The sequence below is a fragment of the Microcaecilia unicolor genome, unplaced genomic scaffold, assembly GCF_901765095.1.
Source record: "Microcaecilia unicolor unplaced genomic scaffold, aMicUni1.1, whole genome shotgun sequence".
NCBI lineage: Eukaryota > Metazoa > Chordata > Amphibia > Gymnophiona > Siphonopidae > Microcaecilia > Microcaecilia unicolor.
In genome coordinates, this window is record NW_021963111.1 from 12,940 (window position 1) to 149,459 (window position 136,520).

Genomic DNA, 136,520 nt, shown 5'->3' on the forward strand with positions numbered 1-136,520 from the left:
GACTTATAGAAGGGTACTATCACCTGTTTTCCAGCTGGTCATCCCTCTCCTTATGCATCCAAGTATCCTTCTGGCTTTGACCATCGCTTTTTCTACCTGTTTGGAGAGCTTAAGGTCATCAGACACAATCTCCCTCAAGTCCCACCCATACTGCCTCCAAACTCTGTCTAATTAGATGCCTGCCTGTAAAATGCTGCTATGCAAGATACGTGCATATTTACAGAATAGCCACTTGGGTGGATTTCTGACATCTAAGCAGGTATATGGACTCATACACATTAAAATGCCATCATTTACACACGTAATCAGCACATAAATGTTACTGGCCATGTTATAGAATTAGCTGGCTCTTTGCTGCACAGTGTGCTTGCTTTCACCCAATACTGTGGCGTCATCTCCAGAATACATAAGTACATAAGTATTGCCATACTGGGACAGACCGAAGGTCCATCAACCCAGATCCTGTTTCCAACGGTGGCCAATCCAGGTCACAAGTACCTGGCAAGATCCCATAAAAGTACAGTACATTTTATGCTGCTTATCCCAGAAATAAGCAATGGATTTTCCCCAAGTCCATTTCAATAATAGTCTATGGGCTTTTCTTTTAGGAAGCCATCCAATACCTTTTTAAAACCCCACTAAGCTAACTGCTTTTACTACATTCTTTGGCAATGAATTCCAGAGTTTAATTACACACTGAGTGAAGAAACTTTTTCTCCAATTTGTTTTAAATTTACTAGTTGTAGCTTCATTGCATACCCCCTAGTCCTAGTATTTTTGGACAGATTAGGAGTTCATAGTTTTGGATTTTCAAACTTCACATGATGTTGTTTGAAAATTTATCCACAGAGAAAAAGCAGGCACAAATCTCTGGGAACTTTTTGCCCCACCAATAATCAAAGCAAAACTACACAATCCAGAGGAAAGAAAACACACTGCTGGTGAGGACTGCAGCAATCCGTTGTAATTATTGACCACCTGAGGGCACGTTTCACAGGGTTTACATTAATAGATGCACCTTTACCAGTATACTAAAGCCTTTTGATAATTGCTGTCCCTGACCTCCTGGTACAGGGAGAAGTGAAATAGTGTGGAGGGAAAGCAGAGGTAGGATGGAGTCAGGTGAGGGAAATGTGTATGGTGATTCATTGTTTAAATCACCATTGGGCTCATTTTCGAAAGAGAAGGGCTCCCATCTTTCAACACAAATTGGGAGATGAGTGTCCTTCTCCCATGGTCGCCCAAATTGGCATAAATCAAAAGCCGATTTTGGGTGCCTTCAACTGCTTTCCGTCACGGGGACAACCAAAGTTCCCATGGGCGAGTCGGAAGCATAGCGAAAGCGGGACTGGGGCGTGCTTAACACATGGGCATCCTCGACCGATAATGGAAAAAAGAAGGGCGTCCCTGATGAGCACTTGGGCAACTTTACTTGGTCCTTTTTTTTATGAGCCACAAAAATGTGCCCTAAATGACCAGATGACCACCGGAGGGAATCGGGGATGACCTCCCCCTTACTCCCCCAGTGGTCACCACCCCCTCCCACCCTAAAAACAAATGTTAAAATATTTTATTCCAGCCTCTATGCCAGCCTCAGATATCATATCAGCTCCATGACAGCAGTATGCAGGTCCCTGGAGCAGTTTTAGTGGGTACTGCAGTGCACTTCAGGCAGAGCGAACCCAGGCCCATCCCCCCCTACCTGTTAAACTTGTGGTGGTAAATGTGAGCCCCCCAAAACCCACAGAAACCCACTGTACCCACATCTAGGTGCCCCCCTTCATCCCTAAGGGCTATGGTAGTAGTGTACAGTTGTGGGGAGTGGGTTTTGGGGGGCTCAGCACCCAAGGTAAGGGAGCTATGCACCTGGGAGCTTTTTCTGAAGTCCACTGCAGTGCCCCCTAGGGTTCCCAGTTGGTGTTCTGGCATGTCAGGGGGACCAGTGCCCTACGAATGCTGGCTCCTCCCATGACCAAGAGGACTTGGATTTGGTTGTTTCTGAGATGGGCATCCTCAAGTTCCATTATCGCTGAAATCGGGGACGACCATCTCTAGGGACGACCATCTCTAAGGTCGACCTAAATGTGGAGATTTGGGCGTCCCCGACCATATTATCGAAACGATCTTGTTTCGGTAATACGGATTTCCCCGCCCCTTTGCGGGGACGTCCTGCGAGGACGCCCTCAGGAAACTTGAGCACCCCGTTCGATTATGCCTCTCCATGCATGCTTTCTGGCACAAAGAACAGGTGCAAAGTCTGCAAATACTTCTCCACTTGTGATGTTGTGCACTGGTGCATTTTCAAGGGAAAGATCCATGGGGAATTCCCCTTTGTAAATAAGCTTGCAGGTCAGCTTCAACCTGGAAGCTGCCCAAGAACATTGAAAATTTCTCCCAGAATTCTTTATTTTACACACCTAAGTCCTGACTAAGCCTTGGAAAATGTACACCAGTGAAACCGAGATGGTAATTCAAAGAGAAATCAGGAAAGAACTGCACAATTCCTGCTTTAGAAGATATTAGGAAACCTGAAATTTTAAAACTACGTTTCTAATTAGGTCAAGACAAGTTCTTAAAAGAATAAATGACATAGTTTTTAAAACATATGTCTGGTTCTTAGTCATTAGAATAGTCTCAACATTAATTTACAAACAACTGTGACCAGAACCTAGAGAGTCAGAAGTTAACCAATGGTTAGGGCTCGCCCTGCCACTTGGAGGACTAGGATTTCAGAATATTGGGGGCAGCATGGCTCTGGCATACATGAGAGTTTTCATCCTGCTCCTGGTATTCTGCACTTCCCACATTGGCCCCAAGTTTTAAAAGAGCATTGTGTAGGTTCTGTAAGCACAGGCCTGCATTCAAGCAATGCGTTGTCCTGCAGCCCTCTGAGACAGACTACTTATATAGGGGGGGCAGGATACAGCAGTGTTTCAGCATGGACCTGTGCCTAAGGAGTCTGTGCAGTGCTCCATCTTCTTTAAACTGAGGGCTGGTGTGAGAGGAGGTAGGGCGGCATCAGCAGCCCAGAAGCAGGCAGGGAAGAGGAGATGCTAAATGTGGGGTGGGAGTAGGGAAGGGGAGATGAGATGAAATGCTGTCCACTTGGGGAGGAGAGGTAGAGAGGGACTAGGACAAGGGGAGGAGCAGAGGGGAGAAGGAGAGATGCAGGCCATGGGAGTGGGGAGTGGAGGGAAGTAGAGGGGAGGGGTTGACCCAATGGGGGGGAGTAGAAAGGGGAAGGAGAGGGTGGTGGCACCGGGGATAAAAGAAGTAAAGGAGAGATGCTGGCAACCTGGGGGCATAGGAAGAGGAAGGGAAGATGTTAAACTACTGGGGGAGGGGTCACAGGCTGAAGGTTAGGTTAGGACAGTGATGGGCAACCTTTTGAGCTTGGTGTGTCAAATTCGCCAAAAAACGAGCATAACTCGGGTGGTGTGTCACTTCGAGAAAAAAAAACCATAAGTTCACGATATTTATAGTTTAAATAACAAAAATTGTATAATTGTAATATATAACTGTATTTAATAAACCAAAACCTAATTATTTAACTTACCTGCTTAGTGACTTCTTTGTTCATCTGTCAGTCGGTTTCTTTTGTTGGTCTTGATATTATTTAACTTGTGTGGGGTGCCGTGAACTAAGATAAGTGAGGGGGAGGGGAATTCTTTAACTAATCTGCCTATTAGTGATTTTTTTTGTTGCTGAATTTCATTGGCTAAATCTTCAATTGAAGGTTGGTATTTTGTACACTTCAAGCCCAAGCAAGCGCTACTAACTTCATCTTTCAATCTGTTTCTTTTGTTGGTTTTGATATTATTTAACGCTGAGAATAAGGTTTCACAAAAGTACGTAGAGGGAAAAATTGTGAGTAAAGCATTGCTATATTTTTCAGGGTGCTAAAAGTGTCTGGTAATCGGATCCAGGCACTCCAAATTTCCTGGTAACTCAGATATTCTCTTAATAATTGCATCTTTATTCTGCATATCGTGAAATAGAACTGGTGCACATCTTAGGAGAATTTCTTTAATAAATCCTCCCTCACTGAGTGCTTTTCCATGCTGAGCTATGGAGTGAGCAATGCTCAAACTTGCAGATGTTAAATTTGTAGAACCTTTTACAAATTTAAGGATGGAATTAGTTTGGCTCTTATAAAAGTGTAGCTGCCTGGAAATGTATTCCTTCCTTTCATCCTCACTTTTTTTCAAGAGCTGGGAATGATTAGTTTCAAAATGTCTATTTATATTCCACGTTCTGCTTACTACCGTTTCAGTACATAGAACGCAAAATGATCTGCCATTTTTTTTCTATAATGCCATACATCTCGTCCATGTCTCTTGAAAGGGTCGGCTACTGCTACTACCACTTCCTTACTTAACCTTGTTTTTTTATTTTTTGGGTTCTCCATCAGGGGGGCAGTGACAGAAGATAGAATTATAGATAGCCTGTTAGCCCTGTAGGCAATTAGGGGTTAACTAGCCTAACTGACCACCTTATGTAAATAAGATGGCTGCCGCTATTTCTAATGGCGGGGAAACGGCACCCATAGCACATGCCCTCGCCTCTCCCAGCCTCCCCCTCACCTATCTCAGTAATGATGGTCAATTACAAATCCACGACACCCCAGAACAGTAGATTGGATGATGGTTGCTGGTAATGGTGATCACAGGGCCCTCAGAGATGCGTCCCCCACGGCATTCCGCTGCTCTCTGCTCCGCCGGCCGGAAGTGAGGTCAAAGATCCCCTAACGGCCGTGCAGGAGCCGGGGCAGAGGGAGCAGCAGGGAGGGAACAAGCGAGGACTCGGAGGGAGCAATAGGAGCGCACACGGCACCCCCCCCCCCAGCGGGTAAACATGCACCGGGGGGGGGTGATTTCGTCGGGGGGGGGAGGTCGCGCTGCACCTGGGGGGGGCGCATCGGCAATCCGCCCCGGGTGTCAGCAAGGAACTCCGCTGCTTTCTCTGTATGCGGCCACATGCGGCGCGTGTCACCGAAAATGGCTACGCGTGTCAGTACTGACACGCGTGTCATAGGTTCGCCATCAGGGGTTAGGATCTAGGCTGTCCCTGCCCATGGTGGTGAAGTATTGGTTATCTTTTTCTAACCTAGAGGAAAGCCTAGAAAGTAATTTTCCCATATGGCCATAATCTTGGAGGTCTGGTCAGTTTGCACAACCCTGGTGACATTGTAAGGTCAAGTTTAGAATTTGACAGCCTATATCTGCCTTGAACATATAACCATGCCTATAATTCTGAGAAATTTTTGAGAAAGACACTGTCCCTGCCAGGTGGGAAGGGTTAGAACAGCTGTTGTAGTGGGTGATTCGATTATTAGGCATGTAGATAGCTGGATGGCTGGTGGCTATGAGGATCGCCTGGTGACTTGCCTGCCTGGTGCGAAGGTGGCGGACCTTACGCATCACCTAGATAGGATTTTATATAGTGCTGGGGAGGAGCCGGCTGTCTTGGTATATGTGGGTCCAATGATATAGGAAAATGTGGGAGAGAGGTAGAAAGCTCAACTTCAGAACCTCTAGGGTAGCATTTTCTGAAATGCTACCCGTTCCACGCGTAGGGCCCAAGAGACAGGCAGAGCTCCAGAGTCTCAATGCGTGGATGAGATAATGGTGCAGGGAGGAGGGTTTTTAGATTTGTTAGGAACTGGGCAACATTCTGGGGAAGGGGGAGCCTATTCTGAAAGGATGGGCTTCACCTTAACCAGGGTGGGACCAGGCTGCTAGCATCAGCATTTAAAAAGGAGATAGAGCAACTTTTAGAGACTGGGGGAAGGCCGACAGTCGCTCAAAAGCGCATGGTTCGGAATAAGATATCGTTAAAGATATCACCAAAACTGGGAAGATAGTGTATCCCGATAGTGAGGTTGCAAAAGAGACCATAGTAGATCAAGTGTACTTAAATAAAAATAAAAATCAGACAAAAGATTGCAAATTATTACTGTCAAGTACTGAGCATGATGTAAATAGGAACAACAAACATAGTTTGAAATGTCTATATGCGAATGCCAGAGGCCTAAGAAATAAGATGGGAGAGTTAGAATATATTGCACTATATGAAAAACTAGATATAATAGGCATCTCTGAGACCTGGTGGAAGGAGGATAACCAGTGGGACACTGTCATGCTGGGGTACAAATTATATTGTAGTGATAGGGTGGATTGAATTGGTGGAGGGGTAGCATTTTATGTTAAGGAGGGTCTTGAATCAATAGATTGACAGTTCTGCAGGAAACAAAACACATCTTGGAATCCCTGTGGATTGAAATTCCATGTGTAAAGGGGAAAAGGATAGTGATAGGAGTGTACTACCGTCCACCTGAACAGGATGAACAGACAGATGTAGAATGTTATCGGAAATTAGGGAGGCTAACAAACTGGGCAACACAATAATAAGGGTGATTTCAATTACCCCAAAATTGACTGGGTAAATGTACCATCAGGGCACGCTAGGGAGGTAAATTCCTTGACGAAATCAAGGATTGCTTTATGGAGCAGCTGGTACAGGAGACAACAAGAGAAAGAAAAATTCTAGACCTAGTCCTTAGTGGAGTGCATGATCTGGTGCGGGAGGTAATGGTGATGGGGCCCGCTTGATAACAGTGATCATAATATGTTCAGATTTGATATTAGCTTTGGAGTAAGTATAATCAGGAAATCCAATACATTAGCGTTTCTTTCAAAAAGGAGACTATGATAAAATGAGAAGAACGGTGAAAAAAAAAACTTAGAGGAATGGCTGCGAGGGTCAAAATTTTACATCAGGCATGGATGCTGTTCAAAAAATACTATCCTAGAAGCCCAGGCCAAATATATTCCGTGTATTAAAAAAGGAGGGAGGAAGACCAAACGACAGCTGGCATGGTTAAAAAGTGAGGTAAAGGAAGATATTAGAGCTAAAAGAAAATCCTTCAGAAAATGGAAGAAGGAACCGACTGAAATTAATAAGAAACATCATAAGGAATGTCAAGTCAAATGCAAAGCGCTGATAAGGAAGGCAAAGAGGGACTTTGAAAAAAGATTGCGTTGGAGGCAAAAACACATAGTAAAGTTTTTTTTAGGTATATAAAAAGCAAGAAGCCAGCAAAAGATCGTTGGACCGCTAGATGACCGAGGGGTAAAGGGTCGATCAGGGAACACAAAGCTATAGCGGAGAGATTAAATGAATTCTTTGCTTCGGTCTTCGCTGAGGAAGATTTGGGAGAGATACCGGTGCCAGAAATGGTATTCGAAGCTGACAAGTTGGAGAAACTGAATGAAATCTCTAAAAACCTAGAGAATGTAATGGGCAATTTGACAAATTGAAGAGTAGCAATCTCCTGGACCGGATGGTATTCATCCCAGAGGTACTGATAGAATTGAAAAATGAACTGGCGGAACTATTACTAGTAATATGTAATTTATCTTTAAAATTGAGTATGGTACCAGAAGATTGGAGGGTAGCCCATGTACGCCGATATTTTAAAAAGGTTCTAGAGGGATATAGACCAGTAAGCCTGACATCGGTGCTGGGCAAAATGGTAGAGACTATTATAAAGAACAAAATTACAGAGCATATTCAAAAGCATGGATTAATGAGACAAAGCCAACATTGATTTCGTGGTGGGAAATCTTGTCTTACCAATCTATTACATTTCTTGAAGGGGTGAACAAACACGTGGATAAAGGCGAGCCGGTTGATATTGTGTATCTGGATTTTCAAAAGGCATTTGACAAAGTACCTCATAAAAGACTCCAGAAGAAATTGGAGAGTCATGGGATAGGACGTAGTGTCCTGTTGTGGATTAAAAACTGGTTAGAGGATAGAAAACAGAGAGTCGGTTTAAATGGTCAGTATTCTCAATGGAGAAGGGTAGATAGTGGGGTTCCCCAGGGGTCTGTGCTAGGACTGCGCTTTTTAACATATTTGTAAATGATTTAGAGATGGGAGTAATTAGTGAGGTAATTAAATTTGCTGATGACACAAAGTTATTCAAAGTTGTTAAATCGCGAGAGGATTGTGAAAAATTACAAGAAGACCTTACAAGACCGGGAATCTGGGTGTCTAAATGGCAGATGACGTTTAATGTGAGCAAGTGCAACGTGATGCATGTGGGAAAGAGGAACCCGGACTATAGCTACATAATGCAAGGTTCCACATTAGGAGTCACCGACCAAGAAGGGATCTCGACGTTGTTGATAATTATACGTTTGAAATCCTCTGCTCAGTGTGCTGCGGCGACTAAGAAAGCAAATAGAATGTTAGGTATTATTAGGACAGGAATGGAAAACAAAAGTGAGGATTTTATAATGCCTTTGTATCGGTCCATGGTACAACTACACCTCGAATATTGTGTTCAATTCTGGTTGCCGCATCTCAAAAAAGATATAGTAGAATTAGAAAAGGTACAGAGAAGGGCGAAGAAAATGATAAAGGGGATGGGACGACTTCCCTATGAGCAAAGTCTGAAGCATCTAGAGCGCTTCAGCTTGGAGAAGAGACGGCTGAGGGGAGATATGATAGAGATCTATAAAATAACGAGTGGAGTGGAACGGGTAGACGCAATGGCGTACCAAGGGGGGGGCGGTGGGGGCGGTCCGCCCCGGGTGCACGCCGCTGGGAGGGTGCCGCACGCCTGTTGGCTCCGAGTCTGCTCGTTCCCTCCCTGCTGCTCCCTCTGCGCGGAACAGGTTACTTCCTGTTCCGGGGCAGAGGAAGCAGCAGCCAGGGAGCGAGCGGACTCGGAGCCAACAGGCGTGCAGCACCCCCCAGCAGGTAAAAATGCACCCGGGGGGTCGCGCTGCACCCGGGGGGGTGTAATTTCACCGGGGGGGGGGAGATCGTGCTGCACCCGGGGGGGGCGCATCGGCAATCCGCCCTGGGTGTCATCCAGCCTAGGAACGCCACTGGGTAGACGTGAATCGTTTGTTTACTCTTTCCAAAAATACTAGGACTAGAGGGCATGTGATGAAGCTACGAAGTAGTAAATTTAATACGAATCGGAGATAATGTTTCTTCACTCAACATGTAATTAAACTCTGGAATTGTTGCCAGAGAATGTGGTAAAGGTGGTTAGCATAACAGAGTTTTAAAAGGTGGGTGGTTTCCTAAAGGAAAAGTCCATAGACCATTATTAAATTGACTTGGGGGAAATCCACTGCTTATTTCTGGGATAAGCAGCATAAATGTATTGAGCTTTTTTGGGATCTTGCCAGGTATTTGTGACCTGGATTGACCACTGTTGGAAACAGGATGCTGGGCTTGATGGACCTTTGGTCTGTCCCAGTGTGGCAATGCTTATGTACTTATGTGTGCATGGAACACTGATAGACATCTGGATGCTTTTGTTCACACAGGATGGAAACAGGAGGCTGTCACGGAACATGAGTGAGACCAACTTGTGCTCTGTTGAAGAGGAAAGCAAGAGCTGCTGTCCAAGGAGTCAAAGATGTCCTCACCCACCATAACAGGTATGGATTTATTTATTATTATTTTATTTATTTATTATGACATTTCTACCCTGCATTTTCCCAAGAAATCTCAGGTTCAACGCAGCTTACATAACAAATTAAGAAGAAGCATTACAAGACAATGAATATTAATACAAAAATGCAACTATTTAAAAAAATTCCTTTCATTTTAGCTGAACACAAATCTAAAGAAATCTATAATTGACTGAGTGTCTAATATACTTGGGTAATGCGCATAGGCGCCCTGTATAAGAGGCTTGGGGAGGCTAAGCCTCCCCAGCCCAATTGTGACCTTCTTTCCCTGCTGTCCCCACAAGCGCAGGGCTCCTTCCCTCCTGACCGGCTGCCCGACTCCTCTCCATTCCTCCCGTCCCCGCGCGCGTTGCGTTAGTGCATTTTACTTTCCGTGGCTTTGACGTCAGTGAGGAAGAAGGCACTGTGGGCTCGCCCTCCGGCTCCAGCTTCTCCCTTACCGCTTCACACAGTGTCCCGCCTTCTCCGATGATGTGTTTCCTGTTTCCGCGAGGGCGGGACACTGTGTGAAGGGAGAAGCTGGAGGCGAGCCTGCAGTGCCTTCTTTTTTACTAACGTCACTGCCACGGACAGCAAAAGGGTTAAACGCTTGGGGGGGGTAGGAAGGAACGAAGAGGAGGGCTTTCAGGGAGCTGAGGGCTGTCAGGGAGAATCTCTGGTCATGGAGGGGAGGGCACAGGGGAGAGAACAGATCGCTGGACGAGGAGGGGAGGGCAGGGGAAGAAAGAGATCGCTGGAGAGGAGGGGAGGGCAGGGGAGAGAAGAGATTGTTGGAGAGGAGGGGAGAGGAGGGGAGGGCAGGGGGAGAGAACAGATCGCTAGACATGGAGAGAAGGGGAGGGCTGGGGGAGAGAAGAGATCACTGGAGAAGAGGGGACGGCAGGGAGAGAGAACAGATCGCTGGACATGGAGAGAAGGGGAGGGCAGGGGGAGACAAAAAAGATCGATGGAGAGGAGGGAAGGGCAGGGGAGAGAGGAGAATTGCTGGCCATGGATGGATGAAGGGGAGGGCAGGGGGAGAGAAGAGATCGCTGGACATGGGTGGGAAACAATCAGTGGCTTCAGATGGAGGGGAGGGCAGGGGAGAGAGGAGAATTGCTGGCCATGGATGGATGAAGGGGAGGGCAGGGAGAGAGGAGAATTGCTGGCCATGGGTGGATGGATGGAGGGGAGGGAAGTCAGGAAGGAGATGCACATGGATGGATGGAGTGGAGGGCACAGAAGAGAGGAGAAATGTTCAACAAGGATGGAGGGAAGGAAAGAAAAAGGAAGAAGATGCACATGGATGGAGTGGAAGGGAGAGAGGAGAAATGCTGGTCATGGATGAGGGGAGGGAAGACAGAGGAAGCAGATAGTAACATAACATAGTAACATAGTAGATGACGGCAGAAAACGACCTGCATGGTCCATCCAGTCTGCCCAACAAGATAAACTCATATGTGCTACTGTTTGTGTATACCTTACCTTGATTTGTACCTGTCCTTTTCAGGGCACAGACCGTGTAAGTCTGCCCAGCACTATCCCCACCTCCCAACCACCAGCCCCACTTCCCACCACCGGTTCTGGCACAGACCATATAAGTCTGCCCAGCACTATCCCCCGCCTCCCAACCACCAGTCCCGCCTCCCACCACCGGCTCTGGCACAGACCGTATGTCTGCCCAGCACTTTCCCCGCCTCCCGCCACCGGCTCTGCCACCCAATCTCGGCTAAGCTCCTTAGGATCCATTCCTTCTGAACAGGATTCCTTTATGTTTATCCCACGCGTGCTTGAATTCTTTTACCGTTTTCATTTCCACCACCTCCAGCGAGAGGGCATTCCAAGCATCCACTCTCTCTCCATGAAAAAATACTTCCTGACATTTTCTTGAGCCTGCCCCCCCTTCAATCTCATTTCATGTCCTCCCGTTCTACCTCCTTCGCATCTCCGGAAAAGGTTTGTTTGCGGATTAATACTTTTCAAATATTTGAACGTCTGCCTCACCCTAGGTGGTGAGGCTGATGTGCATCGGAGGAGGAGGTGGGTGATAAACCAAGAAGGGAGGAGTGATGCGCCAGGGTGGAGTAGCGGCAACCCACCCCAGTTGGTAGCCAACCTAGGTACGCCACTGGTCTGCACATCCCAATACCCACAACAGAGGGCCTGGATGCCACATCAAAAGCATCATGGGTTGACAGCCATGTGCTTTTACACTCCAGCTGCCTGGTTACTAGCTGGCAAAGTTCTGCAGCCTTTTCTGGAAATAACACTGCTCACTAAGTTCCGCGCGTGCAAGCTAATGAAGAGATGGTAATATGTATAAGGGGAATAAGCATAGCATTCTGGGGGGGGGGGGGGGGGGAACCTTATTCCTAATGGACTCCATGGGGGCACCGAGGAGTGATTCATGGAACTCTTGGCTCTTTTGAAAGGAAATTTAACCCCCAAAGCATTGGTAAGGAAACAGGAGCTTTTGAAATCTGAGAACCTTCTATGTACGTATAGTCAGCCTTCCTGTAAATAGGTTATACAGAGAAGAAGGATGTCTCCTACTGCTTTATCTGTACTCTTTTTTTTTTTTTTAAAGATCATGTGCATGACCACTATCACAGCATCCTTTGGGAGTGAGTCAAGCTCAAGGAAGTCCAACAGCTCAGCCTTGGGTCTATCCTCAGTTTTCTAACTCAAATGGGATGGGACAGACATGTTGCCTCCTTAACAAAATCAGTAAAGGAAAGCTCCTTGGGGGTAAAATTTTCTCTTTTCATGTCAAGGGGAGAGAATCAAAGAAAGACAAAGTGACCCCCCCCCCCCCCCTCCAAGAGGACATCTGGTGCTTCCTCAGACACCTTATGGACCTTCTGCAACCTTTCTTCCAAAGTATACATAAATCTCTAAGTGTCAAAGCATACAGAGACAAAGGTCACTGACCATTTTATCAGCTGCCCTCTAGATCAGCTTCTGTCTTATTTATGTGTTTTGAAGTAGATGCACATGGGTAGAGGAAGGGGAGTGAGGAGAAATGCTGGATATGGATGGAGGGGAAAATTGCTGAATTTAAGGGCTGGATTGGAACACTTTGAGGGCAGATGTTGAAACTGGAGAAAGGATAGGGACACGGCTACAGATGGTAGACAGGACACATAAGGACACAGAAGGATGGTGGACATGGTGAGAGAAAAAATATCAAATGGAAAGAAGACACTGCATAAAACAGAAGACACTGGGACCAAAGCTAATATAAAAACTAAATACTCAGACAGCAAAGGTAGAAAACATTTTTTTATTCAGAATTTATTAATTGGAATATGTTAGCTTGGAAATGTGCATCTGTGATATTTTGCATGCAAGTTTCAATTTTTCTAGTATTGCTGCATGCTGAGTCTGACTTCTTGAGATAACTTTCCATTTCAGTATTTTGCCTTCATTTCTGTTGTGTCGTGTTTTTCATGCGTGATCAAGATGTAGTATTTGCAGCCCTTTTTGGTTTTTTGTTTTTTGTTTCACTAGGTTGTGTACTGGTGTTTTAGAGCCAGGTGTAATTATAGTGCTGCCTTTCCACGCATAAGGTTGTAGCTCGTCCTGTCCTTGGAATTAGTGCTGTTATGGTTTGGTAAGGTTATGAGTGTGTTTTTGCACAAGTTTGTGTATAGTGTTTTGCAGTGGAGAGATGTGTGTTGACCTTACTGAGGTGGCACCAAAACATCAGAAAGGGTGTAGAGCCTAAATCATGACACACTACCTCTTGAAGGATCTACATATGGTCATTAATAAAAGGAGCTCATTGTGAACACTATTCACCCTAAAAGGGTGTTTTGTGGCTCTACATGAGAATTGTAATATTATGATCCCTTGTTTCATATTGTTGACAGTCTGCATTTTCCGTATGGGTGGTATATTGGTGTATTATGGTCTGCCCAGTGTAATATTTATGGTACAGTTAGGTTCTGAGTGTGTTTTTGTACAAGGTTATGCATAGTGTTTTGCAGTTGAGCGATTGTGGTTAGTATATGCTTTGAGCAACCCCTTTATTCTTTGACATATGATACATATCTAATATCTAAATTTAATAAAAGGTATTAATTGTGACTTTTATTTTTACTTATTTTTTTTCTGTGTGTTGTCAGACAATTATGGATGTAAGCGCCGCCCCTGGCCCCGCCCCTAACCCCACCCCCTTTAGCCTCCCCAAACAGTTGGGCCACCGACCGCCTATGGTAATGAGTTCCAGAGTTTGGTACTTTGGTAAGAAAAATTAGCATTATGGAAAGTTGGGAAATGTATTAGGAGTTAGGATGTGCCCTATACTACAAGAGATGCATAGTGACATTTACAACCCAGCTCTAAAAAAAGATATAATTAGGATTGAATTTATCATCTTTTATATAGACTATTATTTATGCATACCATATACAGAATACTATACATAAATTGTCATATAATGTAAATTTCAATTTGCCATCAGGAACGTTGTGACTTTTGAAATGTAATAAAAAGTAAGGCAAGCTCTGCAACTAATATATCCATGGATATTGGTAATATTACCCAAAGAACAGGCTGATAGTGTTACCTGCTCTGTGGTGTGCATCCAGTTTTCAATGCAATGCTGTGGTAGATGCACTACATCTATTTACATGCCTTGGTGTGGGATAAGGATCCTTCCCTTTACTGCTGAAATAATTCCTCTTTTTCCTCCTGGTGTAAAGGTTCGACTCACAATGCTTTTCAAGGTCGAATAAAAAGTGCAAACAGACCTCCACCTCTGCCCCGTAAGTTCAGTGCCTCTGTGTATGAGAGTTTCACGGAGCAGACAGAAGTGACGGAACAAGGGAAAGGCACCTCCACTGGGAAGGTATGATTTCTCCCACCACTTATTCACAAGGCCTTGGCAAAGCCATGGGGGAATAGTCACATCTTCCACCTTGAGAATGTGCATGTGCCCTAGGCAATATACATAGAGCCGAGCTCTGCACCCAAATTGTATAATATGCACAAAAGAAGTGAGCAAAAGGAAGGTTTCTTCGATGTTGTGCACTCATATGTGAGAATGCAGAAAGTAGAGTGTTGAGATCCCTCTTTTTGGTTCAGTGATGGTCAGGAAAGCCTGATGGCATTAAGGCTAGTGTTCCACTCCGCTGTTCAGGAATGGCCAGCCACTGTGGCTAATGTTCCGCTCCTCTGTCCCGGAATGGCCAACCACTGTAGCTAGTGTTCTGCTCCACTGTTCTGGAATCACCAACCCCTAAGGCTTGTGTTTCACTCCTCTGTTCTGGAATCACCAGTTCTCTTCTTGGCTCTAGCTCCTTGGGCTGCTCATGGCTGGAACTGCTGCTGAAGTGCTCATGGTCTGCTGGAGTGAGGGCTGAGCACATGAAGAACAATTTGATAACTGTAACACCCATATTTACATACCATTTATGTATATAAATGTACATAACATTAGTGCTTTCATAGGTATGTGTATATTTGTGCCTATAAGTGATGGCAATGTGACTAAGCTCTATTCGCTAAGGGCACACGTACGTCACATAGTACATAAATGCAAGGGGGACATTTGCATGGGTGGAGCATGGGCGGAGCTGTAGAATACAGCATAAAACTAAGTTTTGCGCACCCTTCCGCAATTATGTGACCACAGTTACTCCTGCTCTGTAGCAGGTGTAATTGCGGGTATTGAAAAAGTAGGTGCACCTATGGCGGATTACGCTAGCATTTTGTAATGGTATCAGTGCGATGACATTAAAGGAAAAGCTTTCACTGTGTTGTATCAGGATACCTAAATGGAGCCAGGGGGGTGGGGGTGTGGTAACCCGGGGGCAGAGCCAGGGCAGGCATGGGTGGGATTCCCATTTATGCACATACCTTACAGATGTTACGCATGTATGTTTGGCATTTAGGCATGGACATTTACACCAGCTGTTAGATGTAAGTGGTCATGTCTAAAGGGCCAGGCATGCACGCATATCTATTTGATTAGGCTAGTATTCTGTAACGGAAAGTAAGCACCTGCATTCTCTTATAGAACATGCTCCTACCAGGCACCTTCTGGGTGTCTATTTATAGGCAGCCTATGATAGAATTGCCCAATACTTCTCTTTCTTTGCCACCTAATAGCAGGCTAGATAACAGCACTGCAAGAGAAAGGGAAAGGTGAATGGAACTTGATATACTGCCTTTTTGTGGTTTTTGCAACTACATTCAAAGCGGTGTACACAGTATATACAAGTACTTATTTGTAGCTGGGGCAACGGAGGGTTAAGTGAATTGCCCAGAGTCACAAGGAGCTGCAGTGGGAATCGAACCCAGTTCCCCAGGATCAAAGTCCATTGCACTAACCACTAGGCTACTCATGTAGGACGTCAGACTCACAGAAACAGAAGCCTGCGCAGCCGCATTGCTGATCTGCAAGGACAGGCTTCTACATGGAATGTTGCTAGTGGAATAGCAACATTCCATGTAGAATCTCAAATAGGGAAAGGGAAATGGGACTTGATATACCACCTTTCTGAGGTGTTTGCAACTACATTCAAAGTGGTTTACATATATTCAGGTACTTATTTTTGTACCAGGGGCAATGGAGGGTTAAGTGACTTGCCCAGAGGCAGAAGGAACTGCAGTGGGAATTGAACCCAGCTCCCCAGGATCAAACTCATTCAGTCACTGCAATCTGCATTTAGGCACTGGAAAAGACTGTAGGGTTCTTTTACAAAGGTGCAGAAAAAAAAGTAGCCTTAACGCACCCTTACGCAGGTCTTTCCCGTGCACTAAGACCATTTATTTCCACAGCTGATTTCCAATTTCCGGCATTAATGGTCACAAATTAATGTTGTCATTAGCATGTGACCATTAAAATGATTAGCTCATGAGCCCTTACCGCCACCATGCTCTAATCAGTTAGCAAAGACACGCCCACTCTGTGAGAAAAATGTTTAGTGCACAGTGTGATATGCAACTTATCCTTAAAATCGAGTGTGGTACCGGAAGATTGGAGGGTGGCCAATGTAACGCCCATTTTTTAAAAAGGCTCCAGGGGAGATCCGGGAAATTATAGACCGGTGAGTCTGACGTCGGTGCCGGGGAAAATGGTAGAGGCTATTATTAAAACAAAATTACAGAGCACATCCGAGGACATGGATTACTGAGACCGAGTCAGCACGGCTTTTTGTGTGGGGAAATCTTGCCTGACCAATTTACTTCAATTCTTTGAAGGAGTAAACAAACATGTGGACAAAGGGGAGCCGGTTGATATTGTGTATCTGGATTTTCAAAAGGCGTTTGACAAGGTACCTCATGAAAGGCTACAGAGGAAATTGGAGGGTCATGGGATAGGAGGAAATGTCCTATTGTGGATTAAAAACTGGTTGAAGGATAGGAAACAGAGAGTGGGGTTAAATGGGCAGTATTCACAATGGAGAAGGGTAGTTAGTGGGGTTCCTCAGGGGTCTGTGCTAGGACCGCTGCTTTTTAATATATTTATAAATGATTTAGAGATGGGAGTAACTAGCGAGGTAATTAAATTTGCTGATGACACAAAGTTATTCAAAGTCGTTAACTTGTGACAGGATTGTGAAAAATTACAAGAGGACCTTACGAGACTGGGAGACTGGGCGGCTAAATGGCAGATGACGTTTAATGTGAGCAAGTGCAAGGTGATGCATGTGGGAAAAAAGAACCCGAATTATAGCTACGTCATGCAAGGTTCCACGTTAGGAGTTACGGACCAAGAAAGGGATCTGGGTGTCGTCGTCGATAACACACTGAAACCTTCTGCTCAGTGTGCTGCTGCGGCTAGGAAAGCGAATAGAATGTTGGGTATTATTAGGAAAGGTATGGAAAACAGGTGTGAGGATGTTATAATGCCGTTGTATCGCTCCATGGTGCGACCGCACCTTGAGTATTGTGTTCAATTCTGGTCGCCGCATCTCAAGAAAGATATAGTAGAATTGGAAAAGGTGCAACGAAGGGCGACTAAAATGATAGCGGGGATGGGACGACTTCCCTATGAAGAAAGACTAAGGAGGCTAGGGCTATTCAGCTTGGAGAAGAGACGGCTGAGGGGAGACATGATAGAGGTATATAAAATAATGAGTGGAGTGGAACAGGTGGATGTGAAGCGTCTGTTCATTCTTTCCAAAAATACTAGGACTAGGGGGCATGCGATGAAACTACAGTGTAGTAAATTTAAAACAAATCGGAGAAAATTTTTCTTCACCCAACGTGTAATTAAACTCTGGAATTCATTGCCGGAAAATGTGGTGAAGGCGGTTAACTTAGCAGAGTTTAAAAAGGGGTTGGACGGTTTCCTAAAGGACAAGTCCATAAACCGCTACTATACGGACTTGGAAAAATCCAAAATTCCAGGAATAACATGTATAGAATGTTTGTACGTTTGGGAAGCTTGCCAGGTGCCCTTGGCCTGGATTGGCCGCTGTCGTGGACAAGATGCTGGGCTCGATGGACCCTTGGTCTTTTCCCAGTATGGCATTACTTATGTACTTATGTACTTATTGCTAAATTACTGCAGGGCACCTCAGCATGTCCCACGGTGAGCTCTTTCTTTCTTTTTTTTTTTTTTTTTTGAAAATATCTTTATTGAGTCAGAGGTACAATATCACAACATCATCAGAACAACCTTTAAACTGCCTGTTACAACATTGTCATTACCTCAGTATGGGGCAACCATGCTGCCGCCCATATCCAACAGGTATACAGAACGAACATCAATAGTGTAACAATTGTTAGAACCATCCCTGACCCACCTCGTTTTTCTTTTCCTCCCCCCCCCCCCCAGTAACAAAAAAATATAAATAAAAGAAAAAGTAATACCTCCCATTTGAGTTCTCTGCCTCCCCCCCCCCCCCCTATCCACTGATTTGAAAACTTAAATACCTGCTCGTTTAGTGTGCTGACCGATACTCATCCATTCCCCCAGCTGGGCCCCACTGATATCTAGGAGATGTGCTACACGCCTCAGGTCTCTCTCTATATGTGGAGAGTGAGTGGGATAAAGGAAAATCATGGCGACCATGAATGATGGTTCCCTGATAAAAGCAAACTAGGGATGAGTACAGAGGAAGATCTAGATACCATCACTAAAGCACTTCAACCCCTGACCAAGGTGAGCGCAGCTCATTCAAACCTAAAACAGGATAGCAGCACAGATAGCCCAGATAGCCCACCACTTAGGAAATGGACACAGCCTAGGTACTGCAAAGCTATCTTGTGACTCTCAACCTTGCTTATGATCATAAAAACATTGGTTTCTATTTTTTGTTTTTTTAGTTATCTCCAACCAGTCCAGATAGAACGTTGAAGTCTCCACCCCCACCTCCTCCAAAATCGAAGCGCCTGACCTACCATGACAACCTACCATAGCAGATGTTCAGACCCAATGGACATCATGGAACATGACATGATGGCAGTTGGTATTCCAGCGTGAATAAGAATGCTTTGGCTGCTTTTTGGTACCTGCAATTGTGGTAATAATTTTATATGATGTCTGCTGTCTGGCTGCAATATGGTGTATTTAATTCCACTCTGTTTCCTAGTTGTACTTTTTCTGGTTCATTCAACTTTGGTATGACACGTCAAGAAAACAGACCCATCTGTTTTCCTTTGGTGCCGCGAAGGTGAAAGGGAGTTAATTTTTCTTGGACAAATTTTGCTGTTCTGTTTCTTTTGCTATACTTGCACAATAAATTTGGTAACACTTGAGAGCTGTGTTTTGATTTCCATGCAGAGAAGTATCCACATCATTTTTGGCATGTTGGTGAAAGAGAGAAAGAGAAACATGAGTTCTGCTTTGTGACTGCGACAAGTGTGAAAGTGCAACAGACAGGTCTGGATATTCACAATAGCAATGTAGGCAACTGGCTACAGCTCCAAATTCTGAAGGCCTCAGCTGGTTCTGCCACTGGGGCCAGTTCAGATCTAAAAGACGCAGGCTGACAGGTATTTTCAAGTGGCAGTATGGCAACAGAAAGAAAATAAATCAGCCTGAGGCCTGTGAGTCAAGACAGTCACACCAGCTTCCTGTCAGTCCTGCTCCTTGTACATTTGTCCTAGTGAAAGGAAGCACCTAGGGAAGGAAGGACTGCAGGGTCTGTGACCATATACGGGCTTACAGGCCCCATGCTCTGTTCTCTTCTTTACTGTCTGAAGATTTCTGCAACCAAAGACCAGCACCAGGCAAGGAGGAGGAAAGAACCCAAAAAGAGGCTAGGGGATGTGGGGTTGTGTAAAACAGAGTCAACACAGGCAGGTGTTACTGGGAAGGATCTTCATTCAATTCCACCACCCCCCCCCCCCCCCCCCCCCACCACCACCAAAGGCATTTATACATTTACATGGCAATATTCAGAAACATTTTTCCAGATATTCTGAATATCCGAACAGACCATCTCAGCATTATCCACCAGATTCTATATGTTGTCCAAATTTGGGCGTGGATCCCAGATCCGTGCATGAACTAGTGAGCTGTTAACAATCAATAATTGGTGTTAATTGCAGTCATATGGGTTTACACATGGATCTGCCTTTCGGCTTATTCTATAAAATACACACGCCTAAATTTTATAGCGTGCAACTCAAAAGGGGAGGGGGGCGTGATCATGGGAGGGGCACAGGTGGCAGAAGGCAAAAGTAGAGACTAATAGACGATTCACCACTGGAGACGTGAATCCAACAGTCTTTATTATATCAGAGATAACGACCCGACACAGGCCGTGTTTCGACGCTAAAAAGCGTCTGCATCAGGGGTCAATAAATACACCAAGTAATGAATGCAAAACGAAGAGTCCTACTTGTATATGTGTTGTCAACTCACTGATCACGTAGCACCAAACAGAATATGCTGGATACAAACTATCAGGGGCACAGGTGGGTCAGGGGCATTCCCAGAAATTAGGTGTGATGTTATAGAATAAAGTCATTTTCACTCCCAAATGCCATTAATCACGCACCAGAATTTACTCCATGTTTCTGCAGGTGAAATTACTCATGCCCAAAATTAGGAGCAAGATCTGTGCTAAACTAATATTCTGCAAAAGGCGGTTGCAGAATACTAGTTTATAATTCCCCCCTATGTGGATAGGCCTAGGGCAGAGTGTAGGCGGAGCCCACAACATATCCCGATAGTGGCAAGATTCAGTTTCCTATCCAATTTACTTTACTTTACTTTAATTCCGCTCACATCTAACTTATCCAGATAACTTAGGACAGGTCGAAGGCTGTCCTAAGTAACCAGATAACAGACTGGATATTGCCAGTATCCAGCATCTCAACTGTGTGAATATATAACTTTATTAACCTCTTGGGATAATATTCAGCCCACAGCATTCAGATTTTATTTTAAACGCCTGCCACCAACAGATATTCAACAATGGGCTGTACCTGGATACTAGTATTGTATAATCTGGGTATAAAGCAGCCATCTGCCCTTATCTCAATACTTTTAGATTAAGACTTATCCAGATGGAAGCCATTCCTATCTGGATAAGTCCCACTGAATATCAGCCTTTACATTTCTTCTGCCCTGTCGCCACCATTTTAGAAGCAAAATATATGGTAAAATCACTGCAGGACTTTTTCCCAATCCTTCCATTAGTGCCTGGGGGAGAAAGGAGGATTCACTGTTTTCTGGGGACAGTGTCTTCTCCGGAGAAAACTGCAGGGAATTAAATCCTTGGGGGAAAAGAGGAGCAGGTTCAACACTGAGTAAACACACCAACTTGGAGGCTTTTTGTACTTCTTTTGGTGATGTGTTTGCCCAGAACTTCAATCTGGCTTGAAAAAAATTGAAAAGGGAAATGGGACTTGATATACCGCCTTTCTGAGGTTTTGCAACTACATTCAAAGTGGTTTATGTATATTCAGGTACTTATTTTGTACCAGGGGCAATGGAGGGTTAAGTGACTTGCCCAGTCACAAGGACCTGCAGTGGGACTTGAACTCGGTTCCCCAGAATCACAGTCCACTGCACTAACCACTAGGCTACTCCTCCATGTTGCTTGTTTGGGGCTATCCACTGATACTCAGTGGCATTTAACTGGTTAATACCACTAAGTATCACCACAGACCACTAAACTGAAAGCCGGCTATTTTGTGGATGGTTTGGGGGCAGAGTCAGCACTTATGCAGTTAAGCACCAATATTCAGCACTTAACCACCTATTTTAACTGGACACATAGGAGCCGACTCTGTGGGTGCTGCGGGTGCTTGAGCACCCCCAATATTGAGAAAATTCCTTGTATGTTTCCAAGGAAGGGTTATTTCCACAGGGCTTAGCACCCCCAATAATTTTGGAAAGTTGGCTCCTAGGACTGGACATATCGAACTGTATAAAAGTCAGTCCTAAGTTTATGTGGTATTGCTTAGGTGGTTAAGTGCAAAATATCACACTTAACCACATAAGAGACAAATGACTGCATAAACCTGGATATTCAATGCTGGTGCCTAGACAGGGCTGGTACTGACTATCTGGAGATAACGTTGGCTGTGGCTAGAAAAACACTCACCACCACCAGCAGAATATCTACCACATGATTACTGAATTCTTTGAAATCTGGGTTTCTCTTCAACAAATCTCCCTAGCCTTCTTCCACCTTGAAGCACAGCTTCATATTAAAGAATTAATAACTAATAATAATAATAATTAATATTAATTAGATTGTACGCTCCGTCGAGCAGGGACTGTCTTTTCATGTTCAAATGTACAGTGCTGCATATGTCTAGTAGTGCTATAGAAATGATAAGTAGTAGTAGTAAATCACCCCATTTTCCATATCATTTACGTCCATAGACTCCAATGGCTATTCCCTTAAAATGCCTTAAAATGCTCTATTTTCCTAAAAAGGCAAAAAGTCTGTTTCACACAGATCAATGATTCACAGAAGAGTCACACTTTCCATATAAATCTGTTCTTTCCAGGATCTTTGCTTTATACCTTGTAAACTATTCCTTGTATCACAGCCTAAATAACACAGTGGTCAAACAATCAACCAGCAACATGAAACCAAACTTAAACACCATCCAACAAAACCACAACACCAAAATAGACATATCACCCAGACAAATACAAACTGTGAAAACCACCAACAACAAACACAACAGGTATGTCAAAATAGGATACATAAACGCAAGATAGGCAGTAAACAAAACAACATTACTAAGAGACTGGATAGACACAGAACAACTAGGATTACTGCTCATAACAGAAACATGGTATGGTTACATCTTGAAGACGACCCTGCAATACTAGAACTCAGCCCACCATGTTACAAAATAATACATATCAACTGAACCAAAAAGAGGGGAGGAGGCGTAGTAATAATATACAAATCCACCTTCACAATAGAACCAGTTGCTAAACACGCAACCACAGCAATTGAAATCATGGCATGCAAAGCCACTGACAAAACACTAACTGACCAATTACGCATCACACTATTCTACCATCCGCAAGGAAGCTGGACAACCACTCAAGACGACTTCATGGACTATGTATCAAACATCTGCACCAACCACCCAAATGTCCTACTAATATGAGACCTGAACCTGAACCTAGAAAAACAAAGAGACACAAACACCAGAGCCCTAATGAATTTCTTAAACCAATGGAATTTAATAACAGCACAAGGTGAGTCATCGCACACAAAAGGATATCTACTGGACGTACTAGCTCACAGATTCTCAACACTAAACAATCAAATACTAATAAATCACAAATGGGATGAGGTACCATGGTCAAACCATAGCAAATTCACTTTCACACTACAATGGAAAGAAAATGACAAAAAAAGAGAACCCAGAACTCCACAAACAGTCACAACCAGAGGGACACCAATACCTTCTGGACAATAACGACAACTGAACAAAACAACTTATCACCTGACATACACTTAATAAGAAACTGGGATGAAGCAAGCAAAAACACACTAAACAAAATAGCACCACTCAAAACGAAAACAAGAACCAAAAAACAACCACATCCATGGTTTAATGACAACCTACTAAACATGAAAAGACTATGCAGGAAACTTGAAAGAGCACAGGCCAAAAACAAAACAGACACAAACAAAGCTATATGGAGAAAAGCAATAAGAACATATATTAACAGCATAAAGAAAGCGAAAGCAAAACACTACAGCACATACATGAACCACGAACAGACCAACACGAAAAAAATATTCAAACTCATGAACAAACTACTGAAAACCCAGAATATACTGGTGACGGATGAGGATCTCACGATAATTCCTGACCGTTGGACCCTGAAGCAGGCAACGAAACATTGGCCACCGTAGGTCACGGTCCTTCTTTGTTGAGAAGAAGAGTTAAGGACGACCCGTTTTTAACTAAGTACCTTTCTGCATACAATTTGGAGTAGAGCTTTGCAGTTGGCATACATACTGTTTAAATACAAGGAGGTTTTTTGTGCCAATGATGAAGCAGCCCTGCTCTAGCTGCTTATTGCACTTATGAGCTTCTTGAGGCTTTTTCCTCCTGTAAAAATCACTGAATTTAGAAGTCAGACTATAAGAGAACTCTCACTGTATATTTGTGTATATTTGAATTGACTTTTAGGGTTCTTGCCCTTATTTTTTGATTTAGTAACCAGATATCTACCCTATGGATCTCTCAATGCGAGGTGCCACAGGGATCGCCAATATCACCAATACTGTTCAACATAATTATGGCACCACTTGGCAAAAAGCTGGAACTAATGGGGTTAAATCCATTCATATATGCAGAAGACATCACTATCTACATACCTTTTCACAACAATATCACAAACATACTGGACAAAATCAAAAAAGGTCTAGATCTCATGGAAAAATGGGCAACAACTTTCAAACAACCTAAATACTTTCAAACTCAAACTGAACAGAGACAAAACCAAATTCCTGGTCATATCAAGCCCACACAACCCTACATCTTACCAAAACTTCAAAATCAACCAGCAGACATGCCAAATCAAAACAAAACTAAAAATACTAGGAATCATCCTCGACAAACATCTAACACTGGACAATCAGGTATCAGCAGTCACATCAAATTGCTTCAGAACATTATGGAAACTGAGAAGGATAAGAGACTACTTCCCTAAACAATCATTCAGGATATTAGTCCAATCAGCGATATTATCACAACTAGACTACTGCAATGCAGCATATGTAGGGTGCAAGGAAAACACACTTAAATCTCTACAAACAATCCAAAACACGTCAGCGAGACTGATCTTCAAGAAGTCAAAATACGAGACAGCAATCCCATTAATTGAAAAACTACAATGACTACCAATTAAGGCATGACTACTGTTCAATGCAAGCACCCTAATCTTCAAAATACTATTTGATATGGCATCCAAATATATGCTGGACTTGATCGAGTTATCTCCCAGAATTGCAAACCCAGAAACAAGAAACTACCCACTTCTACATCTACCCAACTGCAGAAGCACTACCTACAAAATCATCTACACAGCAGGATTTAGCTACATGGGTTCCAAAGGGTGGAACTCAATACCAAAGGCCATAAGAAGCATCTCAAACATCCTCCATTTCAGGAAAGAAATGAAGATCTATCTCTTTAAAAAAATTCTACAGCTAACCACAGAGACCACCTCACTTTTCCTCCTCAAATCAACCCTGCAAAACAAATGAATAAATAACTCCAAAACATAACAAAAAAATGACAAAAGCTACAGATGCCATCTTCTTGTCTAATCTATCTCCTCATAAACTCTTGAATAATCACACAAACTAAAAATGATGTCCCCACACTTAAAAGCTTGATTAGAACTCCACCAAAATGTAAATTGTAAGACATTTTGTAAATTGTAAGCCACTTTGAACTGAAACTTGTTTTTGGTTAACAGTAGGATACAAGAATGCATAAATAAATAAATAAAATAAATCTGAACACAAGAGAGTTGTTAGATTTTGTCTTTGCCCCCCCCCCCCCCCCCCCCCCAATTATTTATTATATTGACTGGAGAAGCTAGATTAAGACACTGGCTCTTTTGGTCTCTAGATGGACAGGGAATTAAAATGATCTGCCCAAGATCACACAGAGTACATGACAGAGGCATATCTTGAGCTCATGTCCCATGACCTCTCCTCAACATAATCTCTAAAGTATTCCTGCTCCTCTTGCTAAACCAAGCATTCCATGAAATCAGAAGGTAAAGCAGTGCATCTGCACAAGTGACAGCCCAACACCCCTCCTATCACAACTAAAGCCATATTGCATAGATCTGAGGCAGGGAGTGTCCCTCTCAATAAGGACCAGGGGAGAGTTGTCAGCTAGCTCCCAGCCAGTGTAGCAAAAAGTTTTTATGTGAACCACTTGCCAGCTAGCAGGTCACGTGGTCAGAGCTCCAATACTGTTAACTTTATGGCACAGTCCGCAGGTGCTTTTAACCTGTGGACCTTTTATTTCAAAGTGCACCTACTTGGGCACTTTTGCTTTGAAACTTGCTACAAGTATGAAGTACCCATGGATATTTGCACCTGCTTTTTCTGCAGTATTGTTTTCATGGAAAATAATAGACATACATTTGAACATGTAATCCTTATAAGTTATTTTTTTCTCCTTCACCCCTGAACTAAACACACCCCCATGACCTTGAGTGTGGCTATAAGCATACAGTTTCTGGAACAATCCACACACTTCTAACTCCAAAAAACACTTACTGTGAACTGCACTAAGTGAGGACAATTTCCAGACAGTGAATTTATCCAGTGGATTGCCATATACACACCTCAAATGGCTTTGAAAAATGCCCTAATAAAGATCTCAGGGTATTGGAAAGTGTTGTTGTCCTTCCTTTCAAAGTAAACTCCTGTGCCATAAAAACTGGCCATATCAGTATTGCTATGGGTTCCCCTCCCCCACCTAAAAGTTACAAAGCGGAGGGGGTGGGGACACTGATTCTAGAAATATCCTTGTCTATCTCTGAAGAGTGCAAGAGCAGGTACAACTACTACTACTACAAACCATTTCTATAGCGCTACCAGTCGTACGCAGCGCTTCACAGTTGAACAGCAATTCAAGAGGTGTGAGGAAGACAGCAGCTGTAACTGAAGAGGGCCCAGGGCAGTCTGGTATTTATTAGAAAAGTGATGTGCTTGCTCCTGCAAACCTTGCATGAATATTAGCACGTAAAAGTCTTTTTATGTCCTCTCGATGTGGATCAGCAAATTGGTTGCAGAGGTTTATTGCCGCTGTCATAGGATTATAGATCCCAGGTCTCAGTTCCAACAATTGAAAGATGATGCAGTGACTGGTCCCATTGTTTCCAAGATTGCAATCCTGCTGAAAATTCTAGACTTTGGTTTTAGCTAAAGACAACCCTCCAATGAAACATTATTAAACATCCATCAGTTCTGAAAGGAAACAACCATTAATCCCAAACTGATAAATTTTCAGGTTATAGCTTATACATAGAAGCATTGAAATTCAGATGTTTTTTTATGTAATAATTTATATTTACATGTTTGATAGCCCTACCTCTATGTATATGTGTTGAAGAATATAGGGAATAATTTGAAGCAGCTAGATTACACATTTCCAATTATTATATAAGATCACAGCATGGCCGAATATAAGCATCCCCAACACCTGGCTGTACACATATTTTAAAGTACCAAGACAAAATAACACTCAGTAAAAATACAATAGCCTTTCATTGTCAGGAGAGAATATTTCCACATATAAATTATAAAAGCCACCACAAACTCAATTCTAAATATTTCTCGATCCTTTGGTGGTTATTTTAGAATCTCTATTCTTGTTTTAGATGCCCATGTTACATGGACGTCTAAATCCCAATTTTACAAAGGCGGGATATAGACATCTAGCACTGCAGGACATCCATATCGCAAGGGGGTGTAGTCTGGGCATGTTTTGAGTGGGACTAGGGAGAGCCCAAAATATGGACCTCCAACTCCGATCACAGAAGTGGAAGGGAAATCCATGTCTAAAAAGATGGACATCTGTATTTAGACCTGATACTTGGCACGTCCAGGTTACAGAAAGGTGCTCTGAACCATGCATTTATATGTTTATAATTTGTATTTCTTAACCACTTTTCCATTTTTGTTATTTAGCTAAAAATGGTTTACAACATTTTTTCAGGTCATTACAGTACAAGAAAGGAGATTTAGAGGGGCATTTTCAATATGATGTCTAAGTCCGACTTTGGATGTTTTGTTCAAAACGTCCAGAATCTGAATAGCAACTATAGCCATTTTCGAAACAGCAAAACACTTATTTTTTTTCCTTGAAAGTGGCCACTTGCTAGATGTTTTTGTGCTCTGTGCATTTATCTTTTTGGGCCATTAAAAAAAAAAAAGTTCAAGTGAAAAACGCACAAAATCATGTCATTGGGATGTAGGAGGAGCCAGCATTTTTAGTAGACTGGCCACACAGACAACCCAGCAGAGTAGAGGAGCGCCCTAGGGGGCACTGCAATGGACTTCACATACAAGGACCCAGGTACATGTCAGCAATCGTTGTCTAGGGATGGTCCCTGGTCCAGTTCACAGAGGCAGTGGGTTCATAGAGGCAATCGGGTCCAGTTCACAGTATTGTGGGTTACCAAAGAATACACAATCCACATGGGTTTGGATATATATAGAAAGTATATTGCATGTACATATATAGGCTCACAGCACTTAGAACAGGGAAATAGTACAATTTTGTACCTGTGTATGTGTTTAGATGGGAATCAATGAGAGAAAGGTAAGAATGGGGGGGGGGGGGTGCAGAGAAAGATAAAGAGAGAGACGTGCCTATGAAAGCAGAGCCATGTGCTCTAGGAGAGAAAGCTTTGGGGTAGAGCTGGGGAAGAAAGGGGCGCCAGAACCGGGGCTTTAGTGGCTGGAGATGGGTGTGTGCAGGGAGAAAGACAAAGAGAGAAGTGACCTGAGCAGAGCCGTGTGCTTCTGCTTTATACTTCAAGAACAGAAAGAGATCAAAAAACTTATTTTCTTCCCAGCCTTTGATTTCAGCTCTTTCCTTTACAAACTGCAGTTTACTTTCTGAAGTCAGGAAGGTGACCATTTTCACAGGTTCTCCTTTGAAGTCCCTAGTTATGGAGCCTCTCTGTCTGGCTTCCTTTGTTCTCAAAGACAGCACTGCTCCCAGATGCCCAGAGAGGACATAGTTATGCTAATCAGGAGTAATTGAGAAACAACAGGGCTATCAGCCAGCTGGGTAACATTTGGTCCATTTGTTATCCTTAGTGATTCCTGAGGGAGGGGGGAGTTCTCAGAAATCAGAAGCTGGTTTAATATTAATCTAAGTGTGCCCAGCAATCCTGACAGAACACATCTCACCTTACCTCTTTATATTGTATAGTGAGCCCTCCAAAACCCACCAAAAACCTACTGTACCCAACTGTACACCACTACAATAGCCCTTGTGCATGCAGGTGTCACCTCTATGTGGATAAAGTAGGTTTTTGGGTTTTGGAGGGCTCACACATTCTACCACAAGTGTACTAGTTAAGAGTGGTTTATGGGCATGGGTCCTCTTCTCCATAGTGCACTGCACTGACCACCAGGCTGCTCTAATAGGATTGGCCTTAACATCTGAAGCTGTTATGGAGGCTGGTATATACTGTTTCTTTTACATCTTTGGGGAGGTGGAAGGGGGTCAGTGGCCACTGGGGGAGTAAGGGGGGTCATTCCTTTATTCCTCCAATGGTCATCTGTCATTTAGGGCACTTTGAGACTTAGTCATTATTAAAACTGGTCTAGCTCAAAACATCTTAGTTTCAGTCCTGGACGTTTTCATTTTGCTCCATTATGGCTGAAAAATATCCAGGTCTTAGGAACGCCCAAATCCTGCCCTTAACACACCCCTGACAAGCCCCCTGAGATCTGGATGCACTGCAGATGAACTGCATAGAAAAACATCTGGAAAACGGGTTCCAAAAATACCAATTTGGACGATTTGGTGAGAAAGCATCCAAATGATGCTTTATGCCACTTATTGGATATTTTTTTCTCTTTTGAAAATGAGCCCCAAAGTGACCTGTCCAAGGACATAAGAAATGTCAGTGGGAGAAGTCAGATTTGGACCTTGGTTTATTCTCCTTTGCTGTCTACTACTCTGACTGCTAATAGTGAACAGAGATCTGTCTCCTGTAATTCACACAGAAAAGCCTCTCTTATTGGAGATGGAGGCTTCAGGCTCTGGTCCCTACTGACCACTATCTTCTCACAGAAGCATTTGCAGATATGAATCCTTGCATCTGGTCTTAGATGCTCCCTTGTTAACTGCAAGCACCTCTTTTTCTTTTTTTAACATGTATGCACTGAATTGACTCGTGTTGTGGTCTCTGGGCCGAGTACTGGATAAAGATGACAGGAGGTGGAAGGAATCGCTTGAACTGGGACATGAGTGTGCCAGTGCCACTCCTGAGAGATATTCTCCGCAGGAGCAAGTAACAGTGCACCTACTGCTGGAGCTGGAAGTCACTGCTTCCCATTCAAGCAATCACTGTTGGGAATCCATTGAGGGGATGGGTAATTGCACCTCTCCATAGTTCTAATGCTGATGATTGCCATGTCATTGCAACAGGCCTCCAGGCTCCTGCTCTCTCAGGTTCACAAGCACCAGCCCCAAAGAAAGAAAAAGTTGTTGAATCATTTGCTTCCTTTTCCTTTCTTTGCTTTCAGGCATCCTTCATCCTTACAAAACAAAGTTTCTGTTCCAGTTCACATGAGATCAGTATGGTCAATTCCTTATCCAGACAGTGTCCCATCTACAGTTCCACAGAATTTGGAAGTGAGAGGAGGCAATAGACAGGGAGCAGGGGAGATGTCCTGAGCTTGCAGTTTTCTGTATTCTGGACTCACAGGCTGCTTGCAGAGGATGCTGCCAGTCTTTTGCCAATATAGATTCTGAGAAGAAAGGAAACCAAAAGAAAAGTAGATTAAGTGCTGCATGGGGGAGGGGGGGAGTAGGTAGCACTGCAGGGTCCTGTTTTCTAGCAAACAATTATCAAACTCAAGCCAGTAGGTTTCCTGGCGTTCAAGACTTTGCTTGCTGCAGTGCAAAAGAAATACCAGTAGAGGGCAGAGTCTGATTTCCATGAATCTTACTTAATTTTTCACTGAAATTCTTTGCCTCCTGGCTAACTCATGAACAAGCAAACATAAAAACCATGCAGCAGTATCATACAACATAAAAATAAACCAAAACCCTTAGCATGTCCAAGTTATACAACAAAAACCTATAAAATACTCCAGCCATATATAAAGTTTCAAAAAAAAAAAATCATGTGCTATTAAAAAAATAAAACACTACATAGTCATAATAATCTTTATACAAATTATTTCATCTTTTTTACTGTGCTGGGACCATCATATAAGGGGCAGTAAATCATGCCCAATAAATGCAACACTTTTATTTACTGCTTTTATCTTGTTATAATCATAAGTCCCAATTTATATACAAATGAATGTTAAAATAGTCTGTCATCATTTACCCTCCAACATTACTTTGTGCAGAGAATCTTTTAAAAAATAATAACAAAGGACTTATCTGGCAGTCACTGTTCCTTGAACATAGGAAAGCCGATGTGATCACGTTTCGAGCTTTTACAAAAAAACACTTGCGTACTCTCGGATTACTCCAGGGCAGCATAACATTTTCTTTTTTAAAAGAGATTCTTGTGAAGCATTGAAATTTTGAAGCCATGTCCTGACGCAGAGCTTTAGCTCGAAACGTAATCATGTCAGCTTTCCTGTGGCACTGTATGTGCTGTATCCTATTTTCAAGGAACAGTGATTGCCAGATAAGTCCTTTATTATTTTTAAAGCTTCTTTGCATAAAATAACATTGGAGGATAAATGATGAAAGACTATTTTAAACATTCATTTATATATAAATTGGGACTTACGATTATAAGAAGATAAAAGCAGAAACTAAAGTGCTGCGTTTGTTGGGCATGATTTATTGCCCCTTATTTGATGGTGCCACCACAATAAAAAGACAAATAATTTGTATAAGGATTCTTATGACTATGAGTTTTTTTTGAATAGCACATGGTTCTTTGGAACTATAATATGGCTGGAGTGTTTTAGAGGTTTTTGTGATATTTAAGCCTTCACTTCTTTGCAGACGAGAGATGTACAAGCTACACAGCAGGCAGGAGACAACTGAAAAGATCCCCACAGATGGACCAAAGATGGGGGAGAGAAAAATGCGCGCAAGCCCAGTGTCACGAAACGCCTAGCAACCGTCTGTCCCAGCACTGCTCATGCCCGCCTGCACATGTGCATGGTGCTCTACACTGGCATGCCCTCCACCCCACTGCAATGGGTTTCTCTTGCCTCTGGGCGAGTCTCCCACCTGCAAGTTAATTCCCCGGTGGTTTCTAAGAACACTGGGGCCACAATCCCAGGGGTCCCATAGTTCTTAGAAAATACCCACAGTCCAAAAACACAAACCACCAGGATTCTTAGTCAGTCCAAGACAACAGAGCTAATAAACTAATAAGTTTATTATCAGAAAAGTGTAACAGTGAACTGTAAAAAAAAAAAAAAAGATAAAAACAGCAAACACTAACAGGTAAAATAACTGGTATCAACAGTAAAACTAACTAGACATTTTCTTACTACCTGACTAGTACGTGAGGAGTTCTGGAAAATAACTGCTCACAGGTTTTGAACAGGGTCTCAGTGCAGAGATCTTTACCCTCCACACTCCCTCTCTGAGACTGGGGATTTCCAGCACATACTGCCTGGATTTTGAACCTCAGGGCCAATCAGAGGCCAGAGCATTAACACTGAAGGGTATTTGGCGAATAGCAGTGCAGATTACTTTCCCTCAGTCACCTCTGCAACAGCTTTAAAGCAGAGGACAGACACCACCTGCTGACCATACAAGGGAAATACATGCCATAAGAATAACAATACAAATCGCAAGCATGAAACTCCTCTATTTCGCCACACCTAGGCATTTAAAGCAGCGGCAAATGATGAAATGCTAATAAATGCGCCACTTCCTCTGGCTGGCAGTGCACCAAGTTCCTTGTCCTCAAAGAGCGGACCAGCCAGCCAGCCTGCCTTTCATCACGATGCAGCCAAGCCCCAACTCTCAGTTTAGGACAATTATTTAAAGCATTCATTGCACCACTGACACACAGCGTTCATGGAATTGTCATGGTGCAGCAGTTCCCTAACAGAGACACCCCCCCCCCCCCCCCCCCCCAATATTCAGCCAACGGCGGTGAACATTTTTGAAATGCTTAACATCGACGGCTAGACTAGCCATGTCCAAGCCCCAGCACTGTATATTGGGGGCTAATTTCTGTGGGATTTGCTGCTGGAGTTTATGCAGATCCCGGCAGATATTCAGCCAGGGCCTGCATAAGACACCAACCACAAGAGGTTACAGCAGCCATTTGCAAAAAGGCAGCGGCAAGAGGCAGGAGTGAATGGGCTTTGCTGCTGCCCATATCGTCCCCCACTGGACCACCAGGGATACAGGTAGGCCCATGGAGGCCTACCCAGACTCCAGGAGAGAGGAGGTTTGGGGCTTCAAATAGCAGTGATCAGGGGAGGGAGAAGAAAGGCAGCTTCAGGGGACTTCAAATGGCGGTGGATTGGGGGAGGGCGAAGAAAGGCAGCTTCAGGGGACTTCAAATGGCGGTGGATTGGGGGAGGAAAGGCAGCAGGGGACTGGGGAGGGTTTAAACAAAAGATATGCAGGTTCCGGCCAATATTCAGTGCCAGGGCCCGCATAGCTAAGCGGGTTAATTTAGGGCAGCCGAGCTGTCCTAATTTAACCCGCTTAGCTACGTGGGTCCTGGCACTGAATATTGTCAGCATCTGTATAACTCCCAGCTTCTCTCTAATGCCGACCCTGACCTGTCCACTTTTTCTGGGGCCAGTCAGAGGCAATATTCAGCGACACTGCCTGCTTCAGTGCTGCCAAATATTGAGGGTTAGGCGGTGGAAAGCAATTTAAGCAGACAGGAGCCTCACTTTGAATACCGGCCAGAGAGGGTATGGTAATCACATGCTTCTACTATCTGCAAAGGGGGGTGGGGGCACATCTCTGCCCTCTCACCTACAGTCTACAGGAACTAACATTCTTATACAATAAGTGACACCTTCATGACAAAATTAGGGTGTCTCTCTTTGCCTCCTTGACCTTCAGAAGACGACTTATTCTGTGTACCAGTAATTGGATTGGGCACCCTGATGCAAGCAGAACGTTGAAATATGTTGGGCTGAAAACCATTTGTATCAGAAAGGTTACTTGTTGCTGGTCTGAAATATTTGCATTGTCTTTTAAACTTGATTTTAATATTGACTCTTTGATGTGAATAAAGTTTTATGCTGCTGTTATTTCTAAATCTTTTAGTTAACAAATAAAATGCATGCTTTGTGTCTGAGTTATTTATTCAGCAGGGTTGCCTTTCTCTCTTCAGAGTTTATATTAGGATCTAATCATGTTTTATGTATAACACTGTGTTAAATTACAAAGCATCCTTGGGGGGTCACAAGCTTTTTTATTTTCAAACTGCATGTGACTCATGAGGTACAGGAGTGTTTCACATTGAACCATGTAGATATTGGAGGCTGGATGACCAAACTGTGCTTCAAATAGAGGGACATTTGCTTGGGTGTTGCTCTTTTAACTCCTGCCTCATAGTGTTATATATTATAGCCATGAATTATAACCCTGTATTTACTATTGCAGAGTCCAATGTATATCTTGGAGTTAAAAAGCAGGGCTGCCCAGACCTGCATGGATGTGTGTTAGCCAGGGGCGTATCTGCGTGGGGCCACAGGGGCCAGGGCCCCGCAGATTTCGCCCTGGACCCCTCTACCGCCGTTAACACTCCTCCGCCTACCGCCAACCCTTTCCCCGCCTACCGCGGTCACCTACCCCCGAGGTCCGCTCCTGCCGGTTTTTTAAAATATTACTTCAGCTGGCGGGGGACCCAAACCCCCGCCAGCCCAGCCAAGGTCTTTAACTTCTTCATCCTCGTGCTGTTAAACCTGCAATGCATCCTTCCAGTTAGACGGAGTTTGACGTTGCAGCACGTTGACGTCCTGCACGTACAACGTGCTGCGACGTCAAACTCCGTCTAACTGGAAGGATGCATTGCAGGTTTAACAGCACGAGGATGAAGAAGTTAAAGACCTCGGCTGGGCTGGCGGGGGTTGAGGTCCCCCGCCAGCTGAAGTAATATTTTAAAAAACCGGCAGGAGCGGACCTCGGGGGGTAGGTGACCGCGGTAGGCGGGGAAAGGGTTGGTGGTAGGTGGGGGAGGGTTAAGGGCGGTGGGTGGGGGACGGCGGCCGGGGGGGGTTATAATGTGCCCCCTCACTCTAGCCCCTGCCCCCCCTACCGCCGAACCTCAGATACGCCCCTGTTAGCAGAGCTATGTGAAGGACAGGCACAGCAGGACAGTTCCACAATTCTGTTATTTCATTTTATGAAGTAATCAAATCTAGGAAGGGAAGCCTTCTTCTCCCTGTCATTGCATCCCCTCTCCTGCATGCTCTTTGATGTAAAAGGGAAGAGGGGGTCGGGCCCAATTGCAGGGCAATCCCGAGGACTTTGTGAGCAGTGCAGCCCCACAGGGAACAAAGGAGACATGATGTAAAAATTACTGCCTGGCCACTGTCTCCCCTGAAGTGGTCATGGTGCAGTGGGTGGAATGGAGACCTAGGGAGCATGTCACACAGGGCACAATGCTGGCTCAGGGTGATTCTGAGAGAGTGTGCTGGGGTCAGCCTTGGGGAGTAGATCACCAACAAACCCATCCCTCACCCTCACCCTCACAATCATCACCCTTGCCCCTTAACCTTCCCTGCCCTGCGGGCCTTTTTTTAAACAGTTTTGGAATAGTCCTGAGGCTTTCAGGTTTTAAAAAAGCAGTTTAACCTTAAAGAGTGCAGGAGACCAAATCAGCATATGTGACACGCCCAAGTCCACCTCCATCATGAAGCCTAGAGCAGAACATGCAGGGCCTCATTCTCTGCCCATGCCCCTTAATGCTGAACAGCTGCCACTGTCATCAGGCCTTGGGACAGTCCCAGTTGAATAAAACAGTCCAAGAAGGAGGGAGACTCTGGCAGTTTGGAGCCTAGTGTTCCACAGAAAACCAGTGCTTCCATTGCAATTTTTTTTTTTTTTAGTTCTGCCAGCCTCTCTTCAAGAAAACTGGACATGCCAGCCAAACATCAGCTGTCTGGCAACCCTAAAGAGAGGAATGAATGTGAGAGATTGCATGTACTCCCCTCCTCCCCCTAACACACACATTCTCTTACCCCATCACCAGTAGTCTACTTATGTCTTGGGGTGACCAGAACTCAAACACTCCCAAGTATGCTCCTCACCCCAATCCAATGGTCAGCAGGTGACTGAAGAGTAAAGAGGGGATGAAAAGCATCAGAAATTGTGTGGAAAAGATCCCAGCACTGCCCTTCTTCAGGCCTTTTGATTTCTGGAGGCTGAGGATGGCTTGTTTCTGTCTCTGTGTCTGAGGGAGCTGCTGTGTCTTCGGGTGTTTAAACACAAATTCCCTGCAGAAAGAAGTGAACAATGTTAAAGGAAGGCAAAAGCTGAATAAAGTTGTAAAAAAGGGCTTTGACTGCCTCGGTCCAGGAATGAGACTTAGAAGCGTGTTGTGGAGAAGGGACTGAACGAGTGATGCTATGATGTGAATAAGATTTCAACTGCCACACCTCATTTTTAAAATGCTACCAGACAGCACTGTAGACTTAAGAGACAGTCCCTCCACCACAAAACTTACATAAGACAAAGAGAAGGCTTCAGAAAATGTAGTTTACATTAACAAGGCTCTGATCAGAGAAAATTAGAATTTAGGATTTAATAGCAATTTCAGAAAGATGAGTCTTTAGTTGGGACTTGATAGGGCCAGAGTGGTAGCATGACATACCACTTTATGCAGTGCAACGAGGTGGAATACACAAAGTGAGGAGCTGGTGGTGGAGGAGCAGGGCTCAGATAAGAACAACAAACCCGGTATTCATAAAAATACTGAGCTCTTAACGTCATCCTCCTAAGTTATGCCCCCAAATTTATGCCCTATTTTCAGCCAAACGTAGGACCGTAAGTTTTCAGCTGAAAATTCATCTTAATTTAGAAGCTTAAAATTTATGCTTATACTGTAAAGTTAGGCCTACTATTCATTTGTTTATATTTATTCTAAAATTGGATATACTATTTTAACAAAAGATCAAAGTGCTTTATATAAAATTATTAACAAAAAAAAGAAGGAAAAGGCATGCCATTAAAAATAGGAAAGAACACACCACATGAACAAAACATATACAATCTATAAAAAGAACATAAAATCAAACACATCTGAAATGGGCTGTTTCTGTAAGTGACTGCGCAGAGTACCCAATTTATGAGCATAGTGATGAAAATCAGTGCTAATCTCCTAAACTGATTTGCCCTGCCTTAAATTCGCCCCTGTTGCCACCCACTTTTTATGCTCCTAAGTTTAGGAGTTTACTAAAATTTTGACTATAAAGTTATGCACTCAGCCCTAGTAAAGTTGCAAAGGGGACAATTAATGAGCATAAACCTCAACCTTTGGGGTTGATATTCAAAGCAATTTAAATGGACAGGAGAGCCTCCTGCCCATGTATTGCTTGTACCTGCCTAACCACCAGTATTCAGTGTCACTTAACTAGATAGTGTGCTGAATATTGGCACTCACCAGCAATGTCCCCAGTGGGCAAGTCAGAGGCATTACAAGTTGCAGAACCAGGAACTGGGAGTTAAGCAGGTGCTACCAGTATTCAGTGCTGGCACCCCTATAGCTAACTGGGTACATATATACTTTGTCCAGCTAGCAATGCAGGTCCCAGCACTGAATACCTACCAGCATTTGCATAATACCAGATACCAGCCTTCAATGTACTGTCCTGCCCTCCGTCCCTCCCACTCTGGCAAGCTCTGATCCTTCTCCTAACCTCCTCTCCACTACAAGCTGCAATCCCACTCCCAACCCCCCCCCCCCCCTCCAACTCAAAGACCAACTCCCCTCCTCCCCCCGTTAGAGGTGGTCTACTGGGGTGATGGGGGCAGGAGCAAAATGGCCACTGTGATCTCGAACAGTAGTCCCATGGTACTAGCACTAGTACCATGAGACTACCGTTAGAGGTCACGGTGGTAGCCATTTTTACTATGGAGTTGCGAGTAGGGTTTGCTCCTGCTCCATCTGGGAGTAAGGTAGGCATGGGGGGGCTCTTAAACAGGGAGGGGTGAAGAACAGGATTGATCATTGTGTCTAGGGGCAGTTGGGAGGAGGATCGCAGCTTGTGTTGAGGAACAGGAGGGAGTAGGCCCCTGTGTTGGGGGGGGGGGTTGGGGGATTTTAGCTTGTGTCTGGGGGGTCAGTCTTTGTGTCACGGGGGGGGGGGGTTGGGAGGGGATCACAGCTGTTGTCAGAGGGGTGGGAGCAAGGTAGACATACACACCCAACTTATGTGGGTCCTGGCCGATATTCAGCCAGGGCCCACATAAGTGTCTTATGCAGGTGCCACCTGAATATTGGCTGAGACCCAATTAAGAGCCTGCAGCTTGACCGCATCTAGTCAGATGCTGATATTCAATGCCAGTGTCCAGACATGGTGCAGCATTCTGCACCATGGCCTAATTCTGCTGGTTGAATATTGACACGTTTGAATATTGGGCCAACATGCCCAATGAACAGAGTTTCTGGGGAGCAGTGTAATGAGAGAGAAGACAGGAGAGATAGTATGGATTTATAGAATGAATGCACTTGTAGGTGAGCTAAGAAAAGCTTGAAATGTACACAGAAGCAGGGGTCATTTTAAGTACACATTTTAAGAACAGGAATTAAATATGTAGAACGCTGGCAAAAAGTAACTCTTGAAGATCAATTTTGAATGGGTTGTAGTGGATATAGGGAGTTCAGTGGGAGATCTGTGAGCAGAAGGCTGCAGTAGTCCACTGGACACAGGAGATGATGAGAGTGGATAAAGGTTTTAGTAGTGTCTTTAGAAAAAGATGAATTTTGGTGATATTATACAGAAAAAAGTGACATGTTTTAGCAAGGCTTTGCATGAGTACAGAGAAGGAGAGAGAGGAGTCGACTGAAGGGTCTATCTGTGGAAACAGACAGAAGGAGAGAAGTGGGTTTCAGAGGAAAGATAAGAAGTTCTATCTTGACAGTGGTCCATCTAAACAGGAATGTTACAGGAACAAGCTCAGATTTAGGGAAACAAGCATTATATTATACTAGCTGGCTACAGGAAGAAAAATAAAAGTTGCATTTACTTTAGCTGCAAGTGTTCAGGTCGACTGGCCCAGTGCCAGACCCAGTCAGGACTCCCTGTCAGCATAAGTCCCACCTCCCGCTGCTGGCTCTGTTGGTTGTTCTCTGGCTGAAAAGGAAAAAGAGCAGCATTCAGGCATAAGAACTTTCCAAGCATGGTCTCACTTCTAAATGCATCTGTGAGTACAAAAGACAAACCTTTAAAAAAAGCCAGCAATGAATGTCACTGGGTACCTTATCTTGAAACTCAGAGCCTGACAGCAGGAGCTTCCAGTCTGTCCATTCTCCCTACCTATTGCACTGCAGGCCCCCTCTGATCTCTAACTCCACTGGCTTCCCCTCCAGTGAGAATCCTCTCTGGATTCATCCATGCCCTCTTGAATTTTGATGTCAATTTTGCACCCCCCCCCCCCCCCCCCCCCCCCCGCCCACCACCACCGCCACCACCACCACCACCACCACCACCTAGGTATTACTAGAAAGAGCATAGAACGAGAACAAGGAAAACGGAAATATTGAATGATAACAATAAGAATAAAGAGGATAAAGAGGACAATTCACATGAGGAAAAATTACGAACACCAGTCAGCTGTTACAAAAGACGTGAAGGCAGAATCAGCATCAAGATGAGACAACACTGCACCCATAAGATAAGTGATTATTAAGTCAAATAGAGGAAGTCCTCTGTCATATAAAAAGTAAGTTAATTGTGAGAATCACAGGAGGGAGGCAGGGCAGCAGTGCCATGATGTCTGGTGAACACCATTACTAGGAAAATTTATTTCCATTGTAACAGGTGATAACTGAGCACTGCACATTTATAATAAGATATCACATATTTTAAGCATTATAATCACAATAAAAGTATCTCACATGAACAGCAAACAAAAAAGACTAAAAAAAGGTTTCGTTGTATACTAAGATATAGAAAAAAAACGGAACGGTTAGTCAACCCAGAACAATTTAGTATTGCCTACATCATCTAAAATGGCTCCATAAATAAATTTAGGGGCTAGCAATGTTTGGTTTATAGCACAAGTGAGAATAGTGACCTTCTCTCCGTAACTAATCCCTCCCTATGCATCCATATTTGCCATATGTTAATCATCTCACTTACCTGTGCACTGGTTTGGTTCCCACTCCATGCAGCTTCTACTTCCGGTGGCTCAGGGGAGCACTGCAGGCTCATGGTTAATGGAGGACTGAAATAAAGGACACTGAAGTCATGTCTGCTATTCTGCAATGCACATTTCAGGTTGGATAGCAGAAGAACTCAGGTCTCAGCAGGAAGATCCTCCCCTCCCCCCATCACATCTCACAGTTCCAAATCCCACAATGAGCCCCAAAATTCATCCCATCGTTTGCTCTTAAATGTGAATATTAAACCAAAATAAAACCTTTTTGTGATCTATAGCTGATGATGAAAGGGTACCTTGCACACAATATTCTTTGATTCAGTTTCCAGTTTGAATTTATCTTTTTTAAACTCCTGCTTTATTGTTTTGTATGGGCTCCTCTGCTGAGTCCACCACCACCACCACCAAGGAGAGATGGTCTAACTGCTGGTGCAGCCCTTCCATCTTAATACACTTCTTGTAGGTTTTGGCTCTGGTGTTGCTGCTTTAGCATCTCTCAGACCAGAGGCCAAATCAGTAATGCAAGTCCTGCCTCTGTTTTGTGTATTTTACAGCTGGGCTTGTCTCAGACGACAGCTGCTCTGAGATATACTGTCATGACAATTTCACCTAGTGCATAGCACCAATCTTTCTATATAAATTATAGCCATGTCTTTTTGTGTTTTTTATTGTTTCACTGTCTGCATTTCGGAGACAGGACAGGCCTGCTCTCAGGCATAATTGAGCAGCACTGTCGAATATAAAAATGAAAATGGAAAAGAGAAAGCAGGCAGTGATGGGAATTAGAAGCTGTTCACATAACACAGCGTTTGGGGCTCTGCTGTGGCACCAGCTCACTTGGGACTAGACTTCAGTCACTAATCTTACACATGCTCAATCACCATGCTAGTATCCATCGGCAATTATACACTGCTGAACCACCATGCAGTACACACATACACTCACTGGTACCTGCCACAGCTAGATCCTCCTCGTGAGCTGTTCTTCTCAGACTCCAGCTGAGCATCCAGCAAGATCTGCTCCATGTTCTCATTATGAATGGAAGAAGATGAGGGAACGTGCTCGAGGCCCCCACTGATTCCATGGGGGTTGCTGCTGCTGTTCAGGGTGTAGTGCAGCTCCATCCATGAACCTGCCCAAGAAAATCCAAACAGAGAATGACCCAAAAGGGAAACAGGGATGGAGGGAAGAAAAGTTATGTGGGAATGGCCAAGAAGGGTTAATTAAACGGAAATGCTGAGGCCTCGTGGGTTTCCAGGATATCCACAATAAATATGCATGAGATAGATTTGCATGTACTGCCTCCTCGGTATGCAAATCTCTCTCATCCATATTCACTGTGGATATACTAAAAACCGACTGGCAGGGTGTGCCCTGAAGACTGGGTTGAGAAGCTCTGTGCCTGTTACTTGCTATTGTTGTGAATGTATGCCTTACTAGATGTCAGTGATTTATTTTTCAGTTCTCTAGGGTTTGTTACTGACTCAAAGACAATCACATGATGCTGCAACGTCATCTAGAACCACCAAAGTGATTATATCCTGGAGTACTCAGCAGCATCCATTGCCACAGCTGCACGTTTCCAAGGAGCAGGCCATGCTCCTTGGAGTGACCTCCTGGAAGCAGTTCTTCAAAGGTTGCTGTTTGTCTGCTGGGACTAGGGTTGGTTCTGATGGGCTCTCTCTTTCTTCTCTCTTTTCTGACCATTTTTGTAGTTTAAATGACTCAGTCTAACTTCATTCCTATAATTTGGTGACACTGTCCGAATCATCCTCATTCCTGCACTAGGTCTCGTATGATGAGTAATCTCATTTTATGTTCTACATCTCCTAAGGCTGATGACTATCATGTGTAGGTCTGTGAAAAAGAAAACAGATTTGATCAGGGATCTCTGTTGTTCCCACAGCCTAGATGTGCCATATTTGATAGAAACATAGCTATGTCCAAAGAAGGAGTCATAATTTTTTCATTGCTTACCCCCTGATTTCACAGCCTTTTATTCAACCAGCCAGTCTAAATGGAGTGGAGACCTTGCTATGCTTACTTCATCTATGGTGAAGGCCAAGTCTGCCATATTCTGAATTACTTCTGATAGAACTTGATACTTTTATTCTACTGTCCTCCCTCAAGTGCAGTTCAATGGCACATGCTGCCCTCGTTTCCCTCTCTTGTAATATTAGGAGACTTTAACCTTCATGTTGATGTTATGCTTCAACTGAGGTCTCTTTCTTTCACAAATTTCTTAACAGACCTCGGCTTATCCCAGTTTATTTCTTTCCCCACACATCAGGCAGGGTACGCTCTTGATCTAGTAATTGATCACAGGTTTTCTGCTTTGAATCTTAGAGACTTTCAGTCTTGGCCTGTCCGTTGGTCAGATCAGTTCTTAATCATTAAATGAAAAGATAGATATAACAGGCATACTAGGGGGCTCATTTTCAAAGTTCCATAGGTTACTATACTTTGTAAGTCTAAGTGCTTTGAAAATACGCCTCCACTTATCTCAGTTAACCACTGCAAAGAAGAAATATTATTCAAAACTAATCCACACATCACCTAATTCTTCAAAGCAACTGTTTACTCTTTATAACAGGCTTACGAACGGGAAATGTTCTCCTGTACCTGGGATCCCTTCTGTGGAATCTCTAGGTTCATTTTTCTCAGATTAGAGTCAACTTTTCCAACACCACAGAATGCCCCTGTTTCTCTAACATTATCTGAACACTATGGATCAGTTTGGTCACAATTTAATCCCACTACACTTATGTCACTGAAGAGACTAGTTTCATCAATGAATCTTGCTCCTTCTTGCTTAGACCCAATCCCACCGAGTTAGCTAAAGATCACTTCAATGGGGCTTCTACCACTAGCATTGCAAATTATCTCCTAGAGTCTATCTTTAGGGTCGCTCCCACTGGCCTGGAAGAGGGCAGCTGTTTGCCCCATATTGAAAAAATTCGCTTTGGATACTTTGCTGTCGGCTATCTCCCAGTTTCCACTGCTACTTTTCTTTCAAAACTTACAGAAAAACTAGTTTTTCAACAGCTCCTTGCTCATGTCAAGGGCACCCATGCCTTACATCCAAGGCAATCAGGGTTCTGCTCGGGTCATAGTACAGAAACTATTCTTATCTCTCTGATAAGTGAGATACATGTTAACTTGGACAAAGGTTCAGTGATGCTGTTGGTTTCCTTAGATTTAACGGCAGCGTTTGACCTGATTAATCATTCTCTGCTGCTCCAATGTCTCTTTTCCTTAGGATTATCAGGTACAGTTCTAGCTTGGTTTGTCTCTTTTCTTCAAAACCGTTCTTTTGCGGTAACACTCGCTGGTGCTACTTCCTCATCTTTTCCTCTAGGGTGTGGGGTACCTCAGGGTTGATAAAGGGCATGGAACTCCTCCCATATGAGGAAACGCTAAAAAGGTTGGGGCTTTTCAGCTTGGAAAAGAGACAGCTGAGGAGGGATATGATTGAGGTCTATAAAATCCTGAGTGGTATAGAACGGGTAAAAGTGAATTAATTATTTACTCTTTCAAAAAGTACAAAGATCAGGGGACACTCAATGAAATTACATAGAAATACTTTTAAAACATATAGGAGGAAATATTTTTTCACTCAAAGAATAGTTAAGCTCTGGAACTTGCTGCCAGAGGATATAACAGAAGTTAGCATATCTAGGTTTAAAAGGTTTGGACAAGTTCCTGGAGGAAAAGTCCATAGCATGTTATTGGGCTAGACATGAGGAAAACCACTGCTTGCCCTGGTATTGGTAGTATGGTACTACTCCTAACTTTAAGGGCGCTTTGAGGCTATCTAACTAACCGACTATTATGTTCACTCAACAAGGTGCTGTTGCTGGGAGATTTCAACTTGCCTGATCTGGATTAGAATGTCCCGTTGGCAGAATCAGAAAGAAGCAGAGAGATCACGGATGCCTGTCAAAGTGCTTTGATCAGACAAATGGTGACCGAACCCATGAGGGAAGGATCAATGCTGGATCTAGTTCTCACTAATGGAGGAAGTGTTTCCAACGGCCTGGTGAGTGCCCACCTAGGCAATAATGGCCATCACAAGATATGGTTTGATGTAAGAGCGAAAGTCAAGTGCAGAAGCACAAAACTCAAAGTACTGGATTTCAGACGTGCAGATTTTGGTAAAATGGGGGAATACTTGAAGAAGGAGCTGACGGCAGGGGTAGGTATTAGAGAAGTGGAAGCACAGTGGTCCAAGCTGAATGCTGCTTATATATATGGCAACAGATCTTTATACAAAGAAAATAAAAACAAGAAAAACAGGAAGCCGAAATGGTTCTCTAAACAAGTGGCTGAAAAAATAATGGCAAAAGAGATACAAGAAATACAGAAAAACGCAACAAAAGGATCACAGAAAAGATTACTGGAATAAACTGAAAGAAGTGAAGAGGGAAATAAGGCTAGCAAAAGTGCAGGCAGAAGAAAAAAAAAATGGCTAAACGTAAAGAGAGGTGATATGACCTTTTTCAGATATATTGGAGAAAGAAGAAAAGCTAGGAATAGAATTGGAAGACTGAAAGTGCTGAGAAAAGCTATGTGGAAAGTGATGAGGATAAAGTGATTGTGCTAAACAAATACTTCTCTTCAGTGTTCACGGAACAAAATCCTGGTGAAGTACCGCTGTCGGCTGTCAAGGATATATCTGGGAATGGAGTGGATATTGCACTGTTCACAGAAGAAAGCATTTATAAACAACTTGAAAATCTGAAAGTGGACAAAGGTATGAGGCCAGATGGGATACATCCAGGATACTGAGGGAGCTCAGAGAAATCTTGGCAGGACCTCTTAAGGATTTATTTATTTATTTATTTATGTATTAGGATTTATTTACCGCCTTTTTGAAGGAGTTCACTCAAGGTGGTGTACAGTAAGAATAGATCAAACATGAGCAATAGGCAATTACAGCAGTAAAAATATTCAAAAACAATACAAAGTATGGCATGGTATACTAGCAATGTCAACACAATACGTAATAGAATATTATAATTGGTAGTGAAGGGTAAGGCAAAGTAGTAACATATAGATGGGTAAGCAAGTAGGAAGAATTAGAAAGTAAGGTGACTGATTTGAAGAAAGTTGCACATGGAGGAGTGGATAAACATGTCCCGCTGCAGTATGTGCAGTCCGAGTCACTCCTTGTGTGTGTGTGTGAGATTAACAAGTTAGTTACTTCTTCCATTAAAGGCTTGGTTGAAGAGCCAAGCTTTCACCTGCTTCCTGAAGTAGAGATAGACTTGTGTTAAGCGGAGCCTTTCAGGCAATGCATTTCAGAGTGTGGGGGCTACTCCTGAGAAGGCTCGCTTGTGGGTATCACATCGTGTAATGTCTTTTGGAGAGGGTGTAGTTAGTGAAAGTCCTTGGGAGGACCTTAGTGTTCTTGGCGGTGTATGGAGGATCATCCTATTCTTTAGATACTCAGGGCCATTTCCTTTCAGGGCCTTGAAGATCAGACATAGAGTTTTAAATTTAGCCCTGTATTGTACTGGTAGCCAATGAAGTTTTTGCAAAAATGGTGTGATGTGGTCACATTGCTTGAAACCTTCTATGAGTCTTGCTGCTGCATTCTGAATCAACTGGAGCTGGTGCAGGCCCTTTGTAGTCAGCCCATTGTATAGTGCATTGCAGTAATCCAGTCTTGATGTTACCATGGCATGCACAACTGGGATAAGATTTACCTTCTCGATGTAAGGAGAGAGGCAGCGTAGCTGTCGCAAACAGTAGAAGCAGCTCTTGAAGGTTGCTTTGATTTGGGGAATCAGTGTTGAATCTTGCTGTATTCCAAGGTTCCTGACTTGTGATTTGAGGGGGAGTTCATACTTCCCAAAAGGGATTTTGATGTCAGGTATGTATCCACTTGTGTTAGGGACCCAGAGAAGCTCGGTTTTACTTGGGTTCAGGCAAAGTTTGTTGTGTTTAGCCCATTCTTGAATTGATGTTAGACAGGTAATCAGTTTATTCATGGCTGTAGGTAAGTCAGGTTCAATGGGTATGAGTAGCTGCATGTCATCCGCATAGATGTAGAACTGAGAGTCCATTGACTGAATCAGCTCAGCTAGTGGCTTGAGGTAGATATTGAACAGAATAGGTGACAGTATCAATCCTTGTGGTACCCCGCAGGTCAGTGTCCATGGTGGTGATGAGTTGTTGCCAAACATTATGGATTGTTGCCTGTCTGATAGATAGGATCTGAACCAGGCAAGTACTGTTCCATTGATACCTGTTTCTGTCAGTCGTGCTAGCAAGATATCATGATCCACAGTGTCAAATCTAGCAATACTAACATTGAGGCAAATCCCTTGTCTCAGTTTCTATGAAGATCATCTAGCAGGGATACGAGGACCGTTTCTGTTCCCTAACCGGGTCTAAATCCAGATTGACATGGATCTAGCCAGTTACTCTTTTCTAGCCATTCATTAAGTTGAACACAGACTGTTTGTTCTATGAGTTTCCCTAGAAACGGGAAGTTGGATACTGGCCTGTAACTTTCAAGCTTGTCCTGGTCAAGGTTGTTTTTCTTCAGCAGAGGGCAAACCACTGCTCTTTTTAATGCTGTTGGTAGTTGCCCTTTAGAAACAGAGGTGTTCACAATTTTTGTGGCACCTTCTATAAGGCCCATACTTGCCTGCTGCACTATCTTTGATGGGCAGGGATCAAGGAAGCAGGTAACTGGTCGAAGGTCTCTTAGGATTTTGTCAAGGCTCTCCTTTTGTCAAGGTTAAAAGTGTTCCATCTGTCTCTGTTTGGAGGGGGCGAGTTTGTGCACCCCCTAGTTGACTGGTTGGGCACTGGGTGGGATTGCCTGTAAATCCTGATGGAGACTTTTAATTTTGTTGGCAAAGTGTGTAGCAAAATCATTGCAGTTCAGTTTAGACTAGACAGGCTGGTTCTGTTTACTATTGTTAATATGTGTTCTAGCTTGAGACCTATCCACTGGAATAGTGGTGGGCCAAGCTACATGGCTTAAAACAGCTGAAAAGCACTAACTAGGCCTGATAACCAGCTGATGGCCTTATAGCAGAGAGCCTGCAAGAGCAGGACTGCTTGGTGAGTCTTATTGAAACCTGGTACAACTTTCAAATTGAGTGTAACACTTAAGATGTAGAAATTAATGACAAAAATGGTAAAAAGCTTGGTTCTTAAAATGGAGTTTGTCTTTATAAAATGGCTTCCAGTATCACAAGATATAAAGACACAGATCTCTCTCAGTATTAGGAAAGAGGTTTTAAAAGTGTTGAAATTGGCACTATGAAGAAATCTTTGAGAGGAGGGGCAGGTGGGCACCTGATCTGCGGTTAAGTGTGATTCAGAGATGAAGCAAGATTAGAAACAAAATCCCTCTCCAATTGACTTGTATGTACTGAAAATGCTATATAAGAAGTGGGCATCAGAGCTATCGTTGGAACATTTTTCCCCAACAAATCTCCAAAGGGCGAAGCTCTGGCCGGTTGAACCCAGAATCTGTCTGATGTCTGTACCAAATTGAAGTCCTGATTTGGGTGAGAATAAAAGACTATTTCTTTCACTAAACTGTTTCAGTCTTGTTTCAATCTATTCTCTCTCCTCCACCTGTTTCACAGAATACTACACACACAAGTAAGAATCTTTCTTTCTCACTCACATAGATTTCATGTGGGAACATAAATGGCCAAAGATTCACTTAGATCCAGATAGACAGAAAGCTGTGGTCATGGGAATTAGATTTGAACTGCGCCTTCTGTCACCCCCCCTGCGCCTCCATGACCGGAGGCGCTCCTTAGAACCCCGTGACATAACCCCATGGAATGGGGTGTCACTGGAATTCAGGGAGGGGGTGATTAACAAGATCTTAGAAGAGCAAACCCTCTGTACACCTCCGTGGGGAAGGGTCCTGCGGGGGTCTAGAGAGGGATAGATAAAAACACTATACTGAACAGCTGCTTGGTTGAATTGGCAGCCTGTGCCATGCATTGTGAGAAATACTGTTTTTTGGTTGCTAAGGCTTGGCGGTACTTTGCAATGTGCTTCCTGCAGTTTAGCTTGTCTTCAACCAGGTGAGATTTGCGCCATCTCCTTTCCAGTTTTCGTCCTTCACGTTTAAGGATCCGAAGTTCTGGAGAAAACCAAGGTGAGCGTTTGTGAGTGGGGCATAAGACCTTTTTTAGTGGTGCTGTTTTCTCTAAGGTCTTGGCTAAGTTTGTATTCCAGATGTCAACTTGTTCTGACAGTGTTGTCTTTTCATCTACATGTGAATAGTCCAAGGCCTCTAGGAAATTCTCAACGGTCAGCTTTTTTTTTGTCTCTGATCTCCTTCCAAACTCCGGGAGGTGCCATTTGTTTCAGGTGGTCACTTAGGGAGAATTTAATTAGAAAATGGTCTGGCCACGATAGGGGTGTTATTTCAATACTGTTATCCCAGAATTCTGGGATATCCACCCCTTTGTAGAATACCAGATCTAGTATGTGACCCTTTTCGAGGGTTGGAGAATTGATCACCTGTGTAAATCCTAGTGCTGTCATCGTGTTCAGAAAGGCAGCTGTGGTGGTATCTGGGGTTTTGATGTGTAGATTGAAGTCTCCCATGATCACCAGCCTAGGATAATTCAGGGTCACTTGAGTGATTAGGTCTAGTAGTTCTTGCACAGATAATGTGTTGTTACGAGGTGCTCTGTAAACCATGAGCAGCCAGATTGGTTTCTCCTCTTTAAGTTGGATTAAAAGAGATTCTGATCCATGTAGCTGGGGATGGATATTCTGCGCAGTTTGATTGTGTCCAGAATCAAGACTGCTACCCCTCCACCCTATCTTCCAGGTCTTGGTTGATGTTGGATGTTGAAACCTGTTGGGCATAGTTCAGCCAGTGGTAAACCCCCACTTTCATCTAGCCAGGTTTCACTTGTTCTTAGGATGTCAAGATGCTGTTCATTTATGGCATCATGGATCACCGAGGATTTCTTTGCAGCTGATCTGACATTCACCAGTCCTATAGTTCCCAAGGGTGGTCTGGGGGTGCTATGGGTAGTTTTGGTGTGACAATTAGGTGATCTTTTAAGTACTGTTATGTAGGTGTTTGACCTCTTGCACTTTTGCCTTCTCTTTTTGGTTGGTTGGGGTTATGGTTTCCTCTCCCACACACCACTGGGATGCTTGCATGACACATTTTTGTGTCAGAAACTAGTTAGGTAAAATTTCTCTGGGTGGTGCTGCAATCCACTCTTTGGAGTACACCCTGTAGATCAGCAGTCTTCCTAGTTGGCAATGAGACAGAACAGGTTCTTCGGGATTGGCGACGAGCAGATGTGTTCCCTCTTCACAAAAGCGGGGAAAGGGAAGAAGTGGGAAACTACAGGCTGGTAAGCCTTATGTCAGTGGTAGGGAAAAAAAAATGGAGTCCCTGCTGAAGGACAAGATAGTTAACTTTCTAGAATCCCAACGGGTTGCTGGATCTGAGACAACATGGCTTTACCAAAGGAAAATCCTGCCAAATGAATCTGATTGATTTCTTTGACTGGGTGACCAAAGAACTAGATGAAGGACTTTCGCTAGATGAAATCTATTTGGATTTCAGCTAAGTCTTTAATATGGTTCCTCACAGAAGACACCTGAATAAACTGAAAGGCTGAACTTAAGACCCAAAGTGGTGAATTGGATTGGAAACTGGTTGACTGACAGGAGGCAGAGGGTGGTGGTAAATGGAATCCGCTCAGAGGAAAGGAAGGTGAGTAGTGAAGTGCCTCAGGGGTTGGTGCTGGGGTCAATTTATATATTTGTGAGAGACCTTGTTGAAGGGTTAGAAGGAAAGGTTTGCCTTTTTGCAGATGACATGACAAAGGTAGCCAATAGAGTGGTTACCCCGGACGGAGTAGAAACCATGAGAACAGATCTCCAAAAATTAGAAGAATGTTCAAAGGTCTGGCAGTTAAAATTTAATATACTATTAAAGCTCTGTATTTTTGTTCCTAATTCAAAAACAAATTAAGTTAAATAAAAATGTACTCTAACATTTTTGTTAGAACTGTAACAAGAATTCTAACAAATTCTTACCATTACATCTCGGGTAAGGGTCATACATGTAAAGGGGCATTTTCAATATGACATCTAAATCCAACTTTAAATGTCCAAAAATCAAGTGGTGAACATGGCCATTTTTGAACCTGAAAAACATCTTTTTGCTTCAAAAATGGCCATTTCCCAGACATTTTTAGCTGTTTTGTAATCAGTGTGTTTTCTTTTGTGACCATTTTTGGAAAAAAAAAAGTCCAAGGGAAAAATGCACGAAAACAAACGATTGGTATGTACCGAGGGTCAGCATTCTTAGTAGACTAGCCACAAAGACATCCCAGAAGAGCAGTGAGGCACCCTAGGGGAAGGTTCCCAGGTACACACCTCACTGTTACCCCCTTATATTGTTTGGGGAGCCCTCCAAAACCTACCAAAAACCTACTGTACACCACTACAAGAGCCCTTATTCCTGCAGGTATCACCTATATTTATGTACAGTAGGTTTTTGGTAGGTTTTGGAGGGCTCACGCTTTCCACCACAAGTGTAACAGTAAGACTGCAATATCGGCCTGGGTCCCCTTCTCTACAGTCCACTGTAGTGACTACTAGGCTACTCCAGGGACCTGCTTGCTGCTCTAATAGGACCGGCCATTACATCTGACACTGTCATAGAGGCTGGTATGTACTATTTCTTTCACATCTTTGGGGGATGGGAGGGGGGTCAGTGACCACTGGGAGAGTAAGAGGGGTCATGCCTTAATCCCTCCAGTGGTCATTTGTTCATTTAGGGCATCTTTTTATGACTAAGGGCCTCGTTTACCAAGCTGCACTAGAGGTGCGTTAGTGCTTTTGGCGCACGCTAACCATTAATGTGTGCTAACTGTGTAGGCATCCACAATATTCCTATGGGTGCCTACACAGTTAGCGTGCGCTAATTTTGTGCATGTGCTAAAAATGTTAGCGCACCATAGTAAACAGAGCCCTTAGTCATGATTGAAACAGGTCCAACTTTTAGTCCTGGATATTTTTGCTTTGTTCCATTATGGCAGAAAAATGTCCAAGTTGTGGAAACACCCAAATCCCACCCCAACACGTCCCCTTGTGATTTTGATGCACTGCAGATTAATTGCATAGAAAAAAATCTTTAAAATGTGTTTTAAAAATAGCTATTTGGACATTTTTGCAATAAAAATGTCCATCTGCCACTTTTTGGACATTTTTCTGTTTTGAAATACTGCATTTCTGTGGTACAACCAAGAAGTTTACATATTATATATAGGCACTTTTCTCTGCCGACAAAGCCCACTGAAAATGAATGGGCCGTAAATCGCTAACACAGTTTGGTAAAAGAGGCCTTTTTTTGTACTTGGGGCAATGAAGGGTTAAGTGTAAAATTAAGTTCCCTTTATAGTAGGGAACAATGATTAAAAACTTTAATTGTAGTTAATAGTGTGATTAAAAATTGTAATTACATGACTAATTGCACTTAATCATGGCATACATTTTGGGCACATGCTTTTCAATTTTTTAATGTTGACCCAAATTTCCTTCTGAATAAATGCTCAGCATGGCTGATTATCCTGCACATGCTTTTCTGGCTTTTCCGGCTTCAGGGACCCACTTGCACTATTCACCTGATTATCTGTAAGACATGGTAGGGTGACCCCCAGCAAGTACCGTTGCATATCAGAGGTTACTGCTTGCATTTCGGAAGAGTATAAGGCTTGGTAGAAGCGTACAAAACAATCCCTCAAATCCTCAGGTTTAAAATGCTCCCTGCCATCACTATGGCGAACAGACACGACCTGCGACTGCACCCGCTGCTGCTTCAGTTGAGAGGCCAACAATTTACTAGCCTTGTTGCCCTCTTCATAGAACACTTGCCTCACCATATTCATATGGTGCACCACCTCATCTGCCCAAAGAGCTTGCAATGAGTGGCACACCGCCTCAATCTGGTGCATCAAAACAGGAGTGGGGGACTAGGCACACTGATGGAAAGACACCATCATAGGTTCTTATCTTGCCTATTGTGATCCTTTTTCAGCTTACTGGCCCACATAATCAGTCGGCCTCTAACAAACGCCTTAAAACTGTCCCATAAAGTACCCAGAGAAATTTCTGGTGTGGAATTCTCAGCAAGGAACAAAAGGTATTTCTTGATTAAGATTCTGGATTAGCCGGTCCTCATCTAGTAGAAACTCAATCAGTCTCCAAAACTGAAGTTTCGGATCCGGGCTCTGTGCTTTATATGCTAATCAGAGCGCAGCATGCTCAGACCATACTATATTTTCAATTTCTACCTTTTCCATATTAGAAAGAAAGCCCTTATCAAGGAAAAAATAATCTATATGTGAAAAAGAGGCATGGGAAGCAGAATAATAAGTAGATTGCTTATGTGTTCCATGAAAATGCCTCCACACATCTACCAGCCTCAAGTGCGCTAACAGGTCATGCAAAGCCTATCGGCTTGCTTATATATGAGTTGTGTGGAAGAGTCTAATTTAGGGTGAAGCGTTACATTAAAATCACCCCCCCAAACACAAAGTCCATCAGGCCATTGAAGCAGATACCTCTCAAGGTGTCACATCCCTCACCTGTTCAACGCTCCTCCCGGCTAGGTCATCCCGCAGTTCCGTCTGAAACGGACGAGGATCAGGCTTAGGAGGGTCTGTTTCTGTTTTCCACCCGTGTCTTTCCTGGGCGACAACCCCGTGTGGTTCCCAAGACCTGTAGACCGCCGGCACCTGGAGGCTCAACTTCCAGGGAACGGCGGCCTTCCCAGGCGAAGATTCGGGGTTGTCCGGCCGCCTTCCGACACCGACGTTGGACTCAGCTAAGGTGTGGGATCAAGGCACAAGGGCTCACAGTCTGACACTAGGTCCAAATAAAAAGCCCGTTGGGCTTCATTAGGAGCATAGATGGTGACCAGATTATAAATATCACCCTGGAGCTCAATTTGGACAGCTAAATAACGGCCATTTGGATCTGAAAACACATGCTTTACTATAGGTTAGAGAGATCCAGAAATCAAAATACCCACCCCTTGCTTTTTAGCAGAGGGATGGGAAGCAAAAAATTGCAGCGGATATTACCTGTGGTGCAGAAGTCCATGGTGGCGTTTTAATAAATGGGTCTCCTGCAAAAAGCATATAGATGCAGAAATCCTAGATAACTCTTTAAAAAGACATTGTCTCTTATAAGGCAAATTAAGCCCTTTGACATTCAAGGATACTATCTTGAAATAACTAAAAAAAAAAAAAAACAGAAAAGAAACTGCTAAATATCCAAACCCAACATCACTCCCCAGCTAGCATACATAAGATTCCAATAACACGGTAAACCCAGTCCATACTCCCTTCCACCTCCCCCCACCTCACAAATGACAGCTCCCCAAACCCCAACTCCTCCTTCCCAAACCCCCTATACTCCTCCCTCCGGGTATAGTACTGTTCATCATGGAAGAAATGAAACCCCGCCCCCCCCCAAAGCCCTCTCACAAGAGCACACAATATAAGGCACATTTTAATAAAGCAGCCATGCACACTGACGCACGCCTGTATAAACCTCACTAACAGCATGAAATAAACTACTGTGCAGTAATGCTCAACTACAGTGGAAACATGCAGAAAAACTAAAAATATTGCAAACGCTCTATTCAATCCCACAATACTTGAGCAGTACTTAATCAGTCATTGCATCTTGCCAGAAAAGTTAGAAAAAAATAACAGTGCATAACACAGGGAAAAAATGCTGGGCATCCAGATATCATTTTCTGCTCACGATCCCTTTAAGTCCACAGAGCCCCTCTGGATCTTGCATGGAAAAAAACTAATCCTGGAAGCAGTAGTCAACAGGCAGCGAGGCGGAACCTCTGCCAGGCTTGTCAGAGAAGCTCGATGCTGCAAACGGTGGCTTTTAGCATTGGATACCCTTTGCCACTTAGGACAATCCTAAATCTTGTGGACCACCGGCTGTATCTCCTCCTCCACATGATCTGAATCAGGACATGGGCAAAGCTGAGAGGCTTCTTCTGGAGACTGTATGTGATGCAGCTGCCTTCGCAAGAAAAAAACAGAGCAAAGGGGCACTTCCACCGATATCGCACTCCTTCCTTCCGTAGCTGTTCCGTGAGAAAACAGAGTTCACCGCAATGTTTCAGATTAGATGCAACTAAATCCTGTATAATGTCAGATGATATGTATCCCACACAAAATCTTCTTTTCCTCGGGCAGCCTTGAGGACTGCCTCTTGCACTTTTTAACTCTGAAAGCATGCCACTATATCTCTGGCTATATTGTTCCTGGCCTTCCCCAAGGACCAGTGCGTTCTATCTCAATCTGCTCCGCCGGAATTATTGCTCCCCCCCCCCCCCCCCCCCACTCAGAGAGAAGGCAGCTGGCCACACGCTGTGCCACCGACTCACAATCCATATATTCTGGTGCCAAAGATGGGACCTGTTCTCTAGGTCTTCAGTTTTAAGTGCAAAATCTGTATTAGCTGTTTTCAGGTCCCCCAATTGTTTGTCCATGAGGGTGTTGGCCTCTGAATGGTCTTTGAGACGCTGATCTGACTCCTCAATGCGTCTGCCCAACTCAACCAGATCTCTCCACAGATCAGATCCTAAAGTGGTCAGCTCAGCACGCACAGCTTTAAGATCAGTCTTAATTTCATGCAGCCACTCACGAATATCACCCGCTGTCCCGTGCATATCCATCTGCAATCCAACTACACCAATCTGAGTTGCCTCATAGTGTCCGCCCGTGCCATCATCTGCCATCTTGCCCAATTCCATAAGTGGAGCCTGCACCACCACTGAGTACAAAAACTGGGAAAAGTTTATCCCCCAAGACTTAAGAGCCACAGAGAAGAATACAGCTGCAATTTGGCAATCCTCCGAGGTGCTGTAAACAATCCCACAACTCCGGATGGCTGCTAACAATCAGCGATAAACAGGGCTTTTTTTGAACGGGTACTTGGGGAACTGAGTAATGGCACCTTTTCCATTGTGTGCTAAAATTGACCCATGGTCCTCAAGTTTTAATGAAAGAGCTCAGGCTGTAAACACCAATTCTGCCTTGTTATAGATTCTGTGACTGATTGCTGGGGCCTGGCTATTGTGGGGTGGGTCCCTCAGTGATCACCTCACCCCTGAAGGGTGGCCTGGAATTTGTGTGCCGGCACCTTTTTCGCTAGAAAAAAATGTAATGGCGATAAAGCTCAGGAAGCGAGGAGCATCTGGCTTGTTTTGAATGTTTTTTAGTTCCTGTTGATCACCTAGCTTTTATGAATGGATAGCTTTGTTAAAATAGGAATATTTTGTTAAAGGGAACGGGACTTGATATACTGCCTTTCTGTGGTTACAATCAAAGCAGTTTATATATTATATACAGGTACTTATTTTGGACTTGGGGTAATGGAGGGTTAAGTGACTTGCCCAGAGTCACAAGGAGCTGCAGTAGGAATTCAACCCAGTTCTCTAGTAGCAAATGTCACTGCACTAACCACTAGGCTACTCCTTTGCATTGCTTCTGAATCAGCAGAAAACATTTTTACTGTAATTTATTCTTGGCTCATTATTAACTGTAGTACCAGAGTGGCATTCTGGTTCTTATTTAACTAATTCTGATTTTGTGCCTAGATATTTGTGAGCAGGATAGTTGCTTGTTTTTAACTTTAGTTTTATTTGCTGAAATAGGGACTTGGAAGGTCAGAATCATTGTTGGAAATACTTTTTTTTAAACACATCTTGATAATCATAATTATATTTATATTTTTTGTGGTGGGTTGTTGCTTTCCTGTCAGCTGAAACCTATAGAAAGACATATAATTCTATATCTAAACTGATGATGTACAACTACTCATACCTACTGAACCAGATCGACCCACAGTTTTGAATAAACTGCCTGTCTAACCACAACTCAGGAATGAGCAAAAAAACAACAAACTCTGCCTGAACCCAAGCAAAACAGAGATTATTTTTGTACCTAACACAAGTGGACAAATACCATGACTTCAAAATACCTGTAGGGAAGTACGAACTCCCCCTAAAATCACAAGTCAGGAATTTTGGAATATTAAAATATATTAATATTAAAAGAATGTTAGGTATTATTAGGAAAGGAATGGAAAACAAAAATGAGGATGTTATAATGCCTTTGTATCGCTCCATGGTGCGACCGCACCTTGAATATTGTGTTCAATTCTGGTCGTCGTATCTCAAAAAAGATGTAGTGGAATTAGAAAAGGTGCAGAGAAGGGCGACGAAAATGATAAAGGGGATGGGACGACTTCCCTATGAGGAAAGGCTAAAGCGGCTAGGGCTCTTCAGCTTGGAGAAAAGGCGGCTGAGGGGAGATATGAGGGGTCTATAAAATAATGAGTGGAGTGGAACGGGTAGATATGAAGCATCTATTTATGCTTTCCAAAAATACTAGGACTAGGGGGCATGTGATGAAGCTACAATGTAGTAAATTTAAAATGAATCTTAGAAAATGTTTCTTCACTCAACGTGTAATTAAACTCTGGAATTCGTTGCCAGAGATTGTGGTAAAGGCAGTTAGCTTAGTGGAGTTTAAAAAAAGGTTTGGACAGCTTCCTAAAGAAAAAGTCCATAGACCATTATTAAATGGACTTGGGGAAAATCCACTATTTCTGGGATAAGCAGTATAGAATGTTTTGTACTTTTGGGGGATTTTGCCAGGTACTTGTGACCTGGATTGGAAACGGAATGCTGGGCTTGATGGACCTTTTTTTCTTTCCCAGTATGGCAATACTTATGTACTTATGTAAAAGCATCAGTTGGACCGGTAGATGACTGAGGGGTAAAAGGGGCAGTCATGGAAGACAAAACCAGAGGCTTGAAGTAGATATTAAATAAAATGGGAGACAGTAGGTGACTTTCAGACGCAAATTTACCTGATCAGAGAATTGCTCTATATATTTATTTGGACTTGATATTTTTCAAAATGGTGTGAAATAATATTCAGCATTATTGTGGTACTTCCTTTTATGACAGTGCATACTTTCTAAGGAGGGAAATTATCAACATGGGCTACAGTTAAGATGGGCTATCACTATTAGCCCTAGTTCCTAATAACTAAGTCTCAATGCATAAAATGAGGCTTGTGTTAAATATCATGAGGTAGAGGTAAAATAACATGTCTTAATGACAGCTCATGTTGATAACTGTGCCTCAGAGGCTGTGTATTCAGCAATGACAGTAAAGGAGGGAAATTATCAATGTAGCCTATCATCAAGATGTGCTATTTTACAGTTAACCCCAGTTCTTAGGAACTAGGACTCATTGCATAAACCTGTACTAAAACAGAATGAGTTAGTGGTAAAATAACACATCTTAACGGTAGCCAACCTTGATAACTACAGTCCTAAATGTTACTGTTTTGCAATATTTTTCCTACGTAATAATTTATTGCCTAAAAACAAAATCAGTGGTAAGGCATATCATAAAGCAATATAAATAATGAACCAAGCCAAAAGACCATCAACTGATACAAAATATTAGTGGTCGGTAACAAGTAGGTGGATAAATTGTAAAATATTTGTACATAAACATCAAGAAAGGCAATTGCCTAGTGCACCAAATACCTGAGGTAACCAGAAGCCTGATTCCACTTGCTTTAGAACTGTGCTCTATGATCTCTATTAGAGAAAGCACTTCTGTCCACCACTCTATGGTCCTGCCTATAACATATTAAATCCTTCTCTGAAAAAAATGTAGGAGGCAATATTCAGCCCCTTGCACTGTTTTAAACACTGGCTGCTGTGGGCTTTTTATACCTGGATATTCAACACTGAGCCATTCCTAGATACCAGCAGCAAATATTTATTCAGTAATTCAGTGGCTGTCAGCTCTTATCCAAGTACCAGAGATATTGAGACTGGTATCTAGATAACAACAGGATAAAGTTAGGATTAGAAGCCGACCAAATTTCTGTTTCCATTTCAGATTCAGCACCGAAACCAACCCAAAATCTGGGTTCGGGTTTTTGACAAAAATGCCTGAGCAATTTCAGCTGAAACCAAACTTCTTTCCTCCCCCCCCCCCCCCCCATGATCACTCTTCCGTACTGCCCCTTCCTATCCAACTACCCACAGGCCCTTCCCGAGCCTACCTTAGTGAAGCCCTGGTGGTCTAGTGGCCTCTTTGGGGGCAGGAACAAACCCAGTCAATTGGAACCAACACGGGCAGGACTGAGTCCTCTGTCTATGCTGGTTCCAATCAGAAAATGGCTGCCAGGACCTCTCAAAGGAAGTCTCAATAGCCATTTGGATTGTAACAGCGCATGGGGTAGGAACAAGTGGAGACCATTCCTGCCCCTGAAGAGGCCATTAGACCACAAGGGCTACTTCAAGAGAGCAGAAGCACAGGGCAGCAACTTGTGGGGTTTGTTTCTGCCCCCGAAGACGCCACTAGATCACCAGGGTTTCACTAAGGTAGGCCCAGGGAGGTCCTATGGGTGGTCGGGTGAAAAGGGTAGGTGCGGGAGAGTCATAATGGGGGGGGTCACCGCTGGGAGAGGGGGGGGTTTATGGTTGGGAGGATGGAGTAGGGGGCAGTTTCTACAGTTTCGGTTTCTGCCAAAACCGAGTGGTCAACTTTGGCTGCAGATTCGGTTTCGGCAGAAACTGAAGGTCCTGGGTTCAGTCAGGCTCTAGTCAGGATGGCCTTTTTGCTGTCCTAAATGTATCCAGATATTACCCGCTTACCATACTCAATACTGAAGCTAACTGTGTAATCTGTGGCACTGCCCAGATAATGTTCAGGTGGTCTGTGACTGCCTGAGTTTTCAACGGCATTTTCCATGTCAGTGACACTGAAAATCCATTTATGACTCTGTCAGTAGAACCTATCTAGGTAGGAGCAGTTCTTACCTGGATGTCCTACTGAATATAGGTCCCATATGTTTTCCACCTGTTCTGTTATTTAAAGACTCTAGGTAAATTCCAATGGTTCAGAAGAAAACCTGGGATGATCTGTGAGTCACTGGAGGTAGAAGTGGCAGAGTGAATGATTGCAGTTTAACTGATCCCATCCCAGAATCCTGTATACCAGGAATGGTAGACCTGATCAGGACAGCACTACCTCCTATCAGGTATATACCCCAGGTCTCCCCACTAAGAATGCCTATTCAATGACAGACCACAACAAACCACGGGGCTACATACAGTATATGTATCTAGTCAGAGAGCACTCAGCATCACTTTTGTCAGCCTAGGATGAACCAGGTGATTATCCAATGGGTAAAGTCAGATCTTTAGGGGTCATTTTGGAAAAGGAAAGTACAGGACAAGAGTAAATTTTGAATGTGACCAAATATGCTTTCCTAAAATTAAAAAGTATCCATCAGTTGAAACCTTATTTAGATGAGAAAGCATCAGTCACTGTGGTTCAGTTCTTATTGACAAGTACATTGGATTATTGTAAATTACTTCTTTCTCTGCCATCGCTTCTCTGGCACCCCATCAAAAGACTGCACACACTCTGAAGTTTATGAAAATAAATAAAACATGGAGTTCCCTGTAAGGTGGCCATACAGCATCCCTTTAAAATACTATACGATACAAGCTATGCCACCAAGCATTACCAGGCCTAATGGAGTCCAGAACAGAAAAGAGGCCTCAGTCTTTGTTCCTTCCAATTTAGCCCAATGAGTGACAGGAGCCTATTTCTCCACTGGCAGATTGCCCTAAAGTTTCTCTGCCAGCACTACAAGCATTTTCAAACATCACAGCTCAGCACTTCTGGATGTTGATCTCATACTCTGAGCTCAGCAGCTAGGAAATAGCAGCCCAAGAGTTTAAGAAATGCTTGTGGTGTTGGCACAGACAGTACAGTACATTCTCAGCAGGCGAAGAAAAGACTCCACCACCTAGGTCAGATGAAGGAGAGCTGCACACGAAGCGGGGAAGATGCAGGCAGAATGGATGCAGAAAAATGGAGGCGGAGAAAGGCATGTATGCAAAGTGAGGGAAGATGCAAAGGAAATGGATGCTGGGGAAGAAGAAAGGTGGGGCAGATGCTGAGGAAAAGGAGGAAAGGCAGCAGGTACATGAGAAAGGGAAGGAGAGGGAAATGGAAGGTTGCTAGAGACCAGAGGCATAGCCAGGTTTTGATCTCAGGGGGGAGCAGACTTTTATAAAATAGGCGCCAGTTGGTGTCAGCTGGACAGCAGTGTTTGTGTTGTTGCTCAAGGGCTGTGGCGGACAATGATTAATACAGGCTGTCTCTGTTGCGTTCTGCCTACAAGGAAACAGTAAGTTACATCAGGAGGCAGGACGCAGAAGAGGTCCCTGGACTGGCCAGAGTAGGCAACCTGTCTTAACATCAAATAAAAATATTCAAATCGAGACCATCACCTCAGGAATAGCACACCCAGTCCTTCCACTGCTAGACACCTTGTTTAAATCAAGATGGGCTTTTGTTTGTGTGGTGACTCTACAGGATATGAAGAACACTAGTCTTGAGCATTTTTATTTTGGGTGACAAGGTGGCCCTTAGAGACACAGCTTATAAAATATGGAACGATGGGAAAGAAGCCATTATAAGAATGAACAATATGCTAGAAAGCATGTGCTCTCTCTGCAAAGACTTCCACACTGAGCAGAAGACTCACATTTGGAGGGCCATCTCCCACCCAAAATCAGGAAACTCCCATGAAACACAGAAGACTCAGGAGCAATCAGTCAGTGTTTTCTTTGCCTATACACAACCATTACCAGCTTCAAATCACATAACTGACATTTCCTAGTGTAAGATTAATAAGCAGGAAGTGTGGGCTGCCAGATCTAAAGCTTTTAAGAGGAGACGTATTAGAGAGAGGGGTGGAGTGGGGGGGGGGGGGGGGGATCATGGGCAAAATGGGGAGGGACATGAACGGGTAGGGGGGGAGTGAGGTCAAAATCTTCCATTTCAAAATTGCTCCCCTTTGAAACAGAATACTGGCTCTTAGCCACATGTTTCTATAAAGTCTAGCAACATTGCCATATTCTGTATTTTAAACAGGATCTTTGCCCAGCAGTCCCGTACTGGAAGGAAGACGCTCCCTATCTGATAATCATTACATGTGTTTGTGGGAGTCACTACTATGAAGATATATAAAGTTCAGCGTTGCCATATTGGGACAGACCGAAGGTCCATCAAGTCCAGCATCCTATTTCCAAAAGTGGCCAATCCAGGTCACAAGTACTTGGCAAGATCCCAAAACAGTACAATACATTTTATGCTGCTTATCCTAGAAATAAGCACTGGATTTTCCCCATCTTAATAATAGCTTATAGACTTTTGTTTTAGGAAGCTATCCAAACCTTTTTTAAACCCCAATAAGCTAACTGCTTTTACCACATTCTCTAGCAACGAATTCCAGAGTTCTATTACATATTGAGAAAAGAAATATTTTCTCCCATTTGTTTAAAATTTACTACTTTGTAGCTTCATTGCATGACCCCTAGTTCTTGTATTTGTGGAAAGAGTAAACAAGTGATTCATGTCTACCTGTTCAACTCCACTCAGTATTTTATGGACCTCTATCATATCTCCCCTCAGCTGTCTCTGCTCCAAGGTGAACAGCCCTAGCCTTGTTAATCTTTCCTCATTGGGAAGTCATCCTATCCCCTTTATCATTTCCATTGCCCTTCTCCATACCTTTTCTAATTCCGCTATATCTTTTTTGAGATGCAGTGACCAGAATTGCACATAATATTCGAGGTACGGTTTTACCATGGAGCGATACAAAGCCATTATAACACTCTCATTTTTTTCCATTCCTTTCCTAATAATACCTAACATTCTATTTGCTGTCTTAGCCGCCGCTAAATTGGTGACTTCTAATGTAGAACCTTGCATTATGTAGCTATAGTATGGGTTCCTCTTTCCCACATGTATCACTTTGCATTTGCTCACATTAAACATCATCTGCCATTTGGATGTCCCGTCTCGTAAGGTCCTCTTGTAATTATTCACAATCCTCTTGTGATTTAACTTTGAATAACTTTGTGTCATCAGCAAATTTAATTACCTCACTAGTTACTCCAATCTCTAGATCATTTATAAATATGTTAAACAGCAGCGGTCTCAGCACAGACCCCTGGGGAACCCCACTAATTACCCTTCTCCATTGAGAATACTGACCATTTAACCTTACTCTCTGTTTTCTATCCTTTAACCAGTTTTTAATCCACAATAGGACACTCACTCCTATCCCATGACTCTCCAATTTCCTCTGGAGTCTTTCATGAGGTACTTTGTCAAATGCCTTTTGAAAATCCAGATACACAATATCAACCGGCTCACCATTATCCACGTTTGTTCGCCCTTTCAAAGAAATGTAGTAGATTGGTAAGGCAAGCTTTCCCTTCACTAAATTCATGTTGGCTTTGTCTTATTAATTCATGCTTTTGAATATGGTCTGTAATTTTGTTATTTATAATAGTCTCAACCATTTTGCCTGGCACCGACATCAGGCACTGAATTTCCAATTATAAAGAGCTGGCCAAATTACAGCCAGTTAAGGGGCCCTTTTACTAAGTACATAAGTATTGCCACACTAGGACAGACCAAAGGGGAAAGGTAAATGGGACTTGATATACCGCCTTTCTGAGGTTTTTGCAACTACATTCAAAGCGGTTTACATATATTCAGGTACTTATTTTGTACTAGGGGCAATGGAGGGTTAAGTGACTTGCCCAGAGTCACAAGGAGCTGCAGTGGGAATTGAACTCAGTTCCCCAGGATCAAAGTCCACTGCACTAACCACTAACCTCCACAAAGGTCCATCAAGCCCAGCATCCTGTTTCCAACAGTGGCCAATCCAGGTCACAAATACCTGGCAAAATCCCAAAAAAGTACAAAACATTTTATACTGCTTATCCCAGAAATAAGTAGTGGATTTTCCCCAAGCCCACCATGGGCTTACCGCAAGCCAATCTGGAACTACTGCCAGGCTACCGAAGGAGATAGCAGTAGTTCCTGCCCCTAGCGCATGCCATTTTCAGCACTTCAAAAATATGTCCTATTTTTGAAGCACTGGAACATAACCAGTGGTAACTGGGAAGCACCGCGCAAGCCCTTACTGCCATCTCAATGGGTTGCGGTAAGGGCTCCCCTCCTGAAATGGCCATACGGTAAGTGTTTCACTTACCGCACAGCCATTTCTTTTCTTCAGAAAAAGACAGCCTTTTACCCGCTGCGATAAAAAGGGACCTCAGAATGCATCAAAAACACACGCTAATGCTAGCACAGGCCCCCTTTTTCCGCAGGTTAGTAAAAGAACCCCTGAATTCAGTATTTGGCACTTAACCGGCTATAAAGAACCACATAAAGATAGGACTGCCTTTTAAGCAGTCCTATTTATGCTGCTCATTTTAACTGGTTAAGCACCGAATATTGTATTTAACTGGTTAAGGGCCAACTCTAACCCCAGAACAGCCCCAAAGTAGCTGGTTTCTGCTTGAGTGCTAACCAGGCATTTTCAGCAGCATTATCCAGTTAAGTCTCTCTTGGCCTTTTAAATCATTTTGACTGTCAGGCCCTAAACATTTTCAAGTAAATAAAATGAATAAATGTATATTTTTTCAATCCTGATTGAAATACCCCTAGGAATGGCTCTGTTAAAGCTGTTCAAAGTGTGTCCAGTGTAGAATACCACACCTGCTTTCAGTCATATGGAGGAAAAATGGTTTTCAGAAAGCCAGTTGACCTGCAGATGTTGCTAATTACCAGCATAATGGCTTTGAAAATTTCACTTGCTGTTGTGCTTTTTAGATGACATCCTCATTCGTTAAACATTGCTGTGATAATTCACACAATTTTTATTTGTTGCATTTGTATCTCACATTTTCCCACCTATTTGCAGGCTCAATGTGGCTTACAATTTTCCATCATGACTTATGTCATTTCAGAATACATATACAATTGGTAATATATATAGAACATGAATTCTAAATGAACAGTCAAGTAAAAAAGGGAAAATATACAACTGGTATCACATATTGAACATGTATTGCATATTAAAATTAAACAATACGATATAGGGAGAACATAATCCGATTGTTAAGTAAATGATGGTGAATTACAGTTCCAATTTTGTCATAAGATACCAATTCTCCCCACCTACATTTCCTTTAACCTGAATTTTTTTAAAATAAGTTTATTTAGAGCCAAGGAGGAATGAGAGTGAACATCCAGGGAGTTTGAGCATAGAGGAACTGTTTGCTACTGAGGCCCCGATGCTCAACGCTTACTGTACTTGCAACGTTTGATTTAGACTGGCTGTAGCCAGACTAGCATGCATGTTATTTAGCGTCTAATGCACAAAGGGATTTTGCGTCGCTTTTACCGTTTGCAGTAACAACTACCAATAATCCTATACAAATGTATTACAACAGGTTCATTAGTATTAAAATGAACATTCCGTGTGATGCACCAACATTTCTGTGCAATGCACACAAAGGAGCGCCTACCTTTAACGTTCAAAATTTTCCGGCAGGTCTGGAGCTGTCGTTGCATGAGGGTAATTTCTCAGTGGAGCAGTCTGCTTGCCTTTTTTAACAGTATCTGCACGTATGTGAAATGTGCCCTGTATGTGTATTACATGCACTTGTGTCCCAGTAGTGTTAAAAATTTGTTATGGAAACTCCATGTGAAATCACTAGATGTACATCTATGACGTAGTTGTCACCTTTTTTTTTTCCTGGGCATGCACAGAACATCGATGCTTACTGCAAAACTGTTCTGCACATATGAAAGGCACTTTCTCTACCTAGCTGCTTGCAGAGTTTCCGCACATCTCATTTGCATGCGATTTCCTTCGAGCATCGATCACTGTTTCAAAATCGGTTATTTCAACCACAGATATATAGGCACACTCGGTATTTAACGGCGCTTTTTGAGCATCAGGGCCTGTGAGAGAGTGCGATGACATACTGGGATTAACCCTTGCCCTGAGGATTAAACTAACTGATCAAGGAGATAGAGACCCCTGACTAACAAACAATAAAGGTGCCATAAAGTGTGAGGATTTTTATAGCTATGCAGCCTGTGAAAAAAGTGAAAATGATGCTTGAACAGAGATAGGGAATACCCCTTCAGAGGAGACAAGACCTATTACTTTAATGAAACTGTTTAGTACTTTGTGCAACTACTTCCCTTTGTTTTTATGGACTATTTCTCTTATAGGTTTTTTTAATTCATTCTTGCACACTAATGCAGAGCCCATTAAAAAGCTTTTATTATAAACTGAAAGCAGTCTCCAGTCAGTCACCTTTTCGCCTTTTGTTTACTGTGCCTAATTACTATTAACTACAAACCGTTTAAGCTCATTGTCAGGGGATCCTTTAACTGGTCTGTGTGCTGTGAAGATTGTAAGACTTAGCGTGTATTTTTGGCTATAGACATTACTGTAATTGTTACATACCTGCCTCTGGGGTACCTCTCAGCCCCATTATATGAGAGGTCCGCTACACTAGTGATAGCTATAATACTTTAAAGGTTGTTGTTATTCCTATTGATCCAAGTACACTTTCACTGGAAATGACTTTTAATTAGTACTGGCTTGGAGGAATGGAACTGGACCCTTGTGGTGCAATCGGTAGCTTGCTTGCCTACTACACCATGACAGAGTTTCAATCCTGTGCTAGCACGGGATTTATGCCAGGTAGCCAGCCTCTGACCAACTCAGTCATCCATCCAGTTTCAGTCAGTAAATAAGTACCCAGCCTTAATCAAGGAGTAAAGAGGACTGAGGTAAAAAAATGGCAAACCTTACCACTCCACTAATACTCTGCTAAGAAACTGTCACACAAGTTGCAACCCCAATAAGTCACTTGCACCATGGTACATGCATACAGGTAAATTAGAGAAGGTATAGAGAAGGGTGATAGAAATGAAAAAGGGGATGGGATGACTTCCCTTTGAGGAAAGATTAACAAAAGGAGATGCAAGCCGCAATCCAGTGAGAGAGTGTCCCTTTAGTGAGTGACTGGTTGCGGCTGATTATCTGAACAAGTTGATAAAAATAATTGCGATAGTCTAGTTGGTGATGCTGTCCTTCTGAGGTACACAGATAATGAATGCAGACAATCTAAAGTATGAAGTCTTCTTTGACTGTCATCCACATGTGGAGGAGGATAAAAAACTGGAAGAGTAATCACTTGGTTAAGATGAGCTGGAGAAACCACCTTTGGTAAAAACTTCGGGTGGGTCCGAACTAATGCCTTATCATGGAGCAGCTTCATGAAAGGTGGATAGTGAACCAGAGCTTGTATTTCACCTATAAGAGGAGCAGAAGTTAATGTGATAAGAAACAATGTTTTCCACGTAAGATATTTGATCTCTGCTGTATCAAGTGGTTCAAAAGGTGCATAAGCGACAGTATTGAATACCAAACTGAGGTCCAAAGCAGACGTTGGAGGACGAACTGGGGGATGGAGATGCAGCAACCCTTTGAGGAATCTTTGGAAATGGGGTGTTGCATAAGCGTCAAATTATCAATAGGATCATGGAAAACTGACAAAGCTGCTAAATGAAGTCTCACTGATAAATATGAGAGTCCTGACTGAAACAAATAGAGAAGATATTGTAAAATATTGGCCACAGGAACAGTCTATGGAATGTAACGGTGACGGACGCACCGGTGAGAAAAACATTTCCATTTTGCAGAGTATGATCTTCGAGTGGATTCCTTTCTGGAAGCTAGAAGAACTTGGAGAACTCCTGGTGTGAAAATCATGTCTGTTGTGGAGTTATGAACCAAGCTGTGAGTCATAGAGACACTAGCTCTGGATGAAGTAATGTTCCCTGCTGTTGAGTGATCAGGTCTGGTTTCAGTGGAAATGGAATTGGAGATTGGGAGGAGAGGTTCAGGAGAATGGGAAACCAAGACTGACGTACCCAGAATAGTGCTATTAGCAGAAGAGTGGCTCCCTCTAATTTCGCTTTTTGGACTGTCTTCGATATGAATGGAAACAAAGGAAAAGCATATAGGAGTCCACTGTTCCAAGTTTTTTGAGACACGTCTTCCACTTCCATTTGCGGACTGGGATACTTTGAGCAAAATCTGCTGCATTTGGTGTTCTGTGGGGATGCAAACAGGTCGATGATTGGATGTCCCCATTTATGGAGTGCATAACAGTGGTCTTGAGTGGCTATTCTTGGGGTAGTAATTGTCTGCTGAGTGAATCCACCAGAACCTTCTGCTTTCCTGACAGGTGTAATGCTGAGATCGTGGCCTGCAGGTGTACATTGAACTGCCAAATGTCTAGAGCTTCTCTGCATAGACTGCGAGATCCTGTCCCTCCCTGCTTGTTGATATAATACATTGTCACCTGATTGTCTGTATGTATGTGTATGATTTGATTGGTTAGATGACCTTGAAACGCCTGAAGGGCTAGTTTGATTGCTTGCAGTTCTAGAAGATTGATACTATAAGTAGTCTCTTGGACTGACCAGAGATATCTTGTGTCTTGTATTGATGAATATGAGCACACAATCCTTCTTTCAATGCATCTGTTGTTAAATAGATAGATGGATGAGGAGGATGAAATGGCATGCCCTGAAGGAGATGGAGTATGTGAGTCCACCATTCAAAGGATTGTTTCGGTGCCTAAGTGAGACCTATTTTTATGATAGTGGATGTAGACCTGCAACCATCTGTCCTGAGATGCCACTGTAATGCTCTCATGTGAAGTCTGGCCAATGGTACTGCCAGTATTGAAACCGCCATGTGGCCAAGAAGGACTAACAGTGTTCTCACAGTTGTGAAGGAGACTGATTGTAACTGAGAAATTATTATTTGAATTTGGTGAGCCCTGTTTAACAGAAGGTATGCTAATTGCAAAGGAGTATGGATGACATTGAAATCTATCTTCTGAACTGGTAAAAGTTGGGATTTCTCCTCGCTCATGAGGAATCCCAAGTTTGTCAGCAATGAGGTTGTCTTTTGCAAGGCTTGAAGGTTTCACAAAACTGCTTCCTCGGGAGACAACCGGTAATGTACTTTTTACCCCGAGGGAGGAGCAGGACAAATGAAGTGGAGAGCAGACGCAGGAAAAAAGTACAACAGCCAGTTGTCTCCCAAGGAAGCAGTTTTGTGAAACAGATACGCTCTGCTGACAGAATTTCTCAAAATCAAGATAAGTGTTGGTGTACTCTCTTCTATGTAGTACAGCATCCTGGCAATTGAAAGTAACTCGGTAGAATAACGTTAAACCATTTACATAAGCATTACCCATATAGAAGCCAGCATAGTAAAGAAAATCTGAAGGTTTTTAAGACTGGTGAAGAACTTCTTCGGCAATCCAGGGCAAAATATCTTGTGGAAAAAAGTCGAACACCTGAGGTTTTTCCTCCTATAAAAAAAGACTCATTAATAACCACTCTTGTCATTAGAACACATGCATATCTAAGATAGTGCCTGTAACAAGAGTGCTGCCACATATTCTAGTTAATTGATAGATAGAAGGCAAGTAATCTCTTCCTGTAACTGATTTATATGTGCTGCAGGTATCTTCGGAGCAACCACATGAGTGAACGGTGGAAGATAGGAGAAGTGAATTTGGTAGCCCCTCTGAACAATAGGTAGTACCCAGATGTCCGTTGTGATGAAAGACCAAGCTTGTGCACAAAATTGAACTCAACCCCCACTGGTATTTAAGTTGTGAGTATAGGGTCAAAAAGTAGGAGCTGGTTTTGATGTCAAAGAGATCATTGTCTTAGTAGATCCCTTTTCTCTATAGGATCTTTTTTGTTGTTGAGGACTTTGTTTGTTGTTTTTGTAATTGGAGTTATATCTGTTATAAGGGTATTGCCTCTGAGGATTATACCGTTTATTAGGAGTATAATAAGAAGATTTGTTGTATGATGTTCTACTGTGATCCAGGTTGTCTTCTAGCATGTCAAGTGTCGTGCAGTCCTGTTTGATGTTGTCGATAATTTCTTTGACTCGATCTCCGAATAGATTGTTTCATGTGCAAGGAGCGTCTGCAACCCTATTGTGTACATCATCACGGAGAGCTGATGTTTTCAACCAGGATAAACGTCTAGTAGAAATACCTACAGCAGCTCCCCTAATCGAGGTGTCATATGAATCATGAGCTGCAGATATCAAGTAAGTTGCCATTTCTTGAAGAGCTAAACGTATGGGAGATTGTGAAGTTGGCGGTAGATTATCAATCAACTTTAGTAATGTATCCAGAATAGTAAACTGATAATCTGTATAGTGAAATATGTGTAGGCCAATACGGGCATTTAGCATGGTATTTTGGTACATTCGTTTTCCAAGTAAATCCATCAACTTCATAGCTGTAGTAAGAGGAAAATTGGAATGATCTCTTGAACTCTTATTCTTCCTCATAGCCAAGTGAACCACTATGAAATGATGAGACAGCTGGGGTTTATCAAAGCCTAGGGTGCTTTGGACCTTGTACTTAAGAGGGTCTCGTAGTAAAAGATATGTTCCATTTGAAGAAGGTCCTGAGGATGTTCTGTATTCAACAATTGTGTAGAGGAAAGTTCTAATTGGTGAGTTGACATATGAGAAGGGGCAGAAGGATCAAATTGAGATGTCTGCTGCATACTGACAGAATCAGTTTGATTGCTGTGATGCACTTGAACAGATAGAGTGACATAGAGTGGTGCAAGGAATAAGATGACGATGTGTGCTCTCGGTACCGAGCTGACGATGAATTCTTTCAGTGCCGATGAGGAGAGGTAGATCCACTGTGGTGCCAGGAGCTGTGACAGTGCCAATGTGCAGGGGAGGAGCTATGACGGTGCCAGTGAAAAGAGGAATGGTCTTGATGTGCATGAGTCTGTCGGTTCTGATGTTGTTGTCTAGAACCATGTCAGTGCCGAGAATTGTTTGATGAATTGTCTAGACGACATGTCTGCTTTGCAGGAGACTGCCTCGGCTCCGAGACTGGAGCTTGCATTGTGACGCCAGCACTCTGTGTCTCGGTGCCGACTACTGAATTCGCAGGATTCAGGGAATGCTCCGAAATCACAGAAGTCTGAGGATCCTGAAAAACACCTTGTATATTTGTGGTTACAGCAGTAGTAGTAGTAGTTCCGACATTTCTGCTGTGTTTTCGCTTTGCCACAGCTTTTTTACCCACTGGTTTTTAGTTGGTAGAGGACTGGTTATTTCAGTAGTTACTGATCTCATTTTAAGATCTTGTATCTTTCTTGTTCTCGACAGCATCTTGGCACACATAGCACAACTGGAATCTAAATGTGCTTTGCCAAGGCAGTGAATGCACTGGTTTTGAGGATCAGAGTTTGACATTTTGTTTTTGCAAGCCTGCTTTTTTGAAGACATAGTCAGAAATAAAGCCGAAGCTAAATCAAACTCTGCTAATGAAAAAATCTGAGAAAAGATGAATAAAATAAGAAAAACAACTAACAAACTAAGAATAATGAACGGGATAAGAAAATTGTCTGACAGGAGTGCTGAGTTGCAAAAGGTCTGACTGTTACTGTGGAAAGAATAAAACTGGAAGGGGGTGGTGACTGATTAATGTTATATTACTGTACTAAGGCAGGAATATATGCAAATGCGTACTACAAGTTTTTATATGTAAAAGCTTTTAAGATTGGATACTGGTCCAGGTCTGTGATGTCACAGGGAATCACTTCACTTGTGTGGCTGCAAGATAATTCTGTCCAGGGAGAACCTTTGTGCACATGTACACGTTCCTCGGCCCACCTCCCCAAGTTTTCCATTTAACCACGCACAAAATTTAAATATGGTATGCTTCAAGCATCATGGTGCTATTTTTTTTAGCATTGCTGCTGTGGACTAAACTGCACAGGCTTTTGCATGCAGCTTTGAGAATCGGCTCCATAAGGTAGACAGCATAAATGCTGCCTTGCATTAAGATAACGCTCCTAGTTTCTGTCTTGGGCCCCCAAGATCTAAGTGTTACGCCCAAAAATATCTTCATGTGCTGCTCCTGCTCCTTTCTGTCTGCTCCAGCCATCATTCTCCCTTTGGATGTGTTCAATATCAGTAGCAACCGAAATAAACCATAAAAGCAAGCTATTTGATCATTTGTACCTATTCCACAATTCACAACAGTTCTGCTATTAGAGTTGTCAGAAAACATGAATTATAGGGCTTCAACACAGCGAGCTTTATAACGGTACCCAACTACAGAATATATTTTAGAAAATAAATATACGTCTTTAGACATTAAGATAACATAATCTAGACTGAACAGCGGGTATTCAAAGAGCTCGTTCCTCCTCTCCACTGAAATGCACTACTCCCAAATGCACGTTTAGTATTTTGCCAGTGGCATCTTTACACCGAGGAAGAGTCAGCCACAGTTTTACCACGATCCAAGGAGTACGTGCAACAATTCATGCACCAGCTACAAGGTTATGGGGGTGGGGGAGACGGAGTGCCTCATACTCACTGTGGAAGCTGTCCTCATCTGATCCCTGGGGAGCAAACATCCTGGATCCCTCTGTTGCTCAGCCTCACTCTTAGGCTGCTGCTGCTGCTGCTATGTCCTTATCCTGGGACTCTGGGCTTCTCTCACTTCGGTTTCGATAATGTATTGGCACCAAGCACCATTCCAACTTTCCCCTCCTTTTTTTTTTTTTCTAAACCTGCTACTGTTGCGAAGCTGGATGTGGATCTCAGACCCTGGCCACTGACAGTGCTGCTGGAGTGTCATGTGACCCCGCCAGGCTCAGCCTGTAAACAAAAGCTCTTCTGCTCCTCTTAAAACGGCAATGCAATGCTATACTAATACTACACAGTACCAGTGTTGTTGCCTTCAGGGCAGGAAAGAGGGTGGGCGTGGAAAAACAGGCAAGAAAGAAAACAGAGTATACAATGGGACCTCTTCAGACCTGCAGTAAACAAACCCTGCAAATAAATAAATAATCTAGTCACCTACAGTATATATAAAACTTGTTATAATGAAGCTGCACTCCAGGACTTAAATAGCAACAAATCTACCTATAAAAACAATTTACTTCCTGCTGGAAAAAAACAGATGTAGCCTCCAATACAGAATAAGCAACCACTAACTAAAAATAGGAACTCTGAGAAGTCTGAACACAGTGCAGCACTGGAGATACAGAAATGCTTTTCCTTCTGTACAGAAAGAGGCAGACCCAGTAAGGGGAGGCCACCCACAAACGGGCCGAAGGTCAGCGAAGACGAGGGGGAAGGGGAGGGGCACCAAGAGACAATCACCAGTGGCCAAGGCCACAAGATGGGTCAAAAAGCCTACAGCAGACAAACGGGGGGCAGCCAAACAAGGTAAAGCCGCACGGGAACCCAGAGCCACTACAAGAGCGGCACTGAGAACCGGAAATTCACAAGGAAACCATCCCAGGACATTGATGCTCTTATGACGGAGCTAAGGAAACAGACTGAGCAGCACGGCGTGCCGTCAGTAACCCAACAGCTTCAATCCATGGGAGGCATAGTGGTGATGCCTGCCCCACAACTACCCAATGCAACCCTGGGACCAGTTCCAGAGGCATCTGTTGCTACCCACGTGCCGGAGGGGGGTAAGTCGCCCAATACAGCCATGGCTAATTCACAGATAGCATATCCTACTACACAGAGCCAGGACACCTCTTTAGCCGTGGTAATTAGGAACGCACTACATGACTATGAGTTGAGGCCAGCTGCAAGCTCTATTACGGGGCAAGCAGATAAGGTGCCACTCAGTATGCCGATGCAAACATGTAATGTAGATGGCACAGCTAGCAAGCAGCTGGGGGAACCCCGAAGGAGTACGCTACCCCAGAAGTGATGTACTATGTGGGGTATCCACGCTCTCTAGTTGCGTGTCAAAAGCCATGAAAGAAAAAATGTGGAAAAAAGAATTTATAGACATATTTTCACTCCTCTTACGGGAGCAGGATGATGACAGCAACTTTAGGGACAAATGTTTGTCACCATTTGATCGGGGCAGAAAGCCCAGAATATTTAAATCCATTACAAATTGGATATCTGCATTCTACATATTTATGACAGTCATAGTTGAGATAGAACCAGAAATGAGCCCTTATCTAGTCAAGTACATGGACTCCATTATTGCGCATAAGCGCTATGGGGGTTGGGCATGGCTTAATTACGATATCAGATTCAGAAAGAGTATGGCGGATGACCCATCCATATCATGGAAACATGGGGTCATAGATTTATGGCTGGATGAGATGTCGGTTTACCAGCCTTTCAAGCAGGAAAGGGGTTATAATCATATAGACACAACAGGGCACAGACAGGAGCAATCCTTTCCGACAACAGTGCCAGGTCACAGGCACTATGGGTCACAGACAGAGAGAAAACCATCCGGCAATACAACCAAGGCCAATGCACATGGCACCCTTGCAAGTTTCGCCACTACTGCTCAGTGTGCGGTGGACACTTTGCAGCGCACTGTAGACTCCCCAGGGATAAGAGACAGGAAAACTTTCAGGCAGGACAGAGTTCTGAAGGAGTTAGCTCCCTCCCTCATCAAGCATGAAGCCATGTCACGGTGGTTAGCAAGGTACCCGGATAGATTAGCTGCAGCATCCATTGCTGCGGGCTTCAAAACCAGTTACTCTATTCCGTACAAAGGGCCACAACATGATGCAATGAACTACCCAAGGAATGCAACTTCTATTTGCATACACCACCAGGAAGCAGGGGAAACGATTAACAAAGAACTGCCTTTGGGGAGAATAGCGGGCCCGTTTACAGAGCCACCATTTACTGCGATGATAATTTCCACAATTGGTATAGTACCAAACAAGGAACCGGGAAAATTCCGTCTCAGTCACAATCTTTCCTACCCAGTTGGAAAGTCTGTGAATGACTACATAGACCCGCACAGCTGTTCAGTGCAATATGCGTCATTTGATCAGGCTATAAAAATCATAAGAAATCACGGCGCATACGCAAATATGGCGAAAGCCATTGTCGAGTCTGCATTCCGCCCAGTCCATCCGGATTCATTTCCCCTATTAGGTTTTAGGTTCCAGGAACACTTTTATTTTGACAAATGCATCCCCATGGGCTGCGCAATCTCTTGTGCATACTTCAAGCAGTTCAGTTCCTTTGTTCACTGGGTAGTCGAACAGTTGGCACCGTGCGGAGCGCTAGTCCACTACCTCGACGATTTTCTGTTTATAGGGCGGAATGCTCACGAATGCGCAGCCATGCTGAAAACCTTCACTCAGGTGGCAAGTGACTTTGGCATTCCACTAGCAACAGAAAAAACAGTTGGCCCATGCAACATTATTACATTTCTGGGTACAGAGCTGGATGTGAATAAGCAAAACTCCAGGCTCTCAGAAGACAAAATACGCAGGCTCACCTGGTTGTAAAGAGCAAATAATCAAGAAACTTCAGACAGCCCAAAACACTGCAGCCAGACTCATATTCGGAAAAACAAAATATGAAAGTGCTAAACCCCTACGAGAAAAACTACACTGGCTCCCACTTAAAGAACACATCACGTTCAAAATATGCTCCCTAGTTCACAAAATCATTCACGGTGATGCGCCAGCCTACATGTCAGATTTGATAGATCTACCACTCAAGAATGCCAAAAGATCATCCCGCACATTCCTTAATCTGCACTTCCCTAATTGCAAAGGTCTAAAATACAAATTAATGCACGCGTCAAACTTTACCTACTTGAGTACACAGTTATAGAACACACTGCCGCGCAACTTAAAAACGATCCACGAACTAATGAGCTTCCACAAACTACTGAAGATCCATCTCTTTAACGGGGCATATCACAAAGATCAATCAATGTGAATACACAAAACTCCTCCACATATATTCAGGACTATCTAACAATATTATGTTTTTATCATTATCATGTTGACTAAGATCCTTCTGAAACACTAAATGTTTATTTTCTAATATTTCCACCATTCATGTATTATAAGCCACATTGAGCCTGCAAAGAGGTGGGAAAATGTGGGATACAAATGCAATAAATAAATAAATAAATGTTACAGAGCAAGAAGGCGACCTTAAAACAATTTCAGGAACTCCTGGGTCTCCTCAGCTTCGCCACCAAAGTCATTCCCATGGGGCATATCTTTGCAAGGAAGTTAGCGTTAGCAACCACGGGGGGTAAGAAGACCACACTATCACATCACAGTTACTAAAGACATTAAAGAAGACCTAGTAGTATTGGCACAGTTCCTCAGGGCATTTAATGGAATATCGTTCTGGCAGGATGCCCCAATAGAAGCTAATGCTCTACAATTATATACAGATGCAGCTGGGGGAGAGGGGTTCGGTATATATTTCCAGAGGGCCTGGTGTGCGGCTCGGTGGCCTCAGACTTGGATTGACGCAGGGACCACGAGAGATATCACATTCTTGGAGTTGTTCCCTATAATGGCGGTTTTCCATGCCTGGGGCCAATGCTTAGCGGACAAGGCAATCATCTTCCACTCCGACAACATGGCTGTGGTAGAAGCCCTTAATAAATTGTCAGCCAACAAACTCCCAACAATTAACCTGCTCAGAGAGATAGTGTTACAGTGTCTAGTTCTCAACGTTACTATTAGAGCTAAGCACATCCCGGGAAAAGAGAATTCTATAGCAGATGCTCTCTCTCGTTTTAAGTTCTCAGAGTTCAAGGCCCGTGCCCCAATGGCAGACGAGATGCAGACTCCAGTTCCAGACAGCGTTTAGCAGTTTGGCCCATAGAGGTTTGGAACTTGGTGCTACAATCCTTGTCAGACTCAACACGAAGAAGATACACGGCAGCATTCCTATCATTCATCACATGGAAGAGCAGGGTTATGCGGACATATTCAGTGTAAATGCCCTAGTCCACTTTATTCTTACATCCCGTAGAGCAGGAGTCAGTAGGGCACGTATAACAACCACGATAGCCAGCATCAGCTTCTCCACGAAAGCAGTAGGTATAGATAACCCGACGAGGAAATTTACCATCACTAGAATGATGATGGGATGGAACTGGGCGACGGTGACACAGCCAGATAACAGACACCCCATTACACTAAATGAATTGACTCACCTATTTGGTACAATCAAAGAGGTATGTACCAGTGCTTACAAGACCCGCCTATTCAAATGTGCTTTCTCCTTGGCTTTCCATGGTGTCCTTCGAATTAGCAAATTGGTTGCAAAATCAAAAGCAGCCTGTCTAGACATGGGTTTGCAACTCCGAGATGTGACCTTAAAAAGGCACATCCATTGATTTATTCATTCGGAATCTATACTTGACTGCTTAATTTACTCTATAATTTACTCTATCATTTATGAACTTTAATGCAATACCACTTTATATTTCTCATTCCGGAAATGGCGATCGCCATTAAGGCATAATGTAAGCCACATTGAGCCTGCAAATAGGTGGGAAAATGTGGGATACAAATGCAACAAATAAATAAAACAGATCAATTGGCCAAAGGAACCCACATCCTTCTAAACTAGAATGTGGAGGACCTCACATGCCCCTTCAGCAACCTCAAAGTATATTTGAGGGAGAGGCCAAAGGCACCCGGTTGGCTACTGATTCATGCCAATAATACCCCGTTAACCCGATTTCAATTTTCCAGGGTATTACACCTTTGTGTCCAGCGAGCGGGCATGCAGCCAAGTACGTACAGCACGCACTCATTTAGAATTGGGACGGCTACTACTGTGGCAGCCCAAGGATTGCCCACGGAACGAATCAAGGAGCTAAGACGATGGAAATCTAATGTATATAAACGTTACATTAGACCCAATAATCGGGCAACTCGACAACAAAACGGTTGCTAATTAATCAATGGGGTTGACCCGATGTTCCTTGTTGCACTATTCCTTTATAGCTTGATAACATCCCACTTCACATATGACTTACAGGTCGCCAGGACAAACAGAGGCGAATTTGGATATGCGGACACTCGTATGTTCACTGGGCACATAGAAAGGCAGCTCTCAGACCGGCCGGGGAGAACTTCGGTATGCATGCAAAAAAGGTATCAGTCACTTGGATAGGTATTAGAGGGATGACATGGCCGCAGCTAATGCTGACCTTATTATGGAAGCTGCAGACCCAACCGCCTCCGGATACAGTAATAGTACATTTGAGAGGCAATGATCTGGCACGGGTCAACAGCGTATCACTCTTAAAACACATACAGAATGATTTCCTTAAATTGGCTTACCTGCTACCAAGGTTCCGCTTAGTGTGGTACAATATCATCCCCCGGCAGGTGTGGAGGGGTGAAAGATCGCACCAGTCTGTAGATAAGACCAGAAAAAAGATCAATAGATAGATGGAAAAATTTATGCACAACATAAAAGACCATGTTATCAATATGAGCTAATAATAGAATCTTGTGAGGGCCTGTACCGAGCAAACGGGGTGCATTTATCAGATATAGGCTTAGACATTTTCAAGTCGGACTTTCAGGATTACATTGAGGCAATAACTTTCTGGAATGGCCGCAGTCAGGATCAGGGGGTGCCCGCGGCAAGCGAGGAGTCGCTACCACGGGCAGTGGCATCAGGCTACAGCAGTTATACAGTAACAGCGACGGGCACACAGCAGATTAACAGATAAAAGTTATAAGTTACGTGGAAAATCGTTATTTGGAAACGCTTGATTGTAAAGTTGAAATGTAAGCAAAGAAACATATGCCTGCATCGTAGCTGATTCACAGCTTGTCTCCTGGCTTTGACGGCCTGGAGGCCCAGATCATCAGATTGGGAAAGATCGTAGGTGCATCCTTCAACGGGATACACCGGAGAGACAACGGGTGCTACGAGAGGCAGCACAGAGAGGAAACAGGGTGCTTGGACGGCACAACCTGTGGGACAATAAAAGAAGCTGTGTACCCAGGCATGAGAAATGTTAACAGTTATAATGTCAAGTAATGGAATATGCATGTATTAAGTTTAGAAATACAATGTTAGGTGTTTCCTGGCTGCGGCCAAATAAATTCCAAATTTTGTCAAAAGCAGACTCCGGTGTATTAATGTCTGACACAAGAGGTTATGTCTGAGCATGTGCCGATTGCCCGAGTTGTGTGTAAATATAAATTTATCAGGGTTGAACATTTCAAAAGCTGACATATTCCAGTCACTTAACTGAAAATAAAATAGGCTTTCATTTGTTGTCTGAGCATTTTATTTTACTAATCCATTTGGTTCCAGCCTCTCCTTTCTGCTTTTCATGTCATCTTCATTTATGTTCTTTTCCAGAATCTTATTTCTATTTCTTCTCCTGTCTTCCTTTTCTCTCTGTCTCCAGCGTTGATCAATCCCCTTCGTCGTTTTTCTCTCTGTCTCTCTTCTGTGCATCTGCACTCAGCAGCTAGATTTTACCCCTCATTCTCCTTTCTCTCACCCTCTAGTTTCCTTTTATTAACGTCACCTACTTATGAGCTTTCTATCTTCCACTCTCATCCCTCTCCAGCCCTTATTTATCTTCATCCAAGTCGCATTCCCTCACCAACCCCAGCTAGTTACCTGTCATTCAAACTCCTCCTGTTTCTCTTACCTCATTCCCTTCTAAGGTCTGTCCCTTTCTTCTGTTCTTTTCCAGTGCTTCTCAACCCTTTTCCACCCCCTACAGGTCCTTCACCTATTTGCCTTTCTCACCCTCTCCCTCCCTCCAGTCTTCCCCCTTCTCACCCCCTCCTTCGTGATGCAAATGAATTAGCATCTTATTTTTCAGAGAAGATTATTTTGATAAGACAGTTTTTAATACAACAGCCTGTATTATCTAATGAATTATTAGAAGTTAATTCTATCTGCAATGAAATTCCAGTTGACAGGCTCTGGTCTACCTTTGACTTAATTTCTCAAGCAGAACTATACCTTTAGCTAGATTCAGGGGGTCTTATACTAAGGCGTACTGGTGTTTTTAGCACGCATTAAAAATAGGCGTGCACTAAATGCTAAAGACCCCCATGTATTCCTATGGGCGTCTTTAGCGTTTAGCACACGCCTATTTTTAACACGCACTAAAATCGCCAGTGCACCAATGAAAAAGACCCCCTCACTAAATTGTGCCGAAAAATCGGTGTGGAAAAAATTATGCGTTGAGCGGTATTCTATAAAGGGCATCCACACTTTATAGAATAGCGCCGAAGGACCTCTTTTACAAAGCCACGCTACCGATTCTGGGTGTGGCAAATGAGAGGAAGTTCATTCAATTCCTATGGGCTTCCTCTCATTTGCTGCGCGGAAATCACAAGTGGCTTTGTAAAGGAAGCCCTAAGTGCCTAATCCATGCCTAACTTAAGTCACCTGGGGTCTTTTCTGCATCTTGAAACTTCCAACAGTTGCGCTTTTCGGTCCCGCCTTCTTCTGACATCATTTCCGTGAGGGCGGGACATTGTCGAGCGAAGGGAAGGCTGCTAGCGGCCAGCGCTTTCACTGACGCTGAAAAAGGCGGGACGCTGCGACGGAGATAAATTTAAATAGATGCTCAGCCTCAGTCTGCAACATCGGAGGGGTAAGCGGCGGCGGTGCCCTTCAGAAGTCGGCGCCCCCCGCCCCTGCCAGTGCCTGAGTGGCTGAAAATATTGGGGGTGCTTGAGCACCCACAGCACCCACGGAGTCGGCGCCTATGCGGGACACTGTTGAGCAAAGTGAAGGGAAGGCTGCTAGCGAGCGGCCAGTGCTTTCATGGAGGTAAATTTAAATAGAAGAGGGCGGGCAGGTGAACATGGGAGCGGGAGGGTAGGGTAGGTGAGAGAAAACTAGCATTGATCGATGGAGGGGAAGGCAGGGCCCAGGGAGAGAGGAGGGAAATGGCTTGATATGGATGGATGGCGCATGGAGGTGGGGAGAGAGGAGCATCGATGGATCATGGGAGGGCAGGGCCCAGGGAGAGAGGAGGGAAATGGCTTGATATGGATGGATGGCGCATGGAGGTGGGGAGAGAGGAGCATCGATGGATCATGGGAGGGCAGGGCCCAGGGAGAGAGGAGGGAAATGGCTTGATATGGATGGATGGCGCATGGAGGTGGGGAGAGAGGAGCATCGATGGATCATGGGAGGGCAGGGCCCTGGAGAGAGGAGGGAAATGGCTTGATATGGATGGATGGAGCATGGAGGTGGGGAGAGAGGAGCATCGATGGATCATGGGAGGGCAGGGCCCAGGGAGAGAGGAGGGAAATGGCTTGATATGGATGGATGGAGCATGGAGGTGGGGAGAGAGGAGCATCGATGGATCATGGGAGGGCAGGGCCCTGGAGAGAGGAGGGAAATGGCTTGATATGGATGGATGGAGCATGGAGGTGGGGAGAGAGGAGCATCAATGGATCATGGGAGGGCAGGGCCCAGGGAGAGAGGAGGGAAATGGCTTGATATGGATGGATGGATGGATGGAGGTGGGGAGAGAGGAGCATCGATGGACATGGATCATGGGAGGGCAGGGCCCAGGGAGAGAGGAGGAAATTGCTGGACATGGAGGGGCAGGGAGGAAGGAGAATTGCTTGATATGGATGGATGGAGGTGAGGAGAGAGGAGCATCGATGGACATGGATCATGGGAGGGCAGGGCCCAGGGAGAGAGGAGGAAATTGCTGGACATGGAGGGGCAGGGAGGAAGGAGAATTGCTTGATATGGATGGATCGAGATGAGGAGAGAGGAGCATGGACATGGATCATGGGAGGGCAGGGCCCAGGGAGAGTGGAGAAATTGCTGGACATGGAGAGGAGGGCAGGGGAGAGAGGAGAATTGCTGGATATGGATTGATGGAGGGGGCAGGGGAGAGAGGAGCATTGATGGACATGGATGGGAGGACAGGGGAGGAAGAAGAATTGCTTGATATGGATGGATGGAGGGGGGCAGCAGGGAAGAGAGGAGAATTACTGGATGGAGGGCAGCGGAGTTGCTGGACATGGGTGGATGGAGGGCATGGGAGAGGAGAGTTGCTGAACATAGGTGGATGGAAAGGAGCAGAGAGTTGCTGGACATGGATGGAGGGGAGGGCAGTGGAGAGAGGAGGGTTGCTGGATATGGGCGGGTGGAAGGGAGGGCAGGGAGAGAATTGTTGGACATGGATGGAGGGGAGGGAAGGGAAGACAGGAACGAGATGCACATGGATAGAGGGAAGAGAGAAGAAATGCTGGACATGGATGGAGGGGAGGAAAGAGAGAGGAAGGAGATGAGATGAGGGAAAAGGAAGAGAGGAGAAAAACTGCACATGGATGGAGAAAATAGGTAGAAGCTGGATCCACTGGACAGTCAAGTCTGCGGAGGACCCAGCTTTTACTTATGGATATAGAGCAAGAAATGAAGAAGACAGGAGGAAAGTAAAGAAATAAATGGAAAGGAAGCCCAGGAAATGGAGTTAAGAGGACAGATAGCAGCAGAATCAGATACTGGGCCAGCATGATCAGAAAAACAAAGTCACTAGACAACAAAGGTAGAAAAAAATCATTTTATTTTCATTTTAGTGTTTGGAATATGTCCACTTTGAGAATTTACATCTGCTACATCTGTTGTCTTATTTTGCAATGTATAGCAATGTGTTTCTTTCTGTTTGTCTGGTATTGTGCTGCATGCAGGGTCTAACTTCTTAGGATTTCAGGTTAATTTTTGAAGAATTTGAAGAGGGGCTATCTCTGTTCTGCATGTGTGACTGCAAGGCTAAGTGTCTGAATAGGGATATGTTTGTTAGATTCTGAGATTTTGCTAACACATTGTTTTTCAGAGTTGGCAAGACTGTCTGTTCTCATAATTCATGGTTAGTGTCATTTAGAGTATAATGGAGCTGTAACAGCTTACAGAAATTATTTATAATGAAAACAAAAAAAAAGTTATTTTTCTTCTATACTGGTGTAATATTTTCAATGATGCCATGGCTGGTAAAAGGAGTGTGACTACTGTAGGGGCGGAGCCATAATGATCCCACCCCTGGATGTGTAGGGGCGCTGACTAATAGGCTGCAGGAGGACGCCAGAAACCCTAGGACCGGCTCTGCACACGCCGGAAGTCGGAAGTTTCCTTCGCAGCCAGCCTACCTGCCCAGTGCCCGCCCTATTCTCCATCAGTTCTCCGCCGGTCCGTCCTCACCTTCCTGTGTGCCGCCCAGAATTTTAAAATTCATCTTACCTCGGGTCCCGGCGGCAGCATTGAAAGGCGAGCAGGCTCGGCTCTTCAGCCTTCCCTTCTCTCTCAGCTCTGGTCCTGCTCTCATTTTCTGTTTCCACAAGGGTGTGACTGAAACAGGCTAGTAAATCAGAAGACAAAAGGCCAAATTTGGTTCCAAACAAGGCAACTTTATTGCTAGCAAGTGAACAGTACCGAGTAGTCTCAGGACACTGTGTGTCGCAAATCACCTGACACTTACATTTATACTTCCCTACTGGGCCTGCGCACTAGGCCCCTTACACGTCACATTTGGCATGCGCAGTAAACAGTTGTAGTTCATACAGTGCATAATTGTAGTTCTCAGTACGTACACACGTCATAATACTGAAAAGATACTGGCAAGAGAAACGAAACTTAGCAGCTTATTCTACATACACACAATGCTCCTTTCTAGCACAGGAGATAAGACTCGTCGGCTCAGAGATGCAGGGCGGGGGTGTTAGCACCCTCCAAGGCCACCTATTCATGGGGCATCTACGTGCAAGCTGATCTCGTATACGCCTTGCTACTACAGTTACAGTTACAAGCTATATGTCTAATAGCCCTGCATTCTGTCTTACATTAGTAAACAATAAAACTGAGTAAGGCACAATGGTCCAGTGCAGTGATAAAGTATGGCTAAAAGCCAAAAGCAGAGGTAGAATACATAAGTATAAGTCCATCAATAGGCACAAAACATGAGGCTGTTCTGGTAGGCAGTAGTATTCGGGTAGTATCCGGTGTTCCACTCCTACAATTCCCCCCTTTTGATACTAGACAGTCATTCTGATGGAGAGTATCATTTCCAGAACCCTAAAACAGAAAGGAGAGACAAGAAGTATTAGCAAGGAGGTCACAAGGAGCCCTAAGCCTTTGTGCAGCCGCTGGTTACTTCGCCGGGGTTGAGACGGAGGGCCCCTAGTGGAATCCCCCCCCCCTTTGTAGCCGGTCTTATGCTGGCACAAGGGTATTGGCTCATAAACTGATTCGGGAGGACAGAAGTCCGCGTCAGCCACAAGGTTCTTCTTCGTCAGCCTGGGGAATGGGGGAATACACCTGGAGAGCCATAAGTTGGGCAGCAGCCCGGCGGTCAGCGATACTTTCCATGGTGGAGCGGAGACACCTGAAAACTAAGGGAAGAGACAAAGGAATTAGTAAACAGGACAGCAGAAATAGGCCACCCATGACCAGGAGGCCTTGCAGGCTCCCGGAAGTTGGCAACCAGCTGGTAAGGGAGGAAGTCCAATCCCAAGCGCTGTTCCAGGTTTGGACGGGGACGTGGGCTAATTTGACCATACGGTCAGTTATCTCGCTGATGACTTGGCTTTGGTCATCAATCTGTAAGCAGCAATTACTGAGGTTAAACTTGCCACACACCCCGCCTTCCTGGGCTAAGAGGTAGTCGAGAGCCAAGCGATTTTGGTAAACTGCGGTAATGAGCTTAGTGTTCTGTCGGGCTAAAATGTTGAGGGCAAGTGCCGAATCGTTGGTAAGGATCTCGAGCACTGCCTGCAAGCGGATAATGCGATTCAGCATGTAGATAGGAGTACGGTACCCGTATGTGCCATCTTCAGCCCAGGTGGCCGGTCCATAGTAATGAATGATACGTTCTGGCGGCCACTCGTTGTCTTTCCAGTCTCCAATTTGGACTTTAGGTTTGGTGCTTAGAAGAGACCGTTTGCGTCTGGCAATGCTATCAGGTCCCTTTTCCACGTACAGTGGGATGCCTAACGTCTCGCCGACTCGCAGGGGCAGAAGGAAGAAACTAGGTCGGACGGTGCCTAAGAGACAGGTACCGTACCAGCGGGCCGGGAGCTGTTCATAGGCCCTGCGCCCGCAAATATAGTAGTAGCCCTCCGGGGCTACCCATTTAAGGGAGGCATTCCCTCCGTGCGTCCACGTCGCGTTCAAGGTGGGTTCAGTCCAGATGGGCTCCGGGGCGGGCAGGCGGTCCGTCTGCCACCAGGTATGTCGACTGCCGTTAAACTGAAGGACCCCCGTGCAAGCGGAATCTCCCACGGGTACAGAATAACGCTTCGATGGCGCTCGACTAGCGCAGAGGGTACCGATGATATTGGTTCTCAGGGCCCATTCGTACGGCTTCGGGCGCTGGGGAAAGGTAATGTTAGTAGTGTTGAGCGCATCCCATGTTTGCTGTCGGACCTCCTTCGCTTCCCAAGGCCATTGCTCACCCATGTCCGTGCCTCCACAGACGAAACAGTTGGTAATTCCCAGGGAGAAGGCGATGTTTTCGGCCAGGTTGAGGAACATATTCCGCGCTTCTGTGGAGATGGGGAACTTAGTCGCTGCCTCTTCAGCGCGAGCGATTTCATCGAATACCTCTTGGTACCCAACGACAGTAGTCTGGTAGTGCGTGGGAGGCTTTGTTTCAAGGCTTTGATATATGGTAATATACGTCAGCGGATCCATCCCTCCGCCGTCAATGCCAAGGCCCCACGTTCCTCTCCAGGGCATGTCGTGGCCTCGGATGGGCCAGTCCAGGGACACATAGTTACCAGAACCTCGACGAAATTCGCCCAGGCCGGTGCATCCGGCATATCCTCCTCCCGTATAAGCGCTTACTCGTTCCCAGCCCGAGGCTCGAGTGTCGCCGGCACAGGGGAGCCAAACCCAAGGGGAGCAGCATCTCATATCTGGACTGAAGGGGCAGACATACTTGTGGTCATTCACATATGCCTGACGCCAGCTTTGGCTTCCACACTTACGGGACCAAGGGTGTTTGTCCATGGCGGCGCAAACGTCGAAGGTGAGTGTAGCCACAGTTGGGATACCGCCAGCAAGGATGCGAGTGGAATTTACGTAATACAGAATGCCATCACCTTCAACTCCCGGGGGCCCGGCCACATACGCAGGGAGTCCTACACTGAGGGTGACATTGTAGTATCTTGGCTTGGTGGGACTATGGCAGACAGTGAGGTTGCCTTGGAGACATCTGTGGAACTGTTGGAGGCCATCCGGGGTGATGATGGCGCACGCCGGAAGGAGCTTGCAATTACCTTCCGGGGGCTGCGTCTGGTGGATGAGGGTGGTAACTAGGTGATATCCTCCCTCTATACGATGGCGCACCAGGCGCAAGCATTCAGTGCAATTCTGGCTCAGGGTGGTAGGATAGCTCGGGACTGAGCAAAGGAGGAGGAGTAGGCTCAGCATTATATATATGGTGGGAGGTATCCGAGCCTTTGCAGCAAGAAGACAATGAGGCCCACGATGAAGGCTGCAATGAACACAGAGCCAAAGACGCAGTGGGTCCAAAAGCTGAGCTCCTGTTGCGAGGCAGGCATGAATCTGTCGGTTCACGTCTTTCTTAGGGTCAGCCGTAGTGGAGCGTCAGGATGTTGATGCGCAGTCCAACGCTTCGGGGCGCTGCTAGTAGGAGCAGCAGGCTTCAATCGGGTCCAATGTATCCACACTGGGTTTCCTGCAATTTTAACAGCGGTTGGGGTCGTTAGGAGAACAAGGGAGGGCCCTTTCCATTTGGGTTTCAGACAGTCAGAGTCATCCCACTCTTTCACCCACACCTCCTCTCCTACCCTGAACCGGTGTATAGGACTGGTAAAAACCAGGGGAGCTACTCTCTCAGTGTATTGCTGGATGTTCTGCACTACCTCGTGTAAGGCTTTCATCTGTCTCACTAAGGAATTCTCGCCCTGTATCTGCAGGGAGTCGGGGAAAGAGGGTAGTGGCGGTGGCCTAGCGTACATCATCTCGTAAGGGGTAAGGCCACTAGCCTTGGGGGTACACCTGAGATGTAGCAAGGCCAGTGGAAGCAGGTCGGGCCATTTGGCTTTGGCTTCTTGACATAGCTTGGCTAGCTGGTTCTTCAAGGATCGGTTAGCTCTCTCCGCTATTCCACTGCTCTGGGGTCTCCAGGCACAATGCAACTTCCAATCGAGGCCCAGTCTTGTACTGAGCTGTTGAGTTACTTCACTGGCAAAGGCTGGCCCGTTGTCGGAGTTTATCTGCTTGGGGAGACCGTATCTGGGTAGGATATGATGAATCAGTAGGGAGGTGACTTCTTTAGCCATTTCCGTTCTAGTGGGCTGGGCTTCAATCCATCCGGTGTACGTACACACTGCGACTAGGATGGCTTTGTAGCCCCGGGCCGGGGGCATATGCGTGAAGTCAATCTGGCAAACGTGAAAAGGGCTAGTGCCCCGGAGCACGTGTCCTGGCGCAGGACTGGGTCCTGTTCGGGGGTTATTCCGGGCACAAGTTACACATTGACTGGAAGCGTTTTTGGTCCACAGAGACAGCTTGTTGATGTAGTAGGTCTTCTCAAGTAGGCGCCCCAGAGCGTCCCTGCCCAGGTGGGTGCGATCATGAGCCTCTTTGGTCACTGCCCAGGCCAGGGCTTCGGGTATCCATATGCGCCCGTCCTGTAGTATCCACCATCCATTGCGTGACTCCAGGCCCTCTTGTCGGGCCCACTCCGTTTCTTGGGGGGTGTAGATAGGGGTCTCTGCGGGGAGCTGGACGACGAGTACGGGGTCAGAAGGATGAGATGAGTAAGGGAGCTGACTTGCCCTTTTTGCGGCATCATCCGCCCGTTGGTTACCACGGGCGATAGGGTCCGTCCGGCCGGTGTGGGCCCTACAATGCATCACAGCTACTTTCTTTGGCTTCCAGACTGACTCGAGTAGTTGGCAAATCTCGGTGGCATTTGCGAGTCCTTTTCCCTCAGCTGTCAGAAATCCCCTCTCCTTGTACAGGGCTCCATGCACCTGGAGGGTGAGGAAGGCGTATTTGGAGTCGGTGTAGATATTAACAACTTTTCCTTCAGCCCACAGGAGGGCTTTGGTGAGGGCGATCAGCTCCGCCTTCTGGGCTGACGTTCCGGGCGGCAGGGCCATAGCCTCGATCACGTGATCTTCAGATACAACAGCATAGCCAGCTCTTCGACTTCCCTCTATTACTTGGCTGCTTCCATCGGTGAACAGGGTAATGCCCCCTTGCCAGGGTTGGTCCTTGAGGTCAGGTCTGCTAGAATGCACAGTGGCCATTACCTCCTCACAGTCGTGGAATGGTGGTTCAGGGGCCGGAAGGAGAGTGGCGGGATTGAGGTTAGTTGTGTCCAGGATCCGCACCTCCGGATTTTCGCACAGGAGGGCTTGGTATTTAACCAATCGGGAGTTGGTCATCCATCTGGGTCCGTGACTCTCGAGTAGGCCGCGGATGGCGTGGGGTGTGGTCACAAAGAGTGTCTGGCCAAACGTGAGTTTATTGGCCTCGTGTATCAACAGACAGGCCGCCGCAATGCTTCGGAGGCAGCCCGGCCATCCTCGTGCTACGTTGTCCATTCCCTTGGAGAGATATGCTACAGGGCGTTGCCAGGTGCCGACCAGTTGGGTGAGGACTCCAAGTGCCAATCCCTTCTTTTCGTCGATGAACAAGTGGAACGGCTTAGTCACATCTGGCAGTCCGAGCGCTGGTGGGGCCACAAGGGCCTCCTTGAGGTCCTGAAGGGCTTTCAGTTCGTGTTTCTCCCACTGGAGATTTTGGCCCTCGAGTTCAGGTCCTTTCAGTTTGGCGTACAAGTCTTGGGTCAGGACAGCGAAGTTGATGACCCAGAGCCGGCAGTATCCAGCGGCTCCGAGGAGTGCCCGTAGTTCCTTCTTATTTGCAGGAGTGGGTTGGTTGCGGATAGCTTGGGTTCGGGGGGTACCGAGCCTTCGGGTTCCTTCTCGGAGGCGAAACCCCAGATACTCGACTTCGATCTCGCATATCTGGGCCTTTTTGCGACTGGCCCGGTACCCCTGGGCTTCCAGGGTTTTCAAGAGGTAAAGGGTAGCTTCTGCACAGTCCGTGTACGTTTCACGGGCCACTAATAAGTCATCCACGTATTGGACGACCGGCCCGTATTCGTCCTGGTACGTTTTCAGGTCCTGGGCAAGTTGGTCACCAAAGAGGGTGGGTGAATTCTTGAACCCCTGGGGGAGCCGGGTCCATGTGAGTTGCTGTTTATTTCCAGTCTGTAAGTCTTCCCACGTGAAGGCAAACAACTTCTGGCTGTCGGCAGCAAGGGGGATGGAGAAGAAGGCGTCCTTCAGATCAATGACACTATACCACTTGCTGTGGGCTGGCACTTGGGCTAGAATGGAGTAAGGGTTCGGTACGAGGGCAACTATGTCGGCTACCTGGTTGTTGACTTTCCTCAGGTCCTGGACGGGTCTGTATTCTGATGTGCCTGGCTTCTTAACGGGCAGTAATGGGGTGTTCCACGCGGATCTGATCGGTTTAAGGACCCCCTGTTGAAGAAGTTTGTGTAAGTGAATTTGCATACTATGCCGGGCCGCATAAGGGATATGGTATTGTCCTTGGTTAACGACTTGGGCATTTGGTTTGAGTTCAATCCATATGGGGATAGCATTTACGGCCAGTCCGCCTGAGTTCACTTCTGCCCATACATTAGGCACTTCATCCATTAGGGCCCGCCTCTGCTGGGCAAAAGGGGTGTTCTGGTCATACCGACAGTCGCCGGCCCCTACAGTTGGGAGGGCGTGTAGCCTCCATTCTTCTCTCACTGGGCAGACAAGTGTTACTGGCCGATCTTCAAAGCTAGCTTCCACCTCCCCCGTGGTCTTGAACTTCAAGGTGGCCTGGAGCTTACAGAGTAGGTCTCGACCAATCAAGGGGACTGGGCATCCGGGGATGTGTATGAACTGATGAGACACCATCGTCCCTCCGATCTGAACTTGGCGTTCCTTGAGGAGGGGCGCTGCAAGGGACTTCCCGGAGGCCCCCACAATTGGTATGGTTTCTTTTGTGGCCGGGGCTATGGCAGTGGTGATTACAGATCGTTGGGCCCCCGTGTCTAGTAAAGCTCTCATTAACTGCGTCCCCACCCGAATTTCCACCAGAGGGTCAGTGGGGACTCTGCCCTCCCGGTCTCTTCATGCGGTACTGTCCCAGGTAGCGTCAACAGCCATCTGCCATTCCCTTTGGTCATCCCATCCTCGACCTCCTCGGCCTCGGCCCCGGCCTCGTCTGGGGCCCCCTGTGCGGTCGTTAGTCCCCTCCTCTCTCGGGCGGTCCCATGGTTCCTCCTCTCTCGGGCGGTCCCGTATCTCCTCTGGGCAGTCAGCCCACCAGTGCTCTTCTTGCCGACAATTTGCACACTGGTTACGTCCTATGGGGGACCGTGTTCCTCTTGTCCTTTTTCCCCTCCCCTTTGGTCTAGACCTCAGGCGCTCTTCCAGTACCGTGGCCAACACATCCGCCTTCTCCCGCATCCGTCTGGTCGATTCCTTCCGGGCCTCCGTCTTCTCTTCTTGGTCGCGATATCCGAATACGCGATCAGCTATAGCTTTTAGTTGGCTGATGCTCATCCCTTCAAACCCCTCCGTTCTCTGCAGCTTTCTTCGGATATCTGGTGCTGACTGACTAACAAAACTCATAACCACGGTTGGGAGGTTCTTGGGATCTTCAGGGTTTATTGGACTGTGCCTTCTGAATGCCTCCATAAGTCGTTCAAGGAAGTCCCCCGGGCTCTCGTCCTTCAGTTGGACTACACTATGGATTTTCCCCATATTTGTAACCTTCTGCTTCCCCTTCTTCAAGGCTGCCAGGTACGCCTGCTGATACCGGCGGATAAAGGCCTGGCCTTCAACGGTCCGGTAATCCCACGCAGGGGCAGCGAGGGGCGCCTCCGTTTCTATTAGATTCTGTAAGTTAGCATGAGTCGGGTTTGCATCCCGAACAGCTTGCTCCATATTCTGTTGTAAGAGACGGCGTTCTTCCGTGGTCAGAATATGGGCGCTCAATTGTCTAAGGTCTCCCCACGTAGGATTATAGCTGTATATAATGCCTTCCACTAATTCTACCAACTGCTCGGGCTTCTGGTCGTAAGATGGCCCATGCAATTTCCAATTGTACAAGTCGGCACTGGAGAAGGGAACGTGGCTATAAACTGTTGATTCAATGGGCTGACCCCCTTCTTCTGTCGGGTTTGGGGTAAAAGTGGTAGATAGTCGGACTGGGTATATATTGATGGGCCCCCCTTTACGGCCGGGAGGGATGGCCTTCTGTGGACTTAATTGGGGAAACCGGGTAATGTTCTTCACCCCCCGTGTACTCTTCCGGGTAGTCGCGTGGCCCGTTGGTTCAGGTGAGGCTGGTCGGGGAATCTCTTCGGCCTCCGACTCTGACCCGGAGGCTCCGGCGTTATCCGAGCCCTCTGCTAGGCCCGCGAAGCCGGGGTACATAGGGGCATATGGCGGTGGCGCAATATCGTCTTCGTATGCTTCCGTCGTAGCAAGTATCGGGGCCTTTAGGGGCTTCTTTTCGGGCAAACCCTGAACTTTCCCTCGGGTTTCCTTCGGGGTTTTCATTCTAGAAAGTGTGTTGGTAGTACTGGGCGTGGTTTCTGCCTTAACAATGGTAGCAGGGGGCGTGGTCTCAGTGGCCTCTACGCTAGGGGCGGTCGGCCGTATAGGGGCGGTCCCTGCGGCCTTCTGAACGGCAACGGTTGCCGGGCTTTGGAGAGCGAAGGCATAGGTCGGCAGGGCTTTAAGTTTAGTTTTCCGGCCCTTCCTCTGCTTCACCACCATAAGGGCGGCTTTCTCTACCTTCCATTGGGCCCAAGCCAGCGGATCCCGGACCACATCCAACCAGGCTTGGATGTATGGAATGTCCTCGGGGCAGCCTGGGTTCCCTTCAACTATGACAATATTCATGACCGCCGCCACCTTTTCATACTCAAATGACCCTCCCGGGGGCCATTCAGCAATCCCTAGCCCTGGCCACATAAATTGACATCGCTGTATCATCCCGGCCCTGCTACATTTATCTTGATTGAACACTTCGCTAAAGTGTTTCGTCATTAAATCTAACGGTGTGGACCCACCCCCGCCCATCCTAACCTGAGTGCCAAAGGACAGGTGACGGACAAAGGGGGAAAGGGGTGGTGGAGGAGTAAGGGGTCTCGTTCCACCAGACACAAAAGGTTCAACACTCGGCCTGACCAGATCGCGGTCGCCCGGCCTGGAACTGCAAGCCCATTCACACACTTTCATACGCCACAAGAAACCCTTCCGTTCGCCGCTCGGTTTCGTCGTCGGAGCCTAGTGAGTTTCGGGACCTAGTCTTATACCAATAGTCCGTATTAGTCACTGGCTAAAAGAGGGTGATCACGCCTCTTCTTCGGTCCTTAAAGGGCCGGTCACTACGTAGAGTATACTCGCCTGTCCGCCGGGGTCGCAGGCCGCGCCGTCGTACGCTTCTCTCTGAAATAGAAAAAGGTGCCTTGCCGGAACCACACAGCCCCCTCTACAGTCGGGCGGAGTTGATCGGCCCTCCTCCGGGAGATGGACGCTGAAATCAGCGGTGGCCACTCACCACCTTCTCGGAAGGGGATCGATGACCCGATCCGACCGCAGTGGGGGAGGGGAAGAATATAATCCGATTTCCCTTTTGATAACACTCCTGGCTGGCTCGCCAATGAAACAGGCTAGTAAATCAGAAGACAAAAGGCCAAATTTGGTTCCAAACAAGGCAACTTTATTGCTAGCAAGTGAACAGTACCGAGTAGTCTCAGGACACTGTGTGTCGCAAATCACCTGACACTTACATTTATACTTCCCTACTGGGCCTGCGCACTAGGCCCCTTACACGTCACATTTGGCATGCGCAGTAAACAGTTGTAGTTCATACAGTGCATAATTGTAGTTCTCAGTACGTACACACGTCATAATACTGAAAAGATACTGGCAAGAGAAACGAAACTTAGCAGCTTATTCTACATACACACAATGCTCCTTTCTAGCACAGGAGATAAGACTCGTCGGCTCAGAGATGCAGGGCGGGGGTGTTAGCACCCTCCAAGGCCACCTATTCATGGGGCATCTACGTGCAAGCTGATCTCGTATACGCCTTGCTACTACAGTTACAGTTACAAGCTATATGTCTAATAGCCCTGCATTCTGTCTTACATTAGTAAACAATAAAACTGAGTAAGGCACAATGGTCCAGTGCAGTGATAAAGTATGGCTAAAAGCCAAAAGCAGAGGTAGAATACATAAGTATAAGTCCATCAATAGGCACAAAACATGAGGCTGTTCTGGTAGGCAGTAGTATTCGGGTAGTATCCGGTGTTCCACTCCTACATGACCAGAGCTGAGAGAGAAGGGAAGGCTGAAGCATCGAGCCTGCTCGCCTTTCACTGCTGCCGCCGGGACCTCAAGGTAAGATGAGTTTTAAAATTCTGGGCGGCATGCAGGAAGGCGAGGACGGACCGACCGAGGACTGTTGTGGGAGAAGAGGTCAGGCTGGGGTTGGGACTGGCACTCGGAGGAGAGGGGGGCCTGGAACTTGGAGGGGAGGGAGGGGGGAGGGAGGGGGCGGGGGAATGCACCACCTGTTAAAAAAAAAATTCAGCACCCCCAATCATTTTGAAAACTTGGCTCCTATGGATGAAGGCACATGTCAGAGTGAACAGGAAGCAACATCCAGACCCAGGATGTCTGTGCCCATGTTCAGAGGTACAGACCGTGCAGCCCATCCAAGCTCAGTATACTTTGCCATTATCTGAAAAAAAAAAAAAAAGGCAAATCCCCTCTAGCACAGTGTCATAAAGAAAAAGACTCAGCTCCTTACTTACACAGGAACCAGGAGCTTAACACTAAAAACCTACCTGGTTAAAAAGGCATACCCTACTGATCCAACTTAAATGACTAATCTCTGCAACACAACCAAACTAAAGCACGTAATGGACATAACACAACTCTTCCGTTCTCCGATTCCCTAGAACTTGATCTTACCACAACATCACCCTGTATTTTTTCACACCGGAGCCTGCAAAGGCCTCTCCAGTACTATGTAAACATTGAGCCTACAAATAGGTGGGAAAATGTGGGATACAAATGTAATAAATAAATAAATAACACCTGTAATGGTAACAACCACTACTACACCTGCCTTGTGCCCATTTAAAAGGTTGACAAAAGAAGAAAAAAGAGGGGGGCAAAATTAGCTACAGAAAACTCCACATGAAGCAAACCAGGGTGGATGCTAGAAATGCAAATACAGCAGTCTGAAGTAAGAGTAATCTAAATAAAGGAGCTAAGTGGATGAGAAACCAGTTTTTATGCTGTAAAACACATTTCACCTTCATTGTGGTGAAACCCTAGCAATAAAAAAGACACAATTTCCATCCAGTTTGCTGTTGTCTCCTTTATTTCACCTACTTGAAAGTTCAGTTATGTCCAAAGACAAGACTTGGGGGGGGGGGGGAGGGAATCGCTGCCAGATTGGTGCTAAGGTCCCTTTTAGATTCCCCACTAAATAAATGTGCCTTGGAGAGACTGGTGGAAGAGGAAACAGGTGCAGCCCCTGGGGGAGAAAGAGGGCTGGGCACAATTGAAACCCCAGTCTGAACCAGGTGGGACCAAAGCTGTGTAGCTGTGCTGTAAGAAAGACTGTGTAAACTGTTTCATACTGGAAAGGTCTGGGCCTGCAACCTACCAAGCTATTGTGTTTTCTTTCTGATAATGTACTGTTCCCTAAAAGAAGTAATTTTGGCTAAAGTGAAGTTATATGGACTGTTTAAACCCTGAATGAGACTTTGGCAGCAAACCTTAAACACCTGGGAGTAAGGTGTTTTCCTTTTGTGTCTATGCTGAATGGAAGCAAGAAAATAAAGTTTTTTTTTCTATAAATGTTTTGCCTTGATTGAGCCTCTGTGGAAACAATAGAGAGAGGAGGAAGTCCTGCAAGCTCTCAGGGGGTCTGGCGCTGAGTTCCCAAAACAGGCCAAGGTGGTGTGGAGTGAGGCAATGAGACAGCATGGGCATAATTATACATATATAAGAAGCCATATTAATTGGGGTTTAAAAGTTTGGTTCAGTTCTGCAAGTACAGTGAAGGAATGCCAGATGGTTTAGATTATTTAGAAATCCAGCGTTGCCAGACTAAAGGTTAGAAAGATCAGAGACAGGAATTTCTTTCACCCCTTGTGATTGATGGATTGCTAATGCAAACACATATGTATCCTATTATGAACAAGGTATATTGCAGGCAATTTAAAAGGATTAGGCTGAAATGCTGTTTAGTTAGATTCTAAATAATTCTAGATATAAATGAGTTAGATTTTAGAAGTTCTTAATATGTAGATATGGCTTATAAGGAATACTGATTCTGCTTATTTTAGAATATGTTTTTCTGTGTAATTAATATGTAGAATATCCTTTCAATCCAGTGTTACATATTTGCCTGACTCTTTAAAGTGAGCCTTTGTCTGCTGTTTAAGAGGTCAAGCATCTGGTTTGACTTAGCCACAGTCCTAGCTAGTTCTGTGAAGGAAGTTAATAGGTGAAAAGAGGTCAAGAAAAGTCTTGATTAATTATAGGTAAATGTAGGACTGGGCTTTCTGAAAGAAATAACAAATTACGTATGTGTGCCATTAAGTAAGACTGGCCCTTGACCCCTTAATGAATGCCAGAACCCAGTTAGTATGAAGTTGACTAGGAATATGAGAATAATAAATGTCAGATTGGCCCCTTAGCCTCTAAGTGAACCCAGTTTAAGCTATAGCTGAGAAATTAATCATAATGACATGCAGGAGTTCTGGAGCCAAAATGTCTGGTGTGAGGGGCCCCAGGTCATGGGTCAGTTTAGGAAATATCGAACCTATGTAACTGATATTTTTAAAGTAATGATTGGCTGAGGCAAGGTAACCAATCTATTCTTTACCATCTGGAGAGTAAGGGGGGCTAGAGGTTAGGACTGTATTTAAGTGGGAGTAGAAGCAGCTTACGTCAGAAGGAACAGACAGAAGAAAGAGAGCAGAAGGAACAGACAGAGGAGAAGAGAGCTGAAGGAAGACAGACAGCAGAAGAGAAGCAGCTGAGACAGAAGCCATAACATCCAGAGAGCTGAGAGAGAGAGAAGAGAGCTAGAACTGATGTCCTGCTTTGTTTGCTGGCAAATAAAGAAGGTTTCTCCCTCACTCTGGTGTGTGCTGCTTGACTCCTGAAGTACCACAGATTCTGCTAACAATAGGGGTAATTCATGCATCAATTCCTGCAACAGCAACAGTTGGGTAAAGCAGGAAGCTAAGCAGGGTTGAGCCTGGCTGGGTCCTGGGAGGGGGACCCAGCTACAAAGTGGTGGCAGTGGTGGGATTAATCGAAGACCCGCCAAGGAAGGCTTATATTTACCCTGATTCTGGTAAGCAGTCTCAGAATTGGGGCAAGGATTGTGAAACAGGTGGGAGTAATCATTTGCTCTCAATTGGGCATATTGTGTGAAGAGCGGCACTTGGGTCTTGTATTCTGTGTTTTCCAGGAACCAGCGGGCGTTGGAGATCATGGTTCCGAAGGAGCTGATGGCGTTCATGGCACACCAGTTCCAGAAGCAGCAAGAACTGGCACAGAAATTCATGGAGGACTCTCTGGCAGCATCGAGAGCCCAGCAACAATCCTTGTTGGACCTAGTACAAGAGATGGTGCGGTCTGGGAGTGTGTCAAAGAGAGCGGGCCCGAGTGGAGAGGAGTCCGGAGCAACGGGGGTGCGAACCTATGGGGAACCTGGTCATGTGAACTGGCTACCCTGGGGCAAGTTGGCTCCAGGGGACGATATCGAGGACTACCTGGGAACCTTTGAACGAGTGGCCGTGGCTGCTGCGTGGCCCCAGGATCAGTGGACCATTCGTTTGGCCCCAGCTTTGTCCGGGGAGGCCTTGGCAGCGTTTCGGAGGCTGGCTCCATCAGAGGTAGCAGACTATGGTTGCCTTAAGAAGGCTATCCTGGACAGATATGGTGTGAGTAAACAGACCTATCGCCGGCGGTTCCGGAGTTGGAGGTGGTCGGAGGGGGAGACTCCGAGAGCCCTGGCCCAGAAATTAATGGACCTTGCCACGAGGTGGTTAGAGCCAGACAAAAGGTCAGTGATGCAAATTTTACAAGAGCTGGTGTTAGAACAATTCATAGAGTCTGTACCGGAAATAGCGAGGACAGACTTGGTAAGAAAGGGGTGTGAAACATTAGAAACTGCTGTCAAAGGGATGGAATGTTACCTTGAGTCTCAATGTTTCAGGGGATCAAGGGGGTTTTCTTCCCAGCCCAAAAGCATGTTAGGGAAGGGTTCCCCGGGGTATAAGGAAAAGGGAATGGGGGAAGATAGGCAGTGTTATCGTTGTGGGAAACCTGGGCATGTGAGACGGGATTGTGGGGTCCGACTGGGGTTAACCTCTCATGCGCCTTTCTCAGCCGGGGGCCAATTCACTCAGTGGGTGGAGTTCGGAGGGATTGAGGTAGAGGGGCTCCTGGATTCGGGGGCCGACCAAACAATGTGTTTCCAGAGGTTGTGGGACCAGGTGAAAGGAGGGAAAAAGGGAGAGTGCAAAAGGAGTAGGTTAATAAACATCCAGTGCATTCATGGGGCTACCTCACGATACCCAGTCCATCGGGTGCAGATTAAGAGCTCGGCAGGGACCTATGAGGTGGAGGTACTACCCCGGCTGCCCCAGAATTTGATTTTAGGGTGAGATTGGGCTCCCTTTTTCCAGTACCTGGGGAGTCGGACAGGACTGGTGACTACACGGGCCCAAAGTAAGCAGGGAGAGGGGGATAGGCCCACAGTTTCTCAGGTATTCCCGTTCCAAATGGACATTTTTGAGGCCCCGGGTAGGGAGAAGCCTAGCTCTAGCCAGAAGAAGCGAGCCCAGAAGTGTAGGAGAGCTGATTTGAATGAGCAGGGGGAATTTCCCCAAGACCCGGTAGGGGTGCGGGAGAGGTTCCCTTACTTCCACAAGGAGCAGGAAACGGATGCTAGCTTACGGTACGCCTGGGAGCGGGCGGGACAGGAGGGAGAGCAGGTTTTCCCGCGATTCAGTGTTGACCAGGGGCTACTATTCTGTGTAGCCCGGACTCCAGGTGAGGAGGGTGCCAAGAAGCAGTTAGTGGTTCCCCAGGGTTTCAGGGAGTTGGTTATGCAGCTAGCTCATGATCACCCTTTGGGAGGGCATAAGGGTGTCCAAGGGACACTTACACAGGTGTTGCTCTGTTTCTATTGGCCTGGGGTGTACAAGAGTATTGAGCAGTTCTGCGCTGCTTGCGCCCAGTGCCAAAAGGTGTCGGAGAAGGTGCCTGCCCGAGCCCCCCTATGTCCTCTGCCCCGGATAGCTATCCCGATGACCCGGGTGGCTATGGATATGATCGGTCCCATTACCAAGAGCAAGCGGGGTTTCTCCTATATACTGGTTGTGGTGGATATGGCTACTAGGTATCCTTGGGCTATTCCTCTCCGCAACACCTCAGACAAAGTCATAGCCTCCCATCTCATACGGATTTTCTGTGAGGTGGGGTTCCCCAGGGAGGTATTAACAGACCGAGGTACCAATTTTCTGTCCCGTACGCTGAAACAGGTATGGGAGGCATTTGGGATCCAGCACCTCCGTACCGCGGCCTACCACCCCCAGACCAATGGGTTGGTGGAGCGCTTCAATAAGACCTTGAAGATGCTGTTAAGAAAGGGACTCGGTATCCATCATGAACAGTGGGATTTGTTACTTCCCTTTGTGTTGTATGTGTGTCGTGAAAGTGTGCAAGCCTCCCTAAAGGTCTCTCCGTTTGAGATGATGTATGGGAGAGTACCCAGGGGAGTGCTGGATATTTTAAAAGAGCAGTGGGTGCCACCCGAGGAGCAGGATAAGGAAGTTAGTAGGTATTTGGTTGATCTAAGGGAGCGCTTGAGGAGGGTGCAGGAGGGAGCGCAGCAGGAGCTAGCCAGAAGCCAGGTCACCCAAAAGACCTATTATGATAGGAGGAGTGCCAATCGGACATTTCAGGTGGGGGAAAAAGTGCTGGTATTGATATCTGACTCCCCGCATAAATTCAAGAGCCGGTGGAAAGGGCCAGTTACAATAGAGAAACAGTTGGGTCCCACCACCTATGCAGTGAGTCATGAGCAAGGCCGGATACAAACGTATCATGTGAATGTTCTGAAGCCCTGGCGAGAGAGAAAGGGGTTATGGACTCAGGGGATACAGGAAGAGGAGGAAGACCTGGGGCCCCAGATTACAGAGTTCTCACAGAAGTGTGAACCCCAGATAGATCCAGGCCTTAGTGAACCCCAGCAGAAGGATCTGCAGGAACTTTTAGAGGAGTTTCGGGATGTGTTGACCGCTCGTTCCGGGGAGACTACTCTCATAACCCATGATATTATATCTGAACCAGGGAAGGTAGTGAGGCAGCGGCCCTATCGTCTCTCCCCCCCAAGCGGCAGGAGGTGGTCCGGCAGGTTAAGGAGATGGTATCCTTTGGAGTAATCGAGGAGTCCTTCAGTCCCTGGTCAAGCCCAGTGGTGCTTGTACCAAAAGCTGATGGTACCTGGCGGTTCTGCATTGACTTCCGCCAAGTCAATGCCCTGTCCACCCCGGATGCCTACCCCATGCCCCGCATTGAGGAATTACTAGATCGGCTGGGAACCGCCAGGTACCTGTCTACCCTGGACTTGACCAAGGGCTATTGGCAGATACCCCTGACGGAGGAAGCACGGCCGAAAACTGCTTTTGCTACCCCGGTGGGACTTTATCAGTTTAAAAGAATGCCGTTTGGGTTGCACTCCGCGGCGGCATCCTGCCAAAGGTTGTTGGATAGGATATTACATCCGCATCAGGAGTATGCGGCAGCCTACTTGGACGATGTGGTCATCCATAGTGAGGACTGGGCCACCCATGTAGTACGACTCAGGGGGGTACTGGAGACGTTCCGACGGGCAGGTTTAACCTTAAACTCCCAGAAATGCCATTTCGGTCAGTGGCGCGTGAAATATTTGGGGTATATGGTGGGGGACGGACAGATCACTCCCTTATGCGACAAAGTGGAGAGCATTAGGGAGTTTCCTCGTCCGGGGAATAAGAAAGGGTTAAGGCGGTTTTTGGGCATAGTGGGTTACTATCGGAGGTATATTCCCCATTTCGCCTCAATAGCAGCCCCTCTAACAGATAAGTTGAAAAGCAAGAGCCCGAACACGCTTCAGTGAGATGGGGAAAGTCAAGGGGCCTTTGATAAGTTAAGGTCGATATTGTGTCAGGAACCAGTACTAAGGGCAGTGGACTTTGATAAAACCTTCGTACTCCAGGTAGATGCCTCTGGGGTGGGGTTAGGGGCAGTGTTATCCCAGCTCCATGAGGGACAAGAACATCCCCTCCTGTACCTGAGTCGCAAGTTGTTACCGCATGAGACGAGGTATTCCACCATTGAGAGGGAATGTTTGGCTATCAAGTGGGCCGTACAGGCCAGTCACTTCTATTTGGATGGCCGAGCATTTACGTTGGTGACTGACCACGCTCCTCTCAAATGGTTGGGGCATATGAAGAACAGTAATGCCCGGCTTACCCGGTGGTACCTGGCCCTGCAGCCCTACCGCTTCCGAGTGGAGCACCGGCAGGTAGGCCTTTAACCAATGCCGATGTCCTGTCACGGATTGCTAGTGAAGAAATAGAAGTCCCTAGCAATCAGTTGAGGATGGGGGTATGTGAGAAGGTAGGTAAAAGGGGATCCGGGAAGGCATGCAGAAGGGGGGTGCAGGCAGCCGGGGAACCCCAACGGGGCAGACTTCATGTGCTCAACACTCACATTCAGAAAGCTGCGCTACCGGAGGCAGAGAGGTTGGCCGGGTTAAGGAAGAAGAGGAGGAACTACCAATCCCAGAATCCCTCTCTTCCCCACCCGGCTGTGCAAGAATTAGGGGAGGAGATAGAAGATTGGGAAATGGTCTCTGAGGGAGGTGATGAGGGCCAGCTTGAGAGGTTGGGGGCGGGGGAAGTTGAAGAGGAGGATAAAATGGAGGTTACTGAAGGACTAGAGGAGGAACAGATGGAGATTGGAGCTCTGGCTCAAACCCGAAAAGCTGCTGTAAGAGGGTGGCTAGCTGTGCCTAGGAGAGACTGGTGGAAGACCAGAGGAGAGAGACTGAGGCGCTGGGGGAGATCTCTACTAAAGAGGAAACAGGTGCAGCCCCTGGGGGAGAAAGAGGGCTGGGCACAATTGAAACCCCAGTCTGAACCAGGTGGGACCAAAGCTGTGTAGCTGTGCTGTAAGAAAGACTGTGTAAACTGTTTCATACTGGAAAGGTCTGGGCCTGCAACCTACCAAGCTATTGTGTTTTCTTTCTGATAACGTACTGTTCCCTAAAAGAAGTTATATGGACTGTTTAAACCCTGAATGAGACTTTGGCAGCAAACCTTAAACACCTGGGAGTAAGGTGTTTTCCTTTTGTGTCTATGCTGAATGGAAGCAAGAAAATAAAGGTTTTTTTTTTTCTATAAATGTTTTGCCTTGATTGAGCCTATGTGGAAACAATAGAGAGAGGAGGAAGTCCTGCAAGCTCTCAGGGGGTCTGGCGCTGAGTTCCCAGAACAGGCCAAAGTGGTGTGGAGCGAGGCAACAGTCGGGTGAAGAAGGAAGCTAAGCAGGGTTGAGCCCGGCTGGGTCCTGGAAGGAGGACCCAGCTACAAATGTTAAATAACTTCTGTTTTTTAAAAAAGAAAGAATGTAATCAGATGTATTATTTCTAATATTGGACAATAAGTATGTTTTTCAATGAAATGATTTGACTATACACTGTGTTGGCCTTGAAGAAGCCAACCAGATGATCAATGTGGAATAATGAATTAGACGAGTAATATCTGGGGATAATCAGGTTAATACCACGGGGTTTTTTTCTGTTTACTGTTTAATTGATCTCCTTATCTTGTTTCACTCTCCCTATTTATTGCTCTAAGGAAGAGAATAGAATTACCTGACTGAAATAATTCCTGCATATTACTTTCTCTGTATTTCCAGCAAGTTGTTTTATCGCTTGTAAAAATTAAATGGTTATAAATAAAAAAAATTTAAAAAAGAAATGGTATTCAATGCTGATGAGTCAGAACTCAAACAAATCTCTGTAAACCTGGGAGATGTAATGGAGCAATTTGATAAACTAAACAGTAGCTGGCTATAGCGGGGGAGGGGGGCAATGCATTACTCTCTCCAGGAAAAAAAATTAAATGATCCCAGGTTCCAATCTAATTCATGTTTAATGTGGGATAAAATGCCATAAATAAGTAAATAAATATAAACTTTTAATGTTGAGCACCTGATTCTCAAAGTGAACATATTCCAAACACTATAATGAAAATAAAATGATTTTTTTTCTACCTTTGTTGTCTGGTGACTGTTTTTCTGATCATGCTGGCCCAGTATCCGATTCTGCTGCTATCTGTCCTCTTAACTCCGTTTCCAGGGCTTCCTTTCCATTTATTTCTTTCCTCCTTTCTTCTTCATTTCTGGTCCTCAGCTTCTGCCTATTTTCTTCATCCATGTGCAGTTTTTCTCCTCTCTTCCTTTTCCCTCATCTCATCTCCTTCCTCACTCTTCTCTCCCCTCCATCCATGTCCAGCAGGGGGGGCGCAGTGGTGGACGGGGGGGAGGCACTGAGGTGGACCGGGGAGAGAGCCTGTTGTTAAAAATTTACCAGCACACCACTGATTATGCCCCTCTTAGTCTCTGGACCCTCATTGTGGGTAGTGTGGGATGCTCTTAGCCAGTCACATGAGGGTTCTTTATAAAAATTGCATTGCAACATAAGAGGGCCTCAGAATCTCATAAATTAAAATGGAGAACTTAAATTAAGGAGGTTTTGGATAAGTGTATAGGCTCTCAGTGGGTCTACAAGCAACTACTGCATGCTAGATTGAACTTGGAGGGTCTAGTAAATGAAGAGATGGGATATATTTGTGGTCACTTGAAACTAATCAATATGAATATAGTTATAAGGCTTCTAGATTTCTGACCTGCCAATGTTGTGAAACTAAGGGGAAGTGATGGGCAGCTTCTGTCAGGTTCCCTACTCAGTTGTGACTCACAGATTAGAAAAATGGATATGGACCCTATCTGGGCTCAGTCACTATGCCTTCTCTCACACCCAAGTTCTTCATTCAGTTGTGACCCACAGATTAGAGAAATGGATCCCTCTCTAGACTCAGTCAATTTACCTTCTCTCACACCCAAGCAGAAAACACTCTTGGAAGTGACCCAGACTATTAAGTCCTTACCAACTGGTAAAGCACCAGGTCTGGATGTCTTCTCTGGGGAATGTTATCATACCTTCTGGACAGAACTGCTCGTGAACATTATTAACTCTGTCCATGGAAGGCAGCCTCTCCCTATGTCTTTGCTGAGGGTCTGGATATCAGTTTTATCAAAAGAGAGTAAGGAAAAGACAGATTGTAAATCCTAGTATCTAATTTCAGTCTTAAATTTTGACACTAAAATTATAACAAAAGTATTAGCTAATTATATGGCTAAGGTTCTTCTTGATCAAGTTGGTTTGGTACCTCATAGACAGGCTTCTGATAACATATGTCACATGATAAATTTGATGCTGTGCTAACTTGCCTTTTAGACATTGATGCTGAGAAGGCATTTGACCAAGTCTATTGGGGATTTATAGATCAGGGGTTAGCTAAGGTGGGGTTCAGTCATAGATTCAGAAGATGGATTTGTGCTCTGTACATACAATCTTGGGCTTTTGTTAGAGTGAATGATCGTAACTATTTTTTTTTAACTCAGTAGAGGTACGTGTCAGGGCCACCCTTTATTGCCTCTACTGTTCACTCTGGTTATTGAACCATTGTCTGAGGCAATTTGGGTAAACCCTGATATTAGGGAGCATGAGGTGGGTGGTCAAAAATATAAAGTTGCATTGTTTCCAATGACATTTTATTGACTCTTATAGACTTTTGACTTTGCCTCTGAATTTAAGTGAATTTATATGTTATTCCAGAGTTTCTGAATTCAAGATTAATTTAACCAAGTCAGAAGGTCTTAATGTTAACTTAGACAGACCTCTGTAATGAATTATGGTCCTCTTTCTTTTCTTTTCAGTGGGTAAAATCCAAGCTTAAGAATCTGGGAGTTTAACACCACACTACTCTGACTTGTTTAAAGCAAATTATCCTTGTTGTTAAAGAAATGTGGAGGAGTGGCCTAGTGGTTAGGGTGGTGGACTTTGGTCCTAAGGAACTGAGTTCAGTTCCCACAGGCAGCTGCTTGTGACTCTGGGCAAGTCACTTAACCCTCCATTGCCCCATGTAAGCCGCATTGAGCCTGCCATGAGTGGGAAAGCGCGGGGTACAAGTGTAACAAACAAAAAAAATCTAGAGCAGTGGAATATACTACCACTTTCCTGGTTTGGTAGAATTTTGGTGCTCCAGATGAATATCCTTCCACATTTGTTAAATTTGTTTCAAGTGTTACCAGTAAGCATCCCCAGACAGTTCATAATCCAATTACTGGACTTCATCGAATAGTTTATATGGAATAATAAGAGACCAACAGGCTAATTTTCAAAAGAGATGGACGTCCAAAAAATGACATAAATAAGCATTTGGACATCCATCTCACAGAAACGTCCAAATCAGTATAATCGAAACCTCATTTTGGACATCTTTCTCCAAAGTCCGTCAGACCAACGTCCAAATCTCAAGGGGGCGTATCGGGGGCGTATCAGGGGCGTGTTCGAGGCGGGACTTGGGCGTTCCTAAGACTTGGACGTCTTTGAGTCATAATGGAACAAAGCAAAGACGTCCAGCACTAAAACTTTGACATTTTGAGCTAGGCCTGTTTTTATTACGAATAAGGCACAAAAAAGTGCCCCAAATGACCACTGAAGTGAATCAGGGATGACCTCCCCTTACTCCCCCAGTGGTCACTAACCCCCCTCCCAACCCCAAAATTTGTGATGAAAAACATTACTTGCCAGCCTCAGATGTCATACTTAGGTCCATTACAGCAGCATGCAGGTCCCTGGAGTAGTTTAGTAGTGGGTGCAGTGCAGTTCAGACAGGTGGACCCAGGCCCATACCCCCACTACCTGATACACTTGAGGAAACTGTGAGCCCTCCAAAACTCACCAGAAACCCACTGTACCCACATATAGGTGCCCCCTTCACTCATAAGGGCTATGAAGTGGTGTACAGTTGGGGGTAGTGGGTTGGGGGGCTCAGCACACAAGGTAAGGGAGCAATGGTGAGATGTGTACCTGGGAGCTTTTTATGAAGTCCACTGCAGTGCCCCCTAGGGTGCCCGAATGCTGTCCTGGGATGTCAGGGGGACCAGTCTACTAAAAATGCTGGCTCCTCCCACGTCCCAAAGGCTTGACTTTGGACATTTTAGACTTGGACGTTTTTGTTTTCAAAAATAGCCAAAAATCAAAGACGTCCAAATCTCAAAACGTCCAAATCACAGGACGACCATGGTATTTTCAAACACAAAAGATGGACGTCCATCTTTTTTGAAAATGACCTTCTTCCCGGTTCAGAATTTGGACGTTTTAAAAAGGTGTCCAAATTCTGATTTAGACGTTTCTTTCAAAAATGCCCCTCCAAGGCACTCTGAGTTTGTCCAATTTCAACATTGAAAGTTGGGGGGCCTGGGAGTTCCCAACTTGAATATCTGTTATAAAGCTGCCCAAGTTAAAATCATGATTGAATGGTTCATGAACTCTGTCTACAAATTCTAGATCAGGATCGAGCAAACCTTTATCAGCTCTATGGACCTCTCCTGTCTCATGTGGCTACTTCCTCATTAGCACCAATTGGAGGGCATGGGAAGTCTAGTTATTACACATGTCTTTTGAGTATGGGACACCATTGATTCTGATTCTAATTTTTAGTTATCCAAATATACCCCCATTGTGGGCAATCCTCTGTTCCTGCCAGGGCTCGGTCTCAGTGTCATTCAGGAGTAGTTTATTTTGGGAGTCGCTAAATAGGGTTAGCTATTTGACAGAAGTTTTTTTGTTGTTTTTTTTTTTTGCTTATAGACAATTGGTTCATCTTCTAACTTTGCTGATGACACAAGGATATTCAAAGTTGTTAAATCAGAAGAGGATTATGAAAAATTGCAAGAGGACCTTACGAGACTGGAAGACAGGGCATCCAAGTGGCAGATGACGTTTGATGTGAGCAAGAGCAAGGTGATGCATGTGGGAAAGAGGAATTTGAACTAAGGTTATGTGATGCAAAGTTCCACATTAGGAGTCACCAACCAGGAAAGAGATATAGGTGTCATCGTTGATAATACATTGAGACCCTCTGTTATGTGTGTGGTGGTCACTAGGGAGGCAGATAGAATGTTGGGTATAATTAGAAAAGGAATAAAAAACAAAAATGAGGACGTTATAATACTTTTGTGTTTCTCCATGGTACGGCCGCACCTCAGGTACTGTGTGCAGCTCTGGTCGCTGCATCTCAAGAAAGATATAGTAGAATTAGAGAGGATACAGAGAGGGGCAATAGAAATGATAAAGGGGATGGGATGAAGTCCCTATGAGGAAAGGCTAGGGTGGCTGGGACTCTTCAGCTTGGAGAAGAGAAGGCTGAGAGGAAATATGATAGAGATCTATAGGAAAATGAGTGGAGTGGAATGTGAAACGTGAATCACTTGTTTACTCTTTCCAAAAGTACTAGGACTAGGGGACACGCAATTAAGTTGCAAAGTAGTAAATTTAAAACAAATCAGAAAAAATATTTCTTCACTCAGCGTGTAGTTGAACTCTGGAATTCGTTGCCAGAGAATGTGGTAAAAGCAGGGTTTAAAAAAAGGAAAGTCCATAAGCTATTATTAAGATGTAAGAATGTAGTCTAAAAAACAATTCATATTGCCGGTTTCTCATATCAAGCTTCCAACATTTGGAACTCATTACCTAAACAAATTAGACATTTTAAGGATTACATGTCATTTCGTAGCTCATTGAAGATCCATTTCTTTACTTCAATCTTCAACAAACCAATGAATTCAACCCAAATCAATATTATACCTGACAATTCCTTCTAATCCTTTATTCTCTTTACAAACCCTTTGCCACAGAATCTATTCCCTTTTCACCCATCCTTATACTACTGATTATTACTACAGTATCAAATAGTTACTCTATGCTCAATTAAGGTTCCTTTTGTCTAACTTCTGCACTCCTAGAGCCATTCACTCTTTTCCTATCTATATTGGTTCAGTTCAAGATGTTAACATTTGTATACGTTTTATACACCAATATGTTCTATACACCAATGGTTTCTAATTGTTCTCATACCTCACACTAACATTATCAGCTTTTGTCTCACTTCTACTACTACTATTTATCATTTCTATAGCGCTACTACACGTATGCAGCACTGTACATAAAGAGACAGTCCCTGCTCGACAGAGCTTACAATCTAATTAGGACAGACAAACAGGACAAATACGAGATAAGGAAACTACTAAGGTGGAAATGATAAAATATGGGTACTGAACAAGTGAGTAAGGGTTAGGAGTTAAAAGCAGCATCAAAAAGGTGGGCTTTTAGCCTAGATTTGAAGACGGCCAGAAATGGAGCATGGCGTACTAGTTCAGGAAGTCTATTCCAGGCATATGATGCGGCAAGATAAAAGGAATGGAGTCAGGAGTTAGCGGTGGAGGAGAAGAGTGCCGATAAGAGAGATTTACCCAGTGAACGGAGTTCCCGGGGAGAAGTGTAGGGAGAGATGAGTGGAGAGGTGCTGAGGAGCTGCAGAATGAATGCACTTGTAAGTCAATAAGAGGAGTTTGAACTGTATGCAGAAACGGATAGGGAACCAGTGAAGTGACTTCAGGAGAGGGCTAATATGAGCATAGCGACACTGGCGGAATATAAGTCATGCAGCAGAATTTTGTGCAGACTGAAGAGGAGAGAGATGGCTAAGAGGGAGACCCGTGAGAAGCAAGTTGCAATAGTCTAAGCGAGAGGTGATAAGAGTGTGGATAAGGGTTCTGGTAGTGTGCTCAGAAAGGAAAGGATGAATGTTGGTGATATTATAGAGAAAGAAACGACAGGTTTTAGCAATCTGCTGCTTATGTGCAGAGAAGGAGAGAGAGGAGTCAAAGATGATCCCAAGGTTACAAGCTGATAAGACAGGGATGATGTGAAAGTGTTATCCACAGAAACAGAGCATGGAGGAAGAGGAGAGATTAGTTTAGGGGAAAGATAAGAAGCTCAGTCTTGGTCATGTTTAGTTTCAGATGGCAGTGAGACATCCAGGCAGCAATGTCAGATAGGCAGGCTAATACTTTGGCCTGGATTCCTGCTGAGATTTCTGATGTGGAGAGGTAAAACTGGGAGTCATCAGCATAAAGGTGATACTGAAAACCATGGGATGAGATCAGAGTACTAAGGAAAGAAGTATAGATGGCGAGAAGAAGAGGTCCCAGGACATATCCCTGAGGTACACCAACTGATAATGGGATAGAAGTGGAGGAGGATCCACCAGAGTATACACTAAAAGTACAATGGAAGAGATAAGAAGAAAACCAGGAAAGAACAGAGCCCTGAAATCCAAGTGAGGACAGCATATCAAGGAGTAGGCAGTGATCAACAGTGTCAGAAGCAGCAGATAGAGAAGAATGAGGATAAAATAGAGACCTTTGGATCTGGATCTCACCTAGATTGTAAACCACACTGAACCCTGGAAAGGAGATATTAGCGGTATACAAGAATTGATTTGATCTACTGTAGGAGTGTTTAAAGTAAATTAATGGGAAAAAATACAGTGGGGGAAATAAGTATTTGATCCCTTGCTGATTTTGTAAGTTTGCCCACTGACAAAGACATGAGCAGCCCATAATTGAAGGGTAGGTTATTGGTAACAGTGAGAGATAGCACATCACAAATTAAATCCGGAAAATCACATTGTGGAAAGTATATGAATTTATTTGCATTCTGCAGAGGGAAATAAGTATTTGATCCCCCACCAACCAGTAAGAGATCTGGCCCCTACAGACCAGGTAGATGCTCCAAATCAACTCGTTACCTGCATGACAGACAGCTGTCGGCAATGGTCACCTGTATGAAAGACACCTGTCCACAGACTCAGTGAATCAGTCAGACTCTAACCTCTACAAAATGGCCAAGAGCAAGGAGCTGTCTAAGGATGTCAGGGACAAGATCATACACCTGCACAAGGCTGGAATGGGCTACAAAACCATCAGTAAGACGCTGGGCGAGAAGGAGACAACTGTTGGTGCCATAGTAAGAAAATGGAAGAAGTACAAAATGACTGTCAATCGACAAAGATCTGGGGCTCCACGCAAAATCTCACCTCGTGGGGTATCCTTGATCATGAGGAAGGTTAGAAATCAGCCTACAACTACAAGGGGGGAACTTGTCAATGATCTCAAGGCAGCTGGGACCACTGTCACCACGAAAACCATTGGTAACACATTACGACATAACGGATTGCAATCCTGCAGTGCCCGCAAGGTCCCCCTGCTCCGGAAGGCACATGTGACGGCCCGTCTGAAGTTTGCCAGTGAACACCTGGATGATGCCGAGAGTGATTGGGAGAAGGTGCTGTAGTCAGATGAGACAAAAATTGAGCTCTTTGGCATGAACTCAACTCGCCGTGTTTGGAGGAAGAGAAATGCTGCCTATGACCCAAAGAACACCGTCCCCACTGTCAAGCATGGAGGTGGAAATGTTATGTTTTGGGGGTGTTTCTCTGCTAAGGGCACAGGACTACTTCACCGCATCAATGGGAGAATGGATGGGGCCATGTACCGTACAATTCTGAGTGACAACCTCCTTCCCTCCGCCAGGGCCTTAAAAATGGGTCGTGGCTGGGTCTTCCAGCACGACAATGACCCAAAACATACAGCCAAGGCAACAAAGGAGTGGCTCAGGAAGAAGCACATTAGGGTCATGGAGTGGCCTAGCCAGTCACCAGACCTTAATCCCATTGAAAACTTATGGAGGGAGCTGAAGCTGCGAGTTGCCAAGCGACAGCCCAGAACTCTTAATGATTTAGAGATGATCTGCAAAGAGGAGTGGACCAAAATTCCTCCTGACATGTGTGCAAACCTCATCATCAACTACAGAAGACGTCTGACCGCTGTGCTTGCCAACAAGGGTTTTGCCACCAAGTATTAGGTCTTGTTTGCCAGAGGGATTAAATACTTATTTCCCTCTGCAGAATGCAAATAAATTCATATACTTTCCACAATGTGATTTTCCGGATTTAATTTGTGATGTGCTATCTCTCACTGTTACCAATAACCTACCCTTCAATTATGGGCTGCTCATGTCTTTGTCAGTGGGCAAACTTACAAAATCAGCAAGGGATCAAATACTTATTTCCCCCACTGTACTTTCTGGGAAGATATATGTGTGGATATTTGGGAAACAAAGGGTCTAATCTTGTTATATATAAACACCTTTGAAGCAGAGCCCCTAAGGCACTTGCTCACAGAGAGAGCACTGGGAAGCTGAACTGGGAGTGCATTATGAAGAGCAGGAAGGGAGACTGCATTAGCAAAAATTGGAGTAGCAATTGATATTCAGGAAAATAATGCTTGTTATGTGGTGTTGGTATTTGACTGCAGCCTTGCTACACCATTGTTTCCCTTCTGTCTTGCCTCTCTGTTGGAAGCAGTGCAGGTAGAGGGGAACTATGGGTCATATTTCATGAAGCTGTCAAAAGGCTCAGGCTTATTGGAGAAATATTGAATATAGAATTCAGATGTGGACAGGTTGGGTAATACCTTGGAACCCAGACATGTTTTATGGAATTAGAAAGTTCCTGCACACAATACCTTTCTTAGATACTGTTTTAGTGCTGCAAAATTAGAGTACTAAAAATGTGAGGAGGTTCCCCTGTGATGCAAAGGGTTGGCTACACCTCTGTTTCCCAACTTCTTCAAGCCAGGTACCCCCTAAGTTGAACAAATTTCAACCGAGTACCCCTGACCTCTGATCCATAGAGATTTTGAAATGGAAATTCTATTAAACAGTTAACTATCTTGACAACATACAGACCAAGACACAGTTGGCATGATCTGTTATAGTTCACTCTCATATAAATTGGTCCCTTGACAGGTGGTGTGTTGTTCTTACAAACTGAATAAAAATGAACATTGAGACTCACAGAGGGGGCCTATTCATAAAGGACATGAGAGAAAAAAAGTGGAGAACTTCTTTTTTTTTTTTTATGTCCTTTCTAAATAGGCCCCCTCTGTGAGTTTCATTGTTAATTTTTATTCAGTTTGTAAGAACAACATACCACCTGTCAAGGGACCATAGAGACCAATCAGATTCCTTGTTTCATTTTCCTAGAAAATAAAAAATGAAACTTGATTGATCACGATGGGCAGCTTCTTCTGGTACGCTATAACTCCTCTCCTAGTTTATTTTGTATTCTCCATTCAGTTTCTGGCCTTTTCTGCACTGACTCCATATTTGATCCCACCAGAAAAGATACCCAGAAATAATACCCGTAGCACAAAAACACCAATAAGCATTCATTTTTTTATACACTCGAAGAACCCATAATAGCTGGAAAATAAACACCCAGGGCCCGATATTCAGCTGCCAGAGATCAGAGTTTTGCTGACCGCTGCCGGCATTATACCTGGAAATTGAACGTTGGATCATGTCCGAGTTCTGGCACTGAATTTCTGGATATATGGAGCCGGCAAAAACATAGTCTGTTAAGTGTGATTGTAACCAAGGGGTTAAAGGAAAGAGAAGGGGAAGGGAAAAGAGGGAAACAAAAAAAATAATACTTTATAGTCTATGGGAAAATCAAAAGTAAAATGGGGTTGTACTTGTGCTGGCGAACATTCCGCCGGTCAGCAAGGTAACTTGGAATGGGAAGCTAAGGAGGGGTTGCCTAGGAAACGGGAGCTTGTGACAGTTGAGTGGTGCTTATGGCTTTGAAGAAGAAGGTGTGTTGTGAGTGAGCTCTGAGAGAGAGTTGAGGATTTGAAGGCATTTGTAAGGGGAAAGTAGTATGGCTAAGGTAAAAGTGTGGGAATGAGAAAAAAGAAAGGAGGGTAATAGGGAAAGTGTGTACAGAAAGTCTGCCTGGTGTAAAGTGGCTGTTGGATGATTGGTGAAGGGTAAAAGGAAAGGGATTCTTAATGAAAAGGGGAGGGCTACAGATAAAGGGTGAATGGAAGAAAAAAACCCAGTCTTAGGTGCAAAGGAGGCTGTGGGGGTTTTCTCCATATTAAATATTAAGGGAGAGGTGAAAAGAATGTTCACTGATTGAAGAGAGAGAGAGAGAGAATCTTGAGCAGAGTGAGTGATAGCTAAGCACCGCAGCCAGAATAGGGAATTGCAGTACAGCTTAGGTGTTAGAAGGGAATATCTACTTAATTTTATTTGGATTAGAGAAGTTGGCCACAGTCTTGCAACATTGTTTAATATCCCTTGAAGGTTGCTGGCAATTTTCAGGGAGAGAGGGTCTTGCTTCCAGTTATTTTAGTTTTAAGAGAGAGGTGTAGGGAGAAGAACGGAAGAAGAAGAGAAAATACCTCGATGATCCGGGCCCCAATGAAAAAAAGTGTTGCAACTTTCAACATCAAACCAACAGCTAAGTGACAGAAATCCCTAAAGGAGAAAAGAGACAGAGAAAGAAAAAAATCTTACCTGAAAGTTGGTCTGAGTATTGGTGGCTCCTGGAAAGATGTAACCTGTAATGTTTACTAAGTTATATTGTGAAGTGTGGTGTTCTGTGTAGAAACATGAATGTTTAGTTATTGATACAGTTTAGAAACACAAAAGGGGGAAAACCCTATTATTACTTGTTGCATGCAACTAAATTATTTACAATTAAATGTTTTTTATTTAACTGGAAAGGAGTCTATTGTGTTTCTGCCCAAAATCAGGGGAAATCCCTACAAATAGATTATTTTTCCTCTCGTGTCCTTTGAGGGCACGAGACGTGGTTAGTATATTTGTTCTCCTTCCACTTCTGGGAGCTGGGTTCAGAGCCACGACTACATAGAAAGGCAAACAGAACCCAGCGTTTACCACACATTTCAATCAGAAGTGAGGGGGTGATACATGATATTTGGCATTTAACCAGCTATGAAGAACCGAATAAACATAGGATTACGTTTTATATGGTCCTATTTATGCGGTTATTTTAGTCGATTAAGTGCTGACTCCGCCCCCAGAATGGCACATAAAATAACTGGTTTTGTCTTCGGCACTAACTGGGCATTTTTCAGTGGCGCTATCTGGTTAAGTGGCACTGAAAATGCCCGGTTAGCCCTGGATAGGCGATTTAAATGGCCAGGAGCCTCTCCTAGTTGTTTAAATCATTTTGAATATGGGCCTCCAGATTTACAGTTTATAAACACCTAAGAACAGAAGCCCTATTTGTACACAATAATGTTCCAAAAAAAACCCTCTGTGATCTGTGCATGAGAAATAACTAAAACCTATTAAACTAAGTTCATTTACAGCAAATAGCTGCCCTAGAGCACAGTCTCTGACCTCTCTGCATGAACTGGTGTAGGATGGTAGTACTAGACCAGCTGGACAGCACTGACAAGGGTGTGGTTTATCTATATAAATAAATCCCACCTTGAACGTTCTGAAGCTCCCTCCAACTGTGGCAGTGAAGTCCTGAACTGCTGTAGTCCTCCTGGCTATTCGGACTACTCACTACCGCCGTCAGCCACGCCCCATCTGCGACCTACGCCATGCCCCAACTGGACATAAAAAGCACCATGAACGTTCTGAACCACACTCTGAGGCTTCAAAAGTTCGTATGTTCGAAGCTCTGTAACCACTTTTAAGCACAGTACATCTGTGCGCCGCCATGATCTGAACGAGCGTCACAGCTGCAACACACACGGATGAGCCTCACACCAATAGGAATACAACAAGGGAGGAGCGTCTGAGGCGAAGGCGTCAGTCGCCGTTGCCACGCAACGGAATGCAATCACGTGTCATGCACCTATCAAACAACTCAAACAAAAGAAGGGGCGGACCTACGGCTCACTCAATACGTGCGCCTCCATCGTTGCCATGCACCTATCAAACAACTCAAACAAAACAAGGGGCGGACCTAACACGCGAACGGCTCACTCAATACGTGCGCCTCCATCGTTGCCAAGCAACGGAATGCAACGACGGATGATGGACCTATCACAGCCAACAGCTACACAACAAAGGAGGAGCATTAAACGCAAAAGGGGTCACTCCTTCTCTGGGTAACACGAGCCCAACAACGCTGGAAAAACAACGAGCTGCAATGGGGTCTCATGTCACACACACACAGCGCTTTCAACTCATTTAAGCTGACTGCAGTCATTCCCCTTCTCTCTCAGCGGGCCGTCCAACCGCCTGGACTTACCGCCGCACCCCCCCCCCCCCACCTCAGGTCAACACTCCTCCTCCCCCCCCCCCCGAGGGTGACACACCTCCTCCCCCTTCCCGACGTGAAGGCAGGCATCGCTTTCAAACAGTGTTGCCAGGTGGGCGGTTTTACCGCCCAATTGGGCGGTTTTCCGCGACCCGCCGCGGGAAATTTTTGCCCGCGGCGGGTTGCGGTTTTTTGGGCTCCTTTTTGGCTTCGGGGCGGTTTTTTCGCCGGCTTTTGCGGTTTTTTCGCCGGCTTTTTTCGGCCGCGGTGGGCGGGGTTAATGACGTTTCTGGGCGGGGTTAGTGACGTGGGAGGCGGGGTTAGTGACAGGGGAGGCGGGGTTAGTGACGGGGAGGCGGGGTTAGTGACGGGGAGGCGGGGCCGATGACGGGGGAGGCGGGGCCGATGACGGCGGGGGCGGGGTTGATGACGGCGGGGGCGGGGTGATGACGCGGGGGCGGGGGTGTCAGGGGCGGGGTTTGAGTTTGGGCGGGTTTTGGGCTGGATTTTGGGCTCCTTTAGGCTGGAAAAAAATTTTCCACCTGGCAACCCTGCTTTCAAACAATTCACCTGACTGTCTGAAGTCCTCCTGATTGTAAAAGAAGCACAGAAGAGCAGAGGGCAGGCTCGCCTTCAGCGTTCCCCTGCTTTCTCAGTGCCCCGCCCTCATTTCCTGTTTACTGTTGGCCGGGACGCTGACAGAGCAGGGGAACACTGAAGGCGAGCCTGCCCTCTGCTCTTCTGTGCTTCTTTTACACTCAGCAGGACTTCAGTCAGGTGAATTAGTTGAAAGCGATGCCTGCCTCCACCTCGGGGGGGGGGGGGGAGGAGTGTCGACCTCGGGGGTGGGGGAGGAGCGTCGACGACTTCCACAAAACTTTATAGCAAACTTTAATAAGGACAGCCGGATTATTTTTTACAGGGGGGGGTGCTCTTATTACACCTTCTGTTATAATTATACAAAACAGCACAGTAAGATATCAGCTTTTTAAACTAGGGCATACTACATGGTGAAATTGGCACCAAGCAAACCTTTTAATTTCAATTGGTATGCCCATACTGTTGTCATACAGCTATTACTTAAGGTTCATTTAACAGCATGTGCAGCTGGTAAAAACCTGTTAATGATTTCTATCAAGCAACTTTATGAACCATATCATTGTGGAGGAGAAGGTTCTTACTGTTAGCAACACCCTAACAACATTACCATTGGATTTCAGTTCTTGCCATGGCAAGCACAATATTATGTAACCCCTCCGCCAGTTTTACTTTACCATGGAAGCACCGCATAGTACACACACACACACAAACAGCTACACTCAAAGTGACACATGCATGACTAATTATTCTTTCCACAAAGGTTAACTTTCATTTTCTTTCTTTCACTGTTTTGCACATAATGGTAACACTATGATGACAGATCAAGGCTGTAACAAGCCTCCAGCCATGATCTACTTCTTGCTCTAATACACTAGAAAGGAATATTTAATCCAATGGCTGAAAGGAGCAGTTGCCCAGGGACCACTGTTATATCTAAAGGCCTCTTTAACTAGGGGGGGGGGGGGGGGCTGCCACACACTCTCATTCTTTCTCACACACACACTCTCACACAGACAGCCTCACTCTGTCACTCACACTTTCACTCTGTCTCTCTGTCTCACACACTCACTCTCACACACACTCTCTGAAATATACACACTAAGGAAAAAACCTTGCTAGCGCCCGTTTCATTGCTCTCAGAAACGGGCCTTCTTTACTAGTAAACTATAAACCCTGCTTGAACTGGCAGGGCCTAAGTGTAGTATGAATGAACTCATTGCTGTCTCACTGAACAGCAGCAGGGCAGGGGAACTGACTGTCAGCTCCTCCTTAATTAGGAGGGAGTGAGTGAGGGACGTGACTGCAGTAGAGGAAGGGAGGAAAGAAGGGAGAGCAAAAGACATGTACGTGCTGAAATACACGCAGCAGGCTGGCCTGTACAACTTTATGTCAGCTACTCTCTGGGTTCTGCCATTTGCTTGCTTCTCACTGTCTCCTGTCCAGACTCCACCGGTAGTCTCCCAGTAGATCAGATGCCTTCAGTAATATCCAGTGGCGTAGCAAGGGCGGGGCGGTGGAGGCGGTCCGCCCCGAGTGTCAGCGTGTGGGGGGGTGCTCCGCTCCCGCTGCTCCCAGCCACCCACCCTACCTTTAAAAAATTTTTTTATGAAGCATCATTGCAAGCAGCGCCTCATGTCTACCCTGCTTGTAAAATAAGTAAATCCCGTCTCCTCATCGTCGTTGGGTCTCGCTGTGTCCCGCCCTCCTCTGAGGTAACTTCCTATTTCCGCGAGGGCAGGGACACAGCGAGACCCGACGACGATGAAGAGACGAGATTTACTTCTTTTACAAGCAGGACAGACGCGAGGCGCTGCCTGCAACAACGCTTCACAAAATTTTTTTTAAAAGGTAGGGTGATGGCAGGAGAGTCGGGTCGGGGTGGGGGTTCTTAGATGTGTTGGGGATTTTTTTTCCACTGTTTGGGTTTTGCCTTGTTTAATGAAACCTGTGATAAACTCCTTGGATTGAGACAACAGCAGTGAGTATAGCAGTTCCTGAGGCTTGAGGTTTCCTTTTTTAAGAATTATAGGTCTTTGCTTGCTTATCTTACACTTTACTACACTGGCAAACTTTATACAGATGTATATTTTGATCTTTGAGTTTGCAACCTTTTTTATGGATTCAGCTCAAATATGAATTAGTTTTCCATTTTTATAGAAGCACTGAGGCGCTGTGCCCTAAACCACTGAGACTATATTGCATTTTATTATTACTTATTCTATAGTGGATTAGGTTGTATCTGTGTTTGTAAAAAAGACATGGCTTTCAGTTGGAATTGACTGTGCAGGATCGATGATCTGTATTATTCTGCCTGGTTTCATTTTACAATAGGTGAATTGATCTAGTGCTCACTGTAAGATGCTTTCCATTTCCTTGTGTGACTCGTAGAAATTACTGCTTATGGTATGGTAGAATTGCTCTATAGGTCCTGAGTGTTTTGAATTCTCGGCATGCCTAGTACTAGATTTCGGGGGGTGGGGGGGATGTTAAAAAATGACCGGCCCCGGGTGTCAACTACCCTAGCTACGCCACTGGTAATATCATGTAGGCCACAAGGCAGTGTTTCAGTGTAGCTGCAGAGATATTCTGACTTTTGAACCATTAGTAGAACATTTTGGTTTTCCTGAGTGTCCTTGATGGTGCTTTAACTCAGGTATGACCCATCTCATCATCTTGCACAATCTACTGGATAAATGAGAACTATTCTCTTAGAGGCCAATGTAATAAAATGTGTTCTGAAATTTTAATGTGGATTTTTTTTAACTCATGCCCCATAAAAAATTAATGCATGATACGGTAAGCAAATAACATGCAAATGCATCATGAGTTTTAAAAATTGTGCAAATCGAAACTGTGTATAAAATATGAATAATTGCTGAAGGGTTAGAAGGAAACATTGCCAAAAAGTTAGAAGGAAAAGTTTGCCTCTTTTGCGGAGGATACAAATATAGCCAACAGAGTGGATACCCTGGAGGAAGCAGAAACCATGCGAAGAAATCTGCAAAAATTAGAAGAATATTCAAAGGTCTGGCAGTTAAACTTTAACGCGAAGAAGAGCAGAGTGATGCACTTGGGCTACAGAAATCAAAAGGAGATGTACAAGATAGCAGGTGAGAGACTGATGAGCACAGCTCAGGAGAGGGACCTTGGGGTGATGGTGTCTGAGGATCTGAAGGTGGTGAAACAATATGATAAGGCCCCACTTGGAAGACTGTATTCAGTTTAGGAGGCTGTATCTTGCTAAGGACATAAAAAGACTGGAAACGATTCAGAGAGAAGTGACAAAAAGGATATTGGATTTGCACAATAAGATGTATGAGGACAGACTAACGGGTTCATTTTCAAGTGGCATAAGTCTGCATTTGGACGTTTTACTCACAAAAACGTCCAAATCAGTATTTTCGAAACCTATTTTTAGACGTTTTTCTCTGAAGTCCGCCAGAAGTGCGTCCAAATCTCAAGGGGGAGTGCCAGGGGTGTGTTCAGGGTGGAACTTCGGCGTCCCTAAGACTTAAATGTTTTTCAACCATAATGGAACAAAACAAAAACGTCCAGGACTAAAACTTAGACGTTTGAGCTAGACCTGTTTGTATTACTAATAAGGCACAAAAAGGTGCACCAAATAACCAGATGGCCACTGGAGGGAATCAGGAATGACCTCCCCTTATTCCCCCAGTGGTCACTAACCCCCCCCCCCCCCCCCCAAAAAGAAAAAATAAATGTGATGAAAAACATTGCTTACCAACCTCTATGCCAGCCTCAGTTGTTATACTCAGGTCCATTAGAATAGCATGCAGGTTCCTGGAGTATAGTGGTGGGTGCACTGCACTGCAGACAGGTGGACCCAGGCTGCTACCTCCCTCTACGTGTTACACTTGTGAAGGAAACTGTGAGCCCTCCAAAACTCATCAGAAGCTCACTGTACCCACATATAGGTGCCCCGTCACTTGTAAGGGCTATGGTAGTGATGTACAGTTGGGGGTAGTGGGTTTTGGAGGGCTCAGCACACAAGGTAAGGGAGCAATGGTGAGATGTGTACCTGGGAGCATTTTATGAAGTCCACTGCAGTGCCCCCTAGGGTGCCCTATTGAGGTCCTGGGATGTCAGGGGGACCAGTCTACTAAAAATACTGGCTCCTCCTACATCCCAATGGCTTGATTTTGTGCATTTTGCAATTGGACGGGGTTTTTTTTTTTTTAAATGGAACAAAAAACAAAACGTCCAAATCACAAAACATTGTTCGGAACAGTATTTTCGAAAACAAAAGATAGATGTTTTTCTTTTTTTAAAATGACCTTCTTTCCTATTCGGATTTTGGACTTAGACGTCATATTGAAAATGCCCCTCCACATGACCTCAACATGTATACCCTGGAGGAAAGGAGAAACAGGGGTGATATGATACAGACATTCAAATATTTGAAAGGTATTAATATACAAACAAACATTTTCCAGAGATGGGAAGGTGGTAGAACCAGATGACATGAATTTAGGTTGCAGGGGGGCTGACTCAGCAATAATGTCAGAAAGTATTTTTTCACGGTGGTAAATACCTGGAATGCAAGAAGAGGATAAATGGGTTGACGTTTGTACAGTGTTTACTCATGTTTCACTGCTTGAACATAATATTAAGTGCAGAACTTCTTCAAGAAGAGGAGCCAAACAGGAGACAACTGAGAAGGGGAAGAAAGGAGAATGGAATGAAAAAGAACTTTCAGTGTGAATCTCATGGGGACCCTGTGGTATACAAAGATGATAGGACCATGAGAGGAGGGAATAAGTGGAAAAACTACGATTACAAGAAAAGGAAAAAAAGGTCCAGTGTGGGGCCAGAAAATCCATCCCTGTCAAGAGAGCTGCGACAGTAGGTCCAACAATGGGATGTATGAAGAAAAGTCATTGAGAAACAGCATGACAAGGCTTAGGAGGACTCTGGACTTGGAGAGGGTCAGATGTTGTGTAGGGATAACTGATAACATAGTAACATAGTAACATAGTAGATGACGGCAGAAAAAGACCTGCATGGTCCATCCAGTCTGCCAGGCTTCATAACTGAAAGAGGCTACATTTTAAAAGTTCATGAAGTGGTGTATCCGTAAACTCAGTAGTGGGTACAAAAGCTTTCATGTTGAAAACCCATGGTGAAGATGAAAGGAGATATGTATGTGTGTGTGTGTGGGTGGAATTGTTAGTGGAATGTCGGGACGACATTTCAGTCTGCCGGGTGATGTGTGTAAAGGGGTCTTAAAAATAATTTGTTTTGGAAAAAAAAGTAATTGTAGGCTCACCTTGTAAGTCGGGGTTTTTTGTTGATATGTGAAAGTAAATGTCGTACAGAGACTGCGAAATGTTGTGGACGTCAGACATGCTTGCTGAGTCTCCCTGCATTGCCCTGGTAACCCAGGGTAAACATTCTGTTAGTAGCTGTTTGTGGACAGTTGGGAGGGAAGCAACTTACTGACTGCATGTGTACACTTTGAAGTCTCCTGTCAAGCCTAAAATACCTTTAAACTTGATGATATTGGTATCAGAGGTTAACAGAACATACCATGGCAAGGGTGTGAAACTGAGATTTAGTACAGCCAGAACTGTGTGAGACTGTGGAGAGCCCCGCAGTGGTTTAGTGAGCTCTCCAGCGGTTGTGTGTGAAAGAACAGAGCCCTGACAAGTTTAACACTGCAGAGAAAAGTTTGTTTCAGAGCTATCAGCCCAGAAACTCTCTGAAAGATTTCTGACCCTTAAAGAGTTCCTATTGGGGCTGAACTGAGACAGGGAATATACTGAAGACACCTCAATCTCAAAGTGTTTGCAAAGAAGTATTTTTAAAGGACCAGTCTAGCTAAAATAGTTAAAGCGGAGTGGAAGCCTTGCAGAGGAGGCCTGTCCCATTTCCTATCCCAGCATATGAGTTATGGGTTGGGACAGCTCACCTGCACTGCTGTTGTTTGAAGCCTGGCGCCAGAACAGTGAAGTTGATGGTGATGCCATATTAAAGGGATATCACTGTTATTTTATTTAGCAGAAGAATTAGTGATTCCCTGCAGAGATTTTAATAATCTGACTAATAATTGGTGAAGCTGTTGTGTGAGGAGAATAGCCAGTCTGTGAGTATGAGAGTATGAATGTCCAAATTTGAAAGGGAATCGAGAGGGATAATTAGGGAACCTGATTACCATTTCCTTTCCTTAAGCTAGACAGGGACTTTATAGAGCAGGGAAGAGAGTTTAACACCACTAAAGCCAAGTATATGACAAAGCTGTAATTAATTGAGATACAGGAATAGTTAGTTAAGGTCTTCCTACTTTGAGTTCAAGTTAGGAAGCAGGTACAACAGGAGCAGAGCATCACAGCTGGAGATAAAGATGGATGCTGGATCTGGAGGAAGGAGAGCTAGCAAACGCAAGAAAGCATCGAGCCAGCAAAACCAAGTAATTACCAGAGATTGTGGTTGTGGGGAGAGATAACAAAATTGGGTACAAAGACGGACACAGAACACACAAACTCGTACTTACCTGGGTGAGTTGGATCCTGCTTTGTCCTGGAGATCCTTGTCTGAGAAGAGAAAAAAAAAATTAAGAAATGAATCATTTCTATATAGTTAGTGGGAAAGTAAAGAAGGCATGAGAAACAGAAATCTGAAACTTATCTGATAGCTGGCATTTCAGTGGTAGCTCAGAAGGGTATTTTGAAAAGGAAATACAAATGATGTTAGTGATATGAGCTTGACACTGTTGTAACATGTTATGATAATTATGATATAGCTGTTTTATAAATTTTTGTTAGCAAACTGTTTTACTTAGAGATCTGTATAGTTAATCTATTTAATCAACTAAATAAAAAAACATCTTAAATATCAAAGTTAATGTACTTGCTCCCACTAACAAACCATTGGGATTGGGAAACAGAAGCATCTAATTCCAACAAAAATATTCTCTTTGTGAGCATCTAGCTGGTATGAACTCACTTCAAAACCTGAACAACCCCAACTGTGACAAGTGGAGGAGTGAGTGGCCTAGTGATTAGGGTGGTGGACTTTGGTCCTGGGGAACTGAGTTCAATTCCCACTTCAGGCACAGGCAGCTCCTTGTGACTCTGGGCAAGTCACTTAACCCTCCATTGCCCCATGTAAGCCACATTGAGCCTGCCATGAGTGGGAAAGTGCGGGGTACAAATGTAACAAAAAAAACAGTAAAAATAAGCAAAGGTGCAATTTTGGCAGTGATTAGATGGCAACTCCAGTAACTGGGAAGCAAAGTAAAGTCTATGCCATGATCGAGGCTGGACAGGTTTGGGTAGGCTGGAATGGAGCTTTGATGACAGTTTCAGTAGTTGGTGAACAAGGTCAGTGCCAGGCAGACTTCTACAGTCCATGCTCTGAAAATGGCAAGGACAAATCACGATCAAGTATGCACATGTAGTATCGCTTCGTACCTTATGCTATAAATTATCTTGTTGGGCAGACTGGGTAGACCAAACAGGTCTTTTATCTGTTGTCATCTACTATGTCAATAAGGTGCTCATTTTCAAAGCACATAGGTTTACAAAGTTACATAATAGCCTATGTAACTTTGTAAGTCTATGTGCTTTGAAAACGAGTCTCTATGTAATAAGTTTAGTGTACATTTTTAAGTTTGAAGGTGACCTAAACACTGTAATAAGACCCTACCCTGCTTTTTACTTCAGTGGTTAGGGGTGGAAGTTAACCATAAATTTAGGGGTCCTTTTACTATGATAAATTGAGGGAAATGGTTAAAAAGAAGCTAAAAGGATCAGCTGCAATGGTTAGGACTTTAAATCAGGCATGGATGTTTTAAAATACCATCTTGGAAGCCCAGACCAGATGTGTTCCATTTATTTACAAAGCTGGAAAGAAGAGCAAACAGCAGTCAGCATGGCTAAAACGCTATTAGAGCCAAAGGAACATCCTTCAGGTAATGTATAAAGGGGTGTTAAAAATTATTTTTACTTTTCCCTGAGATGGCTACTGCAGTATGCAGGTTTTTACTGTTCTGTTCTCTTTTCTGATAAGCTCTGTCTACTCAGGTGATTAGCATGCAGTTAACCAGAGTATAGAATATCACTGTGAAGACTCAGAACTCTTGAACCAAACTCTTCTTTAATGCAAATCAAACAAAAGAAAATAACTTACAGATGTAGATGTGTTGGACAAGAGTCTCTGCCTTTCAGAACTGAGAGTCTGTTTGCTACCAGCTCACCCTGTATTTCACTGCAGAGATAAGCTAGGGTGGCTTTCAACACTGAAGAGTGAATGCTGTAAATATTTTTAAATGGTAAAAACCTGGTCATTTGCAGTACCTTGAAAGTATGCAACAGGGACAGCAAAGTCAGCTTATAGTCCTTAGAAAACCATGCTGTAGTCACACTCTCAAACCCCACAAGGAAAGAAGAAGGGTGGACTCCAGCCCAAATAACAGTGACAAGGCTAACCAATAAGAAAAGTCCCACAAGGCACTGGGAACTGGGACAAGTGCTCAGGAAAAGTCTATTACAGAGCACTGCAGGAAGACCAACATTTGTACTCCAAAGGCACTTCCTGCCTTTCTTAAAGCCACAAGCAATGTAAACTGTTACAGTCTATGCATTCTAATATAACAAATGTAAACTGTTATAGTCAATGCAATCTGATATAACAATGTCCAACATGTACATATAAAAAAATAAACAACCTGCCTCCATGAATATGGGGGCAGAACAACAATGTTAGCACATTTAGACTGAGTCTGGACAAAATTTCTGCATGAAGGAAGCTCGTCCCTCATTATTCAATACCTCTCAGTGAAACAGTAGTAATGAAAACAAAAGCAAGTTCATTTTTATAATACACCACTACATTCCACAAAATAAAAGGAGCAATTTCCCACATACCATCTTTTCTTTTGATGTATGCACAGGAAAAAAAGATGTTAAGTGCTCCCAAGTTTCAACCTAATTAATGTAAAAAAAAACAAACCCAAAAAGAAAACCCTTTGTATTTTTAGAGAGGAACTCTGATTATTGAGCACATTTCACTAGGTGAAAATGTCTCTGCACAAATACAGGGAGTCTCTATAACCTGCACCACCAAATGACACAATGATTACAATTTAGAACTAATTACTATTCTAACTGATGAAACTGATACTTCTGTGCACATCTGTATGCTGCACAAGCCAGCATGTTTGAAAATATAAGTGATATCAAATAAAATTGTTACCAACAATAAAGTTCGGCAACATGGATGCAGCACAGCAGCAGATCATAGGTTTGTTTTGTTTTGATTTGTTTTGGTGTACGGGGATGACAGCTGTGAGGGTGGGGGGGGGGGAGAGGAAAGGAGAGATTAACCTCCTTGGCTTCAGCTTTGTGATGTCATGCCATCTCCTGTCTCAATCTAACCTCTTTGGCACCAATCTTGCTATCTTCTCTGTTGCTGACAAGAAGGTTTAATACATGGAGGTTTAATAGACAGGAGATACAGTGACGTCAGAATGCTGAAACCAATTAGGTCAATCTAAGTTTTCCCATCCCAGCGCAGCCATCATCCTGTTCACTCAAAACAAAGCAAGCAAACCTATGAGCTGCTGTATCCACCATGTCATTCTTTATTGTTGGTAGCATTTTTACTTAATCTCACTTATATTTTGAAACATGCAATCTTGTGCAGCATATGGATGTACACAGAGGAAGTATAATAACGGAATAACTTTTCATAGGTAGAGTAGTAATTTGTTATAAATCTTAATCAGGGGTCAGTTAGAGGGGCTGGTTACAGGGACACCCTAGTACGTGTTATATTCATGCAGAGATTTTTTTTCTCCTAGTAAAGGGCCACTAAAACAGACATTATGTTATGAGAATCAGGTGCTCAACATTCAGAATTTCTATTTATTTATTTATGACATTCCTATCCCACATTTAGCATATATTGGGCTGAAACCAGGGAGCATTTGAAAGCTTTTTTTTTTCCTGTGCCTAGATCAAAAGAGAAAGATGGTTAGTGTGTGCTCGATGCAAAGAGCTCCTAGCTCTCAGAGAACAAGTCCATTCTCTTGGGGCTAGAGTAGCAGACTTGGAGGAGCTGAGGGAGACAGAGAGGTACGTGGAGAAGGCCTACAGGGACGTTGTAGAGAAGTCCAATCTCCAATCTGGCAGCCCCTGTGCTGCCTTGGAGGAGGCAGGTCTCCTAGGAGGAAAGCATCACCCTGGTGAAGTAGGAAGTACTCCTGTAGCCAGGACCTGCCCACCAGGGGATGTACTATCCTCTCGCACCAAGTATATGTCTCCAAGTTCTGCCCAGGAGGGAAGGGTTAGGACAGCTGTTGTAGTTAGTGATTCGATCATTAGGCATATAGATAGCCGGGTGGCTGGTGGACGTGAAGATCGCCTGGTGTGAAGGTGGTGGACCTCACGCGTCACCTAGATAGGATTTTAGATAGTGCTGGGGAGGATTCGGCTGTCTTGGTACATGTGGGTACCAATGACATAGGAAAATGTGGGAGAAAGGTTCTGGAAGCCAAATTTAGGTTCTTAGGTAGAAAGCTCGAATCCAGAACCTCTAGAGTAGCATTTTCTGAAGTGTTACCTGTTCCACACGCAGGGCACAAGAGACAGGCAGAGCTCCAGAGTCTTAATGCGTGGATAAGACGATGGTGCAGGGAGGAGGGTTTTAGATTTGTTAGGAACTGGGCAACATTCTGGGGAAAGGGGAGCTTATTCCAAAAAGATGGGCTCCACCTTAACCAGGATGGGACCAGGCTGCTGACATCGGTGTTTAAAAAGGAGATGGAGCAGCTTTTAAACTAGAGACTGGGGGAAGGCCGACAGTCGCTCAAAAGTCCATGGTTCGGAATAAGGTATTGTAACCCAAGGGGTTAAATAATCTCAACTGGGCTGAATAAGGGTTCTATTCAGTGACATCACTCTCAGACATCACTCAGCTGAGCAATTGGTTGTCTGGGAAACGGCTTGTTGGGCAGTTGGGAGGTAAGATATGAGACTGAACAGACCTGTAGTTATGTGCTCTGTTTAGTTGTGCTGGAATTCTGTTTAAAAAAAACTGAGAAAGTGAAGTCTGAAGGTGGCTGATGTATGATTTGAGCTGAAATGGTACTAATTTGTAAGAGCCTCGTAGTGATTTTAAGGCTCTAGAGTAATGTATGCTGATGCATGCTAGTCTGAAAGTCTTTAACCTGAAATGAATGAATCAAGACAATATGCTGTAACAATTGGAAAAGCTGGAAAAGTTTGCGAACAGCTTGTCACTCTGTAAGTGTTCATGGCAGCAGTGGAAGTTTTATTTACAGTTCTATAGCTGCTGCATGAGACAGAGATACCTGGTGAGATTGGTGAACATCAGCCATTTATTCAACTCAGTTGAATTCCTTTGTAAGTAAAGGAAGGTAATAAGTGAGAGTTTGGCAACGTGGAAAAGTTCTAGTTGAAGAACTTTGGAATTGTTGCACAGTTTCTGTAAACTGAGGCTGTTGTTATTTCTAGATTTACTTATTGGTATTTATACCAATTTTATAAATTGTGTTGGATAAGGCTGGGAATCATTGTTTGGGAGGGAATTAGCATAGGGACAAATAATTATCCGTTCTTTTATTTGGGGTAAGATAGGGATAACAGAGTGGAAGTAAGAAGTAACTTGAAGTTTCTTTATGGTTAAGTCAGGGATAAGATAGGGTTTTACTTCCTTTGAGTTTTTGAGTTTAGTGCAGTAGGTTCTACAGTTCCTGGTTCCTGTTCCCTGGCCAGAGGATCTTCGGCTTATCATCAGATATGGTACCCAACGTGAATTAAAGAGGAGGAAGAGCTGACAGAATGACATCAAATTTGAGTATCCTTTTAACTGAGAAAGAAATGAAAGAAGGACTATTAGAACAGTAATGTTTATACTTACCCTGAGATCCGTCTGAAGAGGAAACTGGAAGAAGAATAAAGACAAAGAATTTACTCCTAGCATTAAACGGTCACTAAATGAGTCTAGTTACATGCATGTTCAGCTTAGGAGATAGAAGTATTTAGAAAGTACTTATCCGATATTGATATTTTTCTGGACAAATAAATCTGGGGAGGGAATAGAAAAACAAACGTTAGAATTTTCTGTTGTTAAACCTATGAATGTTTTATTATTAGGTAATTGAAAATAGGGGGCATTAGGAAATTTAAGCAAAGAATTTTAGGTATTAGAATGTTTCTATGAATAGAGTTATTAGTGAATTCTTATTATCTGAGCTGAAGATTAATTTTTAAATAAAAATTTTCTGTTAAAAAAAATCATTTCCATCTTGATCTAATTTTTTTTGTATTGTTCCGTCTGTTCCTGAGAAACTTTCCTGAGTGCCTGGCTCGACTACATTAAAGAGGCACTCAGACTGCCTTCTCAGGAGGGGCGGGGCTTACAGTATCTTTTAAAGATATCACCAAAACAGGGAAGATAGGGTATCCTGATAGTGAGGTTGCAAAAGAGACCGTAGTAGATCAAGTGTCCTTAAATAAAAATAAAAATCAGACAATAGATTGCAATTTAATACAGTCAAGTACTGAGCATGATGTAAATAGGAACAACAAACATAGTTTGAAATGTTTATATGCAAATGCCAGAAGCCTAAGAATTAAGAAGAGAAAGTTAGAATATATTGCACTAAATGAAAAATTAGATATAATAGAAATCTATGAGACCTAGTGAAAGGAGGATAACCAGTGGGACACTGTCATACCAGGGTACAAATTATATCGTAGTGATAAGGTGGATCGAATTGGTAGAGGGGTAGCATTGTATGTTAAGGAGGGCCTTGAATCAAATAGATGGAAAATTCTACAGGAAACAAAACACATCTTGGAATCATTATGGATTGAAATTCCATGAGTAAAGGGGGAAAGGATAGTGATAGGCATATACTACTGTACACCTGGCCAGGATGAACAGACGGATGTAGAAATGTTATCGGAAATTAGGGAGGCTAACAAACTGGGCAACACAATAATAATGGGTGATTTCAATTACCCAGATATTGACTGGGTAAGCTCAGTATGGACCATTCCCTCCCGCTTACTGAGTGGAGGAGTGGCCTAGTGGTTAGGGTGGTGGACTTTGGTCCTGGGGAACTGAGTTCGATTCCCACTTCAGACACAGGCAGCTCCTTGTGACTCTGGGCAAGTCACTTAACCCTCCATTGCCCCATGTAAGCCGCATTGAGCCTGCCATGAGTGGGAAAGCACGGAGTACAAATGTAACAAAAATAAATAAATACTGTGAGGGGAGGTTGCAGTTGCCTTTGGCCAAGCAGGAACAGTGAGATTCTGCATATTGGCTCCAAGAGTTTGCCTGTTTGATACTATTAACTGTGTTTTCTTCTAGACTTCAGAGCACCATTGCTTGGCTATTCGAAATACTGAACATTCCAGGCTGCACGATACCCTTAAGGGGCAGTTTACTTGGAACTATTTCTCTGTCTCCTTCCGCTGGTAGATGGACACAATCCATTAGTCTGGACTGGTCTGGTATTATTAAAGGAAAGAAAATTATCAGGTAAGAACATAATTTTTCCTTACTGTGGAAAGATTTTCTTATTACTACATCTGATTTTCTTAGACTTCCTAGTTCACACTTACCTCCACTAGATGGCAGAAACAATTCATCACCAAAATACAGACACACAGAAATCAAAGCAACCAGTGATCTGCAAGCAGGGCCGCCGAGAGAACGGGGTATATAAAATAATGAGTGGAGTGGAACAGGTGGATGTGAAGCGTCTGTTCACGCTTTCCAAAAATACTAGGACTAGGGGGCATGCGATGAAACTACAGTGCAGTAAATTTAAAACAAATCAGAGAACGTTTTCTTCACCCAACGCGTAATTAAACTCTGGAATTCGTTGCCGGAGAACGTGGTGAAGGCGGTTAGCTTGGCAGAGTTTAAAAAGGGGTTAGACGGTTTCCTAAAGGACAAGTCCATAAACCACTACTAAATGGACTTGGGAAAAATCCACAATTCCAGGAATAACATGTATAGAATGTTTGTACGTTTGGGAAGCTTGCCAGGTGCCCTTGGCCTGGATTGGCCGCTGTCGTGGACAGGATGCTGGGCTCGATGGACCCTTGGTCTTTTCCCAGTGTGGCATTACTTATGTACTTATGACAAAAACAAAACAAATTTTTTAAATATAATTTATCATGAAATTAGGTTCAAAAAATGTGTAATAAAGAACTTCACTCGCATAGTCTATTAATCCATATGCTTTGTCAAACAGTCCATATACAACAAAGTGCTTGGGATGAAAATATCTTTCATAAAAACTTATCTGATCATCGTTCATCCCATTAAATGCCGAGTGGTAGGTTCCAATGGTCCCGTTTCGCACTGCTTCTTCAGGGAACCACACCGCAAAAACCATGAAGTTCTGAAAACAAAAAACCCATGACTTAATACAAAGATTCTTAATACAAAGCTGCAAAGGACTAAAATATACATCAACCTATGCATCCAGCTTCTCCTACATAAGCACACAACTATTGAATGCATGTTATGATTCTGCCGGTTTGGCTGAGGGGGAAGGGGGACGTCTCTTCTGATTGGCTGCCAGGGGTTGTGCTGACGTCAGGGGATAGTACTTTAGCCTGCAGCTGAAGAGTTTCTCTGCTTTTGCGTTACTTATCTGGTGGTAACAGGAAAGCCTGATAGGTTTCTCTCAGAACGTGCTCTAGGTTCTGACAGGGATCTGTGTTGATTTAGAGTATTCTTTTCCTTCCCTCTGGGTTAGCTGCTGCTGTGTGTGTGTGTGTGTGTGTGTGCGTAGCTCTGTAATCAGGGTCAGCTGCTCGTTTGTTTAGTGGGGGCTGGGCATTGCTCAGCCTCCGGGGCTCTGGGCTGAGTGAGAGCGTTCTCCTTTGTTTGTTTGTTTTAAGGATTTCTCTTCCCAGTGTCCTGGCCTGCTGGCTCAGTGAGTTTAACCCTTTGTGTACTGTGTGTATTGTATTCCTGCCTCTGCCAGTGTGTTTGTTTGGATGGGCCCCACTCCCTCTCTGGAGGGGAAGCATTCTCTCTGATTGTTTGTTGATTTATGGCACTCTCTCTCTGCTGGCTCTACAAGCTTAACCCTTTATGTTCTGTGTGCCTCTGTCTACAGTGGGTTTGAGGCAAAGGCTTTCTGCCTTCCTTTGTGTTTGGTTCCTCTGGCTTCTGCCTGGGGCTCCTACCCTGGTGGGGAGGGGGTTGCTGTGTTAGTTCCCCTGTCCTGCGCTAGTCCCCTGCGTGGGCGTGGCCCGCTCTGGTCCTTTGTTTCCCCCTCTGCCCTATTGCTGGTGTTCAGCGCGTGTCTGGCATCTTGGGGCCCTCTGGGTTCTTTCACCCCTCCCTGTGTGTGATTGGGTTCCAGTTCAGCCGTGAGGCTCGCACGAGTGGCTCTGTCTGCGTGGGTTCCGGTTCGGCCGCGAGGCCCGCCTGTATGCCTATTTCCCTTCTTCCTGAGGGACTGGGGGGAGGAGTAGCTTAGGGGGTATTGTGTAGCTGGGGTGTGCGGTGGTGGGTCGGTCTCCCCTTGGCCTGGGTCGGCGCCCTGCTGGCCTCGGCCAGGGCCCAAGGGCTCACGACCAACCCAACGGATTACAATGCACTACCAAACGTCATGAAAACAATGCACAACCTCACAAACTTCCGGAAATCATTAAAAACCAACTTGTTCAAAAAGGCATACCATAACGATCCAACTTAAACACCTGAATCCTGCAACACAACAAAACCTATACCAGACCTGGACAATACTTAACTCTTCCTCCTTCATTACCTAATTTACTCTAATACAGTCTGTCACTCATGAACTCTAACGCAATACCACTCTGTATTTCTTATACTGGAACTGGCGATCGCCATCACGGTACTATGTAAGCCACATTGAGCCTGCAAATAAGTGGGAAAATTTGGGATACAAATGCAACAAATAAAATAAAAAAATAAAAATCCCTCTCCTAATAATTCCTAGCATTCTGTTTGCTTTTGTGGCCGCCACCGCACACTGGGCAGATTTCAGCATATTGTCTACAATGACACCTTTTCTCGAGTGCTGCCTCCTAAAGTGGACCCTAGAATCAGATAATTATGATTCGGATTATTCTTCCCAATGTGCATCACTTTGCATTTGTCTACATTAAATTTCATCTGCCATTTGAATGCCCAGTCTTCTGGAAATGGCGATCGCCACTACGGTATTTGTAAGCCACATTGAGCCTGCAAAGAGGTGAGAAAATGTGGGATATAAATGCAGAAAATAAATAAATAAATAAATAAGCCAATTAGGATAATCTCTCTTACCCCTCCCCCATGCTGCCGTCATCCATGTATACTCAAAACAAAGCAAACAAACCTATGAGCTGCTTCATCCATGTTGTTGTTCTTTATTGTTGGTAGCATTTTTATTTGATCCCACTTATATTTTCAAGCATACCAGTTTGTGCAGCATAATGATGTACACAGAGGAAGTATAATGGAATAACTTTTCATAGTTAGAGTAGCAATTTGTTATAAATCGTAATCAGTGGGTCATTTAGAGAGGCTGGTTATAGGGACACCCTAGCACGTGTTATAGTCATGCAGAGATTGTTTTCTCCTGGTAAAGGTCCACTAAAACAAACATCATGTTATGAGAATCAGTTGCTCAATATTTAGGGCCCTGTTTACTAAACTGTGCTAGAGGCATAGTGTGTCTCTAGCGTTTAGCATGTGCTAATTTTTAGGAAGCACTAAAAACTCTAGCACACCTTAGTAGGGCCCTGTTTACTAAGCCGCACTAGAGGCACGTTAGTGTATTTAACGCACACTAAGCATTAGCACACGCTAACTGTGTAGATGCCGATAATATTCCAATGGGCATCTACACAGAGTGAGCTAATTTTAGCACACGCTAAAAACACTAGCTCACCTTAGTAAACAGGGCCCTCAGAATTTCTATTTATTTATTTACTTGCTTATTTATGACATTTATATCCAACATCAAATATGAATTAGGTTGAAACCTGGGAGCATTTAAAATCTTTTTTTCCTGTGCCTTGATTAAAGGAGAAAGATGGTTTGTTGGAACTTGCTCCTTTTGTTTTGTGGAATGCAGTGGTATATTATAAAAATGCACTTAATATTGTTTATTATTACTATTTATAAGAGAGATATTGAGTAATGTATATAAATGCATCCTGGGAATAATGATGGCTAAGGAAAAGCTGCAGTAGGAGAGCTGGAGCTGAATGACATTTATCTTTTCCAAATGGTGATGCAAAGCTTAATGGGTTTTCTTTGTTGAAAGACCAGAGTAAATAATTTCTTAGCTTCTTGTTTAAAATCAAGGATGAACAAAGCTGGTGGAGTGGAAATGAGTTAGCGTGAGTTCAGCAAACAAAAGCTAGCCTTAAAACTATTAGCTTGTTGATATTCAGCAGAAGTTAACCAAGTCGAATTCAAGCTTCCTATTATGATTTGATAACAGCATTTTCTCAGTTATTACCCAAATGCAAACACAATTATAATGTTAATTATATGACCGTGTCTGCCTCTGATGGCAATTAGACTAACCCAGTAGTGCCAAAACCTAGTCCTGGAGGCACTCCAGGCAGTCAGGTTATAAGGATGTCCGCAATAACTATTCATGAGAGAGATTTGAATGCACTGGAGATAGTGCATATAAATTTCTCTCATGGATTTCATTGTGGATATCCTAAAAACCTGACTGCCTGGGGTGCCTCCAGGACCACGTTTGAGAACCACTGGGCTAACACATACATACAACAGTAGCCGCAGTCCATAATTTAGTAATTCTCAAATGTTCTTTACTTAGGTTTCCATCAGAGCCCTTTCTTTGACAGTTTTGGATTTCTGCAGTTTTGTGTTTCCCTTTCTTGAGTTTCTTGTTTTGCAATAGCGCAGTCTGTGTTAACAAGCTTCTCAAACACAACTATCTCCATCACATGTATGAATATGATCCAGTAGGAAATCATGTGCTTTTGTTAATTAAAGCTGTGGCCAAAAAATATTATGCGCTTTATTATGCAGGCAAACAATACACTGCAAAATACAAAATAGCAAGCAGCACAGTATTAACTGCTAAGTTCACGCAAAGTTAATTATTTTCAGTGGAAAATAAATCTGTTAAGAACATAAGCATTGCCATACTGGGACAGACCGAAGGTCCATCAAGCCCAGTATCCTGTTTCCACAGTGTCCAATCCAGGTCCAAGTACCTGGCAAGATCCCAGAACAGTAAAACAGATTTTATACTGCTCATCCTAGAATATGCAGTGGATTTTCCCAAGTCTATCTTAATAATAGCTTATGGACTTTTCTTTTAGGAAATTATCCAAACCTTTTTTTAAACCCTGCTACTCTAACTGCCTTTACCACATTCCGTTGAGTGAAGAATATTTTCTCTGTTTTAAATGTACTACTTAATAGTTTGTGTGGCCCCTAGTCCTAGTATTTTTGGAAAGAGTAAGCAAGCGATGCACATCTACCCTGTTCCATTCCATTCAGTACTTTATATACCTCTATCATATCTCCCCTCAGCCGTCTCGTCTCCAAGCTGAAGAGCCCTAGCCACTTCAGCCTTTCCTCATAGGGAAATCGTCCCATCCCCTTTATCATTTTCGTCGCCCTTCACTGCACCTTTTCCAATTCCACCATGCTTCCATCACGTTGCAAAAGTAAACAATTTATACAAAGTACAACCAAAATTTAGGGCTCTGTTTACTAAGCCATGCTGTAGGCGTGCAAACCTTTTAGAAGAACGCACTAAAAATTAGCACATGCTAATGCTAGAGACACCCATAGGAATATAATGGGTGTCTCTATCATTAGTGCACACTAATTTTTAGCGCACGCTAAAAAGTATGCGCACCTACAGCATGGTTTAGTAAACAGGGCCCTTAATTTTTATTTTCATCAGCAGGAACCAAAGCACTCTAAAACAAGTCAGAAACAACACAGTTTATACCTAATTGTTCAACCACCCTTAGGATTCAGCTTTGGATTTAAAAAGCAAAACCATGTGCATGTAAGGTCTGGATAAACAAATTAAAGCAATGAAATTTTAAAGCATATGCCCATAATATGTAATACTAGTAAATCAGGCTTGTTTCTGACACAAATGAAACGGGCGCTAGCAAGGTTGTCCTCGGAGTGTGTATGTTTGAGAGAGTGTGTGTGACTGACTGTGTAAGAGAGAGAGAGTGAATGTGCGAGTGTGTGTATGTGACAGAGAGAGTGAGACTGGGTGCGAGTGTGTGTGTGAGAATGAGAGTGTGTGCCATGAGCCCCCCTCCCTCCCTCCCTCTGAGTTCCAGGGTCGCCCCCCTCCCTCCCTCCCTCAGAGTTCCAGGGTCGCCCCCCCTCGCTCCCTCCAAGTTCCAGGGTCGCCCCCCTCTCCCTCCCTCCGAGTTCCAGGGTCGCCCACTCACCGATTTTCCAGGGTCGCCCCCCTCCGATTTCCAGGGCCGCCCCCCCCCTACCTCTCTCCCTCCCCCCGAGTTCCAGGGTCACCCCTCCCTCCCTCCGAGTTCCAGGGTGTCCCTCCCTCCGAGTTCCAGGGTGGCCCCCTCCCTCCCTCCGAGTTCCAGGGTGTCCCTCCCTCCCTCCCAGTTCTAGGGTTGTCGTCCCTCCCTTCCTCCCTCCCTTCCAGTTCCAGGTGCACTCGCTCCAAATTGTAAAAATCATCTTCACACGAAAGCAGCGTTAAAATGCGTGCAGCCTCGGCCCTTCTCTCTGTGTTAGCTCTGGTCCTGCCCTCATTGTGGAAACAGGAAATGAGGGCGGGACCAGAGCTAACACAGAGAGAAGGGCCGAGCGTGCACACATGGGGGGGGGGGGGGGGCGGCAACCTGGGGGGGGCGTGGCGTTGCAGCAAGGGTGGGGCCTCATGCTGGTATCATGCTGTTGGTCAGTGCTGCAGTTGACGTACCTGGAAGTACGTGACGTCGGTTCAGTAGGTGGAGCCACGGAGTCAGCTTCAGAACGTTGGAGGTGCGTTATATTAGATAGGATGTGGTAACAATAATGAAACAATGTTGGAATATTCACATAGCAGGCAGCCTGAGCCAACAGATTTATTTCCACTGAACATAATTAACGTTGTATAAACTTGGCTGGTAATAGTGTGCTAAACTGTACAATGTTTGCACATTTAGACTGACTCTGGACTTCTGTGTGAAGGTAGCTCTGCCCTCATTATTCATAAGAACATAATAGCCATACTGTTTCCAACAGTGGCCAAATCAGGTCACAAGTACCTGGCAGAAATCCAAATAGTGGCAACATTCCATTCTACCAATCCCAGGGAAAGCAGTAGCTTCCCCATGTCTGTCTCAATAGGAGACTATAGACTTTTCCTCCAGGAACTTATCCAAACCTTTTTTAAACCCAGATATGCTAACTGCTGTTACCACATCCTCCAACAAAGTTTCAGAGCTTAACTATTCGTTGAGTGAAACAATATTTCCTCCTATATGTTTTAAAAGTTTGTCCATGTAACTTCCTTGAGTGTCCCCTAGTCTTTGTACTTTTGGAATGAGTAAAAAAATCTATTCACTTCTATTCATTCTACACCACTCAGGATTTTGTAGCCCTCAGTCATATCTCCTCTCATCCGTCTCATTTCAGAGCTGAAAAGCCCTAACTTCTTTAGTTTTTCCTCATATGAGAGTTCTATGAACTGGAAAATGTTGGCAAATTTAGGGCCCTGTTTACTAAGCAGTGCTGACGCGTTAGCATTTTTAGCACACGTTGATTAACACACACTAACGCTGTCGCCCACAGGAACATATGGGCAACTCTAGCATTTAACGCGCTTAGCGTGGCTTAGTTAACAGGGGCCCTTAGACTGACTCTGGACTTCAGCATGAATGTAGATCTGCCCTCATTAATGAATATCTGTCTTTTAAATAGTAGTAATAAACAATATTAAGTGCATTTTTATGATGTTCCACAGCATTCCAGAAAACAAAAGGAGCAAGTTCCCACAAACCATCTTTCTCTTTTGATCTAGGCACAGAAAAAAAGGTATTTAAAATTTCAAACCTAATTCATGTTTAATGTGGGATATAAATGTCATAAATAAGTAAATAAATAGATAGAAACTCTGAATGTTGACCACCTGATTCTCATAACATGATGTCTATTTAGTGGCCCTTTACCAAAAGAAAAAAAAAATCTCTGCACGAATATAACACATGCTAGGGTGTCCCTATAACCAGCCAAATGACACACTGATTATCATCTCTCTATATAAAACGCACCTCCAACGTTCTAATGAAGCCGGATGCTTCAAAGTTCTAAGTTTGTAGTTGTGTAGATCGCTGTTTGCCCATGAGTGTCTGCCCCGCCCTCGCATCAAAACGTCATGACGAGGGAGGGTAAAACGACGTTACCAACACGAAACCTTCAAAGAATCCACGGAGTCAGCTTCAGCACGTTGGACCTGCTTAAAGTTTGGAACGCTGGGTGACTGCACGGGGGGGGGGGGGGGCAGGGGAGAGACCAGGATCGCTGGGTGGCTGCAGGGGGGGCAGGGGAGCACAGCAGAATCGCTGGGTGGCTGCAGGGGGGGCAGGGAAGACAGCAGAATCGCTGGATGGCTGCAGGGGGGCAGGGGAGCAGAGCAGAATCGCTGGGTAGCTGCAGGGGGGGCAGGGAACAGAGCAGATTCGCTGGGTGGATGCAGGGGGGCAGGGGAGACAGCTGAATCGCTGGGTCACTGACGGGGGGAGCAGGGGAGAGAGCGAAATCGCTGGGTGACTGGAGGGCGGGCCAAGGGAATAGCTGGGTGACTGGAGGGAGGCAGGGGAGAGAGGACAATCACACACACTCTCTCACACACACACACACACTCACACTCAGTCATACACAGACACTGGCACGGTGCTGCCAACCACGCAGGGGGGGGAGAGGCAGGGAGTCCTGAGACCGCAGGGGGGGAGGGGGTCCTCAGACCTGAGAGGGGGAGGGGTCCTCAGACTGTTGCAGGAATTGAGATAGGAATTTGTGATACTTCAGGAGTCAGACAGCACACACCAGAATGAGGGAGAAATCTTCTTTATTTGCCAGCAAACAAAGCAGGACATCAGTTCTAGCTCTCTTCTCTCTCTCTCAGCTCTCTGGATGTTATGGCTTTTGTCTGTCCTCTTCAGCTCTCTTCTCTTCTGTTGTCTTCCAGCTTTCTTTCAGCTCTCCTTCCTTTCTTCTGACGTAAACTGCTTCTGCTCCTACTTAAATACTGTTCTATCCCCCTCCTAGCCTTGCCCCCCCTTACTCTCCAATTGGTTAAGGAATAGATTGGTTACCTGGCCTCAACCAATCATTACTTTAAAAATATCAGTTACATAGGTTCCAGACATCCTAAACTGACCTGTGACCTGGGGCCCCTTACACCAGACATTTGGTCTCCAGAACTCTTACATTTCTCATTATGATTGATTTCTCATCTATAGCTTAAACTGGGTTCCCTTAGAGACCAAGAGGCCCAATCTGACATTGGTTATTCTCATATTCCTAGTCAGCTTCATACTACCTGCTAGCTGAACTCTGGCATTCATTAAAGAGGTCAAAAGCCAATCTTACTTAATGGCATTCAGGACCATTTCTACATTTACCTACAATTAATCAAGGAGAAGAGAGCTGACTAGTCCTGACCTCTTTCACCTATCAGCTTCCTTCACAGAACTAGCTAAGACCGTAGTTAATTCAAAACAC

General features: G+C 44.6%; 1 protein-coding gene across 1 annotated transcript; it reads right to left on the minus strand.

Annotated features, from left to right (window-relative positions):
- Nucleotides 1-29,511: 29,511 nt before the first annotated feature.
- On the minus strand, nt 29,512-71,432 carry LOC115458945 (BCL2/adenovirus E1B 19 kDa protein-interacting protein 3-like). Its single transcript, XM_030188804.1, has 6 exons — nt 71,364-71,432; nt 40,872-41,052; nt 39,902-39,986; nt 38,787-38,893; nt 35,849-36,034; nt 29,512-30,388 (listed from the first exon to the last, which is right to left on the minus strand). The coding sequence occupies exons 1-6, from the start codon at nt 71,401-71,403 to the stop codon at nt 30,340-30,342; spliced, it is 648 nt and encodes a 215-aa protein (XP_030044664.1). The 5' UTR covers nt 71,404-71,432; the 3' UTR covers nt 29,512-30,339.
- Between the last annotated feature and the right edge of the window lie 65,088 nt (nt 71,433-136,520).

What these genes read in the sequence shown, in the direction of transcription:
- LOC115458945 (XM_030188804.1), bottom strand. Translation starts at nt 71,403, where the DNA reads ATGTTTGCTCCCCAGGGATCAGATGAGGACAGCTTCCACA. An exon ending in GGAGGATCTAGCTGTGGCAG is followed by an intron (nt 39,987 to 40,871) that starts GTACCAGTGAGT and finishes CCTTTATTTCAG; the next exon opens with TCCTCCATTAACCATGAGCC. An exon ending in CTGCTGACCATTGGATTGGG is followed by an intron (nt 30,389 to 35,848) that starts GTGAGGAGCATA and finishes CTTTCTTCTCAG; the next exon opens with AATCTATATTGGCAAAAGAC.